The 117,007-nt window shown below is 36.8% G+C and overlaps 3 protein-coding genes, 1 long non-coding RNA gene and 1 pseudogene across 4 annotated transcripts; 3 read left to right on the forward strand and 2 right to left on the reverse strand.

Moving 5' to 3' along the window:
- Positions 1-7,873: 7,873 nt before the first annotated feature.
- Positions 7,874-16,674, forward strand: LOC148843350 (serine carboxypeptidase 24-like). Its single transcript, XM_088958313.1, has 9 exons — positions 7,874-8,687; positions 11,916-12,023; positions 12,547-12,642; positions 12,740-12,832; positions 13,089-13,174; positions 13,733-14,133; positions 14,255-14,350; positions 16,013-16,118; positions 16,231-16,674. Exons 1-9 carry the CDS (start codon positions 8,441-8,443, stop codon positions 16,372-16,374), a joined length of 1,377 nt encoding a protein of 458 aa, XP_088814439.1. The 5' UTR covers positions 7,874-8,440; the 3' UTR covers positions 16,375-16,674.
- A 1,045-nt stretch (positions 16,675-17,719) lies between these two features.
- On the reverse strand, positions 17,720-57,166 carry LOC148843351 (nucleoid-associated protein At4g30620, chloroplastic-like). The gene is made up of 7 exons (XM_088958170.1): positions 56,981-57,166; positions 52,372-52,526; positions 40,748-40,848; positions 40,607-40,646; positions 20,246-20,317; positions 18,037-18,093; positions 17,720-17,954 (listed from the first exon to the last, which is right to left on the reverse strand). Exons 1-7 carry the CDS (start codon positions 57,069-57,071, stop codon positions 17,883-17,885), a joined length of 588 nt encoding a protein of 195 aa, XP_088814296.1. The 5' UTR covers positions 57,072-57,166; the 3' UTR covers positions 17,720-17,882.
- Positions 57,167-76,188: 19,022 nt separating this feature from the next.
- Positions 76,189-79,809, forward strand: LOC148843352 (putative disease resistance RPP13-like protein 1; annotated as a pseudogene).
- A 129-nt stretch (positions 79,810-79,938) lies between these two features.
- LOC148843353 (uncharacterized) lies at positions 79,939-81,258 on the forward strand. The gene is made up of 3 exons (XR_016102883.1): positions 79,939-80,080; positions 80,666-80,779; positions 80,856-81,258. It is a non-coding gene; the product is annotated as an uncharacterized LOC148843353 (long non-coding RNA).
- A 21,231-nt stretch (positions 81,259-102,489) lies between these two features.
- LOC148843354 (putative disease resistance protein RGA3) lies at positions 102,490-103,221 on the reverse strand. Its single transcript, XM_088959400.1, has one exon. It carries the CDS (start codon positions 103,219-103,221, stop codon positions 102,490-102,492), a length of 732 nt encoding a protein of 243 aa, XP_088815526.1.
- Positions 103,222-117,007: the final 13,786 nt, after the last annotated feature.

Here is a 117,007-nt window from a genome sequence, read left to right on the forward strand (position 1 = left end):
AAAAAAACTAGACATGTTTCTATTATTATATATTTGCCATATTAAAAAATAATTATGATAAAATAGACATAATTTTATTAATGATGGACATCGAATATACAACTTAAAATCGATGGGAAATTAAACCATCTTCCTATCTAAGGGGTGGGTTAGTGGTTCAACATTTTAGGTCAAATATGTTAACCCATGATGTATACTTAAAAATATTTTTTTTAAATGGAATAATACAAAAATATGAAACAATTTTGGGCACATCTATAATATTATATACAAATAATATAAACAAAAATAAGTATGATAAATAATAATTATTTTATCAATGATATAAATGAAATGCAAAATTTAAAACCAATTTGAAAATGAAATCATTTCCATATCTAGATGGTAGGTAGGCCAATGATCTAACATTCCGGGTCAAATGGGTCAATCTATAATGTCATAATTAAGTAACGAATATTAAATACATACACATACATACATACATACATACATACATAAACTCAAAGAAAAATATAAGCTTTGTATAAAGCATTTTGATAATTGTTATATATTCACCATATTAAACAAAAATAAATGTGAAAATAAGAATTACTTTTATCGACAATGAAAATGGAATACATGATTTAAAATCAACCGAAAAAGCAAATGGTTTTTCCATCTAAGTGATGGGTTAGTGATTAAACTATCAATATCAAATGGGCGTTATTATTAAATAATAAATACATAAAATTCTAGAAAATGTAGAAATGTGTTGATAATTTTGGGTATATTCTATAGTATTATATATTCATCATATAAAAATGTGTGATTAATGAGAATTATTTTCATTAATTATAGAAATTGGATAAAAATAGAATAAAAAATAAAGAGCATTAATGTCTAACACATGACCCCACTAACTTTGTCAAATGGTTTAATGATTTAATTAGATAGGTCATTGTAGGCAAGTGGTTTGGAAGGGATGCAAATAGACCGGATTGGATTTGAATCAGTGTAAATTTGAATTCAATTCAATCTGAATATCTGATTGGATCTCATAAATATTGGATATCTGAATTTGATATGACCCAATTTAATTTAAAAAAATAATAAATTATTAAAAGAAAAAGAAAATATAATAGTTAAAATAAAGAAAAAAAAATATAAGTATCTTTTCAACTATTTTCATCATATAAGAAGTTTACAAAAATTCAATATAAATAACATATTTAAAAATAAATAATAAATAACATATTATATATATGTCAAGGCGACACCTAGGTGCCTGCCTAGAGACTTAGGCGGGCGCCTAATGTATCTAAAATATATTTTTAAAATTTATTAGTTTAATATTCATTGGTTGTTGTGTTCTTTTAAAATAAGCCTTGTTACACTATAATAGTTTAATATCAAGACAACTATAGAATAGTGTATACAACTAAACTAAGACAAGGGTTTACAAGGGTTTTGGTTTGACTGGAGAGGGGAACCGAACAGGCGAACTCTGCAAGCTCGAGTAGCCCAACTCCATCGCAGTTGCACTTGCACCTTAGTTCGAGCAGGTACTTCTTCTTCTTCTTCTTCTTCTTCAGATTTCAGAGTTTCAACATTTTTTACTTTTTTTTTGAAAAAACAGGGGCTCACCAGTCCTTTCCTTTTTTTTTTCTTTTTCAAAAAAATAGGGGCTCTGCCTCTATACTCCTCAGTCCTCCATTTCTCCACTTCTTCTTCTTCTTCTTCTTCTTCTTCTTCTTTCACCCACCCCATGAGTGGTTTTCTCAGTCAGTCACTCTCACTCTCAGTCGTCAGTTCACCCCATGAGTCCCTTTTTTTTTTGAAAAAATAGGGGCTCTGCCCTACTCTTCTCCACCCTTTAGTCATTCATAGTTTCACACTTGAAGTCATGAATCATCTCAGTTTTTAATCTCTTCTCTAATCTCTTCTTTAATTCTTCTTCTTCTCATTCAATTTTTTTTTTTTTATATCATTAGTATATATGATTATGTGGCTGACTTTTTTATGGATGAATTAAATTTCTTTAATCTGAAACTTGAATCAAATGTTTATGGCTGATTCTTCTTCTCATTCAATTTTTTTTATGATTGATTTTTTTATGGCTGATTCAGTGATTGTATGATTGAATTGAACCAAATGTTTTTTTTTCTTATGGTTGAATTACATGTTTGAAAAGCATATATAAAGTAAAAACTCAATAAAGCAAGCATTTTAAAATTCCAATGCCTAGGCGACGCCTAGGCACTCGCCTAAGCACTTGGATGCCCTGTGACTGCCTAGCCTCGCCTAGGCACCTTGAAATATATATATATATATATATATATATATATATATATTGATTTGACCACAATATTAAAAACTAGTATTCAAACAATATATTGGAATTACATTTCCTCTTGGTAAATAAGTAATTTTTATTATCTCATAAATTAAATAATAAAAAATAAAAATATAGATTTTTTTATAAATTTTAAAGAAAAATTTGAACATGCATTAATATTATATATTCTTCATATTAAACAAAAATATGTTTGAAAAATAAGAATTATTGTTAATAAAAATAGAAATGACTAAAATATAAAGAAAAAAATGAATTAATGTCTTAATCATAGTCCATTTTCCTAGTTAAATAGATTAATGGTTCAACCAGTAAGGTCATTTGGTTGTTGACTATTATCATCATCATCATTTGATATTGCCACATGCAACACACGTACATTGTTACTAGTGAAATAAAATGTAAGTGTTACATATCAGTATTATTTTTACACACAAAAAATATAAAAAATAATAGAAAAAATTAAACACATCTATAATTTTTATATTTACATTACTATTAAAGTTATGAATAAGATTGTGAAACTTTCTTTTGACTAAAATACTCATTTATGAATTTAGTCCCTATTTAATTGTGAGGTTTAAATTGTAAATCAAAGTACTACTTTTCACCTCATTCAATTTCCTCTATTTTTTTTTTATATCCATTCAATTCCCTCTACTTAAATCTTACATTTTTTTGATAAATGAACAAAAAAAAAAAAGACAGACCAAAAAGATAAAACATTACAAAAGGAAGAATCTATCCAAGTAGGTAAGCCAATCAATGATACTTGTCACAACTCGATCCAATTATCACATATTTGTATGTAATGTTTATGTAATCAGATTTGGATTTTGCAATCTGTATCTGATTAATAATAAAAAACAAAAAAAAAAGTATAAAGCTTATAGAAAATCTTGAATTCACTATTACTATTATTATCATCATCTAGAATTGTTGCACGTGCACACTTACTAATTTTCCAAATAGAATGATAGGATTTTCTAATCAATTGTCTATAACTTTGACTTACAAGAGAACCTTACACTAGCGACTTTGTAGCTTAGGGCCTTAGGCTGCAATTCATTGTAGTTTTGTTGTCATTTGATTGTAACTATGATTTATATCCCTACCTGTTATGTGCCTTTTGTTGTCTCTTTTATATTCACTGTAGGGTAAATTTTGCATCTCTAAAATTGATGCAAAATTTACACCACCTTCTACCTCAACTTCTCATATAAAGTTGGTATCACATCATCTTGCATCATAACTTATTCCTAGACAGCCTCGTCCCATCTTTATTTTCTTTCATTTAAAGTGAAGGTTACATCATTTTACTTTTTATTTTATTTCTTGGAAACAATTATCTAAGATAAAATTAAATATGAAGCAAAAATAAACCAGAATTTGCACTTATCCCTTTTTACACTTCCATGCATTTGAGTTGGGATCTCCTACCAAATAAATATGTTCCAAAACCCTACCAATTTGATGTGACGTGGTACATCTTACTCTGAAATTGGGGTCCACTAATAAAAGTAAGAGCTGCCATATATGAGATGTATGGTGTAAGATGATGTTGATAAAGTGTTGGAACGTATTTTGTTGGCGGGTGATCCAGACCCCATGCATTTATCCCTGTGCAAAAGAAATTTATATTACAACCAAACACAACCTTAAGAAAAGGTTGACTTTTGCTCCAACTAATTAAGGTTTAAGAGATTGCTAACCTTGTATTAACAGGGAAAGAGAGACACATCTGCATGACGCTGTGTTTGTATTCTCTATGTTGTATTGACAATTATGGGGTGTTCATTTTTTGGATTTTGAGGGGGGGCGGTGGTGGTGAATGGGATTTTGATTCCCATTGACCAAGAAACCCATATTTTTTTTCAGATTTATGTGGGGATCAGAGAAAGTTTATTTTCATGAGTATCGCTTACCCGAATAAGTGATACTCATCTCTTAAATAGGTAAATAACTTTCCCACCTAGGGAAAAAGTTGCCAACACTTGAATGGGACAAAAGTGTCTCTTTTAATAATAGATTTTTATGACTAAAATGGTCATTGCCTTATTTATATTAGAAATAAAAGAATATGGGTAAATAACTTATCCAAAAGAGGACGAGGCATTAATGTAAATACGTTTGGGGTAATTTCTATGTACTAGAGTCTGGAAAGGTGTGGAATATCTCAAAAAAACTTGACCCATCAGAAACCCACGTGAGTTTGAATGGATTGGATACCACGTTCAAATCTTAAGGGCGTGTTTGGCTGCAAGAGAATTTCTCCCCTCCACCATGATTGAAACCCCAAGTTTGTGGGAAATTGTTCTTTATGATAGCTTGTAGTCTGGTTGCTTCTGTGTTTGAGCTATTAATATATATGCACGTTTGTTATTTTCTTTGTGTAGATAAATGCTACCTCCTTAAAGCAATGTTTTCAACCTGCCGTCAAACCAACTGGTTGGACCAGCTGATCAGTCATCTGGCGGGTTTGCCAGTCCATTATTATCCCCCGAATTATTCACTTGCAAAATAACATTAATTAGTTTAACATTCCAATGACCTGGTTGGTTGAATCATTGCAACCAATTGACCTGGTTAGAGGGCCACGAGTCAGACATTAATTCTTTTTGTTTTTTTTTTTTCATCTTTATCCATTTCCCTCATTACTAAGAATGGTTATTGCTCATTCTCACCATAGGAGGTTTATGTTGTTCAAAATTCTATTTTCTGGTTTTAGAGTGTAATATGATAAGCAGATATATCCAAGGGTTGAATTTGTTCACAAGATGATGATATGCTATTTAATTACCAAAATAATTCTGATATTATTCGATGTGTCCTTTTAATTAACACTCATCCATGATTGAGAAATTGCAATTTCATCATGGAGTAAACGCTCGTTTTCTAATGACTAGCTTTAATTTTCTCTTGGAATGTCCATGATTTATTGATTTAGTTCTAACTCTCTAATTAAATATTTCAAGGTGGTCAATATAATTGCAAAGTTACTCCATACTTTTTGCTTTCAGTCAGTAGAGGATGTTTGGTAATAAATTTAGAAAAGGTTCAAGAATTTTGAATATATGGGTGATAGATATATGAGAAGGACAAATTCTATTGAATGTGAGGTGTTAAATCCATGAAAGGACAAACTTTTTTCAAATCTTCTATTTCATAATAAAATCCTGTTTCACCTTTCTTCAGCCTAACCTGAATCAGGTTTGTGCCATAATGATTTTAAATCAAACCAAGTTGACCCACCCAACTGTGTCTCTGTGTGTAAATTGATGGAGAGAGAGAGGGGATATCTACCAACCATAACTCCAACCCAATATGACCAATATGACCAAGCTGAACCTAATCTGACCTATTGCCACCTCCCTAACTAGTCCTATATGACCCAATTTCTTAAGCTATATATATGGCCGCCTAGAGGTGACAGACTTGCAGTACATAATATTCCATTTATCCAAGCCATTAACAAAATGCCATTTGAACTTTGAAGTTTGAATTGTTATGTCCATTAATGACCTGACTTGGATGTCTTCTTCAGCTAGCAGATCACTAACACCTAATTCACTTTTGAGTAAATGCAACCCAGCTAGAGCTTACTGTAGTCTACACTCCTATGTCAACTCAAGAGTGACGAAATGAACCAATAATGCTAATAAGGAAGGTGGGACAAAAACCCAGAGTAAATGGATGTATATCATATATGAGCTCCAGCCCAATGTCAAAAAAGAAACCTGAATTGATTCTCAACCCTAATAAAAGAACAAATCCTAAACTCCAAACACCAATCACATGCACTTTTTATTATCAAACATGATCCCTAAAAGTTGGTTTGAATTTGTAGATTAAGACATACCAAAAAACAAAGTAGTAGGCCACATCTAGGCTGTTAATAGTCAAGAAAGAATTACTGTATGACCAATACTATTTGTTTTCTTCCTATTAAATCTGAATATAAATCAAACCATTAAGGTGCCATTTTGTTTCTTCCTGCTGGTTCAAAGCATTTCATTGACCACCATTTCTTATTATAATCTAACAATTAATCAGCAATATCCGGCCAAAAATATCTGGACCCATGCCCCCTATAAATTATGTCTTTATCCTGCTTGATTATGTACAAAACAGGATAAAAATATCTCTATCCATTTACAGTATAGAATGATCAGACCCATAATTCTAATATTTCTTTGAGACATGAACACATTATATAGAAGATCAATAATTAAACTAAACTACCTGAATGCTGATTGATTCTAAGGACAAAGACAAATTTCCAAGTACTTATATATACACCTTGGATGGGACAAATGAAACCCTTGACCAGAGAAGGCTTTTATAAACCATAAATCATATGGATTGATATTGGGGAGTCAAAAATCTGGTGCAGTCTAGTAGTAATTGGGGTTGGGGACTGATGGTCTAAGCAGTGAGATCATGTATAGCATCCGAGACAAATATTATAAATCATCAGATGGGTTGTTTTCCATTCATAGATTTTGAGTGAAGATGAAACTTCTATGGCTTCTTTATTGTTGTTAAATGACTGTTTTATTGATTTGTTGCTCTGAAGGCTCAGATACCTAACTTGCACGCTTGCATTCACGTGGGACTTTTGTGGATCTCGATAAGACTTGATTATGAGAAGATCAGGAGGAAGCAAAATTTCGGGAATCATGGATAGATCTGTTCTAACTATTAACAGTTCAAAGCACTAAAGCAAGGAAACGATATTACTGGGGTTATTGAGTCAGATTGATTGATGGATACACTATGGTTAGACAAACCTGTGAAGTAGTACATGATCAGTTGCATTTTAATTTGTAAGATCAGTTAATTAGGGACGACACATCATTCAGTGGGTCCCAAACTCAAAAGTGCGCTGATCATCAAAGCTATCCAATTATTAAATATTGCCAATTGGTTGTTTAACATTTTCTCTTCATCCAAACAGTCAGAACGAATTCTAAATGATTGGATGGTCATGATCTCCCAATCTGGTCAATATTTGGTCTAAAGAACCTTAGTGGGACCCCTTGATGCTGTGAGTCCTGAGAATGCACGTTTGGTTTGCCACCTGAAAATTATAATTTTAGGCCAAAGTTTTGACTATATTACATCAGCCATTTCTTTGTGTTCCCTACAAGTAAAGGAAGCTCTTTCTCTTAATTTCTTTTCAGTCTTATGTCTATTCCAGCATATTGAAAATCATACATACATTAAGATAGATTATGGTTAAAGATTATGGAAGGTTAATTAGAGAGATTTGTCATCGAAGGGTTACCTGCTTCAATTAATGAAAATCTTTCATAACAAAGAAAATCAAGGATTGGAAAGATGACAAACCCTTTGTATTCTGAACTATAGTGAAATTAGAATAATTATCACAGAGAGGTCCACCACCTTGGCAGTTGGCACAGCAAATGGGTCATCTTCTACATTTGGGTGGTAGTTTGTGGGTAGTCCATTATCATTCCTCAACCCATCTCTTTTTTTGGGCTTTATAGTATACCATATGTTCAAGCAATTCAAAATGTTGGTTGCAACTGATCACTATTCATATCCATTCCTGTGCCTCATATTTCAAGTAAGCGAATTTAGAAGAGAGAGAGAGAGAGTCTTGCTGCATTTGTGTGGTATTTGTGGGTAGTCCATTATCACTCAACCCATCCCTTTTTCGGCTTGATAGCATGTTTAAGCAATCCAAAATACAGGCCCATGTTGGTTACAACTCACCATCCATATCCATTCCTGTTCCTACTTCCCATAAGTGAATGTAGAGAGAGAGAGAGAGAGAGAGAGACTCACTCAGACTCTTGTGATGCATTTATGGGCCTGCTTTTAGGAATTTCTAACTCAGATCTGGCTTTTATTAACTGCTCTGTAGGACCAGCTACTCCACTTTCACCTAGAGAGAGAGAGAGAGAGAGTCCAACTTGGATGTTGTAGTTATGTGTCAACAGTAGAATAGAAGCCACCTCACATCCTAATCTTCGCAATCAATGCCAGCACTCAGTCTCATGTATTAATATCGATCCCTCATTCATTATCAGGGTAGGGGGGTCTGAGAGAGAGTCAGAGAGAGAGAGAGAGAGAGAGAGAGCAATGGCAGGTCAAAGGAGAGACATCTTATTCATCATATTCATATCTTTGGTTGGTATCACCATTGATGCTGCAAAAGAACAAGAGCTGGATCGAATATGGGCGCTTCCTGGCCAGCCACAGGTAGAATTTTTGCAGTACTCCGGCTATGTCACAGTGGATCCGGTAAGAGGCCGAGCTCTCTTTTACTGGTTGACAGAGGCCACCGCTGAACCTGAAAAGAAGCCTCTTGTGCTTTGGCTCAATGGAGGTCAGTTTGCTCGCTCTTATCCTACAAATTTAGTTCATTATCTCCTGCGTTTTCACTTCTACCATGACCTGGGTTCTAATCAGAAGACAACTTAACAAAAAACTAGAAGAAAATGTGTCTTAGTAAGCACAGTTTGAATCAGTACATTGCCTTCTACTTCTGTTCTCTGCATGCTATAGATATTTAGCTTCATAATTCTAACTTTGTAGATTTCTAAATATTCACTGTAGTGGAAGTTATGTAGTTTTACCTTTTCATAATTAAACTTTTTATTTGATTCCTTCAACTTAGATAAAGGATACAGAAATTTAGTAAAGAGTAAACAAGAAAAATAATTGAAGATAAAGCTTCAAATTCAGGGAGAGAGAGAGAGAGAGAGAGAGAGAGAGAGAGAGAGTGCAAAGGAGATGCCATTGATTCTGAAATGATGAGCAGATAAAAACTCTTTTCTGGGTTCTCAATAAATGATCAGTCTACGTTTTATCTTCAACCTTCATGCACGTGTACTATTGATCGCCATGCTTCCTATTCTTCTCTCAAATCTGACAAAAAAACTGCAATGTATTGAATACAAGGACAAAGATCAAGTGATCAACACCAGAGACCAGACAAGGCAAACGACACTCTACCCACTGTCCACGTTAGCCTGTCTTGTCCATATGTACTAACATGCGCCGAATACACAATCATCCAAAGAATATCTCGAGTGGGTTTGCACTAAAATTCTGCTTCTCTTCACAGATCCAGTTGGAACTCGTGATCTCTCTCTGTCTGTTTCCCACAAGTAAGAATTATTCTCTGCTAGAACACTCAAGAGCCCTGCTGAGTTCCCTTCTTTTTTCTTAAACGTTAGACAGAAGAAAACACATACTCCACGATAAACTCTTAGCTCTTGCACCTTTACAAATGATTCTTCTGAACTTTCCGATTTGTCCTAACAAAAGATTCATCTCCTTCTTTTCCTCTCTCTATTTTGACCAAGAATGGAAGGAATAAAGGCAGCAGGGAAGCTCATACAACACCTCCAGACCTCCTTGTATCCTCCTTGATCCACGCAGACTGCTCCAAAGGGATGACGTCGGGATTCTTCTTTCTCACACCCAGATATGGAAATGGAGTAGTCTTAAATCGTCAATTATATATCTATCAAAGCATTTATTATTATTTTATTTGATTAAAATATTGGAAAATTGAGAAAATCAATAGCTCTCGTGTCAAGGCGGGGAAATGGGTATTAATTATATTCCAATCTGACGACATAAAAGTGGTCCATGGGCCATGGAGTGAAGACCGGATCTGTTCCTCACACCTAGCGCCTCACACGCACATCCTACCATGTATATTGGGAACATCTCACGGTCTTATTAATTATTATTCACGGGAAATGTTCTCAATGCACGGTGAATGTATCTTTGAGGCGCCCATTTGTGAGGAGGACGGGTACATTGAATTTTGAATTCAAAATCCAAATAGATTTATTTGTGGTAGGTGTCCAGTTAACGTCTCTTTGTAATATTTTCAAAAAATATTTCATTTTTATTTTGAGATATTTTATTTTTTGTCTCACGTGGCCATGCAGAGTCAGAGAGGACCACGTCTATGCATTTAAGACAAAAATTACTCTAAAGACTTGTTTAGGTTTGGAGGATGAAGTACGGTAATGAAAGGAACCAAGAGAAGTGTAGTCGCTTTAATGTAAATAGCGAAAGAAACAGTGTCCTTTATTGTCCAAAAGAAATCCCAGCCCACCTGACCCACAAAAGCGATTTGACATTCTATTACTCTTCTCTTCCGTCGCTTTTACGTGTGTGTCTCTTTCTGGAGGCTTTACGTGCACAAGTACCAAAAATACCCTCCATGCTGAAAAGGTTTCAAAACCACTGAAAAAGTAAAAGCCCATGTTTTTTACTTTTTAGCTTTTACCCAAACAACCAAACATGCCCCCACGCTTCTCTTTCTGTTTTTCGTCTAGGTTGGCTAGCAAAACCAGGTCTGAATCCTGATGATTTGAATATAGTCATGTGGAAAGCCCTAGGTCTTAATGCAATGGAGATGAGAAACTTCCTAATCCCTTCAGGAATGTTAAAATAAGAAATTAAGAATGGATGGTTTAGGATAAGTTCTTGGATCTTGGGCTTAAATCTTAACAAATTGCTTGTTTCTTCTGCAAACTATTTTATTGGGTTTCATGTTTGGCATTGTTTGTCTCTTGGATCAATTGACTTTAGAACATTGGGATTCTAAAGAATCTTAGTTTTTGATTATATAAAACTTGAAATGAATTATATCCTTTGAGCAATTGAGAAGCATAGTGAAAACATAGGCTTTTTAATATCTATATAATAAGTAAATAAATACTCACCATGTTAAATGGATGTAACAACTGTAAATAAATATTCACACAGTTTAACCAATATTGTCAGAGTTACATCCAATACACAAGTAATATGAATTTTCAGAAATATATTAAATAAAAAATAAGGAAAATGCATATTAAATTAATGCATTATACATATAATAATAATAATAATAATAATAATAATAATAATAATAATAATAATAATAATAATAATAATAATAATAATAATTGTATATTACTTCTGTTTATGTACATAGAGAACCATATAAATTAAATGCAACACATAAAACTTAAATTGAGTTTAACAGGTAACTGAATTTAACATTTCTATTGAATTCCCCACTGGATTTTAGTTTTGGTTTTCTAAATTGAGTTTAACCAAGCTAACCAATATGTTTGTTATACATTGAATTTCTGAATACACATCAAACATATGATGTTTGAGGTATATAGGCTTACCATCTAGAATTCTTTTGTAAAGATTGTTCTTATAATGTAGCTAGTTGGATTCTTGATATGTGGTTTGATTTTGAAATATGTTCATTGTGACATTGGCTAGTTCAGTAGAATCCAAGCAATTTGTTCTTAAGGCTCAGTTTAGGAAGAGTATAAATGCAAATATGTACAGTACAAAAACTTTGCATTTGTATTTGTCTTTGTATTCTTTCCAAACTAAGCCTAAAGAGAATCTTTGTATGGTAGCTTTTAGAATCCCTCATCTAAAATTTCTAAACTATAAAAGCTCCAAGTGCTTGTGGGTGGATACTGGGTAATACATGTGGACTGTAGATTTCTTGATTTTTTTCTTTACTTTAACTTTTCTCTGATCTTTTGCTCACCTTATCTTGACTTTAATTTGGTGAATGCAGGTCCTGGTTGTTCATCAATTGCATATGGAGCATCTGAGGAAATCGGCCCATTTAGGATCAACAAAGATGGATCGTCTCTTTATCTGAACGAATACTCTTGGAATAAAGGTACACCAATTACATATAATAACTTATCAAACTAGGAAAGAAAAAGCTTGTGCTTAACTTCTTTTTTTCTTTCCTTTATGTTTTTGTCTGTGTGTAATTTCAGTTCACTTGTTCTCATAAATGCATTCACTTCCCAAGTTCCCAAGAATATTCTTAAAGAAATAAAATGTTAACCCACATAGAATTATCAAGATAGACACACATTAAAAAAATGCACCGATAAATTTACCTTAATCACCTTCACAATTTGTCAATTTCGGATGATATAAATCCAATCAACAACTAACAAGTTGGTTTAAGGCCCAGCTACGCTCTGAATCATGGTCTGACCAGATACAATTCCTGAAAGGGTGTATATGTATCGATGCTTTGAACCTTGTTTGTGGCTGCTACCTTATCAAAGGATGGCTTTTACCCCAATATATTCGTGGGCTGGGTGCCTATGTAGTTTTTTTGTTGCATTTTAATTCTCTGAATTTCGGAAGAGTTGCACAATTTTGTTTTTCTTTTGTTTGTGGTTCAGAGGCAAATATTCTCTTTCTTGAATCACCTGTTGGTGTGGGCTTCTCATATACCAATACAAGCTCAGATCTTAAACATTCCGGAGACAGACGCACTGGTAAAATGTTTTATTATATATATATATATGAATTTGTTTGTTATAATTATCATTGTTATCATGAAATAATGCTCAAAATTGGCAATTTGAAATGCAGCTCGGGAAGCTTTTGTGTTCATGGTAAGATGGATGGAAAGATTTCCTCAGTACAAGTATAGAGATTTCTATATTGCTGGGGAGAGCTATGCAGGTATATCAATGTTTCCTCAACTATTTATCTTGTTTTAACTATCTTAATCCATTGTTACTACAACTAGTTGATAGTTGAAATCACATATTTTGGGTTGGCAAGAAGTAAACTTGGATGAATTGGGTCCTCCTCAGATCATACCAACTTAAACCAGCTGGCCGGATTGAGCCAGATCAACCCAAATTAATTAATGCCAAATTCACGACCCATGTTCAATTTCAATAACACAGGTCTGATTCTTATTGTGTATTTGTAGGACATTATGTCCCTCAGTTGGCAAAGAAAATATACGACTACAACAAAAATTTATCCAAGCCCTTCATCAACCTTAAGGGATTTATTGTAAGTTAAATTTCTCCTAACATTTTAAACATACCGTTAAACCTAACTAGTACTATTAATTTTCATTGAAAACTGTGTCTTCACTTTTAACTCACTTAGCCAAGTAGTCAGCTCACTTGGGCTTACATTCCCACTACATACAGATTCAACTTAATTCATGATCTAGTTATGAAGTGACCAAGTCTAACTTGGGCATTGAAGTACTGAGGTTTGGTTGGTGGGAATAACCGAATAGGGGTCTGGAATTGGAATCGGAATGGGATATTTTGATTCTAACTGTTTGGTTGGGCGGAATCGAAATCTCATTCCCATTCCTGCTGGAATGGCATTCAAAGGGATTGACCATTCTCTGCCCCTCCCTTGAAAATGAAATCTCATTTCTATTGATTTTAATTCCATTTCCATTCCCGTAAACCAAACAGATTATGAGAATAAACCATTTTGATTTTGACTGTGAAAGTACCAAATGGAACGACCATAAGTTTCTGCTCCGAATTTCAAATACAAGTAGAGATATCTAATCTATTGGGATTAAGAATTTTAAATGGATATATACAGGTTGGGAATGGCGTAACAGATAGCTACTACGACAGCATTGGAACGGTGGCATACTGGTGGAGCCACTCAATGATATCGGACGAAAGCTATCATTCTATTCTATCTAAATGCAACTTTACAGCAACAAAGTACTCCTCGAAGTGCGAAAAGGCCATTGATTATGCAATGAATCATGAGTTTGGTGATATAGATCAGTACAGCATCTACACACCCATTTGTAAAGCAGCTAATAAGAATACCACAAGACCAATCAGGCTCAAGAACAGCCTCCTACATCGGCGTGTGTATGGATATGATCCTTGTACAGAGAACTACGCAGAGAAATACTATAACAGGCCTGATGTACAGAAGGCCATGCAAGCCAACACTACTGGCATTCCCTATAAGTGGACTGCTTGCAGGTCTATTTCTTAAGCGTTCTTTTAACTGTTCTTTTTCTCCATAGAAATGAATAGAAGTAGAGTGGTCTAATGGTCCTCTCTCTCTCTCTAATTTCCCCCTTTTGGGTGTGGATATAAACAGTGATTTGTTATTTAAGAAGTGGAAGGATTCTCAGTTTTCCATGCTACCCACTTACAAAGAGCTGATTGAAGGTGGCCTCAGGATATGGGCTTTCAGGTAAACCACTGAACAACCTCGATCTAATATTTTATTTCAACATTAACTCCATGATGAATGGATGACAGACTGGCAGGATCCCATTTGATTACTACTCCCTAAGAAGTCCCTCTCCCCCAATCAGATCAATTGGTCAATTGTCCAGAAAACAAACAGACTCATAGATTTGGGCAAATAAATATAAGATATGACCCATCTCTCTCTCTCTCTAGATGGACAGGTTAAATGCATGGAGGGGTATTAACGTGCACCAACTCTTAGACATTCCCAGGCGTATCAGTCTTTCTATTTACGCATATTAGAGTGGTAGAGACAACGTAGGATTGATGTACATTGTCAATCTCTTTACTGTCCATCTTTTCAGTCTCGAAGTCATAGTCAATATCTATCTCAGACTACTTACCCTGATGGCAACTTGGCAAGTAATTCCAAATTAATATTGAAAGCTTTGATTGGACGTCTATCATAAAAGAAAAACAGACCTGCAGTACTTTCATTTTTATATGACTATACTGACACAAGAGATCTAATTGCAGAGAAAATCAACAAACTATTTTCAAATTTATGGTCTTCATGATAATCACTTTGGTAGTCATGTATCCATTCATTGTCGCTAGACAAGTAATATTGCAGCTTTCTACTGTTTTTTTAGGTGGAAATTATAATCAACTTAACATCTTGTGTCTGAACAACTAATGTAGGGCTAGGCTTTGAAACCTGCTGGGACATGTTTTTCTTTTGGTTTTAGCTGGATCATGGATTCATGTGGAAGCTTGGCCCATTCAACTCAATTCCATCAATTCTTGGTGGATTTGTACTTTTGAGTCAAAGGGCTCAAAAAAGGAACCTTGAAAATCCTCGTGACTGGCGGAGTTAAACTCTTAGCGTCTCCAGAATTGACTCAAAATTTAGGATTCTTTTGATATTGAAATTAATATATAATTCTAGATTCCTAATTATTAGGTAAATTTCCAAGTAAATTAGTCTAGTTGTTTCATAGAAAAGAACACAAGAGTTGGGGGTTCTAAGGCACTTTATATAAGATAAGATGAAATATTAAGTTTTATGTGCAGAGTTTTGAATTGGAGGCATCATTATCATCAAAGTCATGTCTCAACTATATGGGGTCAACCATAAGAATATTCTATTCTATTAAGAGCTATTCATATTTAAATTATGGGCACTTAAATAATTTCTTATTATTTTTATTTAAATCCTTTTCGGTATGCCCCTAGCTCTTCTATCCCCCTTCAACTTGCAATAGACCATCTACAAGTGATGCAGATGGTCTTATCTGACTGAACCATCTCAATCTACTTTCTTTTATTTTATTACCTATTAGACCTACAGCTAGGTGTTTTTTCCCTATAACTTTGTCTTTAATCCTGTCATTTTAGTTTTACCATTTATCCATCTAAGCATTTGTATTTTTTCCATACTTATTTTAAAATAGATGAATATAATTCAAAATTTATTCTTTATCATCTTATATACACTTACCCCCCCCCCCCCGCCAAAATATATATCTTGTATGCAGTGTCTTAAAATACCCAAACTCTTCTTCTATTCTAAAAACCAATTAAACCAATCTACCTATGTTTATTTTGGCCTTAAAGAGAAGGCTTAAAGTTTATGGTGATCATTGTCGGTGGTTTGGTGCAGCGGTGATACAGATTCAGTAGTTCCAGTTACTGCCACTAAGTTCTCCCTGAACCATCTGAATCTCACTGTAAAGACCCGGTGGTATCCATGGTACTCAGGTGGCCAGGTGCACAGCTTCTACCAATCTCAGTGGCAAGTTTATGTTAATGATGAGAACCAAACTGATATCACTTTTATTTACTCATTCAATTTTCTTTTGTACCATGTATGTTAACCAGGTAGGAGGATGGACCGAGGTCTATCAAGGACTGACCTTTGCAACAGTTCGAGGGGCTGGCCATGAGGTTCCACTGTTTCAGCCTGATCGGGCATTCGCACTCTTCCGTTCATTCCTAGCCGGCAAAAAATTACCAAAATCTTAGGTCCTCGTCAATCAAAGCGAATGGGGACTAATAAATAATTCATAGGCTGATTCGTTACCTTGGAGGCGGTTGAATTGGTATTGAGCCGCTTTCGAATATTCAGTTCAGGACGCCCATAAAATTCATGGGCGGGCATTAGAGTTTGATTTATCATTCATTTAAGTTATTCTCAGTATCAAATGTTGGAAAAAAAAAACAAATTTTCAATCCTATAGAAAGTCTAATCAATTCAGCCAAAAATAGATTACACAGTACACTATTTTAATTATGAAATAGAAGCTCACATATATTTGAAGATCACTTTAACAGAGCAATACCAAAATCTCTGGCTTTTATTTCTGGAATGGGAATGTGTTGTATAATCACGACTGAAGCAAGAGTGTCCAATTTTCATGAAATTTCTTGGGGTGGTATGTTGTTCATGTCCCATGAAATAGGGTAATATCCAAAACACCCAATCATGAAATCACCGGCAGTTCATAAATCAGTTCTTAGTTGTCACTTCAACCTCTGAGTTATGGAACCGAAAGGAAATTCCTTTAGGTAAGGATGAGCAATTAGGTTTGGCTACATGATTCATGAATGTTTATTGTACATCTGGCCCTTTGGATTTCTTAGGGTCAACGACTCAAGGGTCATATCCTATAAATTATGGTCCTTAAAACCCTTGTTCACTATTTCGACTTTACATTGTTAAACCACTCTTGCAGCTGGTTGATTCACAAGTCACAATCAATATTCAATGTACATGGCCATTGTGTTTCAGTCAAATTTCCTCGTCATTTAATGATCAATTCATCTCTAATTTTATCCTTCATGATATTTTACACGTGCAACCCAAGAATTTCGATCTATTAGTCAGAATCGATCTCTTATTTGCAGGTAGTCAGTAGTCTAGTCAATCCTGACTTGGTAAAAAGGCCTTAAATATTAGCCTGCTAAGTTGGTAAATGGGTGGATTGTGGACAGAAACCAGTCCCCAATTGCTAGATGGCCATTAGCACTCTCCATCTATATTCAAATCAAGGTGGGTCCTTTACCCAAACAATAAAAAAATAAAAAATCAAAGGTGGGCCGACCTATCGAATTAAAGTTAAAACGAGGAGTGTTCATCCTTCATGCTCAAATGTCAGCTGGGTTTCATATAGGAACTATATTGGCTTTAATTATGACTGATGTGGTATACTAATGCAAATGTTGGCCTAAATTCGTTATAGCTCGTATCTCAATTAGATGGTCCAATCCCACGATTAGCTTGGAGGGTATTGGGGCCGTAGCATCTGAGGAGATACAAGATTAAAATTACCTTGATAGGATCAAGAACTTGTGAGTTGTGAACGAATCATGCAAAACCAGTATCGCCTCAGTTCTTTTAGGGACACTTGATTAGGTAAGATTGAAATAGATAAGATTCTAACAGCATATTCACAATGCAGATGACCATTCTGGTTCAGCTAGTATACAAAATTGAAGATTGTATCAATCGACAGCATCAGGGAATACCATCTTCACTTTAGCCCTTCGAGGCCTTGTGGCACACCTAAGCTTTGTGCAAGGTTATTCATCCTTTCCTTCATTGCCTGAGAAATCCAACACCAAAATTTAAGCTCATTGAAGGGAAAAAAGAATTTTGATTCAGCTTTTGAAAATCAGTTATCTCACCTGAACACTCTTCCGGTGGGCATCTTTGTATGCCTCTGTTACTAAAAGAGACAGCTTCTGCAGGAATAAAAAGTTCTGTCAGTAAGTCTCTAGTTATATTTTTATCTGGCAGTGCAATCTGAAGCATAAAGTGCAATTTTAAGACTAGGGAATATGAATAGTAGGTCTGCAATTTCTTGGAGCATTTTTGCACTGACATAGTTAGCACACAACAAACTGCAAAACTTCATAAAATGTTATTAATGCCCTATAATTAAAGAAAACTCGCCCTATAATTAAAGAAAACTTGGGGGGGGGGGGGTGGCGGAGGAAAAAGACGAATCTTTTTCCAGACTAATAAGTGTTGTGAATACAGGTAGCCAAAGTGGGTCATGAGTTGAGACAGTTGAATGAAAACTATTTCCTGCAATTGACACCTTAATAGGAGCATACAGAAAGTAATATTTAAGAAAGCAGTACACTTCTTGAGTCTCTTCCTAAGTTCATCTCTCTGTCAAAACCTGATAAACATATTTGGATTGTGATTCTGTAATGCCATTTTCAGAACCTGGCACTTCACAACGTATAATAAAGGGACAGAAAGTACAATAGAAACGATAGAAATCCCCAAAAGACACCTCCAGCAAACCTGTCGACAATCAATTTAATCCCTTCTAGAATCCATGTGAACAAGGTATTTGATATAGAAGCCAAAGATTTAATGAAATAAACATGTCTCTAGAGTCTTTTTGACTCATCTTTTATCAACTCAAACACTCAGTGATGTTATGAATACTCCACTCCTTTTAACTAACATTTACTTGTATAAAAAGAATACCATAATTATGTCTTTGGAGGTGGCTAACTTTCCCACCTTTTGAAAAAGTTATCCACACCTATAGGATCAACATAAGTGGCCGGAATCTCACTATCAATGGTTTTGAAGATCAAGACAATCTCATATTGACTTGGATTCTCAAACAACCATCAAATTTAAATTTGATGACATCCAGTGGAACAGGGGTAGAAGTAGAACATGCTAGATCTCCATTTCATCCCATCTATGTCCTTACCATCCACTAAAAGATGAGCTTGAATATGTTTTTTCACTACCCGAACCCAAAGTTCTTGTTGGGCTTTGCTTGTCTTTCTAGAGCCAACTTGCAATAAATCATTAATTGGTTATTCACTGGCTTTATTTTACTTGTTTTAGGTACACCAACTTCTTAGTTTATACACTCATTTCATAGATGTATTATTCCGCATTTTGCTTTGTAATGAATGGCAGGAAGCATAGATATGTGGTTAACCTATTGAATAAATATGAAAATCACTTGTTTTGTACTTTAACATTTATTAATTGATTTCTCCAATCCAGTTCAAGAGTTCAAGATAAGATTAGAAAGATGGATCGTATAACAGAAGAAATACTCAGAAACATAGGGAACTTCATTGTAAAAAACAATCATCAGCAACAGGGCTAAAAGTTATGAGAAATGTAAACATTAAAACATGAAAGCAAGTGCTAAAATCAGAATCCTGAACATTACATATAAACGTACAGAGAAGTTAACAGGTGGAGATATTGTGCCAGCTCTATGATGTCCCTACTAGGTAAACAGTGTAGGAATAGTTGAATCCATATTATTAAATCCAGCACAACAGATCTAGGAGCCTCAAATTTAGATCAATCATATGATTCATAAAATACAAAATGGCTACCCAGAGAGTGCAATCATGCCGATAGGATAACCTGACTGGATACATATTTGGACTAGGAGATCAAAGAGTGAAGCTTTCAGTAGTGGTCCAGAACAATGAGTTGTATGGTCCTTGAATATACTGAAAGGGTCATTACCCAATGACTGTCCCAGCTATTAAGGGTCTTGGGAGGGGTAGACTGTATATGGACCTAAACTATGGATTTTTTTTTTCCACAAAGTGGCTGCTCTCAGACTTGAACCCACATTCGCATGCTTGTCAGACAGAGATTTTACCATTGCATAAAGTAGTGGCCCCTCTGCACATAATAAAACTAAGACTTTTTTTGATTGTTCATACAACTAAAATTATTAACCTCAAACCAGAAGAATGTTTCCTTTGTCACTTTTAGATAATAGCTATAGCCTAAAGCATATTTATAATAGGTTCCTACTGTTTTACATGCCCAGGGGAAAAATATATTTTACTTAATTTCCACTAAATTGAATATTAGAACAAGATCACTTACTTCTGCTCCTAATTCCATTGCAGCCTCAGTGATCTCAGTACGTACTGGTTGCTGGTTTCCAGAAAGTGTTGCCTGGAGAAGATTTAAATGAGAAATGAAAGTAAAGTACTTTGAATCAATAAGACAACTTGACATGAAAGTAGAACACAATCATAAATTACAGATTACCACCCTTTATTTTGGAGGTAGTGACACTTAGCCCCCTGAACTTTCATTTGTGACAAAGACCCCCTTTGAACTATCAGATTCCGACACTTTTCCCCCTCCGCTAGCATTCTGTCAGTAAACTTCAAAAAAGAATCTCAGGTGACTATAATGTGCTTGTTAAACATTTGTAAATTCCCAAACTACCCATTCTTGTTGGACTATTTTGCCCTTTGTACTATTTCTAAAACCAAGTAAGCTTATCTATTACTTCATTCTTCATCTCCATGTCTAATTATTAAGATTCAACTCCCGATCAGATACCTTAGAGCACAAACTCAAGAGTCTGACTTCTATAAACCTGTGGAGGAGATTTAGTTGAGAAACAAAACTCTGGGGAGTTGGTTGGAATGAGAGATATTTAGTTAGGGAGAGGGAAAGGTGGTTCTCTAACATGGTTTTCTGGAGGCAAACAAGCTATTGAGTGTCAGTGTGTCACACGCTGGAAATAGGAGGTTCTCTGGTAACAAGTGGCAATGGTGGTGGTAAATGGGGAGTTGATGGCAGTGGAGCATCCTTGCTGGTTTCTCTTTTGGTAATATGAACAGAGTTCCGCTATATTCTTTTCTGAAAGTTTAGTATTGTGTCCAGATTAAAACTTTAGAACCTTGTGTTTAATCAATTCTGATTGTCTAAATGATATTAAATTGAAGATTATAAGTCTATACTCTATAGTGGGTTGGGCACCAAACAAAACCTTGTGATTCATCCAACAACTACTTTATAGTATACCCTCAGATTAATTGTAGTCAATTAGGAATTTTGATCTGTTAATCCCTTCTTTTATGTTTGCAACTTTCAATTCAAAGGTGGTGTCATGACAAACATCTATGATGACAGTGAAAGAAATCTTCGTGAACTCATGTGAGAGAGTGAGGTGGTTAGAGAAGTGTCTTGTGGGTTGGTTCGTGAACTCTGATCTGGATGAGGTAGAGGTTCTAAGATGGGTCAGACTGGAATGGAGTTAAAAGGAAGCTGTTCAGGTGAGAAAATTGAACACAGGCTTTTTTCTATTCATCTTCTGTAGCAAGGAAGAGGCGGATGAAGTCCTGGAGAGTGGAACTACTAAGCTTAGGACGCCAGACCTTTGGCTGGGTAGATGGAATCCTCTTGTGGGGGAAATTCGAGAAGTAGGGAGCAGGAGCCTTGTCTGGATTAATATCTTTGGAATTCCTCTTCATGCTTGGAATATTAATACGTTTTGTGCCATTGGGAATGCCTGTGGTTGTTCCAGAAGTGTTGCTTCCCGAATGTATAAGTTGAAGAATCTGGTTGCAGCAAGAATCCTGGTTGAAGTTGAGAACCTTCACTTGATTCCCTAAGCCTAGCGTTAAACTTTGCTGGGGAGTGGTACGATTTGAGGTTAGTGATAGAGGGAATCAACGATCTTTCCTGATCAAACTCAGGAATCAGTCTGTCTCACAGAGAAACTAGGGGAGTCGGTTAAGCAGGGGACTAGAAGTATGGAGGAAGAAGACGATAGAATCCGAAGGGTCGGGAAGATGGATAATCTGGATGGGGCGAAAGGAGAAAATCTGGAAAAGGGGGGTGAAGTTGTAATTTTCCAGGAGGGAGTTGACAAATATACAGTGGAGCATTCCTGATAAAGCTAGTTGCTCTTCCTTGAGACCAAATGTGGCTAAGTTCAAGAATGGGTCCTACAAGTTTAGGAGATTGGTATGTAACTTTAACAAGGGTGGGTCCTGCATCATGGGTAAAGGCAAGGTTGGATTTCGGTTAGGGAGAATCGGGGGAAGACCTAGTGAAAGGCCTGGGGCGTCTTTCAGAACCCATTAGAAGAAGGTTTCAGGGGGATGTTGCTTGCGCTCGATTTACTAGACATGGTTTAGGGACTGGAGGAACTTCTTTGAGTTCGAGCAAGGCACTTCGAGTGTTACAGGGCAAGGTGTTCCTGCCTCTTGATGAAGCTAGAGGTAAGCAAGATCCGCTATCTTCATCTCCATGTTTGGGTCTGAGTCAGGAGATTGGGGGGGTACTGTTGCTTGTCACCAAAAGGTGGCTCGAAGAGGGAGGCGGTAGTGAAGGAAGCAAGGGTAAGGTGGAGAAGGCAGAAGAAGGGTCGACTAGTAAGGTTTTTGGGCTGGTATTACTTGTTTTTATTTACATAGCATAGTTAGGGAGTTATTGGGCCTTAGGCCCATTAGTTTATATTTTAAGTTAAGAGTGCTTATTCAATTCTTACAAGTAGCCAACTTACTAAGGGCATACTTGTCTTTGTACTCTTTTTTATTTGTGAGCATATAATCTAATGAAAGGGGCGGCCATACCTGATTTTGGCTTCTCCCATTCTCTTCTATCTCTCTTCTCTTTCTTTCTCTATAGAAACCTTCTCTTCTCTTTCCTTTTTTCTTTCTTTTACAGTTTTCATATCAAAATAGGTCATCCAAACTTTTCTACTTAGTATGAGAGCAAGTTTAAAGATTTTTTGAGCTGCTCCATCATGCAACCCTAGATTGGCCAACTGCATGATGTGGTAAAGGGCAGATCAAAGACTTCAGGTAAGCCCAATTTTTCGATTTTTTGGTGGATTTGCAACTCCCTATAGCTGGTCTAGGGTTTAACACCAAAATCAGGAAGAACTGGAGAAAGGGGAGATTCCTAATTTAGTAGGACTCTTCATTTTTGATGTAGGAAGAGGCACTCTAATTTTCTAGGGTTCCTTAAGGTTTAATGAAGGGGGCGATTCAAGTCCCAGCCTTTTTGGAGGCCTTTGGAGGGAGGGACAACCTCTTCTCTCTCTTCTCCCGTTCCCACAGAAAAGGAAATCTTTGGAGAGAGGGGCTTCTAAGGTACCAGGAAGGTGTTTGAGGTTTCTAAAGGAGATAAATACCTTTCCTTTCATCTCAATTTGATTTCCTAATTTATTCTGGGAGTTATGGAGGGCTATGGAGTTGAAAACAAATTTGCAAGTGAAATGGGACCAGGGGGAGGAGGTACTAGAGACCTCTTTAGGTCTAGGACCATCACTACAGTTAAGTTGGATGGTACAAACTACTTAGAATGGTCACAATCTGCAAAGATGGCCATTGGTGCTCGTGGAAAATTGGGGTATGTCACTGGTGAAGAAAAGAAACCTGAAACTAACTACTCCCAGTGGGTATAAGAGAACAACATGGTGATGACCTGGTTGTGCAATTCTATGTTGCCCCATATAAGTAAGAACTTTTTATGGGTTAACACAACTAAGGAGATTTGGGATGTAGTAGCAGAAACCAATTCACAGAATGGGAATGTTGCTAGAGCCTACCAGTTGAGAAACCGGGTGATTGCTACTAGGCAGGGAGATAAGTCTGTTGCTATTTATTTTTCAGCCCTCAAAACCTTATGGTAGGAGATAAATCATTTGGGACTGTGGTTTGGGAAAGTGGCAAAGATGTAGCAACTTATCGGAAACTAGTAGAGAAGAATAAGGTTTTTGAGTTTCTACTTGAACTTAACCCTGAGTATGACATTGCACGATAGCATATTCTTTCCCAAGACAGTGTAACTCTCTCTCAGGCATATGCCTTTGTGTTTGGAAAGGAGAGTAGGAGGAATGTGATGATGAGGAACCTAGGCCTTGAGCAATCAACTATGGTTAGCACAGTGAAGCCTAAGCAAGTGGGGACAAGGGTGGAAATGAACCGAGGAAGGAGGACAAGAAGGACCTAATCTGTGACTACTGTAAGAAACTTAAACATACTAGAAATACCTGTTGGAAGCCTTACCCACACCTTGTACCAAGCCGGCTCAAAAACAAGAAGGGAAATGTGAATATGGCAATGACTGGTGATTTATCAAGACCACCTACTAACTTCTCTAGAGTCTGTAGCAGCAACTGCAGTAAGGGCTGAATTGGAGAGATATGGGCAGTTTTTGAATCAAAGGAATACAACCAATTCCAACTCATTATCAGGTGGACAACAAGGTGCAAGTGGATTAGGAGGTAGCCATTCGACTTCGTTTGCACATATAAGTAGTTCACATGTCACTACAAATTATGTATCCACTACAGGTAAGGGGGGACCTCCCTAGATTATAAACTCGGGAGTCTCAAAACATATGACCAACATTTCCACCATTTTCTCATACCACCTCTGCTTTGGCAGAGAGAGTTTCCATAGATGATGGATCACATGTTCCCATTGCTGGGATAGGGTCTATCAAGATAACCGATACCATTACCCTAACTTTTGTCCTTCATGTTCCTAGACTGAGTACTAATCTTTTATCTGTTAGTAGCTTGACAAAGAATTTGAACTGTTCAGTGATTTTTCTCCTGGTCATTGTGTTTTGTAGGATCTAGAATCAAAGAGGACGATTGGGAGTGGTCGTGAGGTGAATGGAATCTATCTTCTTGATGTGTTTCCCAATCATCAGAGTCATCATGTCAGTAGGAACTTTTAGTTAGAGTCAATGGGTCAGATTAGGCTTTGGCATAATCGGTTAGGGCATTTGTCTTTTGCTTCTTTGCGTTTTTTGTTTCTAACATTGTTTGAGTCTGTCAGTTTGTCCAACTTGGAGTGTGAGGGTTGTCAACTTGGAAAGCATTGTAGGCATTCCTTTAAAGCAAGTAATAAAAGATGTTCTATTTTTTATATTGTTCATATTGAGGTGTGGGGGTCATACCATGTTTCCTCTATGGGTGGTTATCGGTATTTTCTTCTGTTTGTGGGTGATTATTCTTGATACTTTTGGATATATTTGATGAAATCAGATAGTTCTGACGCAGTTTGGAGTACGAGTGAAAGTGTTTAGATCAGACAATGCCAGGGAATACTTTGTCTATTGGAGCATGGAGTAGTCCATTAGAGTAGTCGTACATATACTCCACAATAGAATGGTGTAGTAGAAAGAAAGAATAGACATATTGTGGAAGTAGCAAGAAGCATGATGTTGAGCTCTACTATTCCAGTTCGTTTTTGGGGTGATGTAGTTCTTACAACAACTTTCTTGATTAATTGGGTGCCTTCTCGTGTTCTTGGATATAGCACTCTGTTCAACCTTCTTTTTCTTGAGGGGGAGATGTTTCATATTCCTCTAAGGGTGTTTGGATGTGTATGCCTTGTCCATGTTCTTGGCCCTCGTTGCTCAAAGTTGGACCCTAAGGTGAAAAAGTGTGTCTTCCTTGGGTATACAGGAAATTAGAAGGGGTATTATTGTTATGATCCAATCTTCAAGAGTCGATATATTACTATGGATGTCACCGTTTTTGTGTCCACACATTTTTTCTCGGGGGGTTATTCTCAGGGGGAGTGTTTTGGGGGAAGGAAGTGAGCAATCTATACCACTTCCTATTCCAACTCCTTTGTCCACTCCGATGTCTAACCCACCTATCTCACCCACTTTGCCACTTCTATTGCATCCTGCTTCTCAGTGTTTTACACAATAGTGCCTACGACAGTACAAGATGGTTGATTCCACAGTAGTGGAACCCATGTCACTCCCTATTGGCTCATCGGAGATTCTAGGTTCGACTAACATAAACCCAGGTATGCCTCTTGTTACCTTTGATGGTTTAGTTCCTATTGATACTACCCCTACTCCTAACACCATTGCAAATGACCTTGATCTCCCTATTACACTCAGAAAAGGGAAGAGGAAGTGTACTGCACATTGCATTTCACACTATCTTTCCTACATTGGATTATCTCCTTCATACTGAGCCTTCCTTTCCTTCCTCGACTCTGTGTTGATACCTAAGAGTGTTAGGGAGGCTCTTTCCAAAGCTGAGTGGAAGACAACTATATAGGAAGAAATGAAAAAATTGATTAAAAATTAAACGTGGGAGATTGTAGATTTACATGATGGCAATGAGACAGTTGGATGCAAATGGGTTTATATAGTGAAGTATAAGGTTGATGGAAGTACAAAAAGGTACAAGGTGAGGCTATTTGTAAAAGGGTACACTCAGACTTATGGCATAACTTACTTGGAAACTTTTGCACTAGTGGAAAAGATGAGCTTGGTCCAGATTCTTCTATCACTAGCAGCTACATACCTTGGCCACTCTTCCAACTTGATGTGAAGAATGCTTTTCTCAATGGAGACTTGCAAGAGGTGTATATGGATCTTCCAGTTGGCTTCTACAATGATGTGGAAAAGGGAAATGTATGTAGGTTGAAGAAGTCTCTATATGGTTTGAAGCAATCACCTAGAGCTTGGTTTGACAGGTTTAGAAGTGCATTGGTTGTATTTGGCTATACTCAAACTCAATTTGATCATATTCTTTTCGTGAAGATGAGGGGGTCACTGGTGTCAATTTTGATAGTGTATGTGGATGACATTGTAGTCACAAGAAATGATCTAAGTGATAGGACGAAGCATATAGAAGTGGATAGACACTTTATAAGGGAAAGGGTGGCATCTGGAGAAGTTTGTTGATCGTATGTTGCATCTGACTTGCAGCTTGCTGATGTTCTTACAAAAGGTGTTGCAAGAAACAAGCTGGAGCATGATCTACTCAAATTGGGAATGTGTGACATTTATTCCCAACTTGAGGGGGCGTGTTGAGTTTTTTGGCTGATATTACTTGTTTTATTTACATAGCATAGTTAGGGAGTTATTGGGCTTTAGGCCCATTAGTTTATGTTTTAAGTTAAGAGTGCTTATTCAGTTCTTACAATTAGCCAACTTACTAAGGGCATACTTGTCTTTGTACTCTTTTTTATTTGTGAGTATATAATCTAGTGAAAGGGGCGGCCTTACCTAATTCTGGCTTCTCCCATTCTCTTTTATCTCTCTTCTCTTTCTTTCTCTTCAAAAACCTTCTCTTCGCTTTCCTTTCTTCTTTCTTTTACAGTTTTCATATCAAAACAGGTCATCCAAACTTTTCTACTTCAACCACCGATATCAAGGAAGGGGAGGAAGGAGCCATCATTACAGTAGGAAGTGGCTCTTTAGAAATTAAAGGAGAGAAGGGGATTGCTTCGAACCTCCAAGATAAGTTATTTAGGAATGGTGTCGATTATGAGGTTTCTGAAGTGGTTGGAAAACTGGGATTGGATTTGGATCGTAGGGATAAGGAGAAGAGGTTGGCTTGAAGTGGTGAGGTTTCGGAAATTCCTAAGAATACTAGAGGTTCAAACATGCTTAACATGATTCATGTTACAAAGGTATTTTCAAGACTAAAAGATGGTTTGGTGGGAGCCGGAATGACCAATAAGTATAAAAGAATTTACAGAAGAAAATGGATTAAAAATAATTCCCCGAGTCTTGAGAACTCGTGTCTCGAGTCATCTCTCTCTTTTGAAGGGTTTGGAAAGGTTTCCCCTATTGTAGAGTCCCAAAGGACGGAATCGAAAAGGCATAACGGTTCAGAAAAAACAAATCGATCCGATGTAATATCGAAAGAGGTTTCTACCTAAGTGAGTCAAGTAACGGTGGGGGATAAGGCAACAGAGCTAAAAGGAGTGGACTTGAAGACTCTAGTTGATAGAGAGGTGGAAACGAACAAGTCTTTGGGTTTGCTCTTTTTAGGAGGGGAGGAGTTTGCTAGAAGAGCATTTGAAACTATGGAGAAAAAAAGGAAGCTGGAAAACATGAGAAAGGTTCCAGAAGAGTTAGGGGAAGAAATTTGGGATGAGTAAGGGGGTCCAAAAAAGTTTGATGAGGCGTAAGATTGATCTACACTTAGGATCTAATTGGCTAGTGTAGTGCTTGCTGTCTTTGTGCTTTCTCATGTTTCTCTTTCTTGGTTTCTTCTTTGTTGTAGGCAGTTAGACGAAGTAGTTGGTGGGCCAAGGGGTGTTATCTTATCACCTACCTCTAGTTTGTATTCAGCTTTTCTTTTATAATAAAATCTTCTTGTTATCTATCAAAAAAAAAAAAAAGAAAAAAAAAACTTTCAATTCAAAGGTCAAAGCCCACCTTAAGATCTACCTACCAAGTACCAACCAGACTACCATCCACCCCGTGTCTCTGATTTTTCTCATTATAAAATCAAACAGCTGTGAACTAATTAATTACAATCTCTCTCTCTTTGGTTGCTGGATTATTGCACTCTATTGTTTCTTCCATCTATTTAAAGCACCCACCTTTCTTTCTGTGTTTTCTGCATTTTCCTTGCCCCCATTTTTCTACCATTTTAATCTCTTATCTGGTTATCTTGGAATACAGTTTGAGAATATGATAACCTTAGTAGAAATCACTGATTGCAGATTTAGTTGAATTCCTTGTGAAGGGAAAGAAGAAGAAGATGAAGATTTCAACAGTAGAGAAGAAAAGAGTAGGAAGTCAACCAGGATTCTTAGATTAACCCTAGCCGCCAACCCCTCATTATAATTTATACTTAACTTAAAGGATGAGATATTACAAGAATGCCCTTAGTAGGGCGGCTACTAAAGTAGCTGAACAGTCACAACTTAAAAACATAAACTAATGGGCCTAAATCCCAACAACTTCCTAACTAAATAACTTAAAATAAGAATAAAAACAACTAGGCCCAACTCAACACTCCCCTTCAAGTTGGGAGTAAATGTCACACATTCCCAACTTGCGTAAATCATGCTCCGACTTGTTCTTTGCAACACCTTTTGTGAGAACATCAGCGAGCTGCAGATTAGAAGCAATGTATGGAAGACAAACTTCTCTAGAAGTCACTCTTTCTCTGATAAAATGTCTATCCACTTCAATGTACTTAGTTCGGTCATGCTGGACTGGGTTATGGGCAATGTTAATTGCTGCCTGGTTATCTCAGTACAACATCATAGGTTCTTTTGCCTGTACACCAATTTCTTCTAATAGGGAATGGATCCAGAGAAGTTTAGAAACTCCATGTGCCATGGCCCTGTATTCAGCTTCAACACTTGATCTTGCCACCGTTGTTTGTTTTTACTCTTCCACCAGACAAGGTTACCCCCAACCCCAACAAGGGTGCACACTCCTGAAGTTGATCTCCTATCATCAAGGCACCCTGCCCAATCTGCATCTGTGTAAGCCTCTAGTTTCAACTGTTCATGATCAATAAACAATATGCCTCTGTCCAGGTGTCCCTTCAGATAAGCAAGAATCTTGTCAACTGCCTCCAATGCTGGACTCATGGAGCATGCATGTATTGACTTACCACACTTACTGCATAGGAAATGTCTGGTCTTGTCATACACAAGTATAGCAGCCGACCCACAAGTCTCTGATATCTCCCAATGTCCTTTACTGGCTCACCTTCTGATGCATTGATTCTATGGTTCTGATCAATAGGGGTACTTATTGCCTTCGTTCCAAGCTTCCTTGTTTCTTGAAGAAGATCCAAGACATACTTTGAGAGATAAAAATTCCATGTTTTGATCTTGCAACTTCAATGCCTAAGAAATATCTTAGTTCTCCAAGATCCCTAATTTCAAATTCTTTATGTAGATTCCTTTTCAGACAATCAATCTCACTTAGGTCATTCCCCGTGACAACAATATCATCCACATAAACAATTAGGATTGACATCGAAGATCCCCTTCGCTTCATAAACAAGGTATAATCGGATTGAGCCTGAGTGTAGCCAAAAGCAATCAAGGCCTTTCTGAATTTGTCAAACCATGCTCTGGGAGATTGTTTCAAGCCATAAAGTGACTTCTTAAGCCTGCATATCTTTCCCTTTTCAGCATCACTATAGAAGCCAACAGGAAGATTCATATACACTTCCTCTTGCAGATCCCCATTTAGAAAAGCATTATTCACATCAAGTTGATACAACGGCCAAGAGTATGTGGCAGCAAGAGAAAGAAGTATCCGAACAAAGGTCATCTTTGCAACTGGAGTAAAGGTCTCTAAGTAATCAATGCCATAGGTCTGTGTGTACCCTTTTGCAACAAGTCTGGCCTTGTACATTTCTATACTTCCATCTGCCTTATATTTTACCGTGTAAACCCATCTGCATCCAACTGTCTCCTTGCACTCTGGTAGATCCACAATGTCCCATGTCTGATTCTTAATCAAAGCTTCCATCTCTTCCTGCATAGTTGTCTTCCACTCAAGTTTGGAGAGAGCCTCACTAACACCCTTGGGTGACACAGAGTCAAGAGAGGAAAGAAAAGCACGGTAGAAAGGAGAAAGTCCACTGTAGGATAAGTACTGTAAAATACAATGAGCAATACACTTTCTCTTCCCTTTTCTAAGAGTAATAGGAAGATTGAGGTGATCTGTAATAGGGTCTGTAGAATTAATGGGAACTGAAACAGTAGCGGGATTAAGAGGAATACCTAAATCCATGTCAGCTGAATTTGGAGTCTCCAAAGAACCAACAGGAAGTGATGTGAGTTCTGCTGTAGTGGAATCAACCTCCCTATGAAGTCTCTATCATGAGTAATGCTGAGAAGAAGGACGCAAAGGAGGTGGTAAGGTAGGTGACACAGGAGGGTCAAGTACAGGAGTAGACACAAGGACTGAAACTGGGAGAGGAATAGACTGCTGACTCACTTCCCCAAAACACTCCCCCTGAGAAGGATTCTTTGAGAAGAAGTATGTGGATTCAAAAAAGGTGATATCCATGGTAACATACCGGCTCCCAAAGATTGGATCATAACAGCAGTATCCTTTTTGATTTTCTGCATATCCAAGGAAGACACACTTCTTTGCCTCGGGATCAAAGCTTCGAGCGGTGGGGACCAAGGATATGTGCGAAACAGACACACCCAAACACCCTGAGAGGAATATGAAACATCTCCCCCTCAGGAAAAAGGAGACTAAATGGGGTGTTGAATCCAAGTATATGAGAGGGCACCCTGTTAATCAGATATACTACTGTGAGAACTGCATCACCCCAAAACCGAACTAGAACTGTAAATGTGATCATCATGCTTCTTGCAATCTCAACAATGTGTCTGCTCTTCCTTTCTGCAACACCATTCTACTATGGATTGTAGGGAAAACTGCTTTGATGGACAACACCATATTCTAACAGATATGAGGCAAGGTGTTTTTCAAAATATTCCATGGCATTGTCTGATCTAAACACCTTTATTCTTGTTCCAAACTGTGTTAACACCATCTGATGAAATTGCCTCACCAAGGATGGTACTTCATTGCGGGATCTCATCAGGTAAATCCAAGAGTATCGTGAGAAATCATCCACAAATAAGAGAAAATATCGATAGCCTCCCATAGAAGGAACATGGTAAGGTCCCCACACATCAGAATGAATAACATCAAAAGAAGAAGAACATCTTTTATTACTGGGTTTAAATGAATGTCTACAATGCTTTCCAAGTTGACAACCTTCACACTCCAGACTTAACAAACTAACAGACTCAAAAAGCTTTGGAAACAAAAGACTCAAAGAAGAAAAAAGTAAATGGCCCAAATGATTATGCCAAAGCATAATTTGACCTAGAGACCCTCACTTACTATCCCTACTGACATGATGACTTTGATGAGGAGGAAGTATATCAAGGAGGTAGATTCCATTCACTTCACGACCACTCCCAATCGTCCTCTTTAAATCCATATCCTACAAAATACAATGACTAGGAGAAAAAATTACTGAGCAATTCAGGTTCTTAATCAAACTACTAATAGATAACAAATTAGTGCTCAATTTAGGAACATGAAGGACAGAGGGAATGGAAATAGAATCACTAATCTTGACAGATCCACTCCCAACAATGGGAACATGGGATCCATCAGCTATGGAGACCCTATCTCTGCCAAAATAGAGCTGGTAAGAAGAAAAAATAGTAGAGTTATGGGTCATGTGCTCTGAGGCTCCAGAATCTATAATCCAAGGAGGTCCCTCCTTACTTGAAGTAGAAACATAATTTGCAGTGACATGTGAACTATCTGTGTGAGCAAAGGAAGTAGAGTGGACTCCACCAGTACCACCTGTACCTTGTTGTCCGCTTGCTGCTAAACTGGAAATGGTTGTATCCCGTTAGTTTAGAAGTTGCCCATACCTCTCAAGTTCGGCCCTTACTGCAACAACTGCAACAGACTCTAGAGCAATTGTAGTAGGAGCCGGAATGTCACCAGTAACTGCCATGTGAGCATTTCCCTTCTTATTTTTCAGTCTATTCGACACAAGATGTGGGTGAAGCTTCCAGCAAGTATCTCTTGTGTATTTAGGGTTCTTACAGTAGTCACAGATCAAATCTCTTTTATCTTCTTTCTTGATTTCACTGCCACCCCGATCTCCACTTTGTTTAGGTTTCACAGTACTCACCATGGCAGACTGATCAAAAACAAGATTTTTCATCATCACATCTCTCCTACTCTCCTCCCCTGACACAAAGGCATATGCCTTGGAGAGGGTAACACTGTCCCTGGAAAGAAAATGTTGTCTTGCAATATCATACTCAGGATTAAGGCCGGCAAGAAATTCAAACACCCTATACTTCTCTAGATGTTTTTGATAGGTAGTTGCATCCTTAGTGGTTTCCCAAGCAAATGTCTCTAAATGGTCAATCTCCTACCACAGGGTTTTAAGGGCTGAAAAATAGGCTGCAACAAGTCCATAAAAAATTTTTATAGACCATATTTCCTGCCTTGTAGAAATAATCTGATTTATCAACTGATAAGCCCTAGCAACATTCTCCCTCAGTGAATAGGTTTCTACAACCCCATCCTATATTTCCTTAACTGTATTTGCCCATAAAAACTTTTTACTTATATGGGGCAACATGGAGTTACACAACCAAGTCATCGCCATATAATTCTCTTGTACCCACTGGGAGTTGCTAGTTTCGGGTTTCACTTCTTCACCAGTGATATACCCTAATTTCCCACGAGCACCAATGGCCATCTTTGCAGATTGTGACCATTCTAAGTAATTTGCACCATCCAACCTAACTGTAGTAATGGTCCCAATCCCGAAAAGGTCTCCAGCACCTCCTTCCACTGGTTCCATTTCACTCTGGGCTTATTTTCAACTCTGTGACCCTCCATGCTTGTCAAAAAGTGTAAAGAAAATAACTGAAATATGCAAGATCAAACGAAACACTTCTGGAACCAACACCTTTCTGGTGTCCTAAACTATCTTCCCACAAAAGATTCCTTTTCTGCAGGACGGGAGAAAAGAGAGAAGAGGCAGCCGCTCTCTCTAGAAGCCTCCAAATCAAGTAGGACTTAAACTGCCTGCCCCCTACAGAAAACTCCAAGGAACCCTAAAAACTTACGGCGCCACTTCCTAGGTCAAAATTGAAGAGTCCAACAAAAACAGGACTCTTCCCCTTTCTCCAATTTTTCCTAATTTTGATAAGAAACCCTAGACCAGCTACAGGGCAAACAGATCCACCAAAAAATCCAAAAACTGGGCTTACCTGAGATCTTCGATCAACCTCTTAAATCACCATGCAGTCGGCCGATCTAGGGCTGCATGAGAAAACAACTCAAGGAACCTTTGGCCTACTCTGATACCAAGTAGAAATCACTGATTGCAGATTTAGTTGAATTCCTTGTGAAGGGAAAGAAGAAGAAGATGAAGATTTCAGCAGTAAAGAAAAAAAGAGGAGAAGAAAAGAGTAGGAAGTCAACCAGGATTCTTAGATTAACCCTAACCGCCAACCCTCATTATAATTTATACTTAACTTAAAGGATGAGATATTACAAGAATGCCCTTAGTAGGGCGGCTACTAAAGTAGCTGAACAGTCACAACTTAAAAACATAAACTAATGGGCCTAAAGCCCAACAACTTCCTAACTAAATAACTTAAAATAAGAATAAAAACAAAAAAGCCCAACTCAACAACCTTAAATGGACAGATTAGTAACTTTATCTTCTCCATCAACTCTGTTAATGGGAAAGAGCCCCCCCCCCCAAAAGTACAGGGTGGTAATCTGTAATTTACCCTTTTTAATAGTGAAGTGGAACAACACAATGACCATCTTACATTTTGTTGAATATATTTCTTGATAATGCTATAATTTTAAACCAGTTAACTTTATTCATAAGAATGCAAACAGCAACATACTGCACAAGAAGAAAGACGCTACTTTTATATTGTTCCCTCTATGTACCATTATTCCTAATGCTGGAAAGAAAATATATTGCCTTGTGGTTTTCATACTCCAACTTTGGATTCTACTAGTAGGCTAAAATATAAGTCTATCAGAAAGGATGAAATCCATATAATGACATCTAGAGAGTTAGAAAAATGACTTCCTCGAAAACACAGCATGGAAATGACAGGACATGAGGGCATCATTAGTGTTACAAATGGATTAGATGCCCAAAGATCTTTGATCGGCATGGAAATGTTGTAGTTAAACAAAAAATAGAAATTGATTTAGAAATATATAAATTAATATTCAGAAGAAAACTACATCAAAATGCAAGACAACACAGCATATATGTAATAAATTGCAAACACTAGAATACAAAATACAAAATACAACCAAAAATGAAATATATAAAAAAGAAAATGGTATGGCACAACAAAACATGCTACATGGCATGTAGGATACGAGGACACGCATGTTACATGCTGTAGATGGTGCATAACCAAAACATGCCACGCATCTATATCATTTGTGACTAGTTTTGCACTGATTTGGATGATGTTGTCAGAATCTAATTCTTATTTGATAATCTGACTTGGTATAATGGGAAAAGATGGATTCACAGTGTTTCGAATGCTGCTACAGTAACCCGAACCAGGAAGTGAAGGAAGAAGAAGAGGAAGAAGAAGAAGGAAATAAGGGTTTGTCGAAATCTGATGGACTACCCATCCAGTCGACCCCCTTAATCTTTATTAGAGTCTAATAATCTTTTACAAAGACTAAATTTCCCATACTTAAGTGTGGGGCAGAGTACTCTAATAAAACTGCCACATAAGCAAACTACTTAACACACATAAGATGACTAAACTACCCCTATTCGGCTCACTTTAACACTCCCCCTCAAGCTGGAGAATATATGTCATATAATCCCAGCTTGTTACATAGGAAGTTCACTTTCCCTGAGCTTAGAGATTTTGTAAACAAATCTGCCCACTGATCATTCGAGCCCACATGTTCTGTATTTATCTCTCCAGCAAGAACCTTCTCCCTCACAAAGTGGCAATCAACCTTTATGTGCTTTGTTCTCTCATGAAAGACAGGGTTGGATGAGATATGGAGTGCAGCTTGATTGTCACTGTACAATCTCATAGGTTTATCCATGTGAAACCCAATTTCTTTTAGGAGATTCCTCAATCACACTAATTCACAAGTAGTGTGAGCCATGGCCCTATACTCGGCTTCAGCACTGCTTCTAGCCACAAGATTTCCTCCAAGAAATGTGCAATAGCCTATAGTAGATCTTCTGTCATTCACTGAGCCTGCCCAGTCTACATTTGTATACCCAACTACTTCAAGTTTTCCTCCTGGTTTATACAATAGCCCACTGCCTGGTGCTCCTTTCAAATACCTTACAATTCTAAGAACTGCATCCCAGTGAGGTATACGAGGGTTCTGCATGAATTGGCTCACCACACTGACTACAAAAGAGATGTCGGGTCTCGTAACAATCAGATAGTTCAGCTTTCCCACTAGTCGTCTATATCTTCCAGGATCTTCAAATACTTCTCCTGTATCACTGCTCAACTTAACATTTGGTTTCATAGGGTTCTCAGCCGGTTTTGCACCTAACAGTCCCGTTTCTTCCAATAGATCAAGAACATATTTCCTTTGGCACAGATTTACTCCTTGTTTTGATCTGGCAACTTCTATTCCCAAGAAATATTTTAATGTTCCAAGGTCTTTTGTTTGAAAATGATTTTGCAGAAATACCTTTAGTTGGTCAATCCCCAATTTATCACTGCCAGTGATGACAATATCATCCACATAGACCACCAATAAGATCTTCCCAGCTTTTGAGTCATAGCTGAACACAAAGTGATCAACCTGGCGTTGCTTCATTCCAAAACTCTTCACCACTTCGCTGAACTTCCCGAACCAAACACGTGGTGATTGCTTCAACCCATAAATTGCCTTCTTCAGTCTGCACACCTTACCATCCTCCCCCTGAGCAACAAACCCAGGTGGTTGCTCCATATATACCTCCTCCACCAGATCACCATGGAGGAAGGCATTTTTTATGCCAAGTTGAAACAGAGGCCAATCATACATAACTGCCAGGGAAATTAGTACACAAATAGAACCAATCTTAGCCACCGAAGAGAATGTCTCCATGTAGTCCACTCCATACAACTGTGAGTAACCTTTAGCAACAAGTCTGGCCTTCAGACGCTCTACACTACCATCTGGCAAGTGTTTCACAATATACACCCATTTACAGCCCATAGCATGCTTACCAGGTGGGAGAGTAGTAAGTTCCCACGTTTGAGTATGTTGAAGAGCAGAAAGTTCCTCCTCCATTGCCCACCGCCACCCAGGTGAACTAAGAGCTTCTTGAACATTGTTAGGTATGGAAATAGAGGAAAAAAGTGAAACAAAGTGGCGATGTGAGGTTGAAAGACGAGATAAAGAAACAAAATTGAAAATGGGATGGAGGGTAGAACTGCGTTTACCTTTTCGTAAGGCAATGGGTAGGTCAAGGTCTGAAGGTTCAACAATAGGAGCCATGAGAGGATCCGCAAATGAGGTAGAAGCTGGAGGAGGAGCCAGTGTCGTTCGACGTGTATACTCTTGTCGGACCAGTGGTCGTCCGGTGGTGATCGACACTGGATGAGGTGATGAGTCGGCTCCAACAACAGCATCTGGAACAGGATCACTGATAGGAAGAGGAATAGAAAGTAAGGGTGGAGACAAGGGAGCTTCAAGACTCGAGAAGAAGTACAGACTCAAAAAAGGTGACATCAGGGCAGACATAGTATTTTCGGGTAATGGGATTATAACATTTGTACCCTTTTTGAATCCGAGAGTAGCCAAGGAAGACACATTTAATTGAGCGTGCATCTAGCTTGTCTATTCCAGGACTTAGATTGTGGACAAAGCACACACAACCAAAAGACACAAGGAGTTAATGGAAATGGAGATGTAGTGGGAAACAAGATAGAGAAGGGGGACCGACCATGAAGAATGAAGGAGGGCATCCAATTAATGAAAAAACATGCAGTGAGTACAGCATCACTCCAAAACCGTTTAGGAACATTCATGTGGTGAAGAATAGACTGAGCAGTTTCAAGGAGCTGACGGTTCTTCCGTTCAGCTACCCCATTTTGTTGAGGGGTGAATGCACATGAGGTCTGATGAATAATGTCATGTTGTTCTAAATACTGTTGAAATGAAGTAAGAAAGTATTCACGACCATTATCTGAACGAAGAACTTTGATTGAAACACCAAATTGTGTGCGTATTTTAGCATGGAATTTTTGAAAAATGGAAAATAATTCACTTCTTTATTTCATTAAGTAAATCCATGTCATTCTTGAACAATCATCGATAAAGGAGACAAAATACTTGTACCCATTATAAGACTCTATTTTGATTGGACCCCAAACATCTGAATGAACCAAAGAAAAAGGACTCAACTTACGACTCTCAACTCTTGGACTGAAGGACACACGGCGATGTTTCCCAAACTGACATGACTCACATTGCAAAACTGACAAATGACTCAATGACGGAACCAATATCTTGAGAGCCTTGAGAGATGGATGTCTCAGTCGCAATGCCATTGTAGAGGAGTAAGTGAAGTCTGAAGAGCAATTGAAGATCCACCACCGTCAAGATAATACAATCCACCAGCTTCATGCCCCCCACCAATCTTCTTCCCCGTCTTGTGATCCTGAAAAACACAAGTGGAAGAAAAGAAGGTAACAGAACAGTTAAGAGCTTTGGTTATTTTACTAACAGACATAAGATTGAATGGAAACTTAGGTACATATAAAACAAATGATAAGGGCACAGAAGCCATGTCAATATTACCAACACCACAGATGGGAGATGAGGACCCATTGGCAAGAGTTCGGTACACTCAAGCCATATGATCTGAGGCTCTATAGTCAATAATCCAGGGAGAGGTTTTAAATGACATGCAAGTAATACTTGAGTGGGCAAGTGTGGCAGTGGTATGCTGTGAAGTAGTTTGAAGGAACCGTTCATACTCATCACGCGGTACACTCACCATCTCCCTCCTAGAAGTAGATGTAGATGTGGAAGGAGTTCGGTCTTCCTGTTTACTGTCACTGATGTCAACTTCACCTGCTACAACATGATTAGCCCATTTGGAGGGAGGGCCATGTAGGTCATAACAGATATTCACTGTGTGTCCTTCCCTACCACAATGAGTACACTTCCTTTCAGAGTTATTCTTCCCTCTGCCACGGCCTCCCCCTGAGTCACGACCACCCCGACCAATCATGGAACTGCCACGGCCACCCCGGGAGGCATGTCCTCCCCCTCTTGTACTGTGTCCACCTCCTCTAGCTGTCACAAGTGCTGATCTATCAGACTGTGTGGGAGTCTCTGTCTGTCCCAAAGAGATTCTGCAAAGCCGTGAGAATACTTCCTCAAGTGTAGGAAGGGTGGAGCTCCCTAATATTTGGGCTCTAACTGGTTCATACTCCGGTTTCAGCCCAACCAAAAATCTTGTAACATCTAGTTGTTCCCTTTGCGGTTGCTGAACTTTAATATCTGGAGTGAGGGGATGATAGACATTGAGTTCATTCCTTATATTCTTCATGCTGGCATAGTACTCTTCTAGTGTTTTGTTTCCTTGCTGCAAATCAAAGTACTCCTGATTGATATACTCCCGTTGTGTTATCTTGTCCAGAATACAACTTCTTAGCATGTTCCCATATATCCTTAGTCGTATCAAGAAACATGAAGTTGGCACTAATTTTTGGTTCCATACTGTTCCATAGCCAAGTCATGATTTGAGCATCTTCTTGTTCCCAATCATCAAACCCTAGGGAGTCAGCCGATGGTTTCTCATCCTTTATGTGATTCACTTTCCTCTTTGCCTTGAGGAAAACTTCCACAGATTTAGCCCATGGAACATAGTTCTCCCCATTCAGTTTAATTGAGGTCATCTGTACACATAGGTAGTCAGGGGAAACCACCACACTAGGTTTCTGATCATTACACCCATCTCCTATTGCTGCCATGGTACCTTTCACAGTTGCCTCTAACCTGAATTCTCAGCAACAAGCTGACTGCTGTTATCCAAAAATTGATGTTCCAGCACTTATAGCAACCCCTAAACACAACAGTGGATACACACGCCTTGTTCTTACTCACACTACTGCTGATTTCACAACACCACGAACCACATAAGAATCAATTTAACACTTCAGTAATCACATGTAAGCCCTCTTACAACCACTCAATAAGGATTGTGCCACACAACCACCACAACATAGTCAAACCTGTTACACCCAGTTCAGACTAGTTTAACACTTTTAAGAGGGCCAAAACACAGCCACAAAAGTTCGGCTAGGTCACAGCATTACACCTTACAACACTTGGCCACTTAGAGCAGCCCTAACACCACTAAACAACTTACAGCAGCCCCTACACCATTCGGCTACTGTACACACAGCCCGTTCTAGGGAAACAGTAAACCTAGTTCTCTAGGTTCTGATCAGTACTAACAGCCTCTTGAAGGGTTTCTACCCAGAAATACCAGCAACACAAGAAGAAGAGATAACCGACCTTCCTTTGAGAGTCTCAACCAACCATTCACTGCTGAAGTCACTTTTCTTGATGAAGAAGAATATGCGCAGCAGAGAGAGACAAGCTGTGAGATTTCAGACCTAGGGCGAACTAGTTTTCTCCATTGACTGACCAGAAACGCAGGGAAGGAGAGCCACGAACACTGCTGAGGTGCTTTACCAACTGAAGTAGGTCAGGAACATGGCTCTAATACCATGTTTCGAATGCTGCTACAGTAACCCGAACCAGGAAGTCAAGGAAGAAGAAGAGGAAGAAGAAGGAAATAAGGGTCTGTCGAAATCTGATGGACTACCCATCCAGTCGACCCCCTTAATCTTTATTAGAGTCTAATAATCTTTTACAAAGACTAAATTGCCCATACTTAAGTGTGGGGCAGAGTACTCTAATAAAACTGCCACATAAGCAAACTACTTAACACACATAAGATGACTAAACTACCCCTATTCGGCTCACTTTAACACAGAAACATTTAAAATGAGAAAAGAGAATGGATTCCTCCAGTAGCCCTTGTAGGCTATGCCATCTAATGTCAGGTTTTCCTATTCTTTTGCTTGGATCATATTATACACAAATATTGACCTGATCCCTACAACTAAAACAAAATGTGAAAATCCATACCTTTATTAGCTCACCTTCACAATAACCATCAAATTCTGCTCTGCAGAACAGGTAGAAAGCATAAAAGACAGAGTAAGACATTCACAACACCGGAAGAAAAAGATAAAATCACATAACAAAAAGGTTGACAGTGTTTCATACGCAGAAAGTTCTTTTTGTACACGCACTGCTTCAACTTGTACAACCATCTGAGCCTTCTTAACAGTTTCGTATAGATTTTGCATGTTTCCTAAAATTCCTGCCTACAATCAAATAACAGAAGTTCAATTTCCAAAGAAGACTACAAACCAAGAGATTCTTTGTTGTTTTTCCAGTTCAAACAAAATAGGCAAAGATCATAATATAATTTTTTTCTCAAAGATGCAACATAATAATTAAAAGCAGCTGATCGAAACACAACTGATAACAAAGTTCAGAACTTCGGGTTAGTAAGCGAATTGAAGAAAAAGAAAAGAAAAGACAGATAAATATTAATCAAATGACAACCATACTGGACAAAATATTATTTGGAAAATGGGATATATTATATGATTGTTGTCCACTAAAAGATCTTAAAAAGAATATCTAGAAACAGTAGTAATTTAAAAACCAGTATGCAGCCCTATAGATGCAGACACAACATTCACATCCATAAGGATGCTCATAAACAGCACAATGCAGTTAAATCATCACCCAAGCAATTGTTACAGCCTATAGGAAGATTTGCTTAGCCATGATCCCTTCAAATTACATTAGTTCTAGGCAGCTGATGACTATTATGCATATATCCTAAAGAATATTATGTAAATACCTCCTGTAGGTATAGTATTTAATTGCAATAAAATATAATTTCATATAATTGAAATGAATTAGTATTTGCCAAAGGAAATCATGAAAAGAGCTCCAGGTGCAACTTGTGGATTGGGTGCACAAATACAGCCATGTAAATGTCATACCTATATGGACAGTGACAGAAATTACAATCATCATATTGAGACCATTTTAGTTCTTTAATTGAAATGAAGGAAGGAGAATATGGTGAACTATATGATCTTAGCCCCTTTTTTCTTTCCAAACTTTCTTCTTGTCTTCTTAGACCTGTGGTCTAAGTTTCTTCACTATTCATTCATGATTTTTTTTTTATTTTTCTAAATATAAAAAGACTTGAAATTTGTATAGAATTGAAGAGGGGCGGGCAGTCCTAGATGGGGTGGAGGTAAAGGAAGAGTTCAAGGATGGGGGGCAAGGTAAAGGAAGAGTTCACATTGGAAGGGCTTACAGAAAGGGACAGGAGGGAAGAACATGAAGAGGAAACAAAAAGTAGATAAGGAAGTTGTGCTGCGTCAATAGGAAAGTTACAAGGCTAGCTGCAGGGTAGGGGTATCAGGTAACTAGATAGAAATATAAGGAGCATGATGAGAGGAAATAAGGGGAAAACAAGGATACAAAATCTTTATCTAAAGCTCTAAACAAGGTTTCTATTGTGGAATTAAGATTGATGATCAGGAGACACCCTAAACTAATCATTTCCAATACCTTGGATCAATCATCAACAATGAAGTAGAAATTAAAGACAAGGTTGCCTATAGAACTAGAGAGGTGCACTTGTGCATCTGATTTGCTGTGTAACTAGGATATACCAATAACACTAAAAGAATAATTTTAAAAGAAAACTATAAGATCAGCATTATTAGATGGGACAGGGTGTTGTGCAATCAAGAAACATGTTAAAAAATGAGTGTATCTATGATGATGATGCTGAGATGGAATGCAAAGAAATAGAAAGGACAGAATTGGAAATAAACACATTAGAATTCTCATAGGAATAACCTGACTGGTGACAAGATGAGAGAAAGTCAACGGAGATGGTTTGGTCAAGTGCACAGATGACAAATGGCTGCATCAATGATGGGTGACTGTAAAAGAGTAAGGGTAAGACCAAAGAAGTCATGGGCTCGAGTAGTGAGAAATGATCTAAGAACTTCAAATTTGAAAGAAAAAAATGGTTATTGATAAGTAACAATTGTGAGAAGATTTGTGTAGCCAACCCAAATAGTTGGGATTAAGGTTGACGAATTGTTAAAATCTCCTTGCTAGAGATCTCCCATCATTTGTGGTGAAGTAAAATTAAAGTAGGTACTTTGATAATATAAGAATCTGGTACTGAATTTATGCCCATAGTTCTAAGGGATAAAGCATGGGGATTGAATATATGAAATGCAAGGCTGGACTTTCAACCAGTAGGGACTGTAGGTTGGTGTTCTTTTGGGATCCAAGGGTGGTGTGACCCCACAACCTTCAATCCCTCCATACTTGTTGGGGGATTGGAAGGAAAAGATTGGAGAAGTTTGCCAGAAAGGAAAGTCACTTTGGATGGTTAGGCACAAATATGAGTCCCTTGGTTCTTTGGTGGAAAGACTTCCTTTCAGAGGACCATTTAGGAAACTTGAAAGCCATGAAGGATATTGCATAAACTTGTCATATATAGGAACTTGTAACTTTTTGTTTGAGGATCTTTTATATGCAGTTGTATTCCCAACAGTATATAGCTCAATGTGGTTATCCGTAGAAAATATTTTGGGAAGAATTCACATCTTATCTTGGCGCTTCTTGATGATACCATAATTATAAACCCTGACCAGTCCAATACACTGATTTAGATTATGGATGTTATGATGGATTTTATTTAGGTTAAACCCTGACTATTGTTATTTAGGTTAAACCTAGAACAAATTAGGTGGCATGATTTATTCTATTTGGGTTATTCTATAATAAAGATTCACGGTAACTCTCCAGTTTAGTGTGGTGGTTGAGAGATGGAGGGGTCCATGGTTATATTGACATTGTTTTTAAGAGGCTAAATCTTTAGTAGCTAGGAGTTTAGATCAACTCAGGCTAGAGAGTTTTGCTTTTCCATGGGTGTATGGGGAACCGGGAAGTTGCTGGGAAGCAGCTTGGTGTAAGACTGATATGACCCAAGGATGAGCCTAGGAAGATAAAGATAGCTAAGAAGGTTTTAAAGAGTGATTTAGGATTAAAGGCAAGGGCTAATAATAGTTATAAGGGTTCCAGGTCAAACAGTTGAAAACTGCAAATTCTCTTCAACACCATGACAAAATAGAAAATTCAAAAACTAAGTTTAGGATTAGGGCTGTCAATGATCTCGGTCAACCTGACAAGCTTAAACAGATTCAACCATATTTTATAAGGTCTTGGGTTGTATTTTGATTCCAAATCATAATAGGGTCAGTATTGTTTTTACTTGTTCCAGACTGATTAAGACCTGGACCATTTTTTATTGGAAACAGTAACTTTCATTAATGCAGATTAGGAATACACCAGTCCAGCCTCAAGTAATAGGGAAGATGACCTCCCAAAAGCTAAGACCTGAACCAATTATGTAAAATACACATGTACTTGCTGGCAAGAAATGGGGTAGGTAGAGATAGTTTAGACTGGGGATGCCCAGGGATGGGCTGTAATTTTTAAGAAATTTATGCTTTTCTCGGTTTTTGCTTGTGTTTGCACTTAAGTGGCTGAAGCAGTTGTACTTTTGCTCATTGTCTTGAGCTCTTCTCATGTATCCTTGTCTCATTTATATCTGTTTATTATTGTTTGATTGCAATATTTTCATATAAGATGACTAGAAATATCATTCTACAGAGGATATAAAGCATATCTAGAGAAGAGAGAGAGAGCATGAGAATTAGTGGTTTTGTTGTCAAATGTAGGGATGCCAACGGATTGGGTTTAGCATGAGTCCACCCCAATGTGAACCTGGCTCAAAACCCAAAAGGATTGGGTCAGGTGCAGGCCTCTTGCATATAATCAGATCTTATTGGATCAAACCTGATAAGCCTAATTGATAGGGATGGTTTTGGATCCATTACTTACAAACCCTATAGGGCCTAGGTTAGAACTAGAGTTGGGTGTTTTCTTATCAGTTGAAGAATTGAGATAGGGTTTACTTGAACCAGCCCAAACCTGATCCATTGATAGCCTTATACAGGGATGCAACATTTTTATGAAACTTTATAGAGCTGTTTATGATGACTGTACAGGGTAGTTTAATTTAAGGCATTTTAAGCAAGTTTTTCACAAAAAAAGGTGAAAAAAAATCTTCATGAGAAATTACTAAAATTCCAGAAACTAGGGTTTTAAATAGAGATTTGGCATGAAAGTTTATAGGATGAAAGGTAATGAAATTTATGGGGGAGACAAAATATTAGGGCATTGGAAACGACTTGGACAAAAACACAAAAATGGCTAAAAGAAAACTATGTTTTTTATGTAAAATGATGAAAATCGTATCTGGATTAAATTCGGTTCTTTAAAGATGTTAAATAAACTTGAAAGGTGCCAACCAGCGGGTTGGTAAGGTCTCCTGCTGGTCATAGCGGAGACTTAGGATCGAATCCCACCTGCACCTGGGTTGGGGGATGGGCTACCCCCCATTGTGTAGCCCTTCAAAAGAAATAAAAAAAAAGTGATGTTAAATAAACTCATTTTGGGAAATAACTGTAAGCCGATAGGATGAAGATGGTCTATTGGTCTTCAAGTTGGGAGATGAAGATGCCTAAGGGTGAGAAGAGCTAAGGGTAAGGAACTAAACAAAGGTTAGGTTGCTAAGAAGACTATGGTAAAAATGGCTAAGGGGAAGATCCCCTCTTCAGGGCCATGGTTACCTATTTATAGAATTAGGGAACTGAGCGACGTGCATGGAGTGCATATTCTAGAATCTTCTTTGTCTTTAACGAACATATGGGAAGCAGATCCCACATTTCTCTCCGTGATATGGCACTTACCTCGTGTTCCCAGTCAATGCCTTGCTCTCAAATCCTTAAAATATATGTCCATTCGCTCACAATAACTAAAGATAAAGGAAAAAGAAGAAAGAGGAAACATGAACCATAAAAGAATTAAAATTATAGAACTGCCACTATTTGCTTTAATCAAAGTTTCTCAGTAACTCCTAAACTATATATATGATGATCTGAAACTTTAAACATAAACCAACTACAACTAGAAAGATCAGACCTTATGGTCAAACCCCACAAAGAATTTGTAAAATGAAAAAACAAAACTGGTGTTAAATTTAGTTCAAATAGCCATACTATCACAGTGATAATATCAGGACCTTTTAAAGCCTTCTTCCTTCTAGATAGGTCTTCAGGGTTGCTGATTGATCAATATCACAGCCTTGGGATTTTTTCATCTACTTTGCTATTGTTTCTATCTTTTGTACTATTTCATGGTGATTTTTTAATAAGTACTTTTTAATCTTGTTACCAATAAAAAGAAAATCCGGTTTGTATTGCTCATTATTGAATTAGATATCTAAGCCTACTAGATTAATCAAGATAGTGCATCCAGAAATACAAATTGTTGTGATACGTAACTGTTTAATATTAAAAATATTGGGGAGTCTATGAGTCAGTTGACTTTCCTAATAATTTGAAATTGAAATAGTTCAAATTTTCAAATTAGGTGGTTATTGAAGGGAGTTAAATAACCAATCCCGCATATGAAGAGAGGGGAAGTTATTTTAACTCCTCTTCTCATAACTGACTGCCACCTATATATACTAACTACCCTGGTCTATATAAAGAGGGAAGAAGAAAAAAGGGGGAAAGAGAGGGAGAGAAAATTGAAGCTGTCGAAGAAAGGAGAAAAGATGATAAAGATAATTCTGCTATTAGGAGAAAAAGTACAGGTAGTACAGGTAATGCATATCCCCTTTTGTTTCTTCCCTTCTATCTTGTCCACACATCTTATTCTTGGACATTTTTTCCATGCTCTGCTCTTTACAAAACTCTCAAAGAGTCAAAGGGCCTGGGGACTCTTGTCTTGTTTTAAGGCATACATGTATTTTTTTTTTTTTTTTTACTTCTTTCTCTCTAGAGCTCTGTTATGATTCTAAGAGAGTTTCTAACCCCTTTGTGTTATATGCCATGTAAAAAAGAGGTTATTTGTGATAAGGACTAAAGCTTTAACTCCCTGAGATTAGGATTACGTTTGGTGAATCTTATCCACCCTTCTATTTAATCCTATCTCATATATATATTAAAGTTAAGGTAATTTTATTAAGAAAAGAGAGTAGGATACAAATTGGCCCCCGAAAAAGAAAGGCAGGCCCAAAAACCAGATAAAATTACAACTCAAGAAGATTTCTGGAGTTCAGCTGGGCTCCAATCTCCCTGGTTTGGAAACCTTTTACAGATGCAGTCCAAGAAACCACTTTTCCAAAAGAATTGGAAATGAGCCTGTCTACTCCTTTGGCCTTGTTATGGAACACTATTATTTCTCTCTGCCCGGATGGTGCTGATCACTGCTGCAGGAATTGATCTCCAAACACTTTTGGCCAACTTGGAAAGCCTTAAACAGTCCTAGCACCATATCAGATCCAACACAGACTTTGGCATGGCCCAGGGTACACCTACAGAGGAAAGATAGTGGTTCCATAAAGACATCAAAACAGAACAGTGGAGGAACAAATGACTGTTGTCCTCTTCCTGCTGACCACATAACACACAACTCAAGTCTTGAATCTGCACTCCTCTCCTCAACAGACTCTTCTTAGTGAGGCACCTATCCAGGGCAGCAGCCCAAACAAGAGCATTTACTTTGGTAGGGGCTGTCGCATTCCAAACAGTAGCGGCTGGAAAGTAAGGTCTGTCACTTCCAAAAATCTGGCAAAGGACCTCACAGAAAACAATCTGTCTGCACCCCACCTGTCATCTTCCAACAGGATTATGGATTGATTGGATAACAGCTCAAACAACTCCCTCACTTGATTAATTTCCCAATCCTGGAAGTTTCTTCTAAATGAGGGGCTCCAAATGATAGAATTGTTTGAGACTTCTTAACACTCAGCCACCAGAGAACCCTGATTATCAGCCAGGAGAAACAACTGAGGAAATAGCTGTGCCAAAGACCTTTCTGCACACCATTTGTCTTTCCAGAATTTTAAATGCAGACCATTTCCCACCTTCTGAACCAGACTCCCATTCTGCAAGGGGTACAAATCCATGATCTTCTTCCAAAGGGAGCACCCTAGGGAGTTAACACTAGATCTGGTTATCCAGTCACCTCTGTCTGTGTCATATTTAGCTGCTACCAGTCTCCTTCACCCGCTCCCCCTCTCTGTCCCAAACCTCCAGGTCCATTTTCCAAGGAGGGCTTCAATAAGTATCTTCAGTTTTCTAATCCCCAGACCCCCTTTTCCTTTGGGAGAACAAATTTGGTCCCAATTGACCAGGTATATTCTTTTTTCCTCGTCCCAACATTTCCATAAGAAATCTCTCTGGATTCTTTCCACCCTTTGGGCCACTTTTGTTGGAATAGGGAACAGAAAGAAAATAAGAGGGCAGATTTGAGAGGGAGCTTTTGAGGAGAGCAAGCCTGCCTACAAAAGTTAAATAAATGGATTTCCAAGAAGCTAATTTTTTTTCCATCCTTTCAACCACTGGATCCCAAATAAAAAAGAAGTAAACTTGGCTCCTAGAGGCAAGCCAAGGTATATGGTAGGCAGAAAACCAATTTGACAGGCCAGGACCTCATCTAGAGAATCAAGGTCCTCAATCCGGCCCATTGGAATTAGTCTACTCTTAGACCAATTTACTCTTAGCCCTGTTACCACTTTAAACCAGCTTAGGACCCCTAACAGAATTTCAAGTTGATCTACTTCTGCATCATTGAAGCAGAGTGTGTCATCTGCAAACTGGAATAGCTGGACTTTCTCCCCCCACCTGGACATGCTTCAAAACCTTTCCACAAACCCAAGCCACCTACTTTGTTCACAGAAGTAGTTAAAATCTCCATTACACAAATGAACAGAAGTGGGGAAAGGGGATCCCCTTGTCTAAGGCCTCTGGTACTTTTGAAGAATCCTGCTGACTGACCATTCACTAAGACTAAAATTTTGGAGAGGTAATGCCTACCTTCACCCAGTTTCTCCATTTCTGACCAAAATTCATGCTCTCCTAAACAAAGTCCAAACACTTCCAATTTACATGGTCATAGGCTTTCTCCAAGTCTAGCTTACATAACAACCCTGGCCTGCCCTTCCTCTTCCTTGAATCTATCAGTTCGTTAGCCACCAGAACATTGTCTAGCATTTGCCTGTCAGGCACAAAAGCAAACTGATGTTTTGAAATTACTGAATCAAAAACTTTCTTTAAGTCTTTCAGCTAGGACCTTGGCCAAGATCTGAAAGCAACTGTTCAATAAACTAATTGGCTGAAAGCCCTTGACATTTGTTGCACCCTCTAACTATGGTATTAGAGAGATGAAGGTTGCATTCAGACTTCTCTCCAGAGCAACATTGTGATGAAAGTCCTGAAAAACCTTCATCAAATCATCCTTCACCACCTCCCATCATTTCTTGTAGAATAAGTTAGTTAAACCATCCGACCTTGGTGATTTATCTATTTTCATATTTTCAATCACTTGCCACACTTCCTCCTCTGACAAAGGAGCTTCTAGCTCCCTTTGTTGCTCCTCTAAAAGCCTTTTGAAAGCCAGATTGACTGGGAGGGGTCTTCTTTTCTAGTTTTCTTTGAACAAATCTGAAAAATACCTTGTGGCAATGTTTTTCATGTCTGTTCAAGTTTCTCCCACCTCACCATCTAATTCCAACCTCTCCAGCTGATTGAACCTTTGCCTTGTGTTTTCCATCTTGTGGAAGAAACTAGAATTTGTCTCCTGCTTTGAACCATTTAACTTTAGCTCTTTGTCTCCATTTCAGCTTATCTTCATAGGCTAGTCTGTCTAACTTCAGTTTAGCTTCTGCCCTCTTTGTTTTACCCACTTCTGACAAAGGACCCCACTCTTCAGCCAAATCCACTTCCTTGATAGCTTCTAGACACAACCTCTTTTCAATCTCCACACCACCTTTGGATTCCTGTTTCCAGAGTTTCAGATAATCCTTAATGAGGCTGATATTTTTTTTTTTTTTTTTTGCAAAAATGAAAGAGCTTGTTCCTTCAAGTTGAACTTCTGACCACTTGGAAGAAAGTAGATAGATCAGCCCCTCTTCTTCAAACCATGCATTTTCAAACTTGAAAGGAACTTTCCTTGTCCTCTGAATTCCACACACAAGCTGAATAGCAGAGTGATCAGAAACCGGCCTAGGGAGAGCAACCTGTTTTAGAGTTTTAAAAGAATCCTCTCATCCAGGAAAGACCAAGAATCTGTCCAACTTTTCCAGAACTGGACTCTCCTGATTGTTTATTGGGCCCCTACAAGTGGGAGATCAAGGAGCTCAAATTGATTGACAAAATCTGCAAATCTCATCATGTCCCTTGATCTACGAGTTCCTCCCTTCTTATCCTCCAAAAATCTTACAACATTAAAGTCCCCTCCAATCACCCACGGTAAAGCGGTCCCACCTCTAGCTGCCGCCAAGTCCTCCCACAATCTCTCTTTCTCTGAGTTTATAGTTGGACCATAGACATTTGTAAACTAACCCTGAAGGCCCCCTCAAACTCCAAAATCACTGAGATTGAGAAATCCCCAGCCTGAGAAGAGACCAGTTTGCATTTTGAAGAATTCCAGAGAATTAATAGACCCCTTGCTGTCCCTCTGGCTGATTTAGTCGCCCACCTCACTTGGCCTTGACCCCAAACACATCTGATTAGACCGGCATCTACCTCCTCCAGTTTTGTTGCATGAAAGGACACTATATCTGACTCCCACCTTCTAAGAAAATTGTAGATCACCAACCTTTTCCTGCCTGACCAGACTCCTAACATTCCACGAAAGTACTTTCAGATCCATCTGAAAACAAAATGGAAAAACCCCAGCCCCTGAACCTTACAGATTTTTCCCCCTCCACCCCTAGATGACCCCTCCCCCTTCCCTGCTTTATCATTTAAACTCCAGGGAAGCCACAACATTTCTCTGTTTTTCTTCCCTCCCTGATTCCCTTTCTCTCCTTTTGATTTTTCCTTCTCTTCTAGCCATCTTTTCTCCATATTTTCCAAATATCTTATTGTTTCTTCTTCCAAGCCTACAATTGAGACTCCCAGGAATTTTCCTAAGCCTACCAGCTTCAAGTTTACCGAATAAAATAAATTTTAATCATACTGATTTAGTGGGTCCCATCCACTGTCAAAAACAAACTTCAATGATCTAATCAGTGGGGCCCACTGTTAAAACAATCTTTAACACTCCTGATTTGTAACCCATATTCTAATGATCTGATCAGTTGGCCATACCCACTGTTAAACCAAAATCTACCTTATAGTGGGTCCCATCCACTATCAAAAACAGAATTCAATGATCTAATCAGCGGGGCCTACTATTAAAACAAACTTTAACACTCCTGATTTGTAACCCATATTCTAATGGTTGGATCAGTGGACCATACACACTGTTAAACCAAAATTTACCCTATAGTGGGTCCCATCCACTGTCAAAAATATAATTCAATGATCTAATCAATGGGGCCCACTGATAAAATAAATTGTAACACCCCTGATTTGTAACCCATATTCTAATGCTCTGATTAGTGGGCAATACCCACTGTTAAACAAAGGTTTAAACCTATAGTGGGTCCCATCCACTGTCAAAGATTGTGAGATCCATTCACTATTGTAGCAAGCCCATGATTAAGTGCTGGCCTATTTACAGCATCATTGTTGGGCCCATTAATCACTTGAGAGCCCAATTGAATGGGTCTGTTCATAATTAATAGACTTGTTTATTATGATTCGGCCTGCCCTTGAGTTCTGTTAGTCTAATAACAGCCAAGAAGAAAGAAGAAGAAGAAAGAAGAAAGAAAGAGAGAGAGAGAGAGAAAGGAGGAGAAAAGGAGAAAAGGAGAAAAGGAGAAAAGAAAAGTCCGGTTCAAGTGAGAGAAAAAATTACCTCTCCCATTCGGCCAATTATGTTTTATATTACTAACATAATGGAAAAGACACATGTACCCCTACTTAAGTGAGGGACACTAGTTATAACATAATATTACACATCAGCAACCTCAACATAAGTATAAAGACAGAAATACCCCTACATACTCGACACTAACACCCCCTCAAGCTGATGAGTATATATCATATAATCCCAGCTTGTTACATATGTAGTCCACTCTTCCCCAACTCAACCCTTTAGTAAATAAGTTTGCCAACTGGTTTCCTGTGTTAACATATGTAGTGTCTATCACTCCACTCAGCACCTTCTCTCTCACAAAGTGATAGTCAACCTCTATGTGCTTGGTTCTTTCATGAAACACCGAATTATAAGAAATATGAACTACAGCCTGATTGTCACAATAGAGCTTCATTGGAGTGTTAACATTGTATTCTATCTCTTGTAGAAGGTTCCTTAGCCTCTTTTCATTGGCTCACGTTTCACAAGGCATATTTATCATGAAAGACTTTAACAACATTAAAGATTTCATTGTGACATGTTGCTTTATCATTGGTCCATTTATGTTTGAGTTATGATTCAGCAATTTTCATATAATGCACACAAATTTTACCTAATGTTTTTTGTTTTATCATGTTTGGATTGTTAACAAACAATACAAGTTTCTCTTGCATAAATGAATGTGCTTATGTGTATTTGAGAGAGAGAGAAAGAGGATGAAAGAAAGGGTTTAAGATGTAGTATTTATTGAAATGAATAAATGTGTCAAGACTTTATATTTGTTAATGAAAGAAATATGAATTAGAACGGAAGGTCTCCATATAATCATGAAAGTAATATCATATTAATTTTAAGAGATGAAATCATTCCAAATTCTATTGAACATTCCATCGAGACAAGAAGGTATCTGAGCTCACCTTTGATGGAGTGTCTTCATTCTTCTCATTATTTTCCTTTTTTCCACCAAATAAACTATAAACATGTATAGATTTCTGTGTATGCCCAGATCTCCTTCTAGGCCAAGACAAACTTGGTAGACCAACTGGAATTGTGCTTGACTTTAGCTTGTTGCCTGGAAATCAGCACAAGAAGATAAATTGCAATAAAAACTGAAAAAAGGTCAGATAGATGCATAAAACCCATAATAAGACCTTTTTGAACTAAGTCAGAAGCCAACAACCAACTGGAAAAAATAACATGCTCAGCTCAACTAAATTAATCCTTGTCTAATTATATGAGGTTGGTTAACTGGAGAAAATTCCATGTCATAAAGATTCTATCTTCCTTTCTTTTGCTGCATGACATGAAGAAAGGACAACTCATTTCATATTGCAATAGCTTAGTTCACATGCAGTTTCTTTACATCACTATAGTTTCACTGGACATCATAACCAATGTTTGTAATATCAATTTTGGAGGAAAAAAAAAACTTTGAACCTTCAAAAATAAGAAATTTTACAGGAAACTTTGCAAAAATTATTGAATGGCATAAACTTGTTCAGTTTGATGAAACAATGAAGAGAATTAATTTCTTGCAGTAAGACTATAAGCTTTTAACATACACAGTTAATACCAATATATATATATATATATATATATATATATGATACTATGAAAAACAACCATATAAAACAAGTATCACAAGATTAAGGAACAAATTACTTATTATACAGGTGGGATTCATCACATGTAAAATAATAATCATGTAAATGTGCTTTTGGTCAGCATATCTCTAGTTCCCACTTCCCACCAAAGTATGGTAAGCTAATAATGTAAATTGGGAAGCTGTAGCAAGAAGTTCTGTTAGGAAGGATAAACCAATTGCAATCTGGACTCCCCCGGGAGATGGTTTTATTAAATTAAATTTTGATGGAAGCTGTTTTGAAAATCAAGGGCTGGATGGTATTGGAGGAGTCTTTAAAAATTCTGGTGGGCACATTCTTGCTGTCTTTTCAGGCCCTGTTGGAGAAGGGGATTCAGTGATTGCTGAACTCAAAGCAGACTTGTGAGGAGTACAAATTGCTAGATACTTGAACTTTGGCAGGTTGGTAATTGAGGGTGATTCTAAGCTGGTACTAGGTGGCTGAATTTACCAGAAACAGTGGTCTGAAAATATAGGGATTCTATGAAAATATTTAAATGGCTAGTTAGAGATATGACAATTATTATTCAATGGGAAAGGAGGTCAGCAAAAGGGTTAGCTGATTATTTTTTACAAAACAGAGGGTGTATAAGTCTGAATTGTTTGTGGCTCAAGTGTAATTTTGATTATGTAATGGGGGCTGCACCTCACGACTCTGCTTGAAAGTTGTCACTGAAACTTCTTTTTTGCTCTTAATAAAATCTTTCATGACTTGCCAAAAAAATGTAAATCCTGAGATTTTGAAAGATTCCAAATAGCTTAGCAATTTATTTAGTTATAAAAGTTATAAAAGTTCCACTGTACATATTTTGGAACCCCCTAAAATGGGAAATTTCATGGGTAATATTGGCATATTCTGGGGATATTGCAAACCTTGGAGGATGCCTACCTTCTGTATTCTATCATAAACCAATGAGGATATTTCTAGGATTCTGTATAACATTAAAAGGGTTAAATTCTACCTGCATATGCCCACACACAGCAGCAGCTTTATAGGTGAAAGCTACACAAAGAATGCAGTTATCTGGGTATAACAAAATAAAACAGACCTACCAAAATAAAAAGAAGAAGAGTAGAGCCTTTTAATTCCATGTCTACAAGAGACGAATATGAAGCATATTATGATCCATGCCACCACAGCCAATGCTGCTTTAAATAAAACTTGATCTTCCTCTGCAGAAGTCCTAGATGAGAAACTGCCAAACCACTTCTCTTTTATAATTATAGTACATTGCATTAAGTATTTAAAAGAGGCCCTAGTCCTGTATAAATGGACTTTACATGGCTAATGAGTAAGCAATCATATAAAAAGCTATCATGTATAGTCCTCTTTATATCAAAAGAAGCGTTTAAAAATTGAAATGATTGAATCTCACTGTCCACAAAAGTGCTCATATCTCAGACCATGGAAGTCATTTAAGGTGGACACAGAAAAATATTAATTGACATCTGATCTTCACAATCAGCACCAGTATTAAGCAGGATACTCTGTTAATCACATGGCGATTGTGCTCCTTTGAAGGTCCCAGCAAATATAAAATGGTGCAAGGTTCCATAGAATTCAACCTCTAACAATAAACCCCCTTGTGGACCATGAGAAGATCAAGGCAGGAAAATCTTCAAAAATGAACAAGCACGACTTAAAAGGAACAATGAGATATGACTAGACCTTATATGGCATGGGATAAAGGATAAAAAGTGAGAAACTGATACATCTATCCTTCTACACAGTATGTACCTGTTCAAATCTTGTGATATCATGTGATTGATTGTTCAAATCTTGTCAAAACTGCAGTCCACATGAAGAATGAGCCACCAAATTCCCCACCAAGGAAAAGACACATCAGGGGAAATCCTCAGAGGAATATAGCAGTATTTGACAAGAGACATTCATTAGGATCCACTTTATCCTTCTCCCCAATGCTATTAAACCACTCATATCTTTAGCGCATAAATGGATCCACTAGAAAGCTCGCTCCATTGAATCATTTGAAAAAAAAAATGATTCAGTCACTCAACCATTTAGGTTTCTTCTAGGTTGTGTGAGTCATGCTTGAGTCAATCCCCACTAAAACAAATCTTCATCAGAGTCCTCTTATCTTTTGTCACATAGAGAACTGAAAAATCTAGGGCTGTAGGTAAGCCTAAGACCATGAATCTTCTCAAAATCATATCTTATCATGCCTACCATGCATCCCAATGGATCATCAGATACTTTGAAAATATATTTATACATTACCTCATTCTACTCATTTCCCAAATTTTCAAATAGTTGTCATGCATAGCATTAAAACTCAGAAGCATCCTAAATATTGTCAATAATAAGAAGGGAGCTATCTAAAAAGAGAAGAAAACCACAACTACTCCAAATCCAAACTACATCTTGATGAAACATCACATTACCAATCATCTTATTCTCAAGTAATGAAAGCATCAAATGAGATCATTAAGACCATATAATCTGTAACTTCGATGGACCAACTTCACAAATATCTAAAATCCTGTTATGGAATCTGCAAATAAAATAGATCCTCTTTCAAAATGTTGGCCCATTCAATAGGGTTTTAAGAATCTCCCCCCACACTGTCAATGAGCAACTTGAATAGGAAACAAAACATCTGTGTGTCTCACCACCAAGCTCCAACTATTTTCTCAACACTTTCCAATTATTAGGCTCAAAATGCAAAATGAAATTTTGGTTGCATTTCTAGTTACTAATTAAATCTCTATTAGACAGCAAGATTTAAATTTTCCATCTCCATACAGTAAAGGACAAAAGGAAACAAGATCACCTTCATTTTTTGATCCTGAAGATCACTTTCCTTTCCCAACCGCCCTAACAGCATCCCAACAAATTTCAAAGGCCACATAGAAGTGATGAAACTCCTTATGAAAAGAACCCACAAATATCTTTTGGTAGAGCAGAAAACTCAGTGGCTTCAGTTTCTCCTTGAAATTTTACATATGGCTTGCTTGCATATCCTCAACAAACAACAAAGGGCTGAATTAACTGGATAATATAAGGTTCACGCATAGGAAATTGTCTTCCCTAATTATTGCATATACTATTACTGACCGGACAACATCATGAACACTAAACAGATGCATGCACACACATGCTCATAGCCTTATTTCTAGGAGAGAAACTGTGTCTCGTACACCTTCACAAGAACAAAATCTACGAATGATACTCTGGAATCAAATTAATCAAAATATGGCTCCGCGGAATTCTACATGATCTTCGTGGTCAAATGTCTTGTACAGTTATAGCTGCAGCGTTTATGAAACAATGCTGCTCAAAACTTCTCATAATCTCTTTTAGTGATTATATTATTTATCTAAACGATCTAAGAACTCGAAATTAACACCACCTAAAACTGGACCCAGGAATTAGTAAATATCATCATCATAAATTCATTAACTACCTCAAATGCATGGCACCATCAAATAGAACTCGGAATCATTAATTAAATTACACCAAATACTTTAAAGCATTAAAGCTAATGTCCACAGCAGCTCACTCACTGAAGACAAACAGTAAATTTGAAGTTGAAGTACAAAAACAATCCAGGGCGCTCGAAATAATGAGATAGAAAACCGTATCAAATAAATAACAAGAAGAAAAAGCAACCTTTCATCAAACATTCGAAAATTGAATTTTCATTAATAATTCAGAATATCAAAATTCAATTACGCAATCTATGAAACCAAACAGAATGTCTATTTTCAACTTGGACATCTCAATATCTGTGTTCAACAGCTTAACATGAAACTGAAATTCTAGGATTGGATACAAAATGCTAAGTAGGTGCAAAAGAGATCACTAACAGCAAGAAGAACTGTACAGGATAAATCATGAGAGAACGAAGGAGGAATATACTCACAGATGGATATTGAGGAACAAGTAGGGCTTCTACGGTCATTTACACAGTGTAAGTTGGTAATTTGAGCGGTTGGAGCATTCGTGGAAGCCATTACAGAGAACCGAAAAAGGAGTAAGGAGAAACGAGGGAGACTGAGAAGAGATTTTCCCCTTGGAGGATAAAATGACGCAAGTTCCCGAAATATCCGGTCTGAATCTCTGATAGCTTCGGTGTCATTTTATAATGACGAAAATGCCCTTAATTATTTGCCTATTTACGATTGCTTATATTCTGTAATCTGTATCTTCTGCGCGCATGAATCACGTGTACGCAACTTTTTAGAACTCGGCGAACCGAGATACGAATCAGTTGATGGAACCGTTGAGTTGATCCTGCCAGACGGTGCAATGACGGTTCACTGCCAAACGAATCTATCTGTTTCCACCATGCGGATGGATGATGGATCCTTTGGATCGGTGCAAACTGACTATCACTTCTACGCTGTACTTTGATTTCACATGACACCTGGTCCCGGTGCCTGTGCTGATAGCAAGAGTTCGGATCTCCCTCACATGACGTCGCAGTCACACATGAGGAATATTTCATTCTCTTACATGCACGGGAACAATTCTCTTACATAATATTATGCACGGGAACATGTTTTCATCCAGCAATGTATCGGACTTAAACCGTATAAAGAATTAGTTTGATGAGCAAATCATGGGTTGAATGGTTTAACCGTTTGGTTAGAACCCTTTATTTTTTAAATAAAATGTGTGGAATTTTAAATTAAAAGAATAAGTGATTATAGGTTTTTGTTTTGGGGAAGATGATCTCCATAATAAATGGGGGACAGTCCTCTTCCCAAAGACAATTACAAATAGACCTTACTGCACAAAGAATTCGAGCAGCCCTCAAGGGACAAAGCTAAAGAGTGGTTCTAGAGGAAATTAGCAATTATTATACCAAGCTTTTACGGTTTTATATTTTTCTGGCCTACAAGCACACCCTACGCAAAAGAGTTGATTTAAGCATCATTTCAACTTAGTGCAGCTGCTGATAATTCTTTGTTAAGGTTGTATATGAGAAGTAAACCTCTCATTTTGTCTTCTTGTTCATTAAGTTTGTAGTTTCTTGGTTTATTCTAGTTTTAGGTTGAAATTTTCAATAGCAACTTGCATTCCCAACTTCTTTTGCACTTGGATAAAGAGATAGAGAGATTAGGGTTGTAGGGAAATCCATATCTAATATTTAATAATATCTCCTCAAACCAAGTTTTGAAAAAAGTAGGAAGCATTTTTATAAGATTTTGGAAATTTTTAGCAATCTTTCTTGTTGGTTTTCTTAAAGTTTAGGCTAAACAACTCTCATATTGGACTATTACAATAACTTGGAGAGAGGGATGTCTAACACCTTCCCTCTCTTAATCCATTTGAATCTGAAATTTTTGGCTTTACGATTTTTCCCATAGAGAAATAGAGCGATTATTTTGCAAAAAAAAAAATCAAAGCTGAAATGATGACCCATTTCCTTTAAAAGTTAGGCGCTCCTCTTCTTGAACTAGCCATGCTAGTTAAGGTTTTAAAAGGTTAAAGCATAGTTCAGTCGTAATGGCCCAAAATGATGAGGTATAAGCCTCAAAGTTTAAGGGAAAAATTAATTAAATTTTATAAATTAATGAAAATAACATACAATATGCAAAATTAAAAATAGAAAGTACACATACCAATAAACTAGAATAAAAGGAAATAATAATTAATCAACTAACAATTATAAATATTTTATATTTAATGTAATAAAACAATTTATAAAAAAAAAACTTAGTTGATTTGATGTTGTTGTTGTTGTTAAAAAAGATCCATTAGTAAAAGAAATGAGAAAAATAACAAATTTGGGACATTACATTTAGAATAACAAGAAAAATCTCACTTGATTATTCACTTTTTGCATTGAACTCTCTTGAAACAATAGGAAAAACTAAAAGAATTCAATTTGCCTTATTGATTTTTCTTTTTTTACTTATTTATGTGGCCTATAAATATTGAATTGTTTTATATATGTTTTAAATTATAAAAATGTATATTCTTTTTGCATGAAATCACTAAGTAATCATTAATACTTGAGGCTTATGCCTTTTTACACCTCTTGCGTTGAGGCTTGAGGCTTACGCCTCATTTTGACAAAGGCTTTAAGATGTGCCTTGCCTTAAGGCATACACTCAAGACTTAAGCCTTTAAAACAATGATGATAGAAATAGAATGTTCCCAAATTTGTCAACAACTTTTCTATTTTTGTGTATAAAAATAAGGGGGATTTGTAAATTAGTACTTTGTACTTTGGGCTTAGTCTCACTTTGGTACTCAAATTTCAAAACGTGTCAATCCAGTACTTGAACTCCCAAAACGTCCCAGTTAAGTCCCTGTCAATTGATCTTTAAATTAATTTTCCATGTATAGATAGATAGATAGATAGACATTATCGGACCCCACCTCAAATTGATCTCCCATGTATATGTACTAGCGGAGACCCGGGCGATGCATGGGAAAATCCAAAAGATTGAATAAGTTTATTTACTATTAATTAATTGATAAATTCAAAATTTGTTGTTAATTAATTAAGAGTATTCTAAATTATTGTTAATATTTAAAATTTTAATAATTGTATTTTTCATTTAATGTTGAATTACAGAAAATAATTATTATTAATTTAATATGAACAATTATTTTTTAATAATTTTAATTTTATTAATCATTTGTAGTAATTTTAATAACTGTTATTATTTTTATTATTTTTAAATGAAATTTTCATTGAATTTAAATAAATAAAAATAATTATAAAAGCTAACATTTTTATTAATTTCACTAATAATTAACAATTATATAGGAATGGAAATGAGGTGGGGTACCCCATCCTTGTCCCCACCCTCTAGCCAAGGCACTCTACCCCATCCCCGCTCTGCCTCCAATATTAGACGAGTTCAAGGCAAGACACCCACTCCCCATTAGGAACGTGGAATCCTTGAATTTTCCCACATTGTCCTTAATGTTGGGCGAGCTTAGGGCAAGGCACCCATTCCTCATTAAGGATGGGGAATCCTTGAATTTTCCACGCCCCATCCCCAATGTTGGGTGGATTCAAGGCAATGCACCCACTCCCTCTCAACCCAATTCAATTTGATGACAAATGATATATTGAGTATGAGCCACATGGTAAGTTTCTAAAAGTACACTAAATTGTCTTTAATTTTTAAAAACATAATTTTATGAAAATTTTGGAAAACTTATTACATTTGTGTAATTTTCAAATTTATTGAAATTTATTTTTAAATTGTAATTAAATAATTTATTTTCTTTTTAAATGGTTTACTTACAAAATTACACTAATTTATCTTATACTCTCTAATATAAACTAATCAATAATTTCCTTTTCCCAATATTATATTAATTTATTTTAATAATTTATACAATTATTGGTTCAAATTATAGTTTCCCTTTCCCGTACTCATTTATCTTTAATAAATTTCAATAATTTATAATAAAAATTATATAATTTTCAATAGTTTTTTAAAATCTATCAAATGCAATAAATTTTCCTAAATTTTCCAAAATATTCCAATAATTATTTAATACGTTTTAAATAAACTTTCAAAATTTTTATATCTTTTAATTTTCAAAATGTTATTTTATGAAAATTTTTGAAATTTTATTACATTTATGTAATTATGGAGATTTATTGAAAATTATTTTAAATTGTTATTAAATATTTAGTTTTATTAGGTAGTTTTTAACACAATTACACTAATTTATCTTTTATTTTCAAATATAAATTAATTAATAATTTCATTTTCCAACATTATAATATTTTATTGCCCCATTTGCCTTCGGTTATTAACTATAATAATAGCAATAACTAAAATTTGATAATTATTTTAAATTGTTATTAATATTAAATTTCATTAGGTATTTTACTAACAAAATTACACTAATTTATCTTTTATTTTATGATATAAATTAATTAATAATTTTATTTTCCAATATTATAATATTTTATTCCCCCATCTGCATTGGTTATTAACTATAATAATTGCAATAACTAAAACTTTATACTTTTGATAATTGTTAAATATAATCCTCATTTTTATTGAAATTAGCTAAAGAGTTTTCAATTTCTATAAAATGTTATTAATTAACATGAATGTAATAGTATTTACCCAAAATACTTTAAAAAGTCATAATGAGTTAATTAATAACAACGTTTATTAATTTTTGGTAATTTACTAACCATATTTATTAATTTTTGGGTTGGGAATGGCGACATGGCTTAATAGGAGTGGTGGGAAGGGAAAATGAGAGAGAATCAACGAGAATGCAGGGTAGGGGTAATGGAGCAAGGAGAGGCATATTGATGTGGACCATCTTACTAATATATATTAGTTGATTGAAAAACCAAGGGATTTCTCGTTTTCAGCATTTAAAAGAAGGAATTTTTGGACTGCAATCCCCCTCCGAAATCTGATTTGCACCCCCTCCTAACCTACTAGTAGCCCCCTCCTTATAAACCGCATCATGCCTGTGAATCCGGCATCAATCCACGGGTAGGATTCCAGTCCACCCATAGAAATCCTAGCTCCACCTAGGGGTGGGCTGAACTGTAAAAATCCCTTAAAATAATGTTTAGAATCTGTCAATGCCACTATTGTACTTGGTAAGGAACAATGAAATGTTGACAAAGAGCAAGTTGCTTTCAAATTAGCACTAATTAACTGCAAGCAAATACACTCTTTTCAAAATCGGACCGGATGGTTGGACTGGAAAAATCAGGAACCGGTCACCTGACTGGTTCCGTTTTCCTCCAAAACCACTTTTTCCCTCAAAACCTTTGATTTTGGTCAACAAACCGCTGAGCCGGCCGATTAACCGTTCAAACCGTTCAAACCGTTCGAACGGTGTTAACCATTTTCCAATTTTTTAATTTTTTTAAATTTTTTATATTTTTGTCAAAACGGGCCAGCCATTCGGGTCGAACGGTCGGATCGTTCGAACCGGTAACCGAACCCCTGACCAGTTCAGTCACCGGTTCGTTTTTAAAATCCATGAGCAAATATGTTCATATTGACTGTTCAGACACTAGAATTGATATGCTATTACCCCACCAAGAACTAACCAGACTTTAGAGCTTCAGACTTCCTAGACGCCACTTAAAAACTTTAAAACAGCTTGCATGTAATCTCACTAATCTTTTTGTGTGGAATCAGTCGTCTCCTAGACGGTATTCTCTCTTTCGTATAGTCGTGTTTCATCATCATACCCCTCCCTCGTTGTTCACTCTCCAGTGAGGGAATTAAATTTTCCCCTCCATGGGAGTGTTTGATAGGCTCTAGTTGGTTCCAGTGCAATTTTATTTGTATTAGTATAAATGTATAGGAGTATGAAAAAATGCAAATCTCATTTAAATATTTATGTCTTAATTTATTTTATTTATAATACAATAAAATAAGATAAACTAAAATTTAAAATAAAAATAGATCAAAATTTACACTCAAATCATTTACACTGCTATAGTTTTGCATCAGTATAAATTTATTTGCATTGCAACCAAACACAGTCTCAGAGTTTACACTTCAAGTCAGAGTAAAATAGTTGTTCCGTAGAAGACAAATGCTTTATAATCAAATATGCAGGCTATCTGAAAATTAAATAAAATTCAGGATTTCCCATAGGTTGAAAGTAAATCATACTATCTAACAGAGTTTCTACATTAAAAAATGGCTTGATCAAATTACATTCAGCCATTTGATCAGTGATTTACCATTCAGAGATTTCATGGATTTTGTTTCTTCAAACTCCAAATGAATATTCACTAAAGCACAGCAATTATAATATCATATAAGATCAATCTGGCATAGTTATCTTCGTGGTCGGACTTTCTCATAAACATATATGAATCCCGTCAGGCTTTAACAGGTCCTGTAGTAGCCCCCAGCCCCTGACTACAAGTTTTCGCCTATCAAGATTTGACCTAGCTGAAAATGTAGCCCGTAAACAGTGGTCTTCGATCCTCTGAATTCTTGATCACAGAAAAGCCTGATTTACAAATGATGGGCATGTGGCCTTGCTTCAAACTATGACCACAGATTCTGAATGTCGACATGGAAAGACGGTTCCATTAATTAGAAACCTATAAGAAAAATCAATTAGAAAATACTAATAGCTAAAAGCTGCTTCATCCAGAAAAGCATGATATTGCTGTGAAATGGGATCCACTCTTACCATTTAGTCCAGCTTCTAAGCAACTGATAACCACCATCAGAACAGAGAAAGCATACCTTCAAATCCTCATGATGAACCATGTATCTTCCCCAACTTCCTTATCCTTGTGGAACCTTTCTCTTCAGTCTAGATATTCTCTGTAATACTAAGTTCATCTTCCATGATAATTTGATTGTGTTTTGAAGGGATAGCTCTTTCAATGGTGTTCATCTCTTCATTACATGGATGAGAAAGCTTGATATCAGCAACTATAACTTGTTCCTTGTTTTCTATAGTAGTGATTCATAGAAACATATCAATCTGAACATAAAACAATAAATGTATTGATTTTATTTATTCATAAAATTAAGTTTATGTACATTAATTTGATTAGAGCTAAGAGTATACACTATCAGACATGGCATTCATAGAAATTCGTTATAAAAGACCTAAGAGTAGAGGTGTAAATTGAGTCGTGCAACCCGTTGCCCAACACGAAATTGGGTCAGCTTGGCATGATGGCACATGGGTCATGCCAGGTACGACATGATATGTTGGGTCGTGCTGGGCTTGGGTTTCTAAGCCCATGGGCTAGCACAACCCAGTACATGGCCCAACCCGTGGCACAACCTATATATATATAATAATTATATAACAAGAATATATTAATATATAATTTTATTATTGCATATATAAAAATTGTATACATCAAAATTCATATAAATAAAATTTTAAGATTTGTTCAAATTTTTGTCTATTTTGTTAATTTATTTTAAAATTTTCGCTATTTTTTTTTAATTTTTTTAAAATATACCTCTCATAGATTGGTTCGATCTGCAACCTAGCTTGGCCCAAGGTTTGCCCCATGAACTAGTCTGGCCCGTGACACGACATTGCATAACCCGTGCCTACTTGGGCTTGTCCTGGGCCAAACTTCTAAAGTATCCTAGAGGTAGCAAGCAAGGATCAAAATTTCTCAACATATTTGCTCGTATCGATCGATAGTATCATATCAAGGTCTTCCTGATATGCCCTTGCAGGGGGTGTTTTCGGGTTGACGAGTGGTTTAGGGGGTAGACCAGCCTTAAACTGCCCCCCTGAACCAGTTTACAAAAAAAAAAAAAAAAAAAACATAAAAAAGAGTATTGATACAAGCCAATATGCCTTACCAGTGTATCGCCCTGTATTGATATTTTGAACCTTGGTAGCAAGCATGGCTTGGCTTGGCCCATGGGCTAGCATGACCTAATTTACACCTCTACTTAGGAGGAGGCTCCTACATCTTAGGACTTTGACTCTATAGAGATGGAGTGAAGTGAGTTATTTGTCTATCTCAATCTACTTACATAGATAAGATTGTAGAAATGTTCAACATGCAAGACTTGAAGAAGGGTTTGGTATCTTTTAGACATGGAGTCACTCACTCCAAGGGCATGCCATCAAAGACACTCGGGGAAGTAGAAAACATGAAGTTTCCTTATAACTCTACAGTGGGGAGCCTCATGTATGCAATGTTGTACATTCATCCTGACATAGCACAGGTTGTTAGTATAGTAAGCAGATACTATTACCTTGTCTATTAGGGTAATACAGTAACTTTTTAGTCCAATTATCAATTTTTTTTTCATCATTGTCTAAGAGGGTAATACAGTTTGGAAGGATAATTAGTACAATAATTGCATCATTTCCAAATGCAGCCTTAAGGCTGGCTTAATTTGGAAGGAGTACAAATGCAAACATATAGAGTGAACCTTATATTTTATATTATTTTATATGTATTTGCATTGTACATATTCGCATTTGTACTCTTTCCAAACTGAGCATACGGCTTAAAGTAACTTTTTTACAAAAGTTTGTCAGAGGCAAATCCTGTTTTTAGATAGACTTGGGTTTGCAAATGATCTGACCCTCTGTGTATTATCATCGAGAGGGTGACACACAACTCTGTGTAAACATCCTTTTTGGGTTGGCTAAAGCCCAAACTAGTGGCTGTGCGTTTTTTTCATAGTCGAGTACAGGACCTTAGGCTATGTTTGGTTTGAAGGAAAAAGTAGGGAAGGGAAGGGAAGGGAAATGTAGGGAAACTTTTACAAACCTTGTATAAGTTTCCTTATGTTTCCCTTCCCTTCCCTACTTTTTCCTTCAAACCAAACATAGCCTTAATGGCTTCCCTCAAGAATGTTCACTGTCTCCGCTCTACATGCAGAACAACCTAATTAATTTTTGATGAATTGATTTGCCTCAAGACTTGGAGAGAAAGAGGCTATCAATCTTGTTTTGTTCTTATATTCCTACGCTCAAGTAAGAATGACGTCTTACTAAGTTACTATTGCACCCCGATCATTGTATTTACCAAATTAGCATTATTAAAATCTCATACAATTAAACAAATTTGATGTATAGAAGTTGAGAGGGAACTACCTCTTAAACTCTAATTCTTGCATCAGCACTCACTATAAATAGTGTGTATATATCATCCATTCAAGCATAGTTTTTAAATGTCCAACGAATGGGGGTGATCATTCTTGGCTTGGCTCGGCCCGACCCATAATATAATATAACATACATAATTTTTTATATCACAATATATTATATTAAATATCATATTTAATAGATTATATATACTTAATATTTTATATCCTATATTTATATTCCATTACACATGTTAACACATGCGCCAATATATGAATTAATTCAAATATGAGAGCTGCCCTCCATGGCAAGGCTTTGTATAGATGAAGGCAAGGCTTTCATTCCCATTAGTGAGCAATGCGGGATTTGTCACTATTGAGTATTGTTTCAAGTGAATGAAGGCCTTGCCTTCATCTTATAAAAAGATATATAGGTAAGCTAAACTAAGCCAAACCCAAGAATTAAATAAAGAATATGCCTTATTTTTTGTGTCATAGGCCCAAAGTCCAACCAAGTTTAGATTTGTGCAATATTTTTCATGTATTATATATATTAATTAATTTAAAAATTTCTAAATAATTAAACTTTTATTAGATTCATTAGGCCCAAAGTGATCAAACCCAGAAGAGCCTATGATCCCAAGCTAGGCCCATGTAGGGCCCGGACTTGGGCATTTGATCTAGGCCCGGGGTGCAGTCCAGGCCACTCCTAGGTCTAGGCTAAAACCCTTATTATCCATGTAAAATCCGGCCCATATGGCTCTGACCCATGATCAACCCTACAACACAATGTCACTTGCTTCTGTTCAAGGTAAAAAATATGCACTTAAGGCTGTATTTGGTTACGGTGCAAATTTATTTGCACTAATACAAAGGCATGGGAGTGTAAATGAAAAAAAAATGCAAATTCTCGTTTAATTTTATTCTATTCAGCTTCATGTCTACTTCATTGGTACTGCAACCAAACAAAATAAGTTAAAATTTGAAGCAAAAATAGGTCAGAATTTACATTCAAATCATTTACACTACCATAATTTATTTGGATAGAAGACTTCCTCGCATTCCTAGACATATTTATCACTTTATATGGATAGAGTTTCAACTTATTTCAAGCTCTATTAAATCATGCAAGCAGCCAAATCGTCATTGAATACTATATTAAATGGAATATAGATATTGTATCACCTATCTAACAATTATATTAAAATTCACATGCAGTTTTTTTATGAGTGACTGTAGAAAGCACAGTTGGTTGGAGTTGGGAAATACAGACAGAAACATTCATTCTTCGATAAAACATACATAAAAAAAAGTGCAGTTGGAAGTTCACAAAAGCAAAGAAATTACCTGACAGTGCCATTATCTTTCCATCTCCCATAGAGTCATGTAATAGAATTTTGCAGCCTTTTCCAGACCAATTATTAAGTCCATCCTCAAAACGAGGGTTCAGTATAATGTTCTCATTTCCATCAGTTAAGCACCTCGGGTATGCACTCTTTGAAGATAAAGTAGGAAGCTTAAATTAGGAATCAATAATTCAAAAGCTGCAATCACATAATTAATTAAGAAAAAAGAAGAAACCTTGCTGATATGGGAGCAAAAACCAAGCAAATGCATAATAACTAATTATGTTCTATAAATTTGACTCGGTTGCAACATGCGAGTCATGTGGTATTTATGCCATATGTGCTTGACCTGGCTGCAACATGTGAATTATGTGGCACAGTTCTACCTGGTGGGATACATGCCTGAATGTATTATGACCCAGGTAAAGACTAGACAAGGTGTATACCTTATGCTCTTTGAGACTGGAAGTAGAGATCACAACAGAATCTATAAGTAGGTCTACTCCAGGGGAAGGCCCTTCCAAATAAAATACAACCCGGCTGGGCATGTGCCCTCCACCTTCTCCCACTGCTCCTTTGACAATGGGGCTCTGCAACCAGAAAATGTCATTGATGTAAAACCAAGAGGCAGGACACCATGATATAAAAAGAAATAGCTAGGGCTGCAAATAGATTGCATTGAATTGGATACACCTAGATCCAAAGCTGATTCATTAATATTTGGATCCAAATTGAAACTTATTCATCGGATTTATATTGGGTTCAAACTGAATTCAGATTACAATCGGTTACTAAATAGCATCAATAAATTAAATTAAAATGATCAAAATATTATATAATATTAGTAAAATGAACTAGAAATGACTTTTGATATTGTATATCATGAACAAAATGAACTGAAAATAACTTGTATGAAACTTGAACCTGTGTAAAAATGCAACATTCAAACCAATTTTACTAACAGATACAATATAAATTTTAAATATATGTAAGCATATATATTTAAATGAAATTGGATTTGATAGGTTGTATCTGTATTCAACCCAATTACAAACAAAATGAACTCCAATCACCTTAACTGGATCAAATTCAAATTTGAATTCGAACAAATGGAAACCATTTGAAGCAATGGAAATAGCAGTACCTTCCAATAAACAAATAGCTAGTTGTTGAGTCTGGATACTCTAGTTTCAATGTGGCTTGGACTCCAGCTGATCCCTGAAGAGGCCCCAACACTCTTAACACAAGCAGAGACATTATAAGTAGATCCTGGCAAAACTCTGGCCGTAATATCTTGCTCTAAGCCTTGTCAGCATTCCTTTCGATTTGTAATGACGGCATAACTTCCCCCTGAGATAGATGGCACGCCTTCAAGGTTGCCTGACGGTCCTGAAACAACATACCCATTGCAGCAATTGGGGTGCCAAGAATGCAGCCCTCCTGAGAAATCATGGTTCAGAATGATGTTGTCTGCAATACCACTCTGTGTATTGATCCTGTTCCCATTCACTTTCTGCCATAGAAAAGCAAAGTTAATGAAGGCATTGAAAAAATATACTGTGTTGCAGACGGGCTAGCTAGGGGGATTTTACAGATTCTTTGTATAGTGGAGCTTCTTCGCCTTCTAAGTTTTTGTTGTTAGGGGGCATTTTTTTTTATAATAGCCCTTCTTTGTTGTGTATGTCTGTGTGTGTTCATCCCCTCAATCTAAGGAATGAAAACCCTACTCATTTGGCATTAAACTTTGGAGACAAACTGGTAATACTAGAACTCTAAAAGGAAAAATCATCAGGGAATAAGAAATTCAATGTTCAAGGTCCATAAGCTATTGCTTATCAAGGGGCTGGATTCATGATACTAGATGTTCGTGCAGGACACTAATCCTGCCTCATGTTAGTATAGGCTTACCTCTACCTGCCAAGTATTTTCTCCTCCAATCCCACATCAAAGAGAGGAATGAGAATGCTTTAGTTGAAATCCAAGTCTAAAAGGCCTTTCAGTTCACTAGTTTATAAAATGCATCGCCTAATTCTGACATGGTGGATTGGTATATAGAACGTTGAACAATTAGGTAGAATGCAATATAAAATTTGTTAAACTTCAGTTAATAAAGGTGGTATTCGACAATGTGAATGGTTTTGTTTTCAAAAGCAAAAACAACTACTGCATCATCAACGCAGAATACGAGACCTCACCTCCAAAACAAATCGAACAAATTGTTGGGAATACACCAAAAATATTCTGACACGTGGAAAACTTCCTCAATGTGAAGTAAAAACCAAGGGACCTTGTCCCGCAATAGGGTACAAACAGCCCAATCAAAAGAGATGAAGAAACAAAAATCTGACCATACAGATTAAAGTCCATGATGTCAAGAATAATATACTGAAAAATCATCAGAAACGAGCACAAATGATTACCCGTTTTGATGAAGACAGTGAGCAAAAATCTTCTCTCGTTGAAGGTTGAAGATGCGGCTGGCGTCGTTGGCTACTGCCTGTGGCGGCCGGCGGTGACTGTTACTACTGCGGTGACGCTGGAGCGGCAATCGGTGAAGGTTGGGACCGAATGTCGAACAAGCAGAGAAGATGAGGGTTTTCTTTCCGTTCGCAGAAAGGAAAAAAATGACAGTCGCCTATCCAAAAATTTTATCTCAGTCAATTTGGCGGTTTCGTCGATAGAGATAAAATAACGAGGTGTTTTTTTTTTCTTTTTATATTAAAGGATTGTGGGCCCCCACTTGAGGAGGATCCACAACAAACTCCCCCTCCGACTCAAGTGGAGGCAAATGCCAAACCGGCAATCAAATGACAAGCTTCAAACTTTCCCCTCGGCAGATTCTTTGTCAACATGTCTGAACCATTATCATCTGTATGAATCTTTTCAAGTTCTATCAACTTAGAGTCTAGAACATCCCGTATCCAATGGTACCGCACATCAATATGTTTAGATCTACCGTGAAAAGTACGATTCCTGCCAAGATGGATAGCACTCTGACTATCACAATATAAGACATACCTCTGTTGAGTGAAACCAAGTTCATGCACAAACTTTTTCATCCACAGCAACTCCTTACATGCTTCAGTAACAGCAATGAACTCAGCCTCAGTCGTAGACAATGCAACACACTTCTACAACCTAGACTGCCAGGCCATAGCTCCCCTTGCAAAGGTAATCAAATAGCCAGAAGCAGACTTTCTAGAATCGACATCCCCAGCCATGTCTGAATATGTATAACTGCAAAGAATAGGTTTCCCAATTCCAAAATAGAGTTTTAAACTAGAAGTACCCCGGAGATATATCTCAATATCCACTTTACAACAATCCAATGTTATCTACCTGGATTGGATAGAAAATGACTAACAACACCAACTGCATGAGCTATATTAGGTCTTGTGCAAACCATTGCATACATTAAACTTCCTACTGCAGATGCATAAGGAATACATTGCATGTCTTCTTTTTCTTTATCACTAGAAGGAGCTTGTCTAGTACTAAGCTTAAAGTGTAAAACAAGAGGTGTACTTACCACTTTAGCTTTATCCATATGAAACCGTTGAAGTATTTTCTCAATATACTTCTCTTGAGATAACCACAACTTCTTGGCCTCTCTGTCACGAGTAATCTGCATGCCAAGTATATGTCTTGCTGGTCCCAAGTCTTTCATTGCAAAAGACTTACTAAGCTCCTTTTTCAACTTGTCAATTCTAGAACAATTATGACCAACAATCAACATATCATCAACATAGAGCAATAAAATGATGAAGTCATTATCAGAAAACTTCTGCACAAAAACACAATGGTTGAGGTAGTCTTTTTGAATCCCTACTGGATCATAACAGACTCAAACTTCTTGTACCATTGCATCGGGGCTTGTTTCAACCCATATTGACTTTTCTTTAATTTGCAGACATAGTCTTCTTTATCCTTCACCACGAAACCTTCTGGTTTCTCCATGTAAATTTCCTCCTCCAAATCACCGTGAAAGAAAGCAGTTTTTACATAAATCTGCTCAACCTCTAAATCAAGACTGGCTGCCAAACCAAAAACAACTCGGGTAGAAGACATTTTGACAACAGGCGAGAAAATCTCCTCAAAGTCAATTCCCTTTTTCTGACGGTAGCCTTTGACAACTAATCTAGCTTTGTATTGTGGATTGAAAGATGGAGACAACAACACAAATTTTTTCCACAAATTGTCAAGCACCAAAAGGGAGAAAACAATAAAAAAGATAGAGGTTTAGGGGGGTGGAAATAGAAGAGGGAAGACAAATCAAAGGTCATATTGCATAATTCTATGAGGACTTGTACAAGGAAGAATGGAGGTCTAGAGTAGTGCTGGATGGGTTGCAGTTTGAGTCCCTTTCAGCTGAGCAAGCTAGAGATTTGGAGAAGCCCTTTTGTAGAGGAAGAAGTGTGGGAGGTGGTAAAAGGGTTGAAGGGTGATAAGGCCCCGAGGCCCGATGGTTTCATACTCTTATGCTATAAGAAGTGTTGGGGTTTCATGAAACACGATGTAATGGAGGTGGTTAAGAAATTCCATGAAAAAGGTGTTCTCGAAAGAAGTCTTGGTCACACTTTCACCACCCTAATTTCAAAGAAGAAAGGTGCAGTAAAGTTAATATTTCAGACCAATCAACCTCTTAACCAATGTCTACAAGATATTAGCTAAGATCTTGGCTAATAGGATGGCATAAGTGATTTCAAGCTTGATTTCTAAAACCTAAGGTGCTTTCGTGGGGGAAAGACTAATAGTTGATGGAGTTCTCATAGCAAATGAATTAATAGATTCAAGGAAGAAAAGTGGTCATGCAGGACTGTTACGCAAAGTAGACATGGAGAAGGCATATGACCATGTAAATTGGAACTTCCTTGATTACATGTTGAGGAGGATGAATTTTGGGGTGAAATGGAGAAATTGGACAAAAGTGTATCTTTCTTCTTCCTCTCACTTTCCAAGCAATAGGATCTGAATCAGGCATGTTCCATCTAAACTAGCTTTTTGGTCTGCAGTGCTGGATAAGATTTTAACCAAGGAGAATTCATCTAGAAGAGGTTTAGAAGTGACAGATCTGGAATGCACATTCTATAATGGAAATGTGGAAAGTACTAGTCATTTATTACTGCATTGTGATCTCACTTACTAGGTTTGGACAAGATTGCTAGAGATTTTTGGAGTTAATTTTTGTTTCCCAAAGGATGTGAAGGGCTTTCTAGAGGCTTGGTTCCTAAGAGGCCTTAGCGAGGCTGGAAAAATAGCATGAAGCATCCTCCCCGTGAGACTGTTTTCTAGGTAGTATGGGGTGAAAGAAATTTGAGAATTTTTTAAGGAAGGCAGAAATCAAAAGAAGAGGTGTTCAATAGGATTTTCTAAAACCTAAGGAAAGATATCAACCTTAAAACACTAACCGTATGAGTACTCTTTCTTTATAGCAGCATACAATCAAATGTCTTACCTTTGGCAAATTTCCTGTAGCTACGTCATTAATGTTGTTAGTTTTTTTATCTGCAAGATGAGATAAGTTATCCATGTTTTCTTATTAGTAATGATTATACATGTTTATAAATCAAATGATGGCATGCTTTGGCTTACCTTCATTTGATTGTTGCAGCAAGAACTTGGAGTTCTATTGACACCACCAACTGGGAAACAAAACAAATAATTGGGAAGGACTCCAAACAGTGCGTCAGTTAGGTGTGCTAAGGCCCTGTATTTTCTTTTTTCCAAGCTAAATCCATCAACATACGTAGGGCTATGTCAGGCCCTTTTAACATTTCAAGTTTTATTATGATCTTTTGAAGAAGTTTTCTTAATGCATCTTCTTTTATTTCCATTGATAGAAAAGAGGGAGTACTTTATATATCAAAAAAAGTGAGAGTACTTTATTGCTACTTTTCCAAAAAAATTGAAATGAAAAGATTTAACCTATCTAACGAAGTAATTAAAGCTGACATTTTAAACATTTTAACTATCTTTAACAGTTTGTTTCAAATTTGCTTGAGCATCAACACTATTTTTAGTGTAATAGATAAATATTAACATAATTCCAGAATCATGAGAGACAAAAATGACATGATATTCAAAGTTTATTTCCAAATTATCTGGACCTGAACCAAAGCTTTCAATTCTCATGCAACTTGTGGCCTAAATATAAGGAGTCAAAACTTGACAATTGGCATGACTATGTAGTAAATTCATTCTAATAATATTGAGCTTGTCTTTCATTTTCAGTCCCAAGCCTAAATAATTGGAATCAGGCCTAAATAATTTATTTTCAATTTAATTTCAAGCATATGGCAATTAATGATATAGTCCTTGATAGAATGGAACATTCATGCAGCCAATCTCATATAATTGGAGCAGGCCTTGTTGAATTGTGCTGGGATAGGTTATATCATTGTTTATCCAACTATTCCTTGATATTCATATATACTGCAATACATATTCATGGATGTCTGCTTAATTTAATCCAGTTGGAACATCATTAATGCTAGGTAATGAAGGAGTGCTTCAGGAAGTTCTGAAATCTAACAAGTAGTTGCTAAGTTAAACCATGAAACAATATTAGCTTGTCTTTGAATGCTTTTATCATTGTTGGGTGAATGTAAAATGAAGTAAACAAGGTTGCTTTGTAAGAAGGCCCTTCAATTCAATTTCTTGGGTTCTATTCAATTGAATGATTTGATGTCTTTATTAGCTTCAAGGGTTCTAGAAGTGTGCATATCAAAAATAGATCGAAAATAAGTAAAATCATAACCTTCTCATGTTGTTTTACTAGAATTTTTTGTCTTTCTCTTTTTAAAAAAAAAAAAATCTTTTACAGTTCCTATACCAAATTATGTTTTGAACTACTCAAATTTAAAACCATGTTTTACGGTTACTACTCGAATTCCAATTATAAGTGATGCAATGCTAGTATTCCCTTATGGATGCCATAGAATATTTTGAACTACTATTGATATTCCAATTAATTGCTTAGAATTCAGCCCATGTAGATTTTAGTTACTATTCCTATCTTTATAGTTAAAATACTTGAACATAATTCTAATGTTTATATGTTTTGATTTGCAGGTTCAACCAATATGTTAAGTGGATTTGCATTGGAAGATGTGCTACATTATTAGAGAATTTGATTAATTTTTTTAAGTTCTTGTAGTATTTATATGTCAACTGGATATTGTATTTGAACAATGTCTTTTGGATATTTTAATATATAATCTTTGAATTAATAGATTTCATTTTAAATTGAATTTTATCAAATGGTTTTGCTATATTAAACATGTATGAAAATGCTAAATCAATAAAAAATGGTACCGCAAAAATGTTGCAATTTAGTGGGTATATGCATTTTTTTTGAAAAAAATAGTATATGTCGACGGTCATGTCTGTCGACTTAGCTATCAACATGACAAAAAAATGTTAGAATTAACCTAGTAAAATTAAAAAATGAAAAAAAAATATCTAAGCCAGCGGTCATGAAACCGCCGGTTTAGCCACAAATAACACATAAGATGACGGTCATTTAACATATAAGCCGGCGGTTCGGACTGCCACCTAAGAACATGAGGGAGTTTGACAGAAATCTAAGGTGGCGGTCTTTTGGTATCTATGCCAGCGGTCTAAACTGCCGCTTGATTAATGCTATGAGCAATTTGAATCGGCCACCTAAGGCAGCGGTCTTTTGCATCTAAGCTGACAAAGGTTTAGGGGGCGGACTGAAGACTGTCACCTTAGATCAAAGCGGGAGGTCTTAAGGCCTAAGCCAACAACTGCCGACTTAGACCAAATTTCTTGTAGTGCATGTTACTATTCATGGGGAGATGTTCCCAATGTACAGCTATAGAATCCTCTTGTGGTTGTGGATAAGAGGTCTGGATTGCAATTTGACAATGGATGTTGTCATGTCTTGGGTTGTTGCTAGGTAAAAAAGGACCTGTGTTGAATTATCTTATATTGCTATTATGTTTTATACAACAAAAGCACATAATATGTACTTGTAGATATAAGTATTTTATATATGACATTTAGGGCCCATTTGGTTTAAATTCTGATTCTAACTCCAAGTGTTTGGTTGGGTGGAATTAGAATTCCATTCTCATTCCTGTTGGAATGGCATTGCCCTTTTGAGGGAATGGCCACTTCCTCCCCCTACCTTGGGAATGAAATCCCATTCTAGTTTATTTCAATTCCGATTCCAATTCCTATCTTAAACCAAATGGATTATGGGAATAGACGATTCCGATTCTAATTCCAAGGGATTTTGATTTCATTCTAACTAGCTATGAACCAAACGAATGTTTAGATTTAACTTTTATCACTTGTACATACCAAAGGCATAGAGGTGTAAATCGGGTTGTGTCATCCACAGCCTGACACAACAGATTGCAGGCCGTGTTAGGCCTAGAGTTTCAGGTCCATGGGCTGGCATGTCATGTCATGACCGAGTGGGCCTTGCAACCCGCGTTCCGCATGCCTACACATCTCAGCATGACTCATATATGTATAATATGTATGTATATATTATATTATATATAATAATTATATAATAGATTAATATACATAATTTTATTTTTCAATTTTATTATATTATTTCATATTATTATTGCATATACAAACAATTGTATATATCAAAATTCATATAAAATAAAATTTTAAGATTCTTTTAATTTTTTGGATATATTTTTTAATTTATATTAAAATTTCATCATTTTTTTAAAAATTAAAAAAAAAACATGACTTGGACCGATCTATGACTTAGCCTGGCACAAGGGTTGACTCGCGAACCAGCTCGGCCTGTAGCATGGCACAGGCCCGTGTAGACTTAGACCATGAACTATACCGGGTTGACACCCCAAAATATACTAAAGGAGAGAAAGACGGGCTACATGGAGGCCATGCCCTGCCATGCCGGCCCAGGATGGCCCAATTTACACATCTAAAAATAGAAATACAAAACGCAAGTAGAAATTACAAAAAGAAATACTCCAAACACTTTACTTTATTTGTTACTAATTTGCTAATTGCTTTGGTAGTACAACCTTTTCTCATGGCCAACAATTTCTGACTGCAGAATATCTAGCTTGTGAAGTTACATGGATGGTGACCCACCTTGGAGTATATTACCAAAGAACAAGGTTAATATGTAACAACCTTACAGGATAAAAAGGGTAAGGAAAAACTGGTGGCTCTCATACAAATTAAAAGATAAGAGAGCCACTTTTTCTCCTTCCTGATGTGGAAGGAGGTAAGGGGACCGCATTGTTAACTTGTATCATCAACTGAAGCTTTAATCTATTGGAGCTTCACTTGCAAAATAATCTCTGCTTTTTCCTTGAGTCGCTTATTTCCTTTTATTAGAGTTCGAAACAAGATCATGGCTGTTGAACAGGGAGAACCAATTCTATCAGCTTCTTTTAAAGTGCTGTTCGACAAATTGGATAGCCCAATTATTAAAGATTCCTCACCCAATTGGGGAATTGATGCAGATCTCGAAAAACTAGAGGAAACGTTGCTGATGATCGAGACTGTGCTGGTGGATGCCGAACAACAGATAAACAAGAAGACACAACAGAGGAAAAAGGAGGCACTGAAGAAATGGTTAAATGAACTCAACCATCTGGTTTATGATACTGAAGACATATTGGATGAGTATGCAATCTATGTCGAACAATACCAGGTATGTTTCTCCATCCCCTCTGAAATCAAACATCAAATAGAATCTGGGGTAAAGAATATCAACGAAAGGCTGGAGAAACTTAAAAATATAATGACCATATTAGGTCTGAAAGTGGTCCACGTAGAAGGGAGGATGATTAACGAAATGGTAAGAAGGCCACGAACAAGTTCCCTTTTGGACGAATCTTGCTTTTACGGTCGAGAGACTGATAAAGCTAAGATAATTGCTAGGCTGTTGATGGCGGATGGTATTGATAATGAAAAGAATTTTGAAGTGCTTCCCATAGTTGGTATGGGTGGGCTAGGTAAAACTACGCTTGCTCAGTCTATATTCAATGATGAGAACGTAGAGAAACATTTTAAGCTCAGAGCGTGGGTTTGTGTGTCTGAAGAAGTTGATACTGTCAAGATAACAAAGGCTATTCTTGAATCTGCTACTAGGGATGCAGAGTCACTCAGCGACCTTGATCCACTCCAATGTCTACTTAAGGACACACTGAATAAGAAAAGATTTTTAATTGTTCTGGATGATGTTTGGAACGAAGACCCATATGCCTGGGATATCTTACGAGTTCCTTTCACAAATGGGGAAAAAGGAAGTAGAATTATAGTAACAACACGAAGTGAAAGAGTATCTTCCTATTCACCGTCTCAATGGCTTGGAAAATGAGTTTTGTTGGTCAATATTTAGGAAGTCTGCGTTTCTAGATGATATCACCTTGAATGCACATCCAAATCTAAAAGAAATCGGGAAGAAAATTGTAAACAAATGCAAAGGTGTGCCTCTTGCAGTAAAGTCACTTGGAGGCCTCTTGCATTCTAAAATTGAAGAGAGGGAGTGGGAATATGTTTTGACGAGTGAAATATGGGAATTGGATAAAGATGGCATAATGCCAGCCCTGAGGTTGAGCTATCTACATCTCCCACCGCATCTAAAGCGGTGTTTTGCTTATTGTTCTATCTTCCCCAAAGACTACCTGTTTAAAAAGGAGGAATTGGTTTTGTTGTGGATGGGGGAAGGATTTATACATCCTATGCGAAATAGACAAATGGAAGACATAGGAAGGGAGTATTTTGATGAGCTATGTTTCAGGTCATTTTTTCATCAATTTCATGAGAGGTCATACTTCAATGAAGAACTGACGTTTGTGATGCATGACATGATTCACGATTTAGCACAATTTATTTCCAAGGATGCATGTTTTAGAATAGAAGAACCACATGATGAGAATGATGATAAGTTGTGGAATATTCCTAATCTTATGAAGGCTCGTCATTTGTCAATATTTTCTGAAAGCAAGTATTATAAGCATGAAAAATTATTTGATGCCTTGTACAAAGTTAAGAGTTCACGCACATTTCTGCTAGGTGGACTGTCGAGTGTGGAGAAGTTAGAAGTATCATCAGGGAAATCTATTGTGAGGATCCCACACTTACTAGAAAAGCTTGACATTTTATTTGAAACATGGAGATTCTTGCGTGTGTTGTGCTTGCGCAATCTTTCTATCAAAAAGTTGCCAGATTCAATTGGTAACTTAAAACTGCTAAGGTTCTTGGACCTCTCCTACACTAAAATTGGAAGGTTACCTCAATCAGTTTGTAGCCTCTACCATTTACAAATATTGCTACTTGAGGGCTTGGATTATATTAAGGAATTGCCTGAAAACATCAGCAGCAGCCTTGACAATCAACTTGTTGACATTCAAATTGTCAAAATCAATACCTATAGATACAGAGTTGCACCTGGAAATGGAAGAAAGAACGGAGTTGAAGAATTGAAGTTGCGTTGCAGGTGCATCAGGGCAGAAAACATTATCATTTCAGGATTAGAGAATGTTGTTGTAAATGTCAATAAAGATGATGTTAATTTCAAGAACTATCAAGATCCCCAGAAGTTAACATTAGTATGGATAATGATTTCAGGGGAATGGGAGAGAGATCTATGGCTGAGAAAATAATAGTGTCTCAAACCAGCAAATATGAAGTTAAGGGAACTCACTATCAAGGGGTATTATGGTGAAAGACTCCCTAATTGGATGGCAGAGATGTCCAATTTATGGAAATTAGAACTGGACAGATGTAGATGCAACCTCCTTCCTCCTCTTAGAAAATTACGCCTTCTCAGAATAAGTGGAATGGACATCTGTGAAGGAGAATGGTGGTCAGGAGGAGGAATAGAAATCCGCCAGGTGAAAGATAAAGAAGTGTTATTCCCCTGCCTTCAGTTTTTCAATATTTCCTCCTGTCCCAAGCTCAAGGGGCTCCCTTTCTACCGGTATCCTGCTTTGAAAACCTTAAGCATAATGAATTGCAAGGAATTGACAGCAATTTTTACAAGCCCTCAAATTTCATCCTCATCAGCATTTGCCCAAGGACAACAGCTTCCTAATTTAAATAGGCTTAGTATATACAACTGCCCCAAGCTTAGAGCATTGGCAGCGTTCACTCCCTTCCCTTCTTTGGAAAGCTTAGAAATAGCAGTATGTGAGGAACTTGAATCCCTACCTGAACAATTGTACAACTTCACTTCTCTTTATTACTTGAAAATCTATTAATTTCCCCGCTTGATGACCTTCCCAAATGAGGGGTTGCCTACTAACAAGCTAAAAGAACTAGAGATCAGTGGATGTGGTGAGACAAGGAACGAAATACTGCCCAAGAGTGTTGGTCTACACAAACTTACTTCTCTTCAATCATTGATTATTAGCAATTGTTCTGGTCTCAAGTCCTTCCCGGAGGAGGAGGAATGGCAGCTGCCTACAAGTCTTACACATCTAGAGCTCATCAATTTTCAGAGTCTAGAATTCCTACCACCCATGTGGCTCAGTGGACTCACTTCTCTTACAAAACTTGTAATTCACCGTGTTCCCAGGCTTGCTTCCTTGCCGGAAGGGGGAATCCCCTCCCAAATTAAGTTTTTGTTTATCTCTAACTCTCCTCTTCTACAAGAATCGTGAGAAAAGAATGTAGGGAGAGATTGGCCCAAGATAGCTCACATCCCATCTATAAAGATTTTCTGAGATCAGTTTTCTAGTGATTGCTACAAGTTTGTGAAGCCAATGTAAATAGCAGTTGCTTCTGCTAGGAGAGAGTTTCCTTTCTCTCTTCGGTGCAATAATGAAGAAAAGATCAGCCAATTTGTTGTCAAGCAGAAGTAGTCAGTTTCGTAGGGATCATGGTTCACTGGTTAGCTTATTCAATGATTCAAGCACCTCATATCAAATCAAAAGGGATACTCACACATTTGTCGTCGACCTCTTTGCAACCATGTGACAACATCGGCGCCGGCGGTCTTCTATATCAGAGCCTTCTCAAAAAGAACCCTTTATTGTCTTGGTCACAGTTGCTAAATGCAAGATGGGGCTTCGCAGTGTCAACTTCTGGACTTGATAGTTGTTGCAGAACAGGGGAGTCCCGATGATAACATTGAAGCAACTGACGGTATGGTTCGTGATCTTCTGAATTCTCTGTAACTTCGCTTATTTTTTTTCTTATTGTCTTTCTTTCCTTTCCAATTATTTCACACTGAAAATTTGTCAAGTAAAATATATTGTTCTCCGCAGTCTGCACCATATATTATTTTGCCTTCTTCAATAGAACATTCTATTTTTTTTTTTTTTTTCTGTAAAGGCTGAATCTTTTTCCTCTTTTGAGATGAAGAGAAAATTGTATTAGAAAAATATTTTTTATGGTAATCAAATTATTTTCAGCTTCACATTTATTTTAAATTGTTTGGTTCTTGTATATGCAGCAAGGAGAAAGATCAATATGGATATCTGGGTTGAACATTTTCCAAAATGATCTCTGTAAAGACTGAATGTAGATCAATTTTATATTTCTCCTAGCTTTAAAAACTTCTTCTATCTCATTTCTATTCTTTTAGAAATTTTCAACTCTTCTTTCTGTAAATGGTTGTCACTACGTTTTTAATTTCTTGACTGGTTTTTGTCTAATAAAATTATGCTATTGGTATTGCTCAGATGAACATTTTCTTCTGGTTTGTTGTATCTTCTTTCCAATCTCCAGAATCAGCGGATGTGGTGAGAAGAAGAGGAAAATCCTTCCCAAGAGTGTTGGCCTAACAAATTAAAAAGGATCTATCCATAAGGTTTAGGTTTACATTTCTGGTAATTACGGAAGGCATGTTTCGAACTCTTGAGGCTGGATACAAAAACATGGATTTTGATAACAATATGATGGGTGGCAATCTTTGCAGGACCATAATTCATTTATTTTCTGATTAGACCGTTCAGCATTTTTCAAGCGTTAGATGCCCACATCTCTGCAAGCTTGTGATAGCATCAGCACCACCAGCCTAGCGAAACGAGGGATGGGAAGTGATTTCTTGTAAATCCTCTCATGTACATTCCCTCTTTTGGATTGAAATGAATCCTGTTATCCTCTCTTCAAAAACTTCGGCAGTGATCCAAAAACATGGGAGTCTCTTCGACCGGCACCAAAGCCGCAATTAAGTTGTCCTTTTTGCCTTCTTAATTCTGATTGTTTGTTTTCTTTTCTGTCTTTTTGTATTTTTGAGAAAGCAAAATATAGAAGTTAAATGGATTGTCTTTTGTTACTATATATTGACTATGAAATGGAAAAGACATGATATTGGAAAATCGTCTGACCAATCATGATAGCGAATCAAGTGTTATTTATCAAAATTTATGAGTGAATTTTGATTAGTTAAAACTCTTTCCATACCATTTTGTACCTTAAATTTTTAGAAATATACATTTGAGTCCAACTCTGTTAAAATTAATGCTACAGTGAGGATAAAATTATAAAAATGCCCATATTCAGATTTTCTTCTTTTTTTTTTCACTTATTTTTGTTGCTCCATTCAAATGCTTTTATTCTTTGTTAAAAGAAAGTATGGAAATGATATGGAACAAAAGGTAAAATAAAAGTTCAATGAGCAAAAGGGAATCTAAACGGCATTTTTTGTAATTTTGCCTACATTGTAACATCAGTTTTAATAAAGTTGGACTTAAATATATATTTTTAAAAGTTCAGTTTAGGCCCTTAAATTTATTACCCCCAAAGTACGAGGTACCTGTTTATAATTAACCATTATTTTTTCTTTAAAAGCCGGATGTATACTTTCACTAGATGGAAAATTCGTTTTAAGGTGATAATATTTTAATTTTTGTGTTATATGTCAATCAACACTAATATCAACGATTCTACTTATCATACTTGACTCAACTGGATGTTTGTAAGGTTTGGTTGATGAATTATTAGTGTTGTACCATCCTTTTGCAGGATAACTCAATGGCCCAGATAATTTGATTGCCAAAATCAAACATTTAGACCATTAGGATCACTACTCAATTACCAAAATAAAGAAAAAGGAGGAAAAAAGGTTAACATGAAGTAGAAATTATTTTCTTAAACTATTCCTAAACTTTAAAAATGGGTTAATAATACCCCTATTATTTGCAAAATACCTTAAAGTATTCTTAGATTTTTTAACAATTCACTAACTCTACTCCTACCATTAGCCATTATGATGTTATTAAATTCCGTCAACATGTGATTGCACGTGACTATTATAACTTTTTAAAACCAAATTTTGCCCTCACCTTAAAGACTCACTTAAACATAGACACAGATTCTGATTGTCATCCTTCATTTATCGTTACAACTTGTGATTCTTTTTGATAAAACCCTTTGTTTGGCTTTATTCCTACTCTCTCTCTTTTTTTTTTTTTTTTTAATATAAAGGCTGTCATGTTCATCAAAGTATATAACTCAAGACAAGTTGAAAAATGTCTCTGCATATAAAGTCATTAAGCATGTCAAGTCAGAAATGGTTATTTTGCAACAACCAAAGCACAAGAACATTGTGGGAATACCAAATAATTTCTCCGAACAATCAGCCAAACCAAATTCCCCACATTACATGCATGTATCAAATGCACACACAATGAAATCCAAGACTAATGGCATTTGCTTCATTTTCAATTCAATCAAAACATAGGATATTTGCATTTAAACAACCAAAACAGAAAGTAATATAAAAAAGAACAAAAAAAAAGGGGACCTAACCTTCTCATTCGACTCACTATCACTTAACCAAGGTTCAAAGTTCGAAAATGCAAAGTGTATGTCAAAGGCAATTTTAAGAGATGTAAATCTTTCAAAACACATATATATTGATGAAAAACCAAGATAAGCATGGATATACTATTTTCTTTTTTATAAAGTGCACATGGATACACTATGAAACTCAAATAAATCCTAAAAAATATATTAATAACAATAAACATAAGGTATATATGACTATAAATAAGTTATTTAAACATAAAACCCTAAATTAATAGTTTACATGAAGTGTATGAGATCAGGACACAATTGGTAACTACTAAAAAATGACGGAAAAACTAAAATGCACAGTATATATATATACACCTTACCTTGATTTTTAGAAAATCGAAATAACGTATCTTAATATTTGTTATATAAATTTTAATAATCAATTTTAGCATTTATTGACAAACATCTAGGGGTGTTCATCTCAGCTAACCCAACTTGGAAATTCCAAGTTTGGGCCTGGGTATTGTGTTTAGGGTTGGTTCAATCGATATATTTAAATATATGTATTTTATATATAAATATTATTAGGGAAAATTCCCTATCAGTACCTTGAACTTTGGCTCGAGTGGCAATTTGGGCTCCGAACTTTAAAATGCGATAATTCAATATCCGAACTTTCAAAATGTGGCAACCTAGTACCCAAACTTTCAAAATGTGATAATCCAATACCTGTCATTAACCAGTACATTAATCAACCATTAAGTGACATTTGACAAGTTAAAAATAATGCCATTCGAATGCCATCTAATTCTCTTTATCAACCATCCAAACATTGACAAAAAACTAAACAGTTCCAAATCCTAGCCTCTTCTATTCAAACAAGTTGGTGACTGTTTAGAAGAATCTAGAATTTGGAACTATTCATTTTATTGTCAATGTTTGGATGATTGATAAAGAGAATTAGATGGCATTCTTAGGGCATTTTTGACTTTTCAAATGTCACTTAACGGCTAATTAACGGACTAGTTAACCATAGGTACTGGATTGTCACATTTTGAAAGTTTGGGTATTGGATTGTTGCATTTTAAAGTTTAGGGACTAAATTGTCACTTGAGCCAAAGTACATGGTACTGATCAGGAATTTTTCCATATTATAATATGAAACTTGTAATATTATAAGTGGTGTGGTGTGGTTGAGAACGCACCATGCCATTAGAGGTATAAGTCGGATTGTGTTGGCCCGTGGGCCGCATTGGGTTGTGCTTCCCTACCCTAGGATACTTCAGGGGGTTGGCTTGGCACGGCCCATGGCCCGAGCCCATACAGTCTGGGCTGGGTTGTGCCATGTGCTGGGCCATGCCACGGGCCTGGGCTAGGTAGGCTGTGGACCATGTCGTGGGTCTAGCCCATGTCAAGCTGAGCTATGGGCCAAACCTTAGACCTAAGCCAAATTGAGCCAAACAGTTTTTTTGTTTATTTTGACATTTTGTTTTTTATTTTTTATTTTTTTTGCTAAAATACTTTACTTTCCTTAATTCAATAATTCTTTTGAGATTTGGAAACAAATTGGAAAAATAAAAAATCTAGCAAAGAAATTAAAAAATACTTAAACAAATTGGAAACAAATTCTTTTCCTTGTAAACAGACACTTTTGAGTGTTCCTTTGAGGTTGAAATCAGTTTGGGGTAGAAGGGGTAGTAGCCAGTCGAAACCCCATTACTAACCCATACGGGAGTAGGGTAGCAACCGGAAATGATGATGAAGATGCAAACGTTGATGTTGATGTGGATTTCATCCGTTTGTTCGACGGTTCCATCTGGTTGTAAATGGCCCTGCTTGGAATTGCCCTAAGATCATAATTTGTAGGCTCATCATAAATTGGAGAAGGTTGATCTATCTGTTGCTATTATTGTTGTTGTTGCTGCCAAGGTTGAATCTTTTGCTGCTGCTGCCTAGAATTAGGAAAATCGGCAGTGGTGATGGAGGAAGATTCAGTTGGTGCTAGAAGTAAGTCATTGAGGGACTGAGGCAAAGAAGCTTGTTGAGATGGAGTATGATCAAAGTTGGGAGGAGCATTGAGCTCAGAAAGCATCCTCTTAAGCCAACTAACAAGATCAAATGGGTTGTAATGAACATTCTCAGAAGAAAGATGGGAAAGCCCATCCTCTTGAGCGCTATCCAACACCATGTCTACCTTCTCCAGCTTTTGCACCACCTCCACCATCTCCATCAACCTAACCTTGTATCCCAACACCACCAACAGCTCATCCACTTATGCATCCTGCTGCTCCAATTCATCCCACATCTTACTCTTACCCGCCACCACCATTAAATACCCTCTACTACTCCCACCTCCTCCACTTATACTCTATTGATGCTCTCTCGCCATCTCTTGTTTCCCTCAAAATCCATAGATACTATGGAGAGACCGTTGCTTCACTTCAAAAGCAGAGAAGAAGAAGAAGAAGAAGAAGAAGAATCTAGTCTTATAATGCGGAAGAACTTGGTTTTTCACTTCCACCAACAAGAATGGTGGAATCATTGGCAATGAACGGTGGTGGACTGGTGGTCTTTGAGAAGAGAGAAGAGCGGTTGAGAGGTTGAGACTTCATAACTAATATTTGAATGGTTTTCTAAATTGGAAGGAGAAGAGAGCTGGTGATCTATTTTCATTGTATAGTAGGGGGCATGCAAAGATGCTAAATAGGTTAATGATGGAAATTGTGGGAACTATGTCTTAGAATTATCTCTCTCTCTCTCTCTCTCTCTCTCTCTCTCTCTCTCTATCATTTGTTCATGGGGTCAAGTAGCCCAATGAACTCGGACTCAGGCTTTAAACATCATGCCTGACTATAAATATATTAATAACAATAAACATAAGGCATATATGACTATAAATAAGTTATTTAAACATAAAAACCTTAAATTAATTGTTTACATGAAGTGTATGAGATCAGGACACAATTATTAACTACTAAAAAATGATGGAAAAACTAAAATGATATACCTTACCTTGATTTTTAGAAAATCGAAATAATGTATCTTAATATTTGTTATATAAATTTTAATAATCAATATTAGCATTTATTGACAAACATCTAGGGGTGTTCATCTTAGCCTAACCCAACTTGGAAATTCCAAGTTTGGGCCTAGGTTTTGTGTTTAGGGTTGGTTCAATCGATATATTTAAATATATGTATTATATATATATATAAATATTATTAGGGAAAATTCCCTATCAGTACCTTGTACTTTGGCTCGAGTGGCAATTTGGGCCCCGAACATTAAAATGCGACAATTCAATATCCGAATTTTCAAAATTTGACAATCCAGTACCTGGACTTTTAAAATGTGACAATTCAGTACTTGTCATTAACTAGTCTGCTAATCAGCTATTAAGTGACATTTGAAAAGTAAAAAATAATGCCCTTCGAATGCCATCTAATTCTCTTTATCAACCATCCAAACGTTGACAAAAAACTAAACAGTTTCAAATCCTAGCCTCTTCTATTCAAACAAGTTGGTGACTATTTAGAAGAATCAAGAATTTAGAACTGTTCAATTTATTGTCAATGTTTAGATGATTGATAAAGAGAATTTAGATGGCATTCTTAGGGCATTTTTGACTTTTCAAATGTCACTTAATGGCTGATTAACGGATTAGTTAACGATAGGTAATGGATTGTCACATTTTGAAAGTTTGGGTATCGGATTGTTGCATTTTAAAGTTCAGGGACTAAATTGTCACTTGAGCCAAAGTACATGGTACTGATCAGGAATTTTTCTATATTATAATATGAAACTTATAATATTATAAGTGGTGTGGTGTAGTTTAGAACACACCATGCCATTAGAGGTATAAATTGGGTTGTGCTGGCCCGTGGGTCGCATTGGGCCGTGCTTCCCTCCCCTAGGATACTTCAGGGGGTTGGCCTGGCACGACCCATGGCCCAAGCCTGTACGGTTTGGGCTGGGCTGTGCCGTGTGCTGGGCCATGCCGCGGGCTTGGGCTAGGCGGGCTGTGGACCATGTCGTGGGCCTAGCCCATGTCAGGCTGAGCTACGGGCCAGACCTTAGGCCTAGGCCAAATCAGGCCAAACTGTTTTTTTGTTTAGTTTGACATTTTGGTTTGTTTTATTTTTTTTGCTAAAATACTTTACTTTCCTTAATTCAATAATTTCTTTGAGATTTGGAAACAAATTGGAAAAACAAAAAATCTAACAAAGAAATTAAAAAATACTTAAATACGTAACAAAATACAAAATGGACAACAAATTGGAAAAATAGGAATTTTATTTCTTGAATTCGAACAATACAATGGTTAATGGACAATAGATGGATGAAATATAGAAAATGGAGTAAAATATAAAAACTAATACAATTATAAATTGAAAAGAAAAAATTACATTGTTGAAAAAATAACAACTAATTTAAATCAAATTGAAAAAATTACAATAACTAAAATAATGAAATACTGATTATACAAAAAAAATTGACTTCATCAGTTTTTTTTTTCAAGTTCCACCTCTTGCATCTTCATCTAATCTTCTCCTTGATTGTCATCACCTGCTTCAGGTGAAACATCAGGTGTAATGACATTCCCTCATTTGTCTTGTAACCTATCTTCAATATCCAACCAATCTTTAAGGTAGATGCACATCTCTAGATTTTCATCATTCATACAGTTTCTTGTTGTCCAGAACCCTAGTACCTGCACTAAAACATGACTCTAATGGAATTCTAGACACCGGAGGGGTTAGTAGATCACATTCCATGGTGGCAAGGATTGAATAGTTTTTTTTCATGTCCTCCCCACCATGCTGCTAAAATATTAAAATTATCTCATCCATTGTTGTGGTAGGAATCAATTAAAGTAGAAATACTTGCTTGTAGATTTCTACCTCTTATGTACTAGATACCAAATTTTGTTTATTCCAATACTGGAAATATGCCCTACCACTTGAGATTCATATAAACTATACATTTCAAATAATAAACTATTAACTTCGTCTAGTTTATTTCCAATTTTAATATTCATATTTTCACAATATGATTCAAGTAAAATTTCTAAACCATCTTTCCTAATCCTAGGGTCTAATATTATAGCTAAGCAATAAAGGGGAGAAGTTTTCTCCCAATATTTTTAAAATTTATTTTTCATTATTTCAATAATACTTTGAAATTGTGGATTTTTCTTATATTTTGCAAAACATTCCTTAATTATAAATAATTGATTAATTAAAAGACAACTAGTTGATTAATAAACACATAAAAATTCATTAGTTGCATAATAAAAATTCTGTAAAAAATCTTTTATACAAATTATCATTTCTCAATCTTCCTCAAGTATAGGATCATATTGTAGTTTTGCATATTATAAAAATCACTAAGAATTTTTTTGTAAGTAATACAACTTTCTAACATAGAATATGTAGAATTCTATCTATGTTGAACGTCTAATACAAAATGTTTATATTTTAAATCATAATTTTGACATAAATATTTAAATTCTTATTTTCTTGCTCCGGAACTTTTAATATATATTATACAATTTATAATTTTAGAAATATGATGAAAAATAATATTTAAAGCATCTTGAATACATAAGTTTAAGATGTGACATGCACATCTAATATGAAATAATTTACCATTTAAACATGGTTATAATTGAGATTATAAAATATTTATTGCTGAATCATTATTACTAGCATTATCAAAACTAATAGAAAAATGTTTATTTTCAATTTCATAAACATGTAAAGTATTTAAAATATTTACAACAATAATTGGGCCAGTATGTGGCCATTCAAGCCTAGTAAAACTTAAAATTCTTTTATATAAAAGCCATTTTTCATCAATAAAATGACTAATAATACAAATATAACTTGTGTTAAATCTAGATGTCCAAATATTAGAAGTAATTGCAATTTTAGAATTATGATTTGATAACATAGAAATTAAATTTTGTTTATATGAATAAAAAATTTTTAAAGCATCTGTTCTAATAGTATTAGAAGTAATTGCAATTTTAGAATTAATATTTGATAACATAGAAATTAAGTTTTGTTCATATCAATAAAATTTTTTTAAGGCATCTGTTCTTATAGTAGCTTTAGAAACTTTTTTAAATTGTGGATATACAGATCTATGTAAAAATGTTTCAAGTTTAGTATCTTCAGCTAATAAAAATGGATGTTCAACATGCATAATGTATTTTGCTAATTTTTGCCTCATTTTTTCTTGGGAATATTTAATAGTACCAAAAATCTCACTTTCTATGTGTACTTGTGATTTTTTGTTCCCTTCTTCTTCTTTCATCATATGGCATCTTAAATGTCTGCCTAAGTGGCTAGTACCACCACTAATTTTATAGCTAAAGTCACTCGTACATTTTTGACAAGTGGTTCTCTTTCCCTTCCCCTCAACTTCCTCTATTTTAAATAATTTCCAAACCGGGCTAATCAACCTAGTGTTTTCCTTTTTCTTTTCCCTACCTCTAGTAGTAGTATTAGGGGTGGGATTGTTGACATTGACCATGTTGGGGAATTGGTGTCAAGAGTGAGAGGAGGAGCTAACTATTTTTTTAATTATAAAAAAATTAATTTAATTGTATTTGCTTGGATTTTTGGTTCAGAATTTCAACATGATTTCAGTGGTTGAAGCCTCAAAGTCTCCCAAATTGCTAACTTGAGATACCTGAGCAAGCCTTCTTCTTGTTGAAACTTGAATCAAGTTGGGAATTGGAGAGTAGAGAGAGTATGAGAGTATATGTGAGAGTATGATGTATGAGAAGAGATTGAGATTTGAGAGAGAGTATGAGAATTGGTGTGATGAGAATGATCGAGGATAAGACTATTTATAGGAATTGAAAATAATTTAATTCCCAAAAATACCCTAAAAATTACCTATTTTTTAGTTGTTGAAAGGGGTATTTTGGTCATAAAAACATAAACACCCCCCTATATAGTTGTTTATAGCTGTTGGGAGGTATTTCTGTAAAAAACTCCCCCAAAGAGTTGAAACTAGCTATTGGGGAAGGGTCTCTAATGGTTAGTTTTTCAGGCGGGCCTATGGGCTGGGTTGTTCTAGCCCGCAGGCTATAGCGGCACAACACGACCTACAACCATGACGTGTTGCGGCATGGCCCATGGACCATCGGGCCAAGATGGGCCAGGTTGGCTCAAAATCATATCGGGCTACAGGCGGCCTGGCCTGATTTACACCTCTACATGTCATAATAGAATAGGTGTTCTGTACTGTGGACGAAAATAGGTGGCATGAACCACACCTGTGTTTCTCAGATACACAACTTGAAATAATCTATGATGTTGATCAAGAGTAATATATTTTTTGCTTTTATAAGATAAATGCAAATTAATTTAACATGTGATCAATATAATAATAGCTAATACAAATTAATAAAAAATTAACGATGAATTCAAAAAATTAATAATGCCTAAAATATTAAAAGTAATATACAAATATTAAACACATAAATAAGAGAACTAATATTAATGATAATAATTTAATAAATAATTAATCTAGAATTATTAAAAATAGTAATAATATAAAAAGTATATTTCCTACTTTTAATACCAAGTAATAACAATGTAATGGTAAGATAAATATTATTAATTAGATATAAAACAAATAATTAAAAAAATATTATATGAGAAGTATTGGATAGGAAGAGGGGCCTGTGGTATGGTTGAAACCACAAATTATTGGTGTGGCCGATGTTTTGGGGTGTGGTGTAGTTTACACCACTAGATAGTGGATTTCAAAACACACAACACCATTACCGAATTGATTAAAGTGGTGTGGCATTGTTGGAAACCCATTATCTCATGGGTTGACTACAATACCGAATATCACCTAAAATGAAAATGTGTATTTAAGGATAAAAATGCATAAAATGTGAACAATAGAATAGATTTTCATGGTTGTTACAAACTAATGACCAAGGTTTAAACGTTCTTATAGTATGCTTTGGTTTTTACACCCAAAATTATGTGCATTAGATGTTAGAATGGTGTGCTAAATTTGAAATTCAAATTCAAACTTGCTTTAAAGATTAAAGAAAGAGAGAGAGAGTAATTAATGAAATGAATTAGCAATAAAGGAAACATTAGTGGGAGCAGAGCGGGTGAGAGAAATTAATTAGAAGGATTAACAATAAAAAACATTAATGAGAAAGTGAATAATTAAAGTAATTAATGACGGAGAGTAATTAATTCGTAATGTATCGATCAATGCATTAGAGTATTGGCTTGTATCAAGTTTCCATCAGATGATACAGACCCTAAACAATATGATGCGGGCCATATTGGCCTCATGCCCGATACAGACAAAAACAAATACAACGACTAATTTCTATATATCTCATGTATTCGGCCTTTAATGGAACGATATGCATCAATCGATACGTTGTGAAATTTTGAACAATGGTTCATATTTGAATTTTATTTAAAAATAACTAATATTAATAAGATAATTGAAATTAATAATAAAAGTGGAAAATTATTAAAAGTAATAAAAAAATCATTTCTATTCTATTAAAAAGTATATAAATAAATTAAAATAATAAAACTAATAATAATCCAATTAGAAAGGTTATAAGATTACTTTTACTTATAATTTGGCCCAGCTTGACTATACCTACAAATTTTCAGATTCAAGCCATTATTTTCTAATAAGTTTGGTCTAGCTCAAATTTACATCAAGCCCACACATAATGCATGCAGTAAAATTGTAAACAGATCAGATCTAATAGCATCTGCATCTATATCCAATTATGAAATCTCTAGATCCGCATTTGCATCATATTATTATGTCAGATTATGGATCAAATTCAGATTTAATCTGTAACCGTCTTGTTATGTTTCAAATGATCAAAAGAGAAAGATAAAAGTGCCCAATTATTCTTTTTCCATTAGATGGTTTCAAGGGAAACTTTGATCATTTTAAGTTTGGTATTTTAACACAACACACTAATTAACTTTTCTAGGTAGGTACTAACGGAAAGTGAGACTCGAATTCACATCTCCGCTAAGACTACCCAGCTAATGTATCAATATATCATAGTTGATAGCCCTTATAAATTTTGATGAATTAATATTGATTAGTGTACAAACTTGATACAAAGTGTTCACGAATGTTGCATGATAACATAACATTCATCCACCATGGCATACGGAACGATAATTTTACACCTGCATTCAAAATGTTGTTGACAATCTACAGAGAGCACATGATAGATGAAACTTCTTTTTCTATTGGCTATTAAATAATCTGCCAAACCACCCAAAGACTCCCCCTTTGGCACGAATTAGACCATTTCTAGTAGAGAGAGTATTAAAACAAAAAAATTTTAACACAAGGATCCTGTTTATTTATTTATTTATTTTTCAAACAAACACCAGCTTGTGTTAAAATTTTATTGAGGGGTGTTCAGATTGTCCCAGGACCATGGATTATAGGTAGACCTATTCATGGCCTGGGTAGCTGGTGGGTCGGCCCAACCCAGCCCATTTTAAATTGGGCTTGGATATGATTTTAGGTCTATGGGCTTGGACTTAAAACACCGGGTCCAATGTTTTTTTTCAGGATGGGCTCAGGCTCGATTCGAGCCCAAGCCGACTTGATCAATGCCAGCCCATTCATTGGTCTCTTTCAGCTGTCAGGGAGTTTTTGGGGATAGTTGATCAATGCCTAAGAAATCAGTCGAATTTGTCCACATTTGATGTCAGGGAGTTTAAGTAAACTTCGTCCACATTTGATGTTTTATGCAAACAGCTGATTGCTAACCAGAGGCTTTTGTCCATTACTTGACATTGATAAGGAAGGTCTTAGTATATTTTGAAAACTCGGGAGGATTTAGTATTTACGATTTAGAAGAAACATCCAGGTAGGTTTAAGTCTTTTTACTTCTTTTTCTTCCATGAGGAGTACTTGCATCAGCTTACAGTTATTGGTTGGATGCTATTTTCTCCATTTTTTCAAGCAAACTTCATTTACATAGACCAAGACCAAATTATTAAAAAAACCCTCCGCTATCATCATGAGATAGATGAGAAGATATACAAAAAAAACTGCATTAATTGTTTAGCCTCTAGTTTGAAAGGTCCACACTTTCAATTTGAGCTTCTTAGTTCCACAAAATCTATCTCTGTTTTCTTGTTGAGCCTCTTGTTTCTTTCCATCTAGACTCAAGGGTACTAAACAAAATTTTTATGGCGGCCGAATTACTTGTATCAGCTTCCATTGAAATTTTAATTAACAAGACAGTGAACGGAATTATCAAAGACGTTTCATCCATAAAGAGGATCGACAATGATATTCAAAAGCTGGAAACAACAGATGATCAAGGATGTACTCATCAACGCAGAGAGGAAACAGATAACCAATAGAGCAGTGAAGAACTGGCTGGATAGACTCAACGATCTGGCTTATGATGCCGAAGACATATTGGAGCAGTATGCTGCACATGTTCGACTGTTGGAGTTGAAAGGAAAGAAATTTTTAATTGTTCTAGATGATATCTGGAATTTTAAACGAGAAGACTGGGAAGTACTACAGAAACCAGTAATGTTTGGAGAGAAAGGAAGTAAGGTTATAGTGACCACACGAAATGAAAACGTTTCATTACTCATGGGTACCCTTTCTGCTCACCGCCTTAGAGTCTTAGAAAATGAATATTGTTGGTCACTCTTCATCTAATATGCATCTTTGAACGATCATGTTCTGAGCAAACATCCTTGTCTGGAAGCGATTGGTCCAAGAATAGTGGACAAATGTAAAGGCATGCCTCTTGCAGTTAAGTCACTTGGATGCTTTTTACATACTCCAATTGTAAAGGAGAAGTGGGAATATGTATTGACCCGCGAAATATGGGAATTAGAAGAAATAATGTTAGATCTAATGCTGAGTTATCACCATCTCCCAGCGCATCTGAAGAAGTGCTTCGCTTATTGTTCTGTCTTCCCCAAAGACTACATGTTTGAGAAGGAGGAATTGGTTTTACTATGGATAGGAGAGGGTTTTATACTTCCCCAAGGAAGAAGACAAATAGAAGACATTGGCAAGGAGTATTTTGATGAGTTATGTCTCATGTCATTTTTTCAATATTCTGAGCGTTTGAATAGAAATGGTGAACCAATGTTTGTGATGCATGCTCTGATTCATGATTTAGCACGATTTATTTCTAAAGATATGTGTTTGAGATTGGAACAGCATGATGATGGTAGGCTGGGGAGTAGTATTCCTACAAAGGCTCGTTATTTGTCGCTTTTTCCTAATCATTTTACACCTGAGAGATTAGAAGATGCCTTGTACAAAGTTAAGACTCCGCGCACATTTCTACTATTACAAAGAGAAGATTTCATGGCTTGCAACAAACCTTGTTCATTTATTTGATGCATGGAGATGCCTACGTGTGTTGTACTTGCGCAATTTATACTTCAGTAATGATGATGTATTCTGTAGATGTATTCAGTTGTTTCTCTCAGATATCCGAATCAGTACAGAAGAGAGGATTTTATAATAGATGGAGTCGGTGAAGGTGAACCGACTTACATTGAACGAAGACTGTCATTAACTCACCTGGGAGCAGAATCGACTAACTTTGGAATTACTTGAATTTGAAAAATGCAACGACGCACATTGGAATGTAACAAACTTTAAAGAGAGCTTTACTATTTTTCGAGAAAACTGATTCAATGATTCTGGGAAATGTGAAGCAACATTCAATACTCCTCCTTGGTGCACATTTCAGCAACTCCAATTATGTCTCATAACAATTCGAACTTGCCTTTTGGTAGAGCCTTTGTGAATATGTCAGCTAACTGTTCTTCAGTTTTGCAATGTCTGAGTTCTATTTCTTTGTTTCCTTTTGCTTCTCTGATAAAGTGATACTTGAAGCCAATATGTTTGGTTCTGCTGTGAAATATGAGATTCTTTGCCATTGCAATAGCAGATTTGCTATCGCAGTAGATTTCAGTAGCACCAACTTGTGGTTCTCCCATGTCATCAAATATCCTTTTGAGCCATATAGCCTAGCTTGTTGTTATTGCTACTGCAATATATTCTGCTTCAGCTGATGATTGGGCAACTATTGCTTGTTTCTTTGAAGCCCAAGAAAATATCCCTGATCCAATTGTGAAAGCATAACCAGATGTACTTTTCATGTCATCTACCGAACCTGCCCAGTCACTGTCTGTGTAGCCAATGAGCTTAGAGTCATGTGTGACTTTGTACCAAATTCCATACCTCTTTGTACCTTGCAAATATCTTAGTATTCTTTTAGCTGCTCCATGGTGGAATTGACTTGGGTTCTGCATTAATCTTGATAGTAAACTAACTACATACATGATGTCTGGTCTTGTAGCAGTTAAATAGAGAAAACTACCAATCATACTTCGAAATTGTGATTCATTTGCCTTTGGTGAGCCATCTTCCTTTTTGAATGCTTTAATGTTGTCTAGTGGGGTGGAGACTGTTTTGCACCCTTCCATTTTGAATTTCTTCAAAAGAGTTTCTGTATACTTCTTTTGTGAGATGAAGGTCCCTTCTTCTTCTTGAGTTATTTCAATTCCAAGGAAGTAGTGCATTAGGCCCAAATCAGTTATTTCAAAAGTCTTCATCATGTCTCCTTTAAACTTCTTGACCATCTTCTCATTATTTCTAGTATAAATGAGATCATCAACATATAAAGAAACAATGAGAGTGTCATTTGTACCTTGAGTCTTGATGTAGAGTGTTGGCTCACTATAGCTCCTCCTGAATCCTTGCTCTAAGTAATTGTCGATTCTGTTGTACCAAGCTCGTAGAGCTTGTTTTAAGCTATATAATGCCTTCTTTAATCTGAGAACTTTGTCTTCTTGTCCTTGCACAACGAACCCTTGAGGTTGCTCTACATAGATTTCCTCCTTAAGATAGCCATTGAGGAATGCAGATTTAACTTCCAGTTGAAAAGTTTTTCATTTCTTCTGTGCAGCTAGTGCTAACAATGCCCTGATTGTGTCAAGGCGAGCAACTGGAGCAAATGTCTCATTGTAGTCGATACTGTATTGTTGTGAGTATCCTTTGGCAACTAGCCTTGGTTTAAGCTTCTGGATTGAGCCATCTGAGTTAAGCTTTGTCTTGTATACCCACTTAACTCCAATAGTGTCTTTGTCTTGTGGACGATCCACTAACTCCCAAGTCTCATTTTTTTCGATCATTTTTATCTCTACATTCATAGATTTTCTTCATTTTTCTTCCTTAAAAGCTTCTTCAAAGCTTTCTGGTTCTATGATCATCAAGTTGCATGTTTCATATATTTCCGTTAAGGATTTAGTTCGCCTTGGTGGTGAGTCCGGAGTAGACTATGAAGCTTGTTCTGGTTCCGATTGTATTGGCGAACTGATTTTATCACGATCTTCTTCAATTCTTTGACTTGGTAATAGAGGCAAGTTGATAGTCTTTCTTTCAACTTCTTTTGTCTCCCAATTGTATGCAACATCCTCGTCGAAAACATCGCATATCTTGTGAACAGACAAAATCATACTACTATAATGAAACGTTCAAAGGGGAAAATCAAATGGGATTCAGGACTCACTAACTACCGTGTAGAATCCAGTTCGTCACTACCTTCCCAATGGAGAAGATGAAGGGAAATGGAGGATTTTCTGTGAAAAAAGAGAAAAGAGCAAAAATGGAGAGAATGATAGAAGAGGAAGATGGTTAGTTGGTTCTCACTTCTCACTGTTCATTGTCATTGATTATGAAAACGATTAAAATTTGGGTTAGAACGTTACCTTCTCCTCTCTTGCTCGAATGAATAGAGGTTAGTGCTTGCTTGGATATCACCCAGAAATTTCCCCCATTCTCAAGCACAAAGGGATCTTTCCCCTTCTCAAATGAAGAATAAATAAAGTCTGCTATCTTGAATCGTACAACACTTCTAACCCTAGATTTTCTTCTCAACTTTTGCATGAACAATAATTGTCTTCTTCAAAATTTCTCTACAAGGTTCTCTCCAAAAAAGAGAACCTTATGTCTTGTTGAACAGGAAGGAGACTTCATCCGAAAGAAATTTTTTTTGTCTCCTCATGTTTCTCCTCACCGATTCGTTGTAAGATTAGACCGATTTAATTGCAGTTCATTGTAGAATCTGTCAAAAATATTATTATTGACTGTCGTGTCAGCTTTTAAAACCATTATAAGTGGCGGTCTTTCATAGACAACCGCCTTAGATATCCCTATAGCGGTAGTAACAAGGACCTCCGGCTCTAAACCATTAGGTCAGACCAATTTTCTTGTAGTGAAGGATGGTTAGTGATGAAGAAGATTTTTTGGAAGACAGTGAGGAATTCAGGTTCAATGGGCTTCCCAATAGTAGAAAATTGTGAAGACTTGTGGACTTCTACATGGATAATTTAGTGAAGGTAGATCTCAGAGGTCTGGAGGCAGTACAGGGCAAGGGGAGAGGGGGTAGAGGTAAGATAGTTGCTAATCTTGTTTGAAAGGAAGTTCTCTTGAAAATTCTGGCTGGTTTGGTTTTTTTGCAATTGTTTTGTTAGAGTTGTAGTTTGGAGTCTTTTTGGATTATTCCTAAGGGCCTTGGAACCCTTGTGGCAATCTGAATTGTATCTTATTCTGTTTTTTCTTTTATTAGATTTTCCTTTTCATTCTTTAAAAAAAATATCATACATTGATTGCTTGAGATGCATGATAGTTGTATAGCCTCCACCACATTACTCATGGGTACCCTTCCTTCTCACCGCCTTAGAGTCTTAGAAAATGAATATTGTTGGTCACTCTTCATCCAATATGCATCTTTGAACGATCATGTTCTGAGCAAACATCCATGTCTGGAAGCGATTGGCCGAAGAATAGTGGACAAATGTAAAGGTGTGCCTCTTGCAGTGAAGTCACTCAGATGCTTTTTGCATACTCCATTTGTAAGGGAGAAGTGGGAATATGTATTGACCCGCAAAATATGGGAATTAGAAGAAATGATTGATATAATGTCAGATCTAATGCTGAGCTATCACCATCTCCCAGCGCATCTGAACAAGTGCTTCGCTTATTGTTCCGTCTTCCCAAAGACTACATGTTTGAGAAGGAGGAATTGGTTTTATTATGGATAGGGGAGGGTTTTATACTTCCCCAAGGAAGAAGACAAATAGAAGACATTGGCAAGGAGTATTTTGATGAGTTATGTCTCATGTCATTTTTTCAATATTCTAACCGTTTGAATAGAAATGGTGAACCAATGTTTGTGATGCATGCTCTGATTCATGATTTAGCACGATTTATTTCAAAAGATATGTGTTTGAGATTGGAACAGCATGAAGATGGTAGGCTGGGGAGTAGTATTCCTACAAAGGCTCGTTATTTGTCGTTTTTTCCTAATCATTTTACACCTGAGAGATTAGAAGATGCCTTGTACAAAGTTAAGACTCCGCACACATTTCTACTGTATGGTTCTTCTTCTTAGAAAGAGAAGATTCCATGGAGATGCCTACGTGTGTTGTGCTTGCGCAATTTACACTTCAGTAATGACTTGTTTGATTCGATTGGTAATTTGAAAATCTTAAGATATCTGGACATATCCTACACTGGAATTAGAAAGCTACCAAAATCAGTTTATAGCCTCTACTATTTAGAAATATTGTTACTTCAGTACATCATTTATTATTACATTTCTTCCTTCTCTCTCAGTGGCTGCAAAAATCGAATCCACATCTATGATCTATGCTGGAGCGAATCATCTAACATACCAATTGAGCCACCTCTTAGTTGGCTTTCTACTGGTTTCTATGACATGGGAAATGCATACAATTATTTCTTCCATAAATCAACTTTTTCTTTCTATTTTCTTTTAGATTAAATAAAAAGATGCATCTAAGTAAATCTTACTTTTATTGCTAATTAAAATACCTTCTCCATCGGGTTGACTTTATTTTCTCTGGTTTATTGCATGTGCAGGGAAAAGAAACATTGAGGCCCCATTCGCTTTTCGGTAAGTTATTTATCCGGGTAAATGCATTTACCCATAAACACTTACTCGGGTAAGTGAATTTATCCATGTTCTTTTATTTCCTAGGTAAATAAGGCAATGACCATTAGCCATAATAATTCATTATTAAAAGAGACATTTTTGTTACATTCAAGTGTTAGTGACTTTCCCCCTAGGTGAGAACCCACCTAGGAGAGATGGATATCGTTTACCCAAAAATGTGATATAAGGATTATTGATACGTAGAAAAATAAACTTTTCATAATCGCCACATAAACGTGAAAAAAGAACATGAGTTTCTTGACCAATGTTCGAACTTGAATGTTTTATGGAAACATGGGTGAGAATACGAACCGAGTACAGGAGAAAAAATTTTAAAATTACCAATACGAGCCGAGCTAGTTAAACTCTCGCAATCAAAAAATTTCAACCAAATAATAAACCATTATACTTAAATTGAAATGGAGGCAAAAGGAAATAATTATACTTGGAGAAATTGAAAAATTGGATTGGGTCATTAATAATTACCAATGGAGACATATGTTTCCTGAAGCCTATATGACCAATTAGCCTTTTCTAGTGCCGATCACACCCCACTTCTTTTATCAACTCAGAATCTAGGGTCCTAAATCGTTCAAGTTCGAACAAATGTGGACAATGTGTGCTGGGATTGAAAAAATAACTGAAGAATCGTGGCACCAAAATTTTAGAGGTTCTTAAGGTCACCAATTTCACTTGAAGTCAAAGACATTGGCAGACAAACTAAAATATTAATTGGAACTAAATGGAATTTGGAAATTTCTTCCTACAAAAACAAAAGATCTTAGAAGGAATACAAAAAAGTTCTAATCATTATATATAATAAAACAAGGTGATCTATGTCAGCAGTCCTCTCCTTGCAATACAGGTATTTATCTGTATTTTTTTTCTTATTTTTTTTTAAATATAAAATAATAATCATTGTCATTAATAAAGTTGTATATCATTAATAAAGCTGCACATTGTTACCAATATATTATAGGAGAACGACGGTTCAGCCCAGGGTCAGAAATTTTAAGCCCAAAGTACAGTTGGGGTGTGTGCCAGATCGGAATTGATGCAGTTCACAGGCATTGGTGTATAGAGTGAGGGATTTTGACATTTTCAATGTTTATAGGTCTGCAGTGGAATTCAGAAATATGCATTGGGCCTGTCCATACTTTTCCATATATTATATTATTAGAGAGAGAGAGAGAGAGATAGAGAGAGATGTTAGGATGTTTGAGTATTTTAGGCCCCTTTAAGGACTAATGAACTCATGTTACAAAACCCCCAAACCCCTAATATTAATAAAATAATATAATATTATTAAATTAATAATAAGATAATAATAATAAAATAACAATAGCGAACAAATATATTAATTATTAAATATATTAATAATGTATAAATAAAATATTAATACAATATATTTTGGGTAAAAAATAATTTTAGTAATAGTAATATTACTAATAACTAAGTAATAAATAAACAATAAAATAAAAATAATAATATTAATATTAATAATTACATAATATAAAGTACAAAAATAATAATATTAATAAAATTCATTATAAATACTAAGATATTAATTATTAAAGACTAATAAAATAATAAAACAACAATCAGAGTTCAATTTCAATTCCGATACTATCCATGAACCAAATAGACCCTAAAATAGATTTATCTTATAACAGTTAATAAAAATGAAGAAATTTTGGTTTCCTTAAAATGTTAATTAAATTGCTTCAATTCCACTTAAAAATAAAACATAATAAACACTATATATATATATATATAATCTTACCCCGTTAATCATTAATTTAACTCTCTCTCCTCCAATAACCCACTCCACTAATTCTCTCTCCTCTCAATTACTCCATCAAATTGCTTTTTTTTTTCTTTTTTCCTTTTTCTCTTTTCCTTCTTTATTTTTATTTTATTTTCTCTCTTATCCTTCTTTATTTTTATTTTATTTTCTCTCTTATCCTCATTAATATAATAAACCAAAATCAATTTGCTTAGGGGTGACCATTTTAGTCTGGCCTGGGCCCTAGCCCTTGGTTGCATCAGGCCCATAAATTTTAGGGCCAAGTTGGGCCTAATATATTAAGCGAGCATGGGACCAACTAGACCTATTCATGGGTCGGGCCAGGCCGGGTTTGGGCTGGGCTTTTCCTCTTTATAAATTGAAAACGACCGGCCCAAGCTCAAGCTCGGCTTGACCATTAGTCCTAGATCTTGAGGCTGAGTCCGGCCTTGTATAAAGTTGAAGCCCGACCTAGACAAATATTTTATATTATATTAATTATATATTATATATTATATATTATATATTACTTTTCTACTAAATATGTAATATTATTGGGTTAGGGTCAGGCTTGGGCCAGGTTTATAGTCAGGCATGATGTTTAAAGCCTGAGTCCGAGTTCATTGGGCTACTTGACCCCATGAACAAATGATAGAGAGAGAGAGAGAGATAATTCTAAGACATAGTTCCCACAATTTCCATCATTAACCTATTTAGCATCTTTGCATGCCCCCTACTATACAATGAAAATAGATCACCAGCTCTCTTCTCCTTCCAATTTAGAAAACCATTCAAATATTAGTTATGAAGTCTCAACCTCTCAACCGCTCTTCTCTCTTCTCAAAGACCACCAGTCCACCACCGTTCATTGCCAATGATTCCACCATTCTTGTTGGTGGAAGTGAAAAACCAAGTTCTTCCGCATTATAAGACTAGATTCTTCTTCTTCATCTTCTTCTTCTTCTCTGCTTTTGAAGTGAAGCAACGGTCTCTCCATAGTATCTATGGATTTTGAGGGAAACAAGAGATGGCGAGAGAGCATCAATAGAGTATAAGTGGAGGAGGTGGGAGTAGTAGAGGGTATTTAATGGTGGTGGCGGGTAAGAGTAAGATGTGGGATGAATTGGAGCAGCAGGATGCATAAGTGGATGAGCTGTTGGTGGTGTTGGGATACAAGGTTAGGTTGTTGGAGATGGTGGAGGTGGTGCAAAAGCTGGAGAAGGTAGACATGGTATTGGATAGCGCTCAAGAGGATGGGCTTTCCCATCTTTCTTCTGAGAATGTTCATTACAACCCATTTGATCTTGTTAGTTGGCTTAAGAGGATGCTTTCTGAGCTCAATGCTCCTCCCAACTTTGATCATACTCCATCTTAACAAGCTTCTTTGCCTCAGTCCCTCAATGACTTACTTCTAGCACCAACTGAATCTTCCTCCATCACCACTGCCGATTTTCCTAATTCTAGGTAGCAGCAGCAAAAGATTCAACCTTGGCAGCAACAACAACAATAATAGCAACAGATAGATCAACCTTCTCCAATTTATGATGAGCCTACAAATTATGATCTTAGGGCAATTCCAAGCAGGGCCATTTACAATCAGATGGAACCGTCGAACAAACGGATGAAATCCACAATAATAGCAACAGATAGGCAGCTCGGCACCCGGTCAGCCCGACACCTCACAGGTAGCTCGGCACCTGGTCAGTTCGGCATCTCACAGGTAGCTTGGCACCAGGTCAGCCCGACACCACATAAGTCCCAGTCACCTCTTTGGCATGGGCAAAGTCAAGAAGAGTGCACTACGAATCAGCAGTAATGTGGCCCGTAGGCCGTAGGTTTTGGTAGCTTTCTAATTCCAGTGTAGGATATGTCCAGATATCTTAAGATTTTCAAATTACCAATCGAATCAAACAAGTCATTACTGAAGTGTAAATTGCGCAAGCACAACACACGTAGGCATCTCCATGGAATCTTCTCTTTCTAGGAAGAAGAATCATACAGTAGAAATGTGTGCGGAGTCTTAACTTTGTACAAGGCATCTTCTAATCTCTCACGTGTAAAATGATTAGGAAAAAGCGACAAATAACGAGCCTTTGTAGGAATACTACTCCCCAGCCTACCATCTTCATGCTGTTCCAATCTCAAACACATATCTTTTGAAATAAATCGTGCTAAATCATGAATCAGAGCATGCATCACAAACATTGGTTCACCATTTCTATTCAAACGCTCAGAATATTGAAAAAATGACACGAGACATAACTCATCAAAATACTCCTTGCCAATGTCTTCTATTTGTCTTCTTCCTTGGGGAAGTATAAAACCCTCTCCTATCCATAATAAAACCAATTCCTCCTTCTCAAACATGTAGTCTTTGGGGAAGACGGAACAATAAGCGAAGCACTTCTTCAGATGTGCTGGGAGATGGTGATAACTCAGCATTAGATCTAACATTATTTCTTCTAATTCCCATATTTCGTGGGTCAATACATATTCCCACTTCTCCTTTACAATTGGAGTATGTAAAAAGCATCCAAGTGACTTAACTGCAAGAGGCATGCCTTTACATTTGTCCACTATTCTTGGATCAATCGCTTCCAGACAAGGATGTTTGCTCAGAACATGATCGTTCAAAGATGCATATTGGATGAAGAGTGACCAACAATATTCATTTTCTAAGACTCTAAGGCGGTGAGCAGAAAGGGTACCCATGAGTAATGTGTTGGGCCCAGCCCATTATGGGATATTGACCCATATTATAGCCCATTCTCCTTCAGCCAACTGTTTTTTTTTCAAAGAAACAAAAACTAGGGTCAGATTTTCTTTTGCGCGCGGCGTGTTGAAGAGAGAGAGGAAAAGAGAGAAATCGAAATACTGTGCAGATTTCTCAATGCACAGAGTTCATCAAACGGCCGGAACTTTCCGATCCACCGTCCGATCGAGCAGAAATTTGGATAGTAAGTGTATAACTCAATTTTCTTCATTCTGAACGGTCGGATCTTTGATCGGAGCTCTGAATCGCCGGTTATTTGAGGTGGTTTGGAAGATTATTTAATAGCCAATAGAAAAAGAAGTTTCATCTATCATGTGCTCTATATAGATTGCCAACAACATTTTGAATGCAGGTGTAAAATTATCGTTCTGTATGCCATGGTGGATGAATGTTATTTTATCGATGCAACATTCGTGAACACTTTGTATCAAGTTTGTACACTAATCAATATTAATTCATCAAAATTTATAAGAGCTATTAACTTGATATATTGATACATTAGCTGGGTAGTCTTAGCGGAGATGTGAATTTGAGTCTCACTTTCGGTTAGTACCTACCTAGAAAAGTTAATTAGTGTGTTGTGTTAAAATACTAAACTTAAAATGATTAAAGTTTCCCTTGAAACCATCTAATGGAAAAAGAATAATTGGGCACTTTATCTTTCTCTTTTAACCATTTTAAACACAATAAGACGGTTACAGTTTAAATCTGAATTTGATCCATAATCTGATATAATAGTATGATGCAAATGCGGATCTAGAGATTTCATAATTGGATATAGATGCAAATGCTCAGATCGGATCTGTTTACGATTCTACTGCCCGCATTACGTGTGGGCTTGGTGTAAATTTGAGCTAGACCAAGATTGTTAGAAAATAATGACTTGAACCTGGAAATTTGTAAGTGTAGTCAAGCTGGGTTAAGTTATAAAAATAATCTTAAAACATTTCTAATTGGGTTATTATTAGTTTTATTATTTTAATTAATTTATATACTTTTATATAGAATAGAAATGATTTTTTTATTACTTTTAATAATTTTTCCACTTTTATTATTAATTTCAATTATCTTATTAATATTAATTATTTTTAAATAAAATTCAAATATGAACCATTGTTCAAAATTTCGCAAGGTATCGATTGATGATATCGTTCCATTAAAGGCCGAGTACATGAGACATATAGAAATTAATCGTTGTATTTGTTTTTGTTTGTATCGGGCATCAGGCCAATATGGCCCGCATCATATTGTTTAGGGTTTGTATTTGTTTTTGTTTGTATCATCTGATACAAACTAGATACAAGCCAATACTCTAATGCATTGATCGATACATTACGAATTAATTACTTTAATTATTCTCTTTCTCAGTAATGTTTTTTTATTGCTAATCCTTCTAATTAATTTCTCTCACCCGCTCTGCTCCCACTAATGTTTCCTTTATTACTAATTCATTTCATTAATTTCTCTCTCTCTCTCTTTAATACTTAAAGCAAGTTTGAATTTGAATTTCAAATTTGGCACACCATTCTAACATCTAATGCACATAATTTTGGGTGTAAAAACCAAAGCATACTATAAGAACGTTTAAACCTTGGTCATTAGTTTGTAACAATCATGAGAATCTATTCTATTGTTCACACTTTATGCATTTTGATCCTTAAATAGACATTTTCATTTTAGGTGATATTCGGTATTGTAGTAAACCCATGAGATAATGGGTTTCAAACAATGCCACGCCACTTTAATCAATTCGGTAATGGTGTGGTGTGGTTTGAAATCTACTATCTAGTGGTGTAGACTACACCACACCCCAAAATATCGGCCGCACCAATAATTCGTGGTTTCAACCATACCACAGGCCCCTCTACCTATCCAATACTTCTCATATAATATTTTTTTAATTATTTGTTTTATATCTAATTAATAATATTTATCTTACCATTACATTGTTATTACTTTGTATTAAAAGTAGGAATTATACTTTTATATTATTACTATTTTTAATAATTCTAGATTAATTTTTTATTAATTATTTATCATTAATATTAGTTCTCTTATTTATGTGTTTAATATTTGTATATTACTTTTAATATGTTATGGACACACCGCCCGGCAGCACACTGCGGTGCAGTCATAGGCAGCGGCATGCACAGCAGGCCGCATAGTAGCACGCACCACCCGACAGCGCCGCACAGCAACATGCACCGCCCGGCAGCACGCAGCACACACCGCCCGGCAGCGCGTAGCACGCACCGCACGACAGCAGCACTAGGCAGCAGCACGCGCCGCACGACAGCAGCACTGGGCAGCAGCACGCACCACACGATAGCAACACTGTGAGACGCACGCGTCGCCCGGCAGCAGCAGTAGGGCGGCACCCACACGACAGCTCATCAGGGTGGGTCCACACTTATCTTACCACATCAGCTCTGCTCGCCAACTCGCCGCCAGCTACTCCATTCCTCATCCCTTATCCTTATCTTATCTTATCTTATCTTAAGTAAGAGTTGTGCTACCATTAGGAGTAGGTAATTAGGAGTTTGAGTTTAAGTTGGATTACCCTAGCCTAGCCGAATCCAACAAGGAGTTTCCTTCTGTAATCTCCTATTTAAGGAGCTACGAATTGAAGTAAAGGCATTCACTTTTCAACCAAGAAAGGTGTTAGGAGAGTTCGGGCGATCTCTTGGACAAATCACCCACGCGATTGCCACAATAGGGTCTGTACGCAAGGGCAAGGGCAAGGGAAGACAGGAGTCTCTCCCAGTGGACCGACCCATGATGAGATCCTACGCGTGGGCCCATAACATTTTGGTATCAGAGCCTACCGTCATGGGGGAACAAGAGCCACTGTCTTCCAAGGTCCACGAACTGGAACACAAACTTGTAGAGACCAGCATGGAAGTTCGTGAGGTCAAGGATGATGTCCGGGAGCTTCGATGCTTGCTGGAGACATTCTTAGCCAATAGGGAAAGGAACTCAGAAGGAACCGCCACCAACAATAGCCGTAGGCCGGACTGGGCAGAAACGTCTGGCCAACATCAAATGGCCACCCCGACTGCCGTTGTTATCCCCAAATACAGTCGGCTAGAATTTCCGTCCTATAACGGCACTGGAGACCCACTGGGATGGTTGTACCACTGCGAACAGTTCTTTCGCAACTAGCGCATGACAAAGACAAGGTCAGTTTGGCCGCTTTCCACCTCACAGAAGAGGCACAACTCTAGTTCTACTGTCTAGAGCAGGAAGAACCCGGGCTTAGTTGGGAGCAATTTAAATCCTATTGCCTCCTGCGGTTTGGACCCCCGCTGACAAGTAACCCGCTGGGCGAACTAATCAACCTCAAGCAAACCGGGACTATGGCGGATTATCGGCGCCAGTTCCAAACCCTTCTCGCTAGAGCAGCCTTGGTACGCCCAGACCAGCAAGTCGACATGTTCACAGCAGGGCTAGTGGAACCCCTAAGAGTGGAAGTCGAGATGCAGCACCCCCCTAATCTAGTCACAACTATGAACCTCGCACGTGCCTTCGAAAGGAAGATGCAAATCTCCCATGGGGGCTTCAGTATAGAACGGCCGATATCAACATGGACGCCTTCGAAGACATCAGGAGTGACTTCCTCTTCGATCACCAGCAGAGAACCAAGGTTTCCTGCGGGCAACCCCTCCAGATCAGTGTCAAGCATAGGAAGCAGCAGGTCTGCACCCCCCATTACGCGGCTGCCCGAGCCGAGATGGCGGAACGGCGCGCAAGGGGGCAGTGCTTCAACTACAATGACATGTACTCCGTCGGCCACAAGTGTAAGAAGTTGTTCAGTCTCCTAGTAGAAGAACAAGAAGAGGAAGAGGACGAACCTGCTACATCAGAACCAAAAATCTCCCTCCATGCCATTACGGGGGTCAAGACCTCCCAAACCATGCAACTGAGAGCATTGACAGCAGAGCGACCAGTCCGTATTCTGGGCGACTCGGGTAGCACCCACAATTTCATCAGCTAATAGGCAACCCGCAAGTTAGAACTGCCCATGGAAAGAAGGCCACAATTATAGGTGGCCGTGGCAAACGGGGAAAGAGTTCACAGCCCCGGAATTTGCAAGGACACCAAAATTCAAGTTGGAACAGAGTTCTTCCAAGCAGATTTATTCGTACTATCCTTGGATGAATTTGACATCGTCCTAGGTGTCAAATGGCTGATCACGCTTGGACCAATCCTATGGGACTTCACCGCCCTAATCATGACCTTCTACTTGGATGGCAAACCAGTCACATGGAAGGGAACTAGAATAAGAACAAGGGCGCAACTACATACACTCCAAGGTGGGGACTCACGTGCAACAGATATGGAAAGGCTCCTTACGGACTTCTCTGCTGTATTCAAGGAGCCCAAGGGGCTTCCCCCTCCCAAAGCTTGCGACCACCGAATTCCTCTGATAATCGGATCAGATCCCGTTGTTGTCAGGCCCTACCGCTACCCACATCGGCAGAAAGATGAAATAGAAAGGCAATGCGCAAACATGTTACAGCAAGGGATCATCCGCCCCAGCCGCTCCCCCTTCTCCTCTCCAGTTCTTTTGGTGCCCAAGCAAGACGGGACTTGGAGATTCTGTGTGGATTACAGAGAGCTTAACAGTCGAACGGTCAAGGATAAGTTTCCCATCCCAGTCGTAGATGAGCTGTTAGATGAACTCCATGGAGCGCAATACTTCTCCAAGCTAGACCTCCGATCAGGATACTTCCAGGTCCGAATGACCCCAGAAGATGTAGAGAAAACGGCTTTCAGAACACACCATGGCCACTTCGAGTTCCCGGTCATGCCCTTCGGTCTTAGCAACGCGCCCTCCACATTTCAGGCCCTAATGAACGAGGTGTTTCACTCCCATCTCCGCAGATTTGTCTTGGTATTTTTCGATGACATCCTAGTCTATAGCAAATCGTGGGTAGAGCGCGTGCAGCATCTGCGAATTGTTCTTGAACTCCTGCAACAACATTAGCTTTTCCTCAAACGGTCAAAATGCTCCTTTGGGGAATGCAGGGTCCTTTACTTAGGACATGTGATTAGCGGTCAAGGGGTCACTGTGGATGACTCCAAGATTCAGACCATCAAAGAATAGCCCAGACCGCAATCCGCCAAGGCCCTCCGCGGTTTCCTAGGGCTGACCGGATACTACTGCAAGTTCGTTCGCAATTACGGACTGCTGGCAACCCCGCTAACAAGTCTACTCAAGAAAAACGCCTTCCTTTGGGACGGTACAGCTGAAGCAACCTTTGTAAAATTAAGAGAAGCCCTCTCCTCCACACCAGTTCTACAGTTGCCAAACTTTGATCTTGAGTTCACAGTGGAGTGTGATGCATCCTGCACCGGCATAGGCGCGATACTACAGCAACAAGGGCACCCAATCGCCTTTTTTAGCCGCAAGCTGGCCAATCGCCACCTTAAGTTGTCCGCCTACGAACGAGAACTTATTGGCCTAGATAAGGCAGTGCAGCACTGGAGGCCGTACCTGTGGGGAAGATCTTTCATAGTCAAGACGGACCATTACAGCCTCAAATATCTACTGGAACAACGGCTCACCACCTCGCCACAGCAGCATTGGGTCAGCAAACTCCTTGGATTCGACTTCCGAGTAGACTACAAGGCTGGGGCCTTGAACCGTGCCGCAGATGCCTTGTCCCGTTGAGAAGACGACATGCTACTCCATGCAATCTCACAGCTCCGAGCCTCCCTGATGGAAGACATTCGGAATGAATTGCCACAGTCACCCGAATGGAACGATCTGCTCAAGAAAATATAGGCGGGAGTGACCAACTCCAATTGGAGCATGCAGGACGGGTTGGTACTGTACAAGGGCCGAATTTATCTTCCAACCGACTGCCCCTTAATTCCCTCCGTTATCTCCAGCATACACAACGCCACGCATGAGGGTATCCAGAAAACACTGCACCGCATCCATGCAGATTTCCACTGGCAGGGCATGAAGGCTTCGGTATGGGACTTCATCTAGAACTGTTCAACGTGACAGCAACAGAAGTGGGAAAACTTGCACCCAGCAGGCCTTCTCCAACCCCTCGCCCTCCCCACTCAGATCTAGGCAGATATTTCCATGGACTTCACCAAAGGCTTACCCAAGGTGGGAGGGAAATCGGTGATATTTGTGGTGGTGGACCACTTCTCAAAGTATGCCCACTTCTTCCCCTTATCTCACCCCTATAGCGTGGTTTCAGTGGCCCACGCCTTCTTTGGTCACATCTTCCGATTGCATGGGCTACCCGAATTCATTGTAAGTGACAGGGACCCGATCTTTACCAGCTCCTTCTAGAAGGAGCTCTTCCGACTGTAGGGACCAGACCTAGCCTTCTCCTCCGCCTACCATCCACAGACTAACAACCAAACAGAGGTGGTGAACCGGACAATAGAGATGTACCTCCGCTGCCTTGTGAGAGACCAGCCTAGGCGCTGGGTGGAGTGCCTTCCGTGGGCCGAATACTGTTATAATACGTCCTACCACTCCTCCCTTGGCATGACTCCCTTCCGGGTGGTATATGGCCGAGATCCTCCTCGTCTCTTATCTTACGAACCAGGCTCAACACAGCTGGAAGAAGTGGATCGCATCCTCCAAGATCGCGACGCCCTCCTGGCCGAAGTCTCCTTGCGCCTACAGCAGGCACAGGCACGCATGAAGCACGCCTACGATCAGCACCACCGCGAAGTCACCTTCGAGCCAGGACAGTTCGTTTGGCTGAAGCTCCAACCCTACCGGCAGCTCTCCCACAGGCGTCGAGGCCCCCCCAAGCTAGCCCCAAAATTTTATGGGCCCTTTAAGGTTCTCAGGCGGATCGGGAAGGTTGCCTATCAACTCGAGCTACCGGAGCACAGCAGAATCCATGACATCTTCCATGTGTCCCTCTTGAAGCCTTATACAGGGAATCACCCGGACCAAGTGCCTCCCCTACCACATCTAAAGGACAGCAGACCCATCCTCCAACCTCAGGCTCTTGTACGATCACGCATCAATCGGGGTACCTTCGAGGTTCTAGTGGAATGGAACGGACTACCATCAGCTGAGGCCACCTGGATTCCCTGGACTGATCTTCACAGCGCCTACCCCGAACTCGAGCTTGAGGACAAGCTCGTAGTCCAGGAGGGGTGTGATGTTATGGACACACCGCCCGGCAGCACACTGCGGCGTAGTCATAGGCAGCGGCACGCACAACAGCACGCATCGCCCGGCAGCACGCAGCATGCGCCGCACGGCAACAGCACTGGGCAGCAGCACGCACCGCACGTAGCAGCACGCACCACACGGCAGCAACACGCACCACATGGCAGCAACACTGTGAGATGCGCGCGCCGCCCAACAGCAGCAATAGGGCGGGACCCACACGACAGCTCATCAGGGTGGGTCCACACTTATCTTACCACATCAGCTCTGCTCGCCAACTCGCCGCCAGCTACTCCATTCCTCATCCCTTATCCTTGTCTTATCTTATCTTATCTTAAGTAAGAGTTGTGTTACCATTAGGAGTAGGTAATTAGGAGTTTGAGTTTAAGTTGGATTACCCTAGCCTAGCCGAATCCAACAAGGAGTTTCCTTCTGTAATTTTCTATTTAAGGAGCTACGAATTGAAGTAAAGGCATTCACTTTTCAACCAAGAAAGGTGTTAGGAGAGTTCGAGTGATCTCTTTGACAAATCACCCACGCGATTGCCACAATAGGGTCTATACGCAAGGGCAAGGGCAAGGGAAGACAGGAGTCTCTCCCGGTGGACCAACCCGTGATGAGATTCTACGTGCGGGCCCATAACATAATATTTTAGTCATTATTAATTTTTTGAATTCATCATTAATTTTTTATTAATTTGTATTAGCTATTGTTATATTGATCACATGTTAAATTAATTTGCATTCATCTTATAAAAGCAAAAAAAATATTACTCTTGATCAACATCATAGATTATTTCAAGTTGTGTATCTGAGATACACAGGTGTGGTTCATGCCACCTATTTTCGTCCACAACACAGAACACCTATTCTATTATGACATGTAGAGGTGTAAATCAGGCCAGGTCGCCTCAAGCCCAATATGATTTTGAGCCAGCCCGACCCATCTTGGCCTGATGGCCCATGGGCCATGCCGCGACACGTCATGATTGTAGGTCGTGCTGTGCTACTATAGCCTGTAGGCTAGAATAGCCCGGCCCACAGGCCCGCTTGAAAAACTAGCCATTGGAGACCCTTCCCCAATGGCTAATTTCAACTTTTTGGGGGAGTTTTTTATAGAAATACCTCCCAACAGATATAAATAACTATATAGGGGGGTATTTATGTTTTTATGACCAAAATACCCCTCCCAACAACTAAAAATAGGTAATTTTTAGGGTATTTTGGAGAATTAAGTTATTTTCAATTCCTATAAATAGCCTTATCCTCCATCATTCTCATCACACCAATTCTCATACTCTCTCTCAAATCTCAATCTCTTCTCATACATCATACTCTCACATACTCTCATACTCTCTCTACTCTCCAATTCTCAACTTGATTCAAGTTTCAACAAGAATAAGGCTTGCTCGGGTATCTCAAGTTAGCAATTTGGGAGGCTTTGAGGCTTCAACCATTGAAATCATGTTGAAATTCTGAACCAACAATCTAGGTAAATACAATTAAATTAATTTTTATTTTTTTATAATTAAAAAAATAGTCAGCTCCTCCTCTCACTCTTGACACCAATTCCCCAACATGGTCAATGTTAACAATCCCACCCCTAATACTACTACTAGAGGTAGGGAAAAGAAAAAGGAAAACACTAGGTTGATTAGCTCGGTTTGGAAATTATTTAAAATAGAAGTTGAGGGGAAGGGAAAGAGAACCACTCGTCAAAAATGTAGGAGTGACTTTATCTAAAATAGTAGTGGTGGTACTAGCCACTTAGGCAGGCATTTAAGATGCCATATGATAAAAGAAGAAGAAGGAAAGAAAAATCACAAGTACACATAGAAAGTGAGATTTTTGGTACTTTTAAATATTCCCAAGAAAAAATGAGGCAAAAATTAGCAAAATACATTATGCGTGTTGAACATCCATTTTTATTAACTAAAGATACTGAACTTGAAACATTTTTACGTAGATCTGTATATCCACAATTTAAAAAAGTTTTTAAAGATACTATTAGAACAGATGCTTTAAAAATTTTTTATTCATATAAACAAAACTTAATTTCTATGTTATCAAATCTTAATTCTAAAATTGCAATTACTTCTAATACTATTAGAACAGATGCTTTAAAAATTTTTTATTCATATAAACAAAATTTAATTTCTATGTTATCAAATCTTAATTCTAAAATTGCAATTACTTCTAATATTTGGAGATCTAGATTTAACATAAGTTATATTTGTATTATTAGTCATTTTATTGATGAAAAATGGCTTTTATATAAAAGAATTTTAAGTTTTACTAGGCTTGAATGGCACATACTGGCCCAATTATTGCTGCAAATATTTTAAATACTTCACATATTTATGAAATTGAAAATAAATATTTTTCCATTAGTTTTGATAATGCTAGTAATAATGATTCAGCAATAAATATTTTAAAATCTCAATTAAACCATGTTTAAATGATAAATTATTTCATTTTTGATGTGCATGTTACATCTTAAATTTATGTATTCAAGATGCTTTAAATATTATTTTTCATCATATTTCTAAAATTAGAAATTGTATAATATATATTAAAAGTTATGGAGCAAGAAAATAAGAATTTAAATATTTATGTCAAAATTATGGTTTAAAATATAAACATTTTGTATTAGACGTTCAACATAGATAGAATTCTACATATTCTACGTTGGAAAGTTGTATTGCTTACAAACAAATTCTTAGTGATTTTTATAATATGCAAAAATTCAATATGATCCTATACTTGAGGAAGATTGATAAATGAAAATTTGTATAAAAGATTTTTTACAAAATTTTTATTATGCAACTAATGAATTTTCAGGTGTTTATTAATCAAATAGTTATCTTTTAATTAATCAATTATTTATAATTAGTGAATGTTTTGCAAAATATAGGAAAAATCCACAATTTCAAAGTGTTATTAAAATAATGAAAAATAAATTTTAAAAGTATTGGGAGAAAACTTCTCCCCTTTATTGCTTAGCTATAATATTAGACCTTAGGATTAGGAAAGATGGTTTAGAAATTTTATTTGAATCATATTGTGAAAATATGAATATTAAAATTGGAAATAAAATAGAAGAAGTTAATAGTTTATTATTTGAAATGTATAGTTTATATGAATCTTAAGTGGTAGGGCATATGAAATCTTGTACAGGTGCAAGTTCCACTTCTTAAACAACTATTTCCAATAGTGGAATAAACAAAATTTGGTATCTAATACAAACTTATTCCTACAACAACAAGGGATGGGATAATTTTAATATTTTAGCCAGGTGAGGAGGACATGAAAAAAAAACTATTCAGTCCTTGCCACCATGAAATGTGATCTACTAACCCCTCCGATGTCTACAATTCCATTAAAGTCATGTTTTAGTGCAGGTACTAGGGTTTTGGACAACAAGAGAAGTTGTATGAATGATGAAAGTTTGGAGATGTGCATCTACCTTAAAGATTGGTTGGATATTGAAGATAAATTACAAGACAAAGGAGGGAATGTCATTACACCTAATGTTTCACCTGAAGCAGGTGCTGACAATCAAGGAGATGATTAGATGAAGATGCAGGTGGAGGTGGAAGTTGAAAAAAAAATTGATGAAAATATTTTTTTGTATAATCAATATTTCATTATTTTAGTTATTGTAATTTTTTCAATTTTTAAAATTATTGTAATTTTTTTTATTTTATTTAAATTAGTTGTTATTTTTTCAACAATGTATTTTTTCTTTTCAATTTATAATTGTATTAGTTTTTATATTTTATTCCATTTTCTATATTTCATCCATCCATTGTTCATTGAACATTGTATTGTTCGAATTCAAGAAATAAAATTCCTATTTTTTTTCCAATTTGTTGTCCATTTTGTATTTTGTTAAGTATTTAAGTATTTTTTAATTTCTTTGCTAGATTTTTTATTTTTCCAATTTGTTTCCAAATCTCAAAAGAATTATTGAATTAAGGAAAGTAAAGTATTTTAGCAAAAAAATATAAAAATAAAAAACAAAATGTCAAAATAAACAAAAAAACTGTTTGGCTCAATTTGGCTTAGGTCTAAGGTTTGGCCCATAGCTCAGCTTGACATGGCTAGACCCACGACATGGTCCACAGCCTACCTAGCCCAGGCCCGTGGCATGGCCCAGCACATGGCACAACCCAGCCCAGACTGTATGGGCTCGGGCCATGGGCCGTGCCAAGCCAACCCCCTGAAGTATCCTAGGGGAGGGAAGCACAACCCAATGCGGCCCACGGGCCAACACAATCCGACTTATACCTCTAATGGCATGGTGCGTTCTCAACCACACCACACCACTTATAATATTACAAGTTTCATATTATAATATGGAAAAATTCCTGATCAGTACCATGTACTTTGGCTCAAGTGACAATTTAGTCCCTAAACTTTAAAATGCAACAATCCAATACCCAAACTTTCAAAATGTGACAATCCAGTACCTATGGTTAACTAGTCCGTTAATTAGCCGTTAAGTGACATTTGAAAAGTCAAAAATGCCCTAAGAATGCCATCTAATTCTCTTTATCAATCATCCAAACATTGACAATAAAATGAATAGTTCCAAATTCTAGATTCTTCTAAACAGTCACCAACTTGTTTGAATAGAAGAGGCTAGGATTTGGAACTGTTTAGTTTTTTGTCAATGTTTGGATGGTTGATAAAGAGAATTAGATGGCATTCGAAGGGCATTATTTTTAACTTGTCAAATGTCACTTAATGGTTGATTAATGTACTGGTTAATGACAGGTATTGGATTATCACATTTTGAAAGTTTGGGTACTAGGTTGCCACATTTTGAAAGTTCGGATATTGAATTATCGCATTTTAAAGTTCGGAGCCCAAATTGCCACTCGAGCCAAAGTTCAAGGTACTGATAGGGAATTTTCCCTAATAATATTTATATATAAAATACATATATTTAAATATATCGATTGAACCAACCCTAAACACAATACCCAGGCCCAAACTTGGAATTTCCAAGTTGGGTTAGGCTGAGATGAACACCCCTAGATGTTTGTCAATAAATGCTAAAATTGATTATTAAAATTTATATAACAAATATTAAGATACGTTATTTCGATTTTCTAAAAATCAAGGTAAGGTGTATATATATATACTGTGCATTTTAGTTTTTCCGTCATTTTTTAGTAGTTACCAATTGTGTCCTGATCTCATACACTTCATGTAAACTATTAATTTAGGGTTTTATGTTTAAATAACTTATTTATAGTCATATATACCTTATGTTTATTGTTATTAATATATTTTTTAGGATTTATTTGAGTTTCATAGTGTATCCATGTGCACTTTATAAAAAAGAAAATAGTATATCCATGCTTATCTTGGTTTTTCATCAATATATATGTGTTTTGAAAGATTTACATCTCTTAAAATTGCCTTTGACATACACTTTGCATTTTCGAACTTTGAACCTTGGTTAAGTGATAGTGAGTCGAATGAGAAGGTTAGGTCCCCTTTTTTTTTGTTCTTTTTTATATTACTTTCTGTTTTGGTTGTTTAAATGCAAATATCCTATGTTTTGATTGAATTGAAAATGAAGCAAATGCCATTAGTCTTGGATTTCATTGTGTGTGCATTTGATACATGCATGTAATGTGGGGAATTTGGTTTGGCTGATTGTTCGGAGAAATTATTTGGTATTCCCACAATGTTCTTGTGCTTTGGTTGTTGCAAAATAACCATTTCTGACTTGACATGCTTAATGACTTTATATGCAGAGATCATTTTTCAACTTGTCTTGAGTTATATACTTTGATGAACATGACAGCCTTTATATTCAAAAAAAAAAAAAAAAGAGAGAGAGTAGGAATAAAGCCAAACAAAGGGTTTTATCAAAAAGAATCACAAGTTGTAACGATAAATGAAGGATGACAATCAGAATCTGTGTCTATGTTTAAGTGAGTCTTTAAGGTGAGGGCAAAATTTGGTTTTAAAAAGTTATAATAGTCACGTGCAATCACATGTTGACGGAATTTAATAACATCATAATGGCTAATGGTAGGAGTAGAGTTAGTGAATTGTTAAAAAATCTAAGAATACTTTAAGGTATTTTGCAAATAATAGGGGTATTATTAACCCATTTTTAAAGTTTAGGAATAGTTTAAGAAAATAATTTCTACTTCATGTTAACCTTTTTTCCTCCTTTTTCTTTATTTTGGTAATTGAGTAGTGATCCTAATGGTCTAAATGTTTGATTTTGGCAATCAAATTATCTGGGCCATTGAGTTATCCTGCAAAAGGATGGTACAACACTAATAATTCATCAACCAAACCTTACAAACATCCAGTTGAGTCAAGTATGATAAGTAGAATCGTTGATATTAGTGTTGATTGACATATAACACAAAAATTAAAATATTATCACCTTAAAACGAATTTTCCATCTAGTGAAAGTATACATCCGGCTTTTAAAGAAAAAATAATGGTTAATTATAAACAGGTACCTCGTACTTTGGGGGTAATAAATTTAAGGGCCTAAACTGAACTTTTAAAAATATATATTTAAGTCCAACTTTG

The sequence above is a fragment of the Nelumbo lutea genome, chromosome 8 (genome assembly GCF_056320005.1).
Source record: "Nelumbo lutea isolate HS-2025 chromosome 8, American lotus-T2T, whole genome shotgun sequence".
NCBI classification, from domain to species: domain Eukaryota; kingdom Viridiplantae; phylum Streptophyta; class Magnoliopsida; order Proteales; family Nelumbonaceae; genus Nelumbo; species Nelumbo lutea.

Excerpts from the sequence above, each read along its gene's own strand:
- LOC148843351 (XM_088958170.1), bottom strand. The coding sequence starts at position 57,071 with ATGGCTTCCACGAATGCTCCAACCGCTCAAATTACCAACTTACACTGT. Across the intron at positions 40,647-40,747 it reads GTACAAAAAGAACTTTCTGC|AGCAGAATTTGATGGTTATT; the intron begins GTATGAAACACT and ends CCTGTTCTGCAG. Across the intron at positions 18,094-20,245 it reads CAATGGAATTAGGAGCAGAA|AAGCTGTCTCTTTTAGTAAC; the intron begins GTAAGTGATCTT and ends TTATTCCTGCAG.
- LOC148843354 (XM_088959400.1), bottom strand. The coding sequence starts at position 103,221 with ATGGGTACCCTTTCTGCTCACCGCCTTAGAGTCTTAGAAAATGAATAT.
- LOC148843350 (XM_088958313.1), top strand. The coding sequence starts at position 8,441 with ATGGCAGGTCAAAGGAGAGACATCTTATTCATCATATTCATATCTTTG. Across the intron at positions 12,643-12,739 it reads TTCCGGAGACAGACGCACTG|CTCGGGAAGCTTTTGTGTTC; the intron begins GTAAAATGTTTT and ends TTTGAAATGCAG. Across the intron at positions 13,175-13,732 it reads TCAACCTTAAGGGATTTATT|GTTGGGAATGGCGTAACAGA; the intron begins GTAAGTTAAATT and ends GGATATATACAG.